Source organism: Falco punctatus (genome assembly GCF_963210335.1).
Source record: "Falco punctatus genome assembly, chromosome: 7".
NCBI classification, from domain to species: Eukaryota; Metazoa; Chordata; class Aves; order Falconiformes; family Falconidae; genus Falco; species Falco punctatus.
Window position 1 is genome coordinate 64,801,206 of NC_137587.1, and position 144,179 is coordinate 64,945,384.

The 144,179-nt window shown below is 38.6% G+C and overlaps 1 long non-coding RNA gene across 4 annotated transcripts; it reads left to right on the forward strand.

Annotated features, from left to right (window-relative positions):
• Positions 1–14,971: 14,971 nt before the first annotated feature.
• On the forward strand, positions 14,972–116,963 carry LOC308067804. Of its 4 annotated transcripts, none has more exons than XR_013929739.1 (3): positions 14,972–56,698; positions 64,638–67,798; positions 103,259–116,963. It is a non-coding gene; the product is annotated as an uncharacterized lncRNA (long non-coding RNA). The 4 variants fall into 4 exon arrangements; XR_013929740.1 differs by having other exon boundaries at positions 64,638–64,708; positions 67,695–116,963; XR_013929741.1 differs by having other exon boundaries at positions 14,972–49,293; positions 56,630–56,698; positions 64,638–116,963.
• Positions 116,964–144,179: the final 27,216 nt, after the last annotated feature.

Genomic DNA, 144,179 nt, shown 5'->3' on the forward strand with positions numbered 1-144,179 from the left:
TTAATATATACTGGCTGACCTTAAATATGACTCCCAAGTGAGCAGGATGGTAGTTAAAAGCAGCAGAAGCAGTGGAGCTCACACAGGGAACACTGTGAACCAACAGTGATAAAAAAGCACAAATGATAGCTGCCCTTGACATGCAAAGAATTTCTCTTACTTGTTTTATTGCACCAGCTGTAATGAGTTTAATTACAATGCTTCAAAACCAAAATTCCTTTTTGAGCATTTTTATAAAGTCCAGGCAACTTTTGCCCAGCCCTCTGCCAGACCCACTGCCTGCGGAGCGGGAAGGAGACTGTCCTGCCTGCGATGCAGCGGGAGATGGTGGGATGGCTTTGGTCTGTCAAGGAGAGAATGGTGTGTGGGTCTGGTTGGATGGCTGTGAAATATATCCAGTAAAAAAGGGTTGCCATGGTTTTTACATGCCTGACTTGGTGGTTGTGTGACCTTTATGAAGGTGTTTCCACCTGAGTGCTGATTTTTGCCTATGCCAGAATCATTCCAGAGAAGGTCTATGGCAGGGTGAGATGTTTCTGTGTGGTGCCTTGATGCCACCGAGTTGTGATTCAATGCAGACCTGGCCTCATGGCTTCAAAGTTTTCTTAAATAGTTCTGTAGCAAAATCACAATCCATAGGAAATTGCCCCTTGTAGGGACATTGGGTGATTATTTATTTTTTTGCAGGAAATGGTGCTATGTTACTGGAGAGTAACTTAAATCAGCAAGAATTTAATAGCTTCCTTGGCTGGGTGGAAAGTTACAGGTCAGCTCTTGGATTTATATCCTTATATAGGTTCCAGTTGTAGAGTTTCTCGTAGCAGTAGTCAGCAGTCTTCTAAGGCTGTTGCACCAGATTGTATTTTTCTTTTTTAAAGTTTAAGAATATTGATAGAAACTCAGTGGGAGCTAGGAAATGCTGGCGTTCATTTCGGCATCTATATCTTTCTTCGAAGCGAGGCACTGGAGCCCAGCCTGCCTGAGCTTGGGATTCACTGAGAGACAAGAGCTGGGAGAGCTGGTGCTTCCCACAGTCTTCCCTCAAGATGCTCAGACTCTGTGATCCTGGCCTTGCCCCTACCATGCTAATGCTATTAAAATCCTCCACGTGTTATCTGTAATTGCTGACCACTATCTTAAGCCAACCACCCTGCAGTCTTCGAGGAAAATTAAATTTGGAGTTGTGAAAAAGACAGAAATTTTGTTTTGCAAAGGATTTTGAGAGTTCGAAATCTGGCTTCTGTTCATACTGGAATAAAATGTGACATTTTCAAATTCTTGGCAGAGGAAAATTCTCAAAAAAGCTGCCTTTCAGATTGATCGAAATGGTTCATTCTAGGTTGGACTTGCTTGATTTCATAATCTACCAGAAAAAAACTGAAATAAAAGTAATTTCAAAATGAAAAATCAAAAAGGTCAAAACAAATCCCCCCTCTCCAAAAACTCAAGGCAAGTTGGCATGATTCATAAACCCACTTTAGTTTTATGAATCCACATTTTCTAATTCAAAGGGTGGCTACTGATGCTTCGGTTTTGTTGTTTTGGGGTGGGTTTTTTTTGTTTGTTTGGTTTTGTTTTGGGTTTTTTTTGTTTTGTTTTTTCCCCACAAACACCCCTAGGTCATTCCTCAGTTCTTTATGAAGGGAACACAGAAATGAAGCTAGCTTCTTGGGATCTATATTGATTTCCAGGATTTGATGAATTTCAGTAAAATGTATGTTTATGGCCTGATTCCTCTGCATTTGAGAGGTGAGAATTACTTCTGATGTCTGTAGCAAAAGCAACTTATATGGGCTACAGAAATGCACTCTGCTGTTTGTATTGATCATAGACAGTTATTGAAAGGCTATCCTTGATCATTGGGGTGATATTAATATTTTAAAGGTTTGATAGTAGTAATAGTAATTTTTAATTCTGAGTAACTTCTGCCTAAATGTAACCTCATTATTTTTAATAGTTTTGGCTTGGTATAAAATAATATGTAAACAACAGTTTCTTAACTAAGTTTGGTGAAACTATGAGATTCTTGATGACTAAGATGTTTCCCTAGGTAAGACTCAAGGCTTGTGCCCCCTTTTGTTAGGAAAAAGGAAAAGTTTGTACCTGCCCTTACTGGTGGCTACTGAAACACCCTGTTTATGCTTTGGGATAATTAAGTGCATTTTTGAAGTTGATAGAAGGAAGAATGAGGACAGTTAGGAACAGTGTGTAAGGTATTTTCCCTTTTCAAGCCACAAAGGCATTAATGGAGGAAACCAACAGCCTGATGGGGTGTGCTCAGGCACAAGAAGGTACAGGAAAACCCAAGGGCATGCAAGTCCTCAAAGCATGAGGAAGAGTAGCAGCAAGGGCGAGAATGGGTACGTGCCCCAAGAGAAGAGCCACTTGGGTCTCCAGGCTCTGTGTAGGTCCTGATGATCTCTTGTATCCTTTCGTGTGAGGAACAATTCTGCTCAGAAGGTTTTTCTGTGGATGCTGTGTCCCTGTAAGAGTGTTTGGGTTTGGCTCTTCATGTAATCAAAGATAAGAGAGATGTTCATCAACATCTTCTTTATGGACTTACTGTAACTCTGTATTAGGCAACTAGTGAATGTTCCCCTATGTAATTTCGGACAAAGTATGAAATTACTTGTGTAGAAGATGGATTATCGGTTTCATCTTTAGGGCATTAGGCCTAATGGACTTATGGTGCTTGTTTGTTGTTTTCTGTCACTACCTTTAATCTGGTTTTTAAAAATTCCACTGGTTCTGTATTTATAGAGACCGCTTCACCTCATTGCTGTAGATTATCTTACCAGTTAAAATGTCTGGCCCAGTGTAAGGAAGCAGTCTTATGGCATGTTACATCTGTGTGATATACTTTTTCTCTAAGCAATAACAAAAGGCTTCATTAGAGAGCTAATCAACTCCCTAACCTTTGAGACCTAAAGTAATCATGTATTTGAGATGCACATCTATAAGAATGAGGCTGGTAATCATGTATAGGAGAAACTGTCTTTAAGTGAAGCCAGGCAAAGGCGGCAGGTGGTGTAGCCGGCTTCCTCCTGTACAGGGTTTGCCTCTTAATCCTGAGCCCCTCTTTCAATAAAGTTTTACTTTGGCTTCTTGCAGGAAAAAGGTTTCAGAAGCTGGGTAAACAGAGCCTGAGCCTGCACGAAAGGGATTAAGGAGGAGAGGCAAGAGTGGAAGGGAAAATGAGGATATGACAGAGGCCATAGTGAGTTCAAACAAAATTTGGCCTGCAGAACGCAGAAGAAATCCCACTGGTGACAGGTGCCATCTTGTGGGTCATTCTGCCACTCTGCCTCCTGCCACTTTTTATAACGAGAAGAGATAAAGGAGGACTGGGTTTAGAGGCTTCGAATTGGAAAAGTAATTCAAAGGGATGTGAACATGGTTGGCTTCGGGGTTTGCATGATACTGTAAACATCAATACTCTGCTTGTCAGCACTCTATGCTATTTAAGAACGTTAAAAGTCCGCTATAAATAGAGGCTATGTGCGTGTCTAGAAACATGTAATCATAAATAGTACGAATGATAATCAAATTATTTTTACTTTATAGTAATGCAAATAAAATATTCATGCGTCATGTAGGCCTAGGAAAGGTTACAGCCTGCAAACTGTGCTAATTAAAATATAATAGCACCGAGGAGTATATGTAAGAGTTACTAATGTCCATATTTTCCCTCTTTCCTTTAAGATCTTATCTTTAATGAATACATAACAATGCAATGGTTAGCTGGTAGTTTAGCTCTGTGTTTTTTTTCCAGGAAATTTATTTTGAAGGACTGTGCAAAAATAATCACAGCATCTACTAAGCCAAAATCAAATATCCTATGATAAAGTATATAGAATTCTTAAAAAGGAAAAGATAGTATTTCAGGCATGAGCCTGAATACCATCAGAAAATTATAACATCATTAATTCTTAAAGGTGTCATGGTTTAAAAGAAAAAAATTAAAACAATATTTATGTCAAACATAGTGGCATATTTCAGTATTTTTTTTTTTACACCAAATCTGAGGGTCAAATATTTCAGGAATAGAACTTGGATTTACAAATTATTAATTTTAAGTACTGTCTGGCAAACAAGGAAAACTTGGAATTAGCATTAATTTCCTTTCCCCATGTTCATACTTGTGTCCAAAATGTTGCCCTTTCATGGACACTTATGAAAGAAAATTGCAGTAGGATGAATGAGCAGTAAGGAAAGCAAGCTTTATGCTGATGCATACAAATTTCTAAAAAGGCTGTGTAGTTTTTATGTAGTATTTATGCCAGAAGTCAAATAAGGAATATAATCTTATCTGGGTAGGGAGCAGCAGCAGTGCCATCTGAGAGCGCCCATCACAGCTATAGGTGAGCTCTGTTAAGAATATGTAAGGAGAAAGCAAATCTATGAAAATGTCAAGTAAATTTGACTGATTAATGCATTTGAAAAGAATTCTTATTCCTTTGCAAGCATTCCGTCATTATGAGGAATATGAAGATCATCGAATGCATTTTTCTGTCCCCATGATTCGCTTATCCCTGGTTGTAAATCAGTGCATGAGACTTGACTGTGAATGGCTGGAGTCAATGGCCGTATTGTGCATGGGCATAATTTGTGGTGATGGAAAGTGAGCTCAGACTTAATATTATTTGGTCACCTAAACTTAGGAAGTTGCATAAATGTGGCCGTGCTTGAAGCTTGCTCTGTGCAACTCTCCTCTGCATGTAAAAAAAAAAATAAAAATATGTATTCAGATGTTAAGGGCAGTGAAAAACTTTTGGATGTGCATTTCACTCAGTTATTCGTGAAATTAAAAAAATATTTGTAATAAAACTTCTCAGTGGTTAATTATGACATTTTAATGGGGAAAGCTTGAATTCTTGCACAGGGTTATGAAAACAAATTAATGTTAAATATGACATTTTCGTTTGGATTTATGACACATCCCCTGGCCCCTCCCTCACCCCACACAACGCGTACAAAAGGAGGTATTAACAGAAAAACAGAGATGTTGTGTGTTCTGTTATGAACAAGCTTTGTGATCTCATCCCAAGGTTTTATCCAAGCTTGAACCATCTGGCTTTGAGCTGGGGAAAAGCATGTCAGCTCTCCCCCAGAATTTCAGTGTCAGGGAGAAGGGGCAGAGTGCCTGCGCTTAATGCCAGGCCCCCTTTCCTCCCCTCCACAACCCAGCTAGAAAGACAGGAGTCAGGCACTGAAAAGCATACCAGGCATTTTTAAACACAACCCTGACATTTCCTCAGCATTTCCATAGCTAAGGCTTTCCTCCTCCCCATCCCCCTACCCGCTCTTTCAATCAAATAAGGCACCCGCTCTCTCATGCCTAGTGCAAAGAAGGGGGGGGGGGGGGGAAGTTGGCAATTTAATTCAAACAAAAGAAGCTTGAAATCTATAAGCACAGCAACTCCGAGGCTTCTGGCAAATAGCATTCTAATTAGTATGCTGCTATTTTTCTTTTAGACAGATGAGGGATGCCCCCTATTGACTCTAGCAGGCAGGCTGGTTAAAAAAAAAAAAAAAGGAAAAAAAAAAAAAAGAGGAAAAAAAAAAAAGAGGGGGGCAGGTGGGGGCTAGCCAGCAAACACTGCAGATTGCAAATTATATCGCAAACCCTGCCAAGTCCCAGCTCTTGGCATCAGATTTTTAATGACACCCTGGAAAAGGGAAAAAGAAGCCCTCAGCTAAGGGATAAAAATGAGGGGTTTTACACTGTGATAAGTCTTTGCTTAAAACCCAAATGGCCAAGCACACATTAGGGTTTTAAAATATTCATAGATAGAAGTGAAAATGAGGATATGAGGATGTACATTTGTTGCTTGGTCAATTGACAACTCATTCTGCATATTAATAAAAGGGATGATCTAATTTTAAAGGGACAGTCTGTCTTTTTTAACCATGACTTTTTGAGTATTATGAAGCTGAGGGCAAAACATCACAGAGGAGGCCAGCAATGACACAGAATGTTGTTTTCTTTTGATGTAGACCTGGTACTAACTACTACTTTGCTCAGGAATTCTGGGGTCTCTAAAAATACGATACCCTTCTTGTATAGTCTCTCTGATGTATGGCTGCTGAACACTTTGATTCTCCCTCCCCCTTTTTTTTTTTTTTTTTTTTTTTTTTTTTTTGCAGTGCATGAGGCCCTTCACAGTTGTAGGATTTTATCCACAAACAGTCAGACCATCACAGAGATGGAAGCCACTTCTTTAATAATTAGGCCACCTTCTGTTCCAGAGAACTGCTTTTGGCATGCTTACCTCGAAATAATGTTTTGGTTTTTTTGAATATCTCCTCCCCTCCCAATACTATACAGTAAGTGTTCTCAACAGCGTGGATTTGTATTAATATTACATATGCTGCCTTAGTTCAACTAACAGAAATCTCTTTGACCAAAGCTTTAAAAAATAAATCTAAGCCCATGCAGCTCAAGCACTTCTGTTCAAGATTCACTTGGGGGTTAATTTTTAAAAAATCCACTTTGATTCTTTTTTTTTTTTACACCCAAAATTCCTAGTCACAATTAATGCCACACATATGTGTGTCTGCCCTGAGTCATGGTTAGGTAGTTAAATACCAAAGGAACTCTGCATGTTAATAATTAAAAATGCAAAACTAAACTCAAAATTATTTGCATTTGCAAAACTGTAGGCACTACAAAGGGAGACTGTGTTGATTCCAGTCTCAAAAGTCACAGCTAATATTAATTATCTTTAAATACACACCCATATACAAATGAAGTATTAACTCAGGACATGCAGCTAGCATTTCTAACACAGGGTTTTAGGCTTCTCACAGATTTTTATGGCATCCTTTAGGCTGCGTACCTACAAAAACGAAGCTTAAATGTTCATTTGCTTTACCTGTCAGGCCCTTCCTAGTGGTGTTGCTTTTTTCAACTGAATTTGACAGAAGGGCAGAAGTGTCAGTGATAATTAAGTTCTTACAAGTTTGGTGAAAACTGGTAGAGGAGGGAAACCCAGATGAGTGCCCCTGCCAAGGGGAAGGTGGGCAGGACTCAACCCTTCCACGCTGGCTTTGGGAACAGCTGGCGGGCTGCACCATCTCCTCATACTTCCTGAACAAAGCGTATGGTGAGGATACAGGTGAAGAGCAAGGGCTAAAGGACAGACATCTGTAGGAAACCAGGCTAGTAGAATTTAGATGCATGGTTTTTAGGAACAGCAGCTAGCTTCTGTTTTCTGACATTTAGCCTTTCTTCAAAGCAGTAACTGTGTTGGCTTTGTAAGGAAAAATTGATGCTGTAATTAAAAGAATCTGCTAATCACCATTTTAAAAAAGATTATTATCCTTATAACAAGATTATAGTGTTACTAAATGTGTCATCGAAGTTTATATTTAAAGACATAAAGGAATTAAGTTTCCAAAGTGGGGTGTTCCATTATGTGGATCCCATTAAAATTAGCAAGTTCATGGGATTTGAGAAGTACTGTAGTGTGAATGACACAAAGAAACCTGTGGTAGTTTAACTCTACCTGTGTTCTCCTACTGAACAGGTTTTAAAGAATGAGAACTGAAGTGCAAGGTATCGAAGGGAAAGGGTGCAGTAGGACGGACCAGAGTGATGTCTCTTTGAACACTGATGAATTAGTCTTGGTGCAGAAGACAAGTGGCCAGACAGTGACACTGTTTGCATTTATTCCTGGAAGGGGGAAGAAAACCAGTGCATAAAGCTCCCATTGATTTATCAGAAACTTCCCAGGGTGACCTCTTGGCAGGAGGTAACCACAATACCTCTCTGGTAGTTGTGGCTATAAGTCAGTGGGAACCATTATTGATGTTAGGAGAGCATATGGTATAATCTATATAGGGTAACATATAATCTAAAAACATAGGTCTAAAGTAAAAATACTGTGGGGTCTAGCTGATTGAATTGGAATGCCACTGACTTCAAGGCAGCAGGATCAAGCCCTTCATATAACTCTTATAAGACTTGCATGATGCTTTGTTTGCATGGCAGTTTGAGAAGGAAGCTTGAGAGATCTTCAGAAATTATAACCTATGTTTCTGGTATGTTGTTGACACACAGAAACAGAACTTGTTAAAAAAACCTTAAGATTTTGGCTTAATTGTATGTACTGGTATTGAGTTCCACAGGCAAATTAGGTATGGTTAAAGAGGGGGAGTGGGAGAAAGAAATGTTTTCCTTCTTTCTTTTGGCAGTTGCTCCAGTATTAACTGTACATACCTACTTAGCAGAGTTACACAGTCAAAGCACTAAGCTCAAGTGTAAACTTGAACGGCATTTGTTGAACACTAGGTATCCAATTAATAGATAAATTAGATTACAGAAAAATGATCCATACAAAAGGAAGAGTTGAAATGGCTGTCACTCATTTTGTCTTTAATCATCCAGCCCTGTGGGAAGAAAAGCTAAAATTTGAAGCCATCAGGTGAGCTCCAGATGACACTACCAAGTATTGCTCTTAAGTGGTTCAGAACTGTTTTAGGAAGAGTCAATACTCTATCAATTGGTAACACTTGCAATTACCTCTTTCAGTAAATGTTTCTGGTGGAAAAGAATTTTCTCCTCTTCTCATGGACCAGTTATTCAGTTTGCAGGTGAAGGAAGATGACAAGTAATTTTAGCACCCAGTGGCTTAAAGGGGTTCAAATGACCACTAAAGTAATATTAACTTGTCAAATTGACCAGTATTTTCTGCCACTGAAACAGTAGAATGGATGGCTGGAGACAATAAAATTGTTTCAATTATACTGCATTAAGCATCTTCATGAAGAAGTGTAAATGCAGAAAGCAAAGAAGAAAGGGTCTAGGAGATGTGCTCAACAATGACAAGAATTTCACTGGGACTTATTTGAGTGAATATCCCAGCGGAGAGATATATTGGAAGAAATATCTACAGAAGGTACAGGCAGCTAATTTGTACTTAGTATCATGGAATTGTGTAGGTTGGAAAAGACCTTTAAGATCAAGTCCAGCCGTTAACCCAGAACTGCCAAGTCCACCACTACACCATGTCCCCAACCACGTCACATCTGCACACCTTTTAAATATCTCCAGAGATGGTGGCTCAACCATTTCCCTCAACAGCCTGTTGCAATGCTTGACCAACTCTTTCCATGAAGACATTTTTCCTCATATCCAATCTAAACCTCCCCTGGCGCAACTTGATGCTGTTTCCTCTTGTCCTATTGCTTGTTACTTGGGAGAAGAGACCCACCCCCACCTCGCTGCAACCTCCTTGCAGGCAGTTGTAGAGAGCGATAAGTTGTCCCCTTTTTTCCAGGCTGAACAACCCCAGTTCCCTCAGCTTCTTCTCTTTAGACTTGTGCTCCAGACCCTTCACCAGCTCCACTGCCCTTCTCCGCACACGCTCAAGCACCTCAACGTCCCTCCTGCAGTGAGTGGCCCAAAACTAAACACAGTATTCAAGATGTGGTCTCACCAGTGCTGAGTACAGGGGGATGATCACTGCCCTGGTCCTGCTGGCCACAATATTTTGGATACAAGAGAGGATGCCATTGGTCTCCTTTGCCACTTGGCACACTGCTGGCTCGTGTTCAACTGGCCATCAGCCAGCACCCCCAGGCCCTTTCTCACAGGGCAACTTTCCAGCTGCTCCTCCCCAAGCCTGTAGTGTTGCGTGGGGCTGGTGTGACCCACAGGCAGGACCAGGCACTGAGCCTGGTTGAACCTCACACAACTGGCCTCAGCCTGTGGGTCCAGCCTGCCCAGACCCCGCTGCAGAGCCTCCTGCCCCCCAGCAGATCAACACTCCCACCCAACTTGGTGCCATCTGCAATGTACTGAGGGTGCACTCCATCCCCTCATCCAGATCTTTGATAAAGATATGAACCAGAGCCAGCCCCAGCGCTGAGCCCTGGGGACACTCCGTGTGCCCGGCACCAGCGGGATGTGACTCCATCCCCACTGCTCTCTGGGCTTGGCCGGCCGGCCAGCCTTTAACCCTGGGCAGAGCACCCCTGGCCCGGCCACGAGCAGCCCGTGTCTGCAGGAGATGCTGTGGGAGATGGTGTCAAAGGCTTTACTAAAGTCTAGGTAGAAAGCATCTACAACCTTTCCCTCAGCCACTAAGAGGGTCACTTTGTCACAGGAGATTCACACACCTGTATGTGCTGTGTGATGGCACTCAAGGTGATCTGCTCCATAACCCTCCTAGCACCAAGGTCAGGCTGACAGGCCTGTAGTTCCCCAGATGCTCCTGGCCCTTCTTGTAGATGGGTATCACATTTTCTAACTTCCAGTCAACTGAGACCTCCCTGGTTAGCCATGGCTGCTGATAAGTGATGGAAAGCTGGAAAGCAGCTTGGTAAGCACTTGTATCAGCTCCCTCGGTACCCTGGCGTGGATCCCACCTGGCCCCATAGACTTGTGCGTGTCTAAGTGGTGTAGCAGGTCACTGACCATTTCCCTTTGGATTTATGGGGGCTTCATTCTGTTCCCCGTCCCTGCCTTCCAGCTCAGGGGGCTGAGGACACAGAGAACAACTGGTCTTACTATGAAAGACTGAGGCAAAGAGGACATTAATACCTCAGCCTTTTCCTCACCCTTTCTCACTATGTTTCCCCCTACATCCAATAAAGGATGGAGATTCTCCTTAGCCCTCTTTTTGTTGCTAATGTATTTATAGAAACATTTTTTTATTGTCTTTTGGCAGTAGCCAAATTAAGTTCTAGTTGGGCTTTGGCCCTTCTAATTTTCTCCCTGCATAACCTCATGGCATCCTTGTAGTCCTCCTGAGTGGCCTGCCCTTTCTTCCAAAGGTCATAAACTCTCCTCTCCCCCCGCCCTGAGTTCCAGCCAAAGCTCTCTATTCAGCCAAGCTGCTCATCTTCCCCTCTGGCTCATCTTTTGGCACATGGGGACAGCTTGCTCACGCATCTTGACAATTTCTTTCTTGAAGAATGTCCAGCCTTCTTGGACTCCTTTGCCCTTCAGGACTGCCTCCCAAGGGAACTCTGTCAACCAGGCTTCTAAACAGGCCACAGCTGGCCCTCTGAAAGTCCAAGGCAGCAGTTCTACTGACACCTCTCCTTATTTTCCAAGAGTCAAACCCTCCATCATTTTATGATCACTGTGCCCAAGACAGTTTCTGACCACTACATCACCCACAAGTCCTTCTCTGTTCACAAATTACATGAACACCCCAAATCTACAGCAGCAAGCTCTTACTTTTAAAGATTAATGGCAGTGTAGAAAAGGAAGAGCCAATATTCTGAAAAATATTATAAGGACCTTGATTGTGTCACTAGTCGTTAACAGGGGACAAAAGAAATGGTTGCACTGTCTGAGAGTTGCCAGGCTGAGCATTTTGTAGGGTTTCCTACTTGGGAGAGGTGTTCTGCTCCCAACATGTACAGATAAAAACTTCACTGGCCAGCAAATATGAGAACCCGTTATAACTCTCAGCTGCATACAGTAAACCTCTGATGCCCTCTAAGAGCCTTAGTAAATGAGGTTTTCAGTTTTTATCTAATGTAGGAGCTGGTAGACAGCCATGCTTTTTTCTGTATGTTCATATAATCATGTGGAATGAGCAAGACCAACCACTTGGGCAGCTGTGTAAGACTGCATTAAATTCACAGTGAAAAATACCAGTACTAAAAATCAGTTGTCCATTTGTAAAGCTGTTGCAGGGTGTGATACTATGTCATTAAGACACAGCTGATTTTTAAAAGAAATCCTCTGCTCAAAACCAGCTGTGATGCTTGCTTTAAATTAGGAAAGAACTATTGCTGAGAGGTGGCTTAGTTACAGAAAGTGGGGAGATACAGGTGTAGGAGAGGCTAGAACTGAGGGGTGGAATAGTTTTTTTTCCAATGAAACTCTTGTGCTAAAGATTTAAGATACTTCATTAATGAATAGGTATGCAGCCTTCCTTTACTGCTCTATCCTTATACAAATATTTCCATTGATTTCATCCAAAGAGATAGTTTTCTTCAAGGTGGTGAATTTAATCCTAAATGTGAGTCAGAAATACATGGGATCACATTCTGCCATCCTCCTCACAGTAAGCATTTCTATAGCTTGCATGTTATGGGTATAATCTCAGTGGGAACAGGGCATGAAGGGAGGATTCACTGACTGTAGAGGCTGGTGAATCTAGGGCTGAAGGGGTAAAGCCACCCCTTTTTTGTACGCTGTGATGAATGACAGTATTAAAAATAAAAAAAAAAAAAGCAGGAGCTCTAACTCTTGAAAACTGAATACCTAAAGCCAAGCTCCAAAGAAAAGTCATATGGGAATCAATTCATCTGCCCAGAAAAAAGTGCTTGAGTAAAACCCCCAGACTAGCGTTAGCGCTTGAGTATTTGTCAGCTAGAAGAAAAGTGTCTCCTTTGTGTTCCAGTGTATATGACTTTTCTTTACTCACTGGAATGCATTAGAACATCATGGAAAAAGTTTCAATTGGCAAAAATGAACATGAAATATATATTTTCAGAGGATAAAAATATTATGAGCATCTACAAACAACTGGCAGAGGGTTTGATATGGTAAGAAAATGGCCACCTATGACCTTACTTAGATTCAGTCTGACTTTTCACTTACTTAAAACAAGATTTCTTTTTATATGCCAGGCTATATATTTTACTCAGTAAAATGTTTGGTTTATTTAAAAAATATAAAAGTGTAGCCAGTCTCTCCATCCAATTTTTTTTAGAGCACCCACTCCAGTCAGTGTGCTCCTCTGCAACCAATAAATCCAGCAGTAAATTATGTATGATTTAAACACACACACACACAGATTTATATTTATGCTTACAATGTCAGTATAATTTTACAGTCAAGACACAGTACATATACTCTGCTGTAAGTACTAGCTTGATATAGTAAACTCAAAAGAGCACATTGGGGGTTAGCAGTTAGAGCTGAAAGTGAAAATCAAGAAACAGCAGTAGTACTGCTTTTGTCTTCAGCATGCTCTTCAAGATGTGAGATGCTCCAGTGGGTGGGAGACCTATGCGCCACCCCCCCAATTCTGGGGATAACCCCAGCAGATACGCTTTACAATTACCTTTTCTTAAAATGCCAATTAACCCTTTCAGGGTTTTGTGGCATACTGTGAGCAAGCAGGAGAGGGGCACTCATTTATCCCTTATATTGAACATCATAACCAATTATAAGGGGATGGGGTCGGGAGGAACGGGTCTTATGGTACAGTAGTTGTATCTGGAGTGCTTTCTGGGTTTATCCTTGTGGTTTTTAACATTTAGGAGGGTCTGTGGTTTTGTTTAAAAATAAGAATACACCGAAAGCACAAAAATAAAAATAAATGAAGTAAAAACCTATAGATAAAGATACCACTTTATTGAAAGAAATATAAAAATGTTTTACATTTCTTTAGCAATTTTGTTCACACTTGTTAATTTTTACCATCTCACAAGGCAGTTACAGTTTTAATTTTATAAAAATGTTCTAGTGTTTATGCTCACAAAAAGTAACCACTAGTGTAAATCAAGCCTTAACTCTATCAAAGTAATTAATACTAGGCCACTGGGAGACTGAAATTTCATAATAAAAATAACCCAAAATATTAAGGTTCTTATGGGAAATGGAGTAGTACTAGGATGAACTAGAATGAAATATTGCTAGAATAAATCTTGAATGGCATTAATTAACCTGAAGATTAACTTAGCCCATTTAAATATGTTTTGCTACTTGGACTCTGATCCTTCAAATCTCACATGGAGATTGACTTTTCCATGGGGTCCCATTTGTGTAAGTGTTATTCAACATGAGTAAAGGTTAGAGAAATAGTCATGTCAGTTAGTAGCTGGTCACATCTTGCCCGTGTACCCAGTGGGGTTTTTTTGGATGCATTTGATCGGATCTTTGATTTGTAAGCTGTTGGGCTACTTTGTGAAATCAAGTTAGTTATCTTGTTGTTTACATGAGAAAGGTGAGAAAGAAAAGGTAAAGGTGCTAAATTTGCTAAGTGGGTTTTTGGTACGTAAGCAGATACCATTTTTATGGATTAATGGGAGCTACCAGAAATTTTATACGTAACCTTTCTACATCCCATACCTTCAGAGGCCAGAGAAAAGGGGAATACCCTGATGTTTCTGTTCACAAACACTTCTGTCTTCTGAATCAGGGTAAAAGGCTTTACAGAAGCTCTGTGATTGCCAGTAACTGAATTCAGGCTGCTTGTTTACCAAGGAAGAGTTGATGCATACAGAACTATGAGACTAGCTGCAAGCTGTTGAGGTAGAACAGAAAGATGTAGACTACAGTAGATGTAGACTGGTGGATCTGTACATTGGCAGCCTCACCTGCTTGAAACAATGATTCCCAGGCCTCCCATCAAGACAGGATGGGTATCACCCTTACCAGAGGATGCAGCTGTGCTTCAGTCTGTTATTTTTCCACACATTCGCCTCCAAGCAGGGGGAATTTGGCTGAAGTAGATGAAATTACATAAGGTATGAATTGGACTTGGACCAGTGAAAGGAAGATGACAAGTTGATTTTTGAGCAAAATACTTAATTCAGCTCAATCTCATTCAGAATATTGGCTGTCTTTGTAGAGGGGCAGTGTTCAGTCTGTCTTTGGTCAAGTCCTCAAATGAGGTAAGGATACGTTTTCCTTCTGTTCTCAGAAGGCTCAAGGTTGAGCACTTCCAAACAAATAATGCGAAAGCAATGCTCTTTTCTACACTAAACATCTTAACCAATGTTAAGTTTTCAAGGTAGATTCCTAAATTATTCATTCTGCAAGTGCAAACTGGTGACGCACTGAAAGGAAAATTTCCATTATAAAGTTTTTGCAATCAGCAATCATCAGGTACTTGTCAATGAATGAGAACCAACATTTGCTTTGTGAGACTTTGAACATACTGAAAAGGTAAAATGATTATGCCACCTTCCCCATTATTAAATGCATCTCCTGTTTAGAGTATACAACAAAATAGCCATGATAAAATGCATGTTCCACAAAGACAGCCTTTGGTTTTAAGAAGCATAGCACCTACTGAGTTGGAGATTTGCAAGCATTTAGCCATTTTAAAAAGATTATATGTCTGCCTATATATACACATACATTTATATATATATATATATATATCTGGTGGGGCAGGTAGATTTATATAAACATAGGTATGCCAATCTTGAACTGCGTGTGAAGTGTTTACAGCACACATTAGACACATAGCTTTAAAATAAAATGTATCTTTTGGAATCAGGACAAAAGTAAGTACCTTTGCTTTATCCAAGTCCCTACCTTTACCTGCAGTGCAGTGCAAGAGAGTGAAAGAAAACTGTATGGATTTCATGCAGAAAAGAGAAAGTGCTGTTAAAGTTCTGACAAAAGGAAGGAAGCAGTGTCTATCACTGTTTTAACTGCCTTCTAGATGTCTATATGTAGCGCAGCATCAGAACTGTGGGTGATCATACATGCTACCTATGGTGCAATAGTGAGGTATTCCAGGGTAAATGAAGTATAGTTTTAGTAGTCCCTGACAGTGTAGGTAGAGAAATAGGGGTCTATTATAATGATTTCCCACGGAGACGTGTGCCAATCAAGGAGAGAAAAGAACCTCTGAAGGTCATCACCAAGGAAAATTACATACTATACTTTTTCTGGCATCCAAGTTCGATCACAATGCTCAAGAAAACAGTAGGAAGATATATGTACTGTGCACAGGCACATACACATATATGCATTGGTTTGCTGAGTACTACATAATAATACCTGTTTTTTTCAACACCTGGGGTTATAATGGATTCTCTTTGGACAGGCAGAGCAGAGGAAGATGAGATGTTTGGGTCATGTCTTGCAGAGAGAGGGTGAGAGCCTGGAGATGGTGATTCTGCAAGATTGAATAACACAGACATAACTACAGGGTGGGAGGGCTGCTGTAGCATGCTGAAACATTACTGACGGGCATACTTGCAGGTTAACCAGACAATGAAGAGAGTTAGGCAACACGTACCATCATGACATTAGCGGTGTTACACCATCTAATCGATACCTTTATTTACATTGTGTTAGCTTCTGCTTCAAAATTTTTAGCTAGTTTTTCATCTGTATTTTTATTTTCTAGTTCCATAAAATATTATTCAGAGACTACATTTTGTATTTTTTACATAATGCTTTTGTGTGGATACTGAGCTGGAAATTTTATTATTTCCAAATTATTTGGCATTTTAATCTGATTGTGTTTAATTGCCTTAATTGTTCTCTAAATTATTGTGCACCATACAGAGAGGTCTACATAAAAAAAATGAATAGGATCACCCTTAACTCCTAAAATATAAAAAAAAGCACTAGGCTGTAGCACTGACCATGTCATAAATTCTCTGTCTGTTTAGGCTGCCTATATCTTCTGTAATGATTCCAAATTTTAAACAGTTAGCAAAATACAATTATCTCCTTGTTAAAATAAACAGCCTTCAGTGGGAGGAAACATAAAAGGGCTACTGAATTCATACATATTTTAAAAACATAAACCATGTGTATTAATAAAGCCACTTTAAAGAGAATACATCAAGATATTATATACATTATTTTCTCACTCTCTGCATCCTCTCTCCGCTATCATGATATTGGTCATAGGTAGTAACTAATCTGGGAGGAAAAGTTGAAGAGAACAGAGGGGAAGAGAAAGGTACAGTTTTCCTTCTTGGCTTGAAAAAGCTTTGTACAGTGTTAATGAAAGACTGCTTCTTCTGGGGAAGAAATGCTAATGTGAAATTTTCTCTTTCTCTCAGCACAGTCATATGTTAGAGATATTTGTAGCAGTGGAGATGCAGACTGCAATAGGTGGATGGATATTTACCCAAGAAAATTTGAGCCATGCCCTTTCATTTTCAGAGAGCCACTACCTAATCTCAGTGTAGCATCAAGACAAAGGACACCTCATTCCGTTTGTGCCTGCCCTGCAAAAAAAAAAAAAAAAAAAAAAAAAAAGCTGGGGGGGGTGTGGGGGGAGAGAAGAGAAAACCCACAACCCTTTGTGAATGCTATTAGAATAATGGTCTGGGGGAAAAAAAGATAAAATACAAATTTCACTCCGATCTGGGTTGGATTACTTCCCCGTGCCCCTGCCTTTATTGGGCGATTTGGAGTTTCATTAGAATTCAGAATTCCTGCAGAAAGAAAAAACACAGTGGCATGGACTTCTCTTTCAAGGGGATTGCAGGCTGACCCATCAAAATGAAAAGGCTCAATGTTTTGCTGACAGGTCCCTGAGCAGGCCTGAGTGACAGCTTCATTTCAGCACTTCTCAGATGAGATTTGAATTGGGGGGTGGAGGAGGTAGTAGGAGAGAGACTTTGTTCCCTAAAAAGTGTCAGTGTCAAACTCTGCAGTTCAAGTTCTAGTGTCTGAGGTACAAAACCAAGTCAGAAATCATCTTAGACTTGCCTGCTTCCCAATTTATTATTAATGTCTCTCTAATATTAGCACGCATGAAGCTTCATTTAAATCTTAGAGTTCATGTCGAGTGTACATTGTTCCTTTTATTGGAAATAAAAAAAAGTAGAAGGAGATGGATTAAAGTACGGTGAACTGCTGCGTAACGTCTGCATGAAAGATTTCTTAGTGGCATTTTTTCTCTTGTGATAATCAAAACATCAGTGAGGGCCTGATCCTGCATCTTCTGTAGTCTGTGGGAATAGGAGCAAATTTCTTCTTATAAATGGAACTAGGTCTTTCTGCCTAAAAATAAATGTGGATAAGGAAACACTTGAAGGTGTTCTCAGTTTGGTCTGAAGTTCAAAAAGCAGCTTTGTGTATACTTTATGCTATCCCAAATGAACAACTTTTTATTGTTTGTCTCAATAGAAAAAATGGCGAAAATTTGTAAACCTGTCCCTACCATACAGGCAAGCAGAACCAGAGAAGCATCTTAACCTGTGAAGGGAAGTAAAACACATTCACTTCCTACTTGTTCTGTTACTAAAGGTTGATTGGATATGTGCAGGTAAGTTAGTAATTTTTTTTCCTAAAAGTGTATTTCATTTTCCAGGTATCAGTTACTGGTATTCACAGCTTCTATCAATTATCTTTCTTTTCCTCCTTTCTTGTGGACATTAATATGTTCTTTAGTGTGAATACAAAATCCAACTGGTTCAGCTTGCTTTTAGGAGCCGTCACAAATAGAGAGACAGGAAAGAAGTTAACCTAATTTTTAAGATGAATATTAGAAAAATAGGCCTGAAAATACAGATCTTCAAAGTAACATTTGTCCTTATAACTTATAATGTCACCCTGTCAGTAACTGTCACAAAACAAGATATAATTCCATAGCAAAAATCTGTTCTTGGCATTCAGATCCTTTTCCTATCCTATATATGGAGAATTTTCAAAAAGAAAAAATTAAAGTAGAAGTTTGAACAAAACCCCAGCACGTTCCCATAAGGTAGGTGAAGAAATGCAGACAACTCCGTGCACTTTTGGCACAGTTAAATATGACTTTAAGTTGTATTTTATGTATTGCATTCACTTAGGAATAAATTCTACTCTAATTTATATTGATGGAAAGCTCTAATCAGCAAAGCTATAGGTGTTACCATGTAGATAGAAAAGGAATTTTGAGCTCTCTGAGAGAAGTATATTAAGCTTTAATTCTTATGTGAATGTGATGAACAGCGCTGTGTTACTGTGGTTGTACTATAAGTGTTTCTATTGAATGAAACAGCCAATAGTGACATAAAATCCATGTAAATGGTCAAAGTGCATGTTAGGACCATCCTGAGGAAGCTTCATCTTGTAAACTTTCACTAATTGTTCATGGTTTGCCTTTCTTTGAAGAAGTGCATGCATTTGGAAAGTGGAGAGTGAAGACACTAAAACTGAAAAGCCTCCTAAAGCTTCTTTTACATCTTGTCCCTCCTTCTACATTTTAAGAAATCTTACTATTTTTAGGTTCTATGGATTATTAAGCACAGGGTAAAAAAAACTTATTTTGCTCAAAGCCGCCTTGTATAAAAGGTACGCGTCTTTTATGGAGCAGGAAATACTTCCCTTTGATCCTAGGGAAGCCCTATGTTATATTATTTATACTTTTGCAATGTACTTTTACAGTCAAGCTTTTGTATCTTGTGAAGATCCAGGGCCAATTTCAGGTCTGAAGCCAAAAGGCCTAGTAGCCTCTACATTTACTTATCCCAGGTAAGAATTTGGCTCCTAATAAGACATTTAAAAGGATCAATGTAGCAACAGCATGGTTTTGAGATTAAATATGCAATAAAAAATTGTTCCAACATAGAGGCCAAGATTTCTTCTATTGAAATCGTTAGGTGAATTCAACTGACTTTGTAATAGCAGTAGCAGATGGGGATGAGAAAGGTCTCATTAAAAAAATTACCTACAATATAAAATTATGTATTCCAGTTTTTGAGTATCTGAGTATCCAACATACTTCTCAAGCACTGAGAGTAGGAGCAGGATACTAAGAACAGTAAGGTGAATACTTAGGGAAACACACAGTTAGTAGAGGAATATACTGTACTGAAATTTAAGACAAATAGATTGAGTCCAGGTAGGGTGGAGTATGTATGCTTAATGGATAAATGTGGTATTTGGATCTTGTAAAGTCAAAATGGACAAAATATTAGTAAATTGCACTAGGAAAAAATCCTTTCTGATTTAATTGTTTGACTTTCATGTTCTTTGCACAACTTCAATAAAAGTACCAGAATCGTGCACGAGCAGCCACAGAAATTAAGCCTGAGCCTATGGGTCAGTTTGACCCCAAGTTTCAACCCAAGCAGTGGGTTGAACCTGCTGCCAGCCCAAGATGCTGTCAAAAATTGCTGCTTGTTCAAACTTTGTACTGAGCAACTTGTGTTCTGTTGACTTTTCCTTGCTCCCTGTACTGACAAAAGCTGGGAAGTGCTGCTGGAAGTTGTGTGCTGCGTTTTTTGAGTACCTGCCTGAGCTAATGAGACAGAGAGGGCATGAGAGGACTTGACAGTGCATGTCCCGTGCCTAAACATCTCCCCCTTCTTTTTTTCACTCTCCCCTCCAAACTCGCCCTCCCCCCCAGCTTCCACAAGCTCATCAAAACTGGTTTGGGTAAATCTTACGTGCTACAATAGAGTTTGGGGCATCAAGGTGGGCAAAGTTGAAGGAGATAACCTGCAAGCTGTGCTCCCGGCTCATCCTCTTCATTAATATCAGGTCACAGAGGTAGCTGCAGTGAGACAACAGATCGGTCCCGTGTTTGAGCCAGGCTAGATCTGTTCTGCTTTACTTCTTTATGTAGTCTCCCCAGTTTCAACAGGAATGCCCTTCTGAGGAAGGTAAGTCAGACAGGCTTAAAAATGTGTGCTGTAATGCCATTGTAATGTATTAGCTGGTTTATTTTTAGATCAAGCTAGCTGTACAGCGGCAAGAGAATGTGCTGCTTTTTTGTGTTGTTATTGCTTCCTCATTTTCCTGGTATCAAATCCTATATTTTTCCCCAAATCCAATTTGTTTTTTGAATTCTAAATTTTACATGCTGTGCTTTTACCAGTGAGATTGTAGATAGGAAATCTGTCAGAGGAAAGGTGGGTCTTTTGTGGGATTTTTGAGGGTTGGAGATACTTAATCAGCTCAGGTATTACAAATATTGCATGAAGAGCTTCCAGAAGAGAGTAGAAAGGAGGAAAGGCAGTTGTAGAGCAGTTGCTCAACTGGTTTCCTTAGAGAAAGATACTTTTATAATTATGAAAGTTAAAACCAGCAGCATGTTGTTAACTTGCATAAAAATATTTACCTGGACGCTGATTCTTCATATGAATAAGCTGTGCAGGCATTTAGGCCCCAACATCAGCTCAACATACAAGCAGGCACGCATTATTTTAAGCATGGGCTTAAGCACTTTGTTGAACACAGATACTTTCCTCCAACAGAGCTATTAAAAGTATTGAACTCGTAAGCTCTCGTGCAACTGCCTTTGTCTGACATCCTGACCCATCTCATGCCTTCCCTGCAGCACTTTCAGCAAGCTGGCTAGGAACCATCATCTCATGTTGGCATCTTTGGGTGTGATGTAATCCAAGAACAAAAATCTAGATCCAATTTTACTATGTCATCGATTTTGCTGGCACTTCATTGTTCATAGAGCACCAAAATGTAACTCTTGCTTTCAAACTCTTTTGCTGAGTTCAATGTGTTAATGAATGTGAAGGGTTTGCATGGAGGAGGCAAAACTTTTTTTCTTTTTTCTCCCCCCCATTTTTTTTCTCCAGGTTCACACCAGATAGGCATTTTTTACAGCCTGAAAGGGGATGTTTTCTTTTGTTAATAGCTTACAATCAGATGAAAGGACTCATCACTCTATTTTAGTGCTCCACCACATGGCGTGTATCTTTTATAAATTACAGGCTGGCGTTGTGTGCACTGGGGGAGAGAAAGGTTGGTTTTCTTGCTGTGAGCCATCCTGCCTAATTGTCGTATGCAAATAAAAGCAATTATAAGGCTTTTAGGGTGAAGGGATGACAGCTGAGTTTGGCAGTTGAGGAGGCCTCACCCACCTTGTTGTCATAGCAACAGGGAGGAAAAGGACAAAATGGTGTGTATACAGTGGAAACATTTATTTTGGTTAAAGAATTAAAAATACATATACTGCTGTTATCATGAAACATCAATATGTGTAATGAATGGGTTTGTTTAAAACATTACAGAAATTAAACTGTATTTATTCCTTGGCCCTTTAAATGATCCTTGTCATCTAACTACCATTTACAAACCATCACTTGTGTTTTTATCTGCTACTTTTAAAGTTATGAGCAGATCATAACAATCCATTCAATAATTAGGAGATTACAAGTTTCTGTGGTTTAGCACATCTATTTTTCAATGTTACTAGACCCAGAGCTGCATGAAGGAGAGGGACATTGTGGTGTGTCCGTGAAGGGGAAACAGTGAAAAATAATAACCTATTAGCAGTCCATAAAGTTCAATATAAAATATGTTTGTGCTAAAGTGTTAAACAAGTAGAACAAATAGCGTGCTAGTAGCATACAAAATTAAAATGAGTCACAAATGGATATTTTCTATGGCAATTTATTTCACAATTACTCTTGTGGAAGCTTTCATGAATTAAATATGAGTTCTATCTTGAAATTAGGTGTTATAAGGCTAAATTACAAGAGGCAGCCAGTAATTGAGGTGGCTGAAACACGGGGTCTAGTGAACTAATCTCTTGCTGTATCACGTGGCTGTCCTCTCGCCAATGGGAAACCTCCCCATCACAAAAACAGAGGCAGCTGAGAAAAATTGATTTCTCATCTGAGCCATATTTGATAGCTTTTGAAATCGAAAATTGAAATTAACTAACCTAAGCCCTGTTGTAACAAAAGAGCAAATTAAATATGCAACATGGCTTCCTATTGGCAGCAAGAGGGCCTGCCAAGGTAAATTTGTAAATAGAGTTTAAGATGCAATCCTCCCCCCCGCCCCCCTTTTTCCTTTTTCTCGGTGTAAAAGTATAAGTCTGCAATGGCTTTATAAATTATTTATTAAAAAAAAAAATATTCATCAGCTGCAAATGGCCGCTGCGGTTAAGGTCTTCGATGGAGAAAATCATTGCATTAGAAGAGCTCATTGAATGAAACAGAATTAAAATCATCCACAGTCATCCTTGAGCTTGGAATAAACTGCACATGAAGAGGCTGTATTTTCTAAAGAAAAGTTTTATGAATGGAAGTTTGCAAAAAAACCATCAACCCCCCCCCACCCCCCAAATCAGACTGGTCATTTAGACTTTACAGATAGCTAGGGCTCAAATACACATTTTTATTCTTTCTTTTCATTAACCCCAAACAATAATGGCATAATGGCTTTTTGAGCTTGGTGGAGTATCCACATGCTTGCCTTTTGTCTTGCTTTTACACATCCTAACACGTTACAAAGGATTCTGACAGCGAATGCTAATGATTCAAAAGGTGCTTCTGCAGAGCTGTGGATTTACAGTGGGATTCCCTGAAATGAAGGCAGCCAACAAAATCAGTGATGCCATGCTCTAAATACTGTTTTCTGTCCTTTTAAAAAGGAGGAGGGGGCGGGGGTGGGTGTGGGGGAGATAGAAACAAACACAGCCAAGACATCAGCCTACAGCATCTCTCTTTTACAGGGTTTCTGCTTTTCTCTGCCCAGATTTGCATGGGAAAACAAATGATTTCATTCCAATACTTGAGTAGAAACATGTATAAAGATATAGAGCCAGATCCCTGTCTGCATAAATCAGGATAGCTTCTTTAACTTCAGAGGACTTATGCTACTCTACATCATCTAAAGATCTATCTCATGAAATTGTTCCACTTTCCTGCAGAGGCTGTTCAGATCTGAACTGTATAAAATCTAGTGACAACTGTAATGGAGGATATTACACTTAGCCTGTCTGTCATCCCAGGGATCTTGTAAAATCATTTTCTGTTCTAATTTATTACTTTTAGTGTCAATCAGCTGCCGACAAGCTGAGTAACATCATTAGGCATTGAGTTCATCTACTCAGCACTTTTTAAATGCAGTTTAAGTAGTTGTCTCATTATGTGTAGTAGGACAGAAAGTCAAGGTTCAAGGAGTTTTCCTTTTTGGCGGAGATATTGTTGAAGTCTGTACTATTATCTTTGAAGGGAAAAACCCACAAGAAAATAGGTCTTTTTTAAGGATTTGAAAGAACGAAAAGGCAGCAGTAAAATGCAGTAAAACTCACTGTAGAAACTTTGGTTCTGATTTCCCACTGCTTTACTTTGTATTTACCTCAGATGCGTGAGTTGAAAGGTGTGAGGATGGAGAGAGGCAGTGATGAATCGGGGATTTTGTATAATGTGGAGCTGATGGCTTCCAGCCATGAACTAATAAGTGGTTGGGGTTCATCTCCTAACTGAGAGCCTGCTATTGCTGCGCAGAGAATATAATGGATGGAAATAAACCGTGCACCAATCCTGTAATAGAAAACATTGATTTCACCAGCCCCTGAATAGAGTATGATTTTATTTAACACTATTACACATCAGAAGTAAGTCCACAGCACTGGATGTGGCAAGGTAAGAGTGAAACTAATCCAAATTTTCTTGGAATCATTTTCAGGCTTGTTTTTAAAATAAAAAATGTGTGTATCATAAATGTCAAGGCAGACAACAAAAGCCCTCCAACTTTATTCTCTGCTGGAAACCTGAGGGCTTGATTCTGGACTAGATCGTGAAGAGGGGTCTCGTGGGTATCCCTTAGAAGCTCCCTCACCCCTCAGTCACTTTCCAGCAGTGGTTCATGTCAGAAGATAGCACTCCCATGTCAGTTTTCATGTTTCTGCTCCATTTGAATACAGTTCTTCTGACTGCGTCCAGATAACAAACCATTTGTCTTAGGAAGCCCCAAAGCTGCTGAGAAGTACTGATTCAAGGACAGCTAAGAGCAGCGGCTCTTTCTGGAAAGCCCCAGTTAATGTGTGTAGCAAGAAGGCAAAGAGGAAATACGGTGCTGGGCTGCATGTTGACAAGGTGATTTTCTTTCTGTAGCAGGCAGGATGTGGCCATTTTCATGCCCGTTTCTCATATAATTCTCTGATGTGTGATTACAGAGGCAAAGTAATCATCTTACTGTAGTGGAATGGATTTTACCAAAATTTGGGAGAGGCTAATTGCAGCCTGGAACAACTGCTTAAACTGGTGGAAGGGGAGGTCAGGACAAGACAACTTTTCTAGTGTGAATGACTATTTAGGATACTGTTACCAGATTTCCTTACATTCCAGGGGAAGAAGAGCAACTACAGTTATGTGATAGAGAAATAGCACAGAGAAATAATACCACGCGTTTTCTGGACAATGCTGAGGATATGCTAGTTTGATGGAGTAGTGGAAAATATAAGTGGTTTATCATATTCATGCTGAATTGATGATTTCATCAGAGAAGCTGAGACTTAGTTACGTTAGCTCTGTCTTAGTGTGGCTGAAGGTTCTTTTAAGTGCATTTATTTTATAAATAAAAATAAATATGAAAGTTTCTTACCAGTCCTATCTAAAACTTCTGGAACACAATAATTCCTAATTAATAATGATATAAAATGTGTGTGTGGCATAATATTCCTGTTAAACATAAGTGAAGAAGGTAATATGAAAAAGCAAATATGTTGATAAGCGTTCCCAGTTCACATAAAATTATTATTGGTTTAAAGTCCAGGCCCTCGCCCCTCAACAAACTGCTTTATATGACATTCTGTACATTTTAGATATAGTTACCAAAGCTAGCAGCTTTCATGGTATCCATCCAACAGGATATTGTAATCAGCGTGCCAGTAATTCTAGGAAGCATCAAAAAAATGTTTCAGAGGATGTTTAGTCAGAAGAAAATCACAGCAGAGGCAAATCTGAACCGTTCGAGCAAAAGGAAAATTTCCTGCAGAACTGTAGAACAAATTCTACAAATAATTGCACCTACTGGACAAGTTAGATAAGGATGCCATACACATTTTAAAATAGTAATCTTGAAACTGCATATGTAGCTGTAGAGTGCATATGGGTGCATCTTGCTGTAAGTAGTATCTTTGTATTACATGTGAATTGCTCATTTTGACTTTACCTTTAAAGATAATACTTTATTTCTTATTAGATCAATCATTAGAATTAAGAGAATATTAATATATGTCAACAGTTATGTTATGAAATAATATCGCTTTCTGCATCCGGAAATGTAATTCTCTTAATAGCCACAAATCCTACAGGCACCCCAAAATTCAGATTCCTCTAGATTGTATTATAAACTCCTAAATTAGACTTCAAACCAGAATATATTTAAACACATTAATGTGAGTAATTTGACTTATACATGTTATAGCAAAGTAAGCAAATGAGAATGGGTGTGTGTATATGTCTCAATTTTTCAACTCAGTTGCTTCAAATTGAGTCATAGCTTTGCGCTTTATATAGCATCAAGGCCCTGATTAAGCACTTAAGCATGTGCTTAAGGTTAAGCATGTGATTAAGTGCTTTGCTGACCTAGGGCTTAAGTACCCTGTAAAGCATTGGAAAAATGAATAAATCAAATTTAGGTCAAATCCAGCCCTGTGCTACATACCTATGGTAAGAGCAAAGCAGAAGGTAGGAAGCTTTGCATTCAGAGGCTTGGAACAGCAGGGCACGATTACAGCCTGACATGCTGGGGAGGGGGAGCAAGCGACTGTGACAGCCCCTGCTCTGGGAGGGCATGGTCTGCCAGCCGGAGGCCTCGGCCAGGTCCTCAGCTGGCTGTCACACACGCTTCAGCCCACAGCAAGCAGGAGGCTGTGGTGAGAGCTGCTGCTTTTCAAAGTGCAGAGTTTATACGGGTGCCCAGTGGTGCGGCTGCGTGGCCTGCCCTAATGGGATGGCCCTTGTCCTGCAGGAATGCTCAGTGCTGTTCCTCCTTCCTTCCGTTTTCCCCCTCCACCTTTTACCCTGGTAGGGAAACACTATAGGAGTTTTCCCTTAGGGATCAGCACCACGGACATCTTGCGTAGCCTCATGGGGAATTTGGATGCCCAGTTTAGATGTTGGGGCTGGGATCTCCTCTGTGTGGATCTCTGCCCATGGGACAGTCCCACCTGCTGCAGGGATGCATCAAACTAAGCTGCTTTTGTGTCTGCTTACAGCAAAGGTTGTGCTTAGATGGCTGATGGTGAGAAATAGGAACATGGGGAAACAGGAACTATAGTGATGGACAATGGACAGACGTTTAAAAAAAGGAAGGTATTTTCTGTGGATGAGTGTTCCCAGAAGTATTGAATATTGTTCTGCTGCTGCCTTGGCTTCTGTGATCTGGAAGCCGGCACTGAAAACTTTCATGAGAAAAAGATTTTTTTGTGCCTTTGTTATTTCCTTGGTCAAAACTAGCGACTGAAGAGATGTGCTTAAAAAAATTGTTGAATGCCCACAAAACCTGCTTTGGTAGTTATATCATTCAATGTGCTGGAGAAGGGTAAAGCAAAGAGTGAACTATAAAGGACTGCAAAGATAAGGATAAGGTGAAGTTTCAAGGGACATAGATCAAATATGCATCCTTAGAGGAAAAAAACATATCTAAAAAAATGCATAGGGTTCCTACTAAGAGTGATATTATACCACTTAAAACATTTTCATTCTCTTTCCTTTCTTAACCCCCTCTAAATCCTAGCTTCTCTCTGGAAAGGAAAAAAAAAAACCCTAGTCTTTCAAACTCATGAACTTCCACATACTGGAAAAGAGGAACACATCATGTGCTGTCACTGCAGACTTATCCTCTACAGTACCACCTACAGTGGAAGTCTAGCTGCAGGCTAGAGTTATACAATATCACAGAGAGAGATTAAGCATTACATTTATTGTGCTTGCTGGAAGGCGATATTATTGCTGTTTCAGTGAGGAGATTTATAGCAATACTTAATGAATGCTACTAGTTTTGTTATCGGTAACCATACACATGTTGTGCATGTGGAAATATTACATTAAGTCTTTATGAAAACCTTAGAAAAGTTGAATATTAGTGTTTGTGGCAAATTTGGCAGCATAACGAAACTACACTACTATAATGGCATGGTATTGTTAGGTTGGGCATATGCTGTTGGATAGAATACAGGCAAAATTAGCCTCATCGGTTTTAGGCATTTTCCAAATGAGAATTTCTTTGTAATCTACCCTTAGGAATGTGCAGATTCTTACAGTTATCAGTCTCATTCTATTTATGAAAATATCATAGGTCAGAAACAGTTCAGAAACTAAATGCAAATTAAAAAAAAATACAAAGCTTTTAATGATATTTTCCATTTTAGCTCTACTTGAATCATAGCTTTATGTGAGTCATCAGCAAAATAGGAACTATTAAGATGGATCAGAAAGATGTGAAACTTCAGAGTTCCTGGAAAAAAATTTTCAGATTTTGTTGTTATCATGCTGGTCTACTGGCATCTACTCCCAGTGTTTATGTAGTAGAGCCCTGATAAGAAATTGAAAGGCTGCAGTCAGTGCAGAGAACTGATTTTCCCTTCCCCAGAATGTTTTCTTAAAAGCATTAGAGATTGAGCATCCTAGAAAAACTGCAAGAAAAAACTTATCTAAATTCTTTTAGATAGAACACTTATTCTGTGCTCTGACTTGGTGCATTAATATTATATTATCGTGCATAGATAGCTGGTAAATATATATTTGTACATTGAGCTGAAGTGAAATTTTCAGTAACGCTGATCACAGGCAAATTATTAGGCTTAGATGCAGCTCTTTATGTCGCAGTACAACATATCTGAGTTCATGACTGGTATCAAGAGTCATTCAGTTGAACGCTTGTAGATGCAGCTTTTTTTCCTTCAGGAAGAGAGATTTATTACAAGATCCTGCTATTGAAACCTCAGTCAAGATTAGGTGTAAAGACAACAGAATACAGAATAGGTAAATAGTGTCTGTGGTACTCACCATCAAAGGATGCGATAGAGTATTCTCAGATGGAACAGACAGGTCTCATATTGCTTATTAGTGGAGTTAAAGTATATGAGGTATTGAAAATATTCATGCCTCTGCAATGATGGAGAGAAGGCAGAAGCTTTTGGCTTGGATGTATTAGATAATTAAGAGCAACAAAAGATTAGGTTAGAAACAGATTTGCTGCAGATAGTATATTCTTGCTAGAAAAATGGGATATCTAGTATAGTGGTTTGATGGCCCTTTTTCTTTTCTTTTTTAAAAGGAAAGAGCACTTCTATCTTCTAACTGCATTGGAGGATGCATAATCAGACTCATGGCAAGTAATGAAATTACTTTTCTTCCTCTAATAATATTCTGTTCCAGAATTTATCAGAATTTTTACAACAATACTTGCAGTCTGAGATAACTATTACATAGATATATTCTAAAATTTGGATAAAAGAAACCTACCATGTCATGGAATTATTAAAGAGAATTTGAGTATGTAAATTAATTTGATTAGTGTTCAATAAAAGCATCTCATTTTATTGAACTTCCATCACCTTTTTGAAAATGGTAGTGAAGTGGTAATTAAAAAGGGCTAATTATATATTATTTTAAAGTGTACATTCATTCTTAGTTTTCAATTTAATTTTCTGATGTGTGTGTGTTACTTTTTCTGTCTGCAGTTTACTGCATAAACTCTCTGCTCTGGCTGACCTTTGTAGGGTAGAAGACTGGGGCTAGATGATGGAGGCATCTGAGAATAGGGATTATAAAAACTACTTCCATAAATTTGTGACTTGCCTCTCTCACTGCATTTTATTTCCTTTCTTGGCAACTGTTCATAGTTAGGTCCCAGAGCAATGTTTCCAACGTGTGGTTTGTGGACCTTTATTGGTCTGTGGGGCAATGCTATGCAGTTATTGCACAAATAGTGAAGGTCCCCGAGAACATTGTGCTCTCATGGGGTGAAAGCACCAGTGCCTCTCTCCCGGTAGAGGACCCAGAGCACCAAAGACATCTGGTAGAATAGGAAAAGTCCTTCTTTTGCCAGAATCTCCATAGAATACTTCAAGAAATGTTGATGACTGGAAGCTACCCACTGGACAAAACCATGGAAACACAGTAGAGACTCGGAAACACAATGATCTTCTGTTTGCTTTGAAATATAACAGTGTAAATAAACTAAAATCCCAAACTAAAATTCTGCAGGGTCTCCTGCACCTATAGGTGACTGCAAAGTCTCTTACACCATAAGGAGCATAGCAGACTGCTGAAGGAGTAGTTTTACTCTGCTCTACACTCAAGCTAGTATAAGCTAAGGTGCTTCATAGGGGTCTGTGCAAGGTCTGCACACAGTCTGAATGATGAAGGCCGTGATATTATACACCTGCTGTAACTGTCATCACTCATAGCTACTCCACCTTGAACTATGTTGCAGACCTGCCCTTAGAGTTCATGTGAGTGGCCACTATTGAGCTATTAATGTAAGCATTGCCAAATGTTTTCCTGATAAAAATCTCAGAAAATGCCATCACTCACTCATACCTGTTTGAGACGTAGGCTAGGGTAAGGATATGCCAAGCTGACAGGACGAAAAGTTAGATGTAGTTAAGAATATGTAGCCTAGCTCTTAACATGATTAGCTGTTTGGGTAGACAGGAAGTTTTGATGTATTTTAGAAATAAATTGATACTGGACAATGCACTTTTAAACATTTTACACCATCTATACACAGTGAATGCAGAGACATCTTTTAGTGTTTAATTACTGAAGATGAAAATTGTTTGTCTAAATAATAAAATATTTAATGTTGGAATTCATTTTTTTAATTAAAGTTTTCCCAAGGCAAGTAAGATTACTGCAGCATGGAAAGATTTGCTGATACTTGTGTAATGTGTTTTTTATAATGCTGATGGTGACTGACAAAGTCAGTTATATGCCACTCTTGAGTTGTCTGCTATTAATATTTTTGTATCAGTGATGAGAAGAGTAGCAGTAACTATTGCAGTCGATGAGCCACAATAAATAGCAGCAAATGCATTCTAACCTCTGACTCTGTGACAAACAGCATGGGTACTGTCTGCAGCTCTGGTTTTAATTTCAATGGCATCAAAGGGAAACTCAAAAGCTTCAGAAAATAACTCTGGCACCATGGCTCAGATAAAATAAAATGCTTACCCACAGACATAAATTATCATGGGAATAAAAAGACTACACCAAAATTACATAGTTTCATAATGCTCTTAAATCAAAAAATAGAGGACAGTGAGCACAGCTCACAAATTGCAACAGTCACACTACTTGATGAGTGGCTTTTTTTGGCACTAACTAACCTAACAGGTTTCTTCAAGAAGTGGTACTTGATGGCATATACTCAGATTGTGTGGGGAAATTCAGCGGGACTACACTCCCATTTCATGAAAATTAATTCCCAGCGCACATTAGAAAATGTATTTTCACAGTTCTGATGGCAGCATTGCACTGGATGAACACGTGTTCCTGTAAACATGATAGTTTGTTGGACTTTCATTGCCACTGGACTCATTGAATTTGAAGCTGCATGTAATTACTTTGAGGCATAGTAAATCCCGCTCACCTTACTAGTGTTGGCACTCTAAGAGCTACAGTATTTGCAATCAAAGCAAAGAGAACATTGCAACAAACTGCAAAGTCCTGGGAAAGCATTTTGCAGGAGCAGGCACTCATTCTAGACCAATTCCAGTTTGAGTGTTTACTAGGTGTTGTAGACTAGATGACCACATAAATCCTGAACTCACCTATAGAAACTTTTTTCTTTTTTTAAAATTCTTCCCTAATCCCTGCCTATGTGTTCTTGCTGCAGCAGCATACATAATCTTCTTCGCTGGAGTTACTAATACTCTCATCTGTAAGTTCCTTACCCCTTATTCTCACCTCAATTTATGGGAGCTTTTTGTGTAGTCTAGAGGTCTTGGCAGGATGGGCTGGCTATAAATAAGAAATCCAGTTCTCACAGAATCTCAGAATGGTTGGGGTTGGAAAGAACCTCTGGAGATCAATTCTGTTTGAGTGATGGAGAAATAGGCTACACCACTGGAATTGTGAATAGTCTTCCATTACCTTCCCATGATTCTCCCTGTGCCTAGCAAGGCAGAGTTGTTCTACAGATCTCTGGGGGAAAAGATCCTAGAGACTTACTATACCTCTAAGAAGCAGCAGATGCATGCCCAGAAGTTCTGCTGATATGCATGAGAAGTCAGTGCAAGGACAGAGCCAGTAATTTGTTTATGCCCATAGTGTTTTCACTTCTGGGACTGAATATATATTGACATTCAGACCAAGCACTGATCATCTAGATGGTCACCACAGTTCAGACCATACATTTCCATGCGTTGAAGGAAAGAGGGAGAAAAAACCCACTTCTGACTATATTACCCTGCATTAATACATAATGATAGGTGTTAATGAACCATGTTGACCTCTAATGAAATCACTTCGTCATTACTGTAAAAGGAATCAAGCCACTTCCAGTCTGCTACATATCCCATTTGTGGTACCTACTGTCACATTTCAGTCTGGCTTCCCCTGAGAGTTTAAAATTTCAGCACAGTTCTTTATTATGTTTAAATCCCACTGACACACAAGTAAGCTGTTAGCCTATTGTTATTATTTGTAAGCTTGTTAATTACCCACTTAAGTTTTCAGTACATAATTCTGTAAACTTCCCTATAAAATTCCTCAATTGAAACAAGTTGGAGCTCATTGATGCTGCAGTCTCAAGTTGAGCTACTTGAGTTTCTGAGGATCCACTGGCTTAAAAGAGATTTTTATTACTGCGGTCAGAGGCAACTCTGTATCTCATAGTGGGCAAACTCTTACTAGGGGATTTTAAATGCCTAATAGTTATAGACTACTTACAAATTGGTTTTCTGAGTCATAAAAATAGTACTGGTTGCCAGATACACTTGAAAGGAAGTGATCAGTGAACCTGATTTTTCAGTCTTAGAAGGCTCTTTGGCAGGTTTTCAGTGCAACTTGCACAGACTGAGTCTTTACACAGAGGAACAAAAACCTCACGTATTTAAGTTCATCTTGTGGACTTCCTTTAAGAAGTAAGGAGTTCTGGTACCATTATTTTTTATCTCAAGAGGAAAAAAAAGTCTTTTGCTTGATATTTTTTTGCCTTCAAAAATGTGTTCAAAAGAAGAATAGGGAAGGACAAAAGAGGAAAAAAATAAACCTGGTGTTCTTTTCTTCAGTGAAAGAAGAGAACCCTGTTTTGACCACTGTACCTGAAACAAACTTCCTGATCAAAACACTGGAAAAAACGAACATTTACTTTTTTTTTTTGAACTATAGAAAAACTAGTTTCCACTGGAAAGTTGTGAAATACACAACTGGAAAAATACTTGTCAGAAAAGTCTGTAGGGGGGGAAAAATTCAACAGCCCATATCACTTCATATTTTTGGCTAGATCCTGAGTTAGAGGTGGTTTTTAGAAAGCACAGGTCAAGTGTGGGAGTATATGAAAGCCCACGTTTGCACTCCTGTAATCTTGAAAAATTCTCTTGTGCCAAACTGGAAGATGGCTCTAACTTCTACCAACATCAAGTAGCACCTGGACCATTCTGTCTATGCCTGCTGCTCCCCACAGGCCATCTGTGATTTGCATACCACCCTTCACAATTATTGATACAGTGAGTAATTACTTCTGATGTTAGATATAGCTCCAACTTTCCATTAAAAAGAAAAGACCACAGATGAGTTATCCTGTCTGGAATTCTTAGTGCCAGAAGTAACATCGTGGGTTAGAGGGTGTCCAGGTTGCCACATGCTGCGTTCAGTGAAGAGACTTTACTTGTCCTCACTTCAGGCTCAGGACACCTTTTGTAAGAATGCTTTTGGTCTAAAAGGGTGGTGAAAAGAACCTGGGTGATAGACATCCTCTGGTGTTTGTAACTTTGTGCTGTGCTAGTCAGCAGAATATAACCTTCCAGCAAATGAGGAAAAATCGTACCTTTGTCTTTCATAAGTAGGAATTGCTGGCTTCTTATTAATTTTCTTTCATAAACCTGATGCCTGTGTAGAAATGGTTTATGTAAGTACATTTTATTTGAATACACCTTATTTTACTCTGCCTGTTTTCCCTTGATTATATATAATGCTGACTATGCCTCTTTCTAGATACTGGAGCAGGTCTTTAAGCCAATGCTGAGCTCTTGCTCTATTGCGTGAGGCACTACAGAGAACTCCAGGCGTTATCTCCATCTAAATTATATGACTCACACTGTCCAGAGATTTTAAACTGAACAATTAATTTGTTTTCACAACAAATGAGTGCCACAGGATGGAGAACTTTTACTCCCAGTTCATATTTTAGAAGGTGAAGCCCAGAGGCTGTATTTACACTGCTGTACAACAGCAACCTGTAGAAAAGAGAAAGAAAAGTCTGTCTGAAGTTTCCTCAGAGCTCTCTATGGGACAGTCTCTGGCTTTTTGTGGCTGCACCACCGTTTTCCCTCTAGTTTGCATGTCGTACTATGGTGTTATGGTCAACAAAACCCACAAGGCTGTCATCATGAAGTTTCCCGACACAGTCTACCACAAAGATGTAATTACACTGCTTGTATGAAATCCAGTTGACATGCCAGAAGGGGAAAGCCTTGCCTGAAAGTGATATTAAACACGAGGTGGCAAAGCTCATGTCCAGCTTCAGCCTTGAGGTCCATCATCTCAGATTACAGAAGGTTTTGCCAAAGAGACCAAGTGATGCACAGGTACAGACTGAAGTTTGGCAGAAGAAAGCATTTGAGCCTCGGTTTCCCAAGCTTCAGGCTAGCACAAAAATATTTATACCCAGTAACACTTTGTTGAATCCTATGGATTTACACCAATATGAGCAGGGTAACAAAGAAACAAGTAGTCTATTTGATGAAGTCTGAGGCTAATCTGGTTTTTAAATGGTTGCAGAATATAGTTGCAGTTCTAAAGAAAAACTGTAGAACTGCAGATAGTAAAGAAAGTATGTAGTCATTTGGTCAGGATATGTTTTTGTTCCTTCTTGAGTTTGCTTAGGTCTTAGCACAAGGCTAACCTTAAGAAATCATCATACTTCTGTCACGTCAAATATTTAAGGAGAGGCTGGAATTCCTGCTGCTGTTGATTATCACTTGAGAGGATGGTTTCGTGCATTTTGTAAACGACTGGGAAGAACAGGTTCTGCTTCATCAATCTGGGCTCTTCCAGGACAAAATTCATTCTGTTCCTTAGCACCCAGAACCATGGGGTGGGAGGGGGTCATATAGTTTGAGTTTTAATCCTTTAATTAGCAATACAATCCATGCTGAGGACTAACCTGGGCGTAGTGTGTGTAACAAATGCATGTACAACAGTGATTACAGATTTGCAAGCTGATGGTGAAATTTTGAACATGTGATTAGTGATCTATAAATGTAAAATAATTACACATAGCCTTTTTTACTCTGCTACACACCTCATTTCTTGCTGTTATGCTGACTCCAAAGGCAAAATTCATTATCTGATTGGTCAAAGTGCTGCTCTGGGCCCATGGCTTACTTGGCAGAATAGATGTGAATTAAAAGGAGGATGAGGAGCTGTTTCTGTGTGGGTTGGGTTTTTATTATTTTAAAATTTAAATAAGAGTCTGAATCACTGTAATATAAAGAAACCAAAATCAAACAACCATGGTTCATTCCTGTGCTTTGATTTTTATACCCATGCATGTTTTTTTTTTTTAAAATAAAATAGAAAACCAAACATGTGTGCTGCCTTTTAATAAAGATCATATTAAAAATTCAATAAATAGCAATATCTCTGATCTCTTAACAAAAGCGTCTGGTGTACAGGAAATTAAATGAAAAAAAAAACTTGTTAATCCTTTTTGATTTCTGTACATGGTAGCTGGAAGCAGAATTCTTTAACTCACAGGATTCTCTTTTTGTCCTCCCTCTTTTACATTTCTTTTCCTTTTTCTTCTTCTTCTTTTTTTTTTTTTTTAATCTTCTCCAGCGTTGTCTGGGTAACCTCAGTGTAAATGCAGTCTGTTTCTCTGATACATTTTAAAATAAATAATAAAAGAATAATAATAATAATAGTAAAAAAAAAAAAAAGCTGTCGTGTCATTGTCTCATCCCTGTGGCCTTGCTGTGAGGGATCCGTCTCGAACCAGGTGATAACCTGATAGACTTTATCTTGTCTTTTCTGGGCCTCCCTGAAGCCTGCCAACACTTTGGCTGGCTGTTAGGCATTTTAAATATCCCCCATGAGCCCTAACCTTACCCCTTTTCTCTTCTTGTCATCTGGAATGTCTCAGAGCTGTCAGAGGCTTGTTGCTTATTGATGTTTCCGTGTGTTTTATGTCTTTTCTGAGATATGACAGCCCCTGACACAGTGCTGATTTCAATCAGCCGGCTTCTGGAGAGGCCTAAGATTTTGTCCTCGCACGGTCCCAGCCGCCAGCGTACTTCAGAGGCCTCCATCTAATGAAAATGTTTCAGTAGGCTGAATAAAGGCCCGCTGCTCAACAAACAACAGTTGATGAATTCACAAGACAAGAAAAAAAAAAAAAAAAAAAAAAGAGGAGGAGGAAACCCTCCCCCCCAACCCTCTGCCTTTGTTATAAGAAAAGCAAGAAGAGAGAGTGACCTCCTGAGCCAAAGGTTTTGACACTGAATCAAATCCCTTTAGGCTTGAACTGGCAGGCTGGGCCTGGCTTTAGATTACTTTATCACATCTTAGAGCGATGCTTGTATGTACCTCAGGATACCCTATGTGTAAAGAGTGGATATTTTACCCCCGTTGCTTATTAAGTCAAGTCTTGCTGTCTGGTAGAAAATGAAGGTCTGTCTCAGGGAGTGCTGAGAGGGGAGAGAACACATCCTGGCTAAAAACAGGGGGTGAATTTATTTGCATGGAGAAACCTCTTTGAAGGAAAATGGATTGTGGGCTTTGCTTGAAGCCACTGTGAGAGAAAAGATATTTTTGTCTGCGATCAGCTGAAAAAGAGAACATGCTCTTGGGCAATGTCAAGCATTTGATTTGTGGGTTTTGGTGGGGTCTTTTAATCAGCACCAGGCACTGGGGCTGGAGGGAGCAGCAGCAGGGCTGGGCGCTGGGCTGCTCTTGGGGCTGCCTCCATCACCCTGCCTTGGGCACCCGCGCTGCTGCTGGCTTCGCCTTTCAGCCTCTCACATCGGGGAGAAGCAAAGGCCACGGGCATCCTTCATCTTTACCTGGGGACTGCATGGAGGAGAAGACTCTTGTAGGGCTATCTTGCACCCTCCCAGGCAACCCCTTCCTTCTTGAGACATATCTGAAGCCACATTGATTCCCTAACCCTCTGATTTTAGCTGAAATTACACTACTGCCAGGTGTCATATTATCCAGGCTGTGCTGTGCGCGTCAGGGATCGGCCTCCACTGTGCTAGGTGCTGTACAAACATAGCAGGAGAACGCAGCGCTGCAGTAACATCTTGAGTAGCTAACGCCGATGTTGTGGTAGTTTCCTTCCGGATGTACAGCTCATATTATGCACTTTATCTATGGGGAGAAGTCTGGTGATTTTTTTAGAGGGATTGTACCTGTCTGAGCCTGGGCTGTGGGATTAGGTTCATCAGTGGGTGAGATGGGTTGAGGTTCACATTTGCTTCCTTATTTACATGAGTTTGATCATTGTTTTCTCTGTTTATTTTTGCATGAAGGAAAAACAATCTCTCCCTGTTCTCTAACTAACTAAACAAACACAGCCCACCCCACTTTTGAACAACATCAGTGAAATCCATATCTGTAGTGACTCAGATGGTTTTGTTAATAACAGAGAGAGAGCTCTCGGTGTAGCCTGATTCTGTCCTTCAGATGAGAGACTTTAATCCTGAGTCTTATTTTTCACAGCATTCAGCTACTGTTTTTTGAGCAACAAATTACATCCATGCCTCCAAGCCAAACAAGGAGTGAAAATTTCTATTTAAAAGAATGTGGAAATAATACTGTCTACCTACAGTACAATTCCATTTTTAAAGTGCTTTGATATTTTTAACAATATTAATATAATAACAGCAGCATGTGCCTATTGGGTTAGTCTGTATTTTATAACTTGGTATCCAATTTCTCCCTTGTTTCCTGCAGGACTGTCACTATTAATTTCTACTCCCATTTTTTCCGTCAGTGTGAACATTGTCATTGGACTATTGTTTGTAAGTGATAAGCAGCTCCTAGTATTATTATTATTTCACTCCTGCTTCTTGAGCATCAACATATCTACCAAAAATATTAAAAATTTGGTGGAAGTTTAACTCTCTCTTTGCCAGATGTTCCCCCTTTCTTCAACTCAGAGGAACATACTTGCTACTGTATTATCTAAGATTAAAAAAATAGGAAACTGGTAGAAAGGCAATCTGTCACAGGGAAAAAAATAAAAAACCTCAGGGGGTAAAGAATGCCTTCACAGTATGGCTTTAAGGTTTTAATTTATATTGGTCCTGACTCATGACACAGTCAGAGCAAGCCCGGGCCTGGGAGTCAGGTCTCCCACTGACCCTTGTGTAGACTGGTTGAGAGAGAGAGATGTCAGCTGAAAACTCCCAGGGATCATAGGGCTGCCAAGCACTTCGAAAATGACTGCCAATTTGGCCTAGTCTCAGCTGAACACATGCCCAGGAGGGAGGGAATGCCAGTAATAAAGCAGTTTAGAGGGGAAAGATACTGCTTTTGAGCTCCCAAACCTTTCCAGCCTTTTTATATGACAATATTGTTTGCATACATCCATGCTCTCATAAAGATACATACCTGCATGCACACGTGTGTACACTCACTCCTTTCAAAAACAGGAACAGCCTGCAAAGTAATGCATGACATTGATGCCCTCTTCTATGTTCAGTATGAAGCCAGCCAACCCCTCTATAATTTCAGAAGATAATAACAGTAACAATGAATGCATTCCAAAACTTACAAAAATACAAACTCAAGCCCCTACAGATATTTAAGGAGCAAACCAGGTGAATATCAGAGACAACGTGAAACTCCCTTCCTATTAAATTAAGGTAAAAAATATTCTGATTTTTTAATGGGGGGAGACAGCATAAAACTACAAAAAGGTACAACATTATTGATATCTAAAGTTTCTCCAAATTCAAGTAATAAGCGAAAGTAAAGATTTCCAGGGTTCTTTTATGCTCTTGCCTGTAAGACTTAAAAGAACTGAGCAGATGCTCTGCTCCTGTTAATGTGAGTTGTTGTAAAAGAAACCCAATTTTAAATGTGATTGTCATGAAATCAGGGTTTTTTTTCCTGTTTTATTATATTCCATTGTGATGTTTCAAGGTTAAGAAAGGAAAAAAACCTCAAAGCTTTACTGGATCAGCTCAAAAATAATGACTCTGCAGTTCATTCAAGCTCATTGCTGTTTCTTTTACTCATGTAAGTAGTGCCACTGGAGTAAATTATATTACTCGTCTGAGTAAAGGCTGCAAGATGAGGCCTAACATGATGATGTGGGAAAGAAAACAGGGAGAAAAATGGGAAAAAAACCAGCTGTATTAATCAGTGTCCAGAACATTGCATGAAGTGTGCCAGCAGTAGGAACCATTTGGTGCATGTAACATGACAGTTAAGAATACCTAGATGAAAAAACCCCAACAAACAAAACACCACTTGGCAAGCACATTCATCTGCTGCAGCATCTGCCTCCAATATGCTTTATACTTGCATAGATATGTTTGGGAACTGAAAGGTAACAAGAATTTATCAAAGGATTAGCAAGCACTGATGCTACCATTCACAACTGTTACAAATATAAATTGTCATAATCGTATTACTTGTTCCTCAGTTTAATTTTTGCCAGGATGTCTTTTGTCTGAAATGCCAAAATGTAATCTGGGATTGGATGGATGCTGACACAGCTGAAATATTTTGCATTAGTCACCGTGTAAAATGCTGCCAGAAATATTATTTTGGTATTTGTGACTGTACTTGAGTAGAAACTTAACAAAGATAACAATATCTCCACAGCTTCTTTCATTCCATTAAAAAGTTATAGTTTTTGTTTTGGAAGATTTTTTGAAAAATACTGGTAAGGAGGATGGCTTCAGTGTGACTCATGCGTGACCTGTGCAACAGTGCCACCGTTACAGTCCATGTATGCAATTAGTACTCAGATAATTTCAAAGATGTCTTCAGACTGGCATAGACCAGAGAATGGTATCCAGCGAGAAACAGATACGTGTTGTTTTCAGTGAGACATGTTGATGCTTGAAGAGTTTTGCAGTAACATGTCCTTCATACAGCGAAGTCTTTCCACAAATTTACATCTTGCAGTAGCACAAAGATTTTCTTTGACATTTTAAGGCTGGAGATACTTGTGATGGCATCTCCACAGGTTTGTGTTTATCATGGTTTTGAGCACCAAAGGGACAGTCGGTTATCTGCCACAAGAAGTCAATGTAATAGCAGCTCTGCTATGCCAAATAACAGAGCAGGTCAGTGAGACATCTGGGCTCTCCTCATTGTACTCCTGCTGCTGAAGAGTGCCTCTGTCTGTTTGCAGAACTTGTCACTCAGACTTTTAAGTATATGCCATGTGTATGCTGCAGTCTTTAAAAGCCCATAGGTTGTGTTCTGGTTTTTGTTTATATGGTTGTACAATGGAAAAATAGGAAATGTATAGGTGCAAAAACTAAACTTGGTTAAATAATTATCTCAGATGAGGTTAAGCACTATCAGGAACTTGAATGGGAAATTAAATCCACAGCTTTGCAGTCCACAGGTCTGGGAAGCTGAGCCTTGTATAGAGCACTGATAGGAGGAGGATCTTCTGAAATGAAGGGAGAAAGGATTAGCATGTAGGAAATAACTGATCATATATTTATACCTACATGATTTTTTTTTATTTTCTGGGACAACTAAACCTCAGATGAAAAACCTTTTGGTGTGAACCATGGAGACCCTGGGGATGGGACTAAGGGGGTTTTAGTGCCTGTCTCCTGAATTACATCTGGGCTGCATGGCATTTTCGCCTGGAGCGTATCATAGGGTTATGCCTGCTAGGCAGAGTTTTCCTTTTCCCTCCTACCTTGTTCAGATTAGTACTGTGTCTGCTGTTCTTGAGTACCTCTAGACTATTCCTAAAATAAGTTGAAGTAAATTTATTATTCAAATGGACATTCAGACATATACGAATGCATATGGATCACCTTCTCAGTAGAGAGTTCTTGGTAACCTCTATGAGTACAGTCATTTTAGAGCATGAACAGCAAGAAGTGTGCCAGGGGCCTGTAAAATAGATACCACACATGGATCCCTTCCCCTCCTACATGTTTATTTCACCTTTCAACAATATTCTACCCCAAAAAGAAATGTAGGACACAGCTGTTAACTCATGTTATTTGGAAACACAAAACATGTTAAGCAGTGGTAAGGTATTTCTCTGTGTCTGTATCAGTGGTGCATCCTGGGGAAGCAGTTTTCATAAAGCAGCTGACTGTGTCTATGGGCAGATGAGCAGGTGGTGCCAATAGTCCTGACTTAGCTTCCCAGATATCTGCCTCCTAGCTACTTTTAGGACTAAACTCCACAAAACAAGGGCAAGGGGCCTGGTCTTGCTCTGAGCTGTGTGTGGGTAGGTTCCTTGGTGAGCTTTAGCAGGACTACATGTGCTTGAATTCTTTGCAGCATGAGGATGCTGAAACACTAAGGGTCATAATTTATGGGCTTTCAAACAGAAGCTGGTCCTCAAACCTCTCTCTAAACCAAAGCACTTCTAAATTATTTTCTTCTTGTGTTTGTCTGCAATTTTTGCTTATTTGTTGCTTCATATCTGAAACCCTCTCTCCTCCCCGTGTAGCTTAAGAAATATCTTTTTGCTGTTTTCTAGGAATCTGAAGATGCTTTCACTTGCTGGAAAGACGAAAGGCAACTGTGAAAAGGCTTGGAAATTTGGGGATTGGTATTTCAGGAAATGGGAATGTTTTGCAGATTTCTGTTTTGTTTAGTGATTTAGCACAATCTGAAAACAATTCTACATAATATATGAAACTCAAAGTATCTCTCTTCCCTCCTAGATATCAACACAATAACATTTATAGAAAAAAACAAGACAAAATCCTCATTGATATATCATATCTGTTAAAGTGAAATACTATAAAGGAAATAACACAGCTCCAGAACTGGCATTAGTTTTTTCTCTTTAACACAGATCATCGTGGAGTTTGGACAAGTGAAATGTTACACAGTTGTGGCTTTTCCATGTTGGGAACATACCAGTTCCTTTATATAGCTTTATTTTGAATGCAAAGTTATCTGAATTATTTCTGCTATTAGGTTTGGGCTTTTGTCCAAGAGGCTTCAGGCCAAATCTGTCTTTGCTATGACTCGTTTTACTTCATTTTGCATGCATGGGGGAAAGTTTAAACCTCAGGTGGCAAAATACTGAAGTATAAAACTGAAACAATCTGGTATGAGGAAAGCAAATGGACATTCTGCTGCCCTTTGCTTCCTGGGACTTTCTAGTGGAGGCAAGAAGCTGCAGTTTAGCTCAACCCTGCATGATAAATCACATGTGTGTTTGATGAACACGCTACTTTTAATTGTATGTCTTGCAGTATTAGTAAGTTATCTTACACAGTTAGTGCCTGCCAAGTGGAGCTGATTTCTTGGAAGAACAAAAGAAGAGTAAGAACAAATGAAGACAAAGTTTACCAACTTTGTTTTTTTCAGTAACACTAATGTGCTGGACATTTTCCAAACATAAAGCACAGTTGTGTCCACATGAGTTCACAGTACTCAGACAGTGAGCCAAGGAGAGCGGTACAGTAATACTAAAGGAACTGCATGACAGCCAGAAGGCTGAGATGGGGAATTTTGGACACGTTAACAAGTGAGGAAAGAAAGTCCAGCGAATGACTTGTAGTGATTCACTGTTGTAGTAAATAGAAGAAAAGGTAAATTTTAGGAATACTAGATAGATGTATATACTTATGTACTTCATTTATACTTTACTTACATATCCTGTATTCAAATTATAGAACATACAGGCCTTTGAAGTAATACAGACTTGCAGAAAGCCTGTCTGATGGAGGTAAATGGGGAAAGATGGAAAGGCATAAGGCAGGACCTTATTCTCCAGGCCTCATCTGGTGTCTCATTTGCTGCTTCTAACACCATTGAGAGACCTCTGAGCGCCATTATACTATTATTAATAATAGCTGTATCATGATTTCTGCTCAGCAGTAACAGCCTTAGGCAGTGGCTGCTCAGTGATCTGTGTGCAGTTGCTCTCCACCTCCTGTGATGTCAACAACAGAACGTTCTCAGCTCCTGTTGTAGCACTTGTTTCATTTTTTCCCTCATCCACACCTCTGATCACTCGCAGCAAGTTCTGTTACCCTGATACTGAAGTTCTTGAATTTATTTCCATGCTGTTGCCTTTCTACCCCCCCTGGGTTCTTTTTCAGTAGGTCCAGGAAACATAGTATACATTGTGGGCAGACAATAGGCTTCATAACAAGAGATCAGAACTGCTCCGCAACCTGGTGTTTTTGTTAGCAGGAAAGACGTGCCCGTGGTTATACAAAAATGTGCTGTGGCAGGTCTCAGGCAGGGCTGAGCTAAATGGACCCCCTATGTGCCCAACAAAACCTGTGGCTTTCCCTGCAACCCAGAGGACTATTTTCTAGTGAAAAATTAATAGTTTTCTAAAATAAGATTTCTTTGTATAATATCATATATAACGTTATGAGTGAAACAAGAAAGACAAAGACTTTGACAAGTTAATCTGTAGGAATTTACAGAAACTTTTCACAACTGCTGCAGTGATTTAATTTATTGCAGAGGAATGTGTTTTTTTGAGTGATCAAAGCTAACTTTCAACAATACCAAATGAAGAGGGAAAGGTGAATATCAGTCAGCAATTAGTAGCAATGTTTGTTGTGTGTGCTAGTTTCCTGAGGAAAACCCAGAGTGTTTATCTTCAGTGTTTGGTTCTTAGGTGGTGCATTGATGAGCAGAGCAATGAACCACTTCTCAGTGCTTCTTTGTCAGTTTGGAGTAGCAGTTGCAGAAGAGAATACTCATTTCTTTTACCATATTCATCACCTTAGTATCCAAGTACCCTCCAGTAGTACATTAAGCATGACTAACATCTGTTCTGTGTTTGTTTTCTCACCTCCTCTCCAAAGGGAATGTACATAAAGTGAACTGTTCTGGTTTGTTTTGATATATATGTTATACTGCTAAATGTTTATGTCAGAAGATGAAGTAAAAGAAATCCTTTCTGAACTTACAACACTAGCTCTGTATAAAGCTATCTGTCTTTAAGTCAAGGAGACCTGGTTGTTTTTTATCTTGTTCATGCACTCAGATTGGCCAGAGGCAGTTATAATGGCTATTCAGTTGGAATTTTACAGGGGAAATAGTGGTAAAGAGAAAACATTTTTCTTATTTCAAAAATACAGTATGATAGCTTGATCAAGACCACATTTTGCACCACTGACATCATGTCTTTGCATCTTAAATGATATATGTCACCAGTGACCCCAATGATCTATTAAAATGATGTACCTAAGAAAGATATTTGGAAGCCAAATGTATCAGTGGCAATGTGCAACCAATCTGTCAGTGCAGTGGTGATGTAACTTGGCATTATCCCCTATCAATGAGCTGCGGAAATGTATCTGGTACTTGAGCCTTTGGGGAAAGATCAATACAGTCAGTCCACATATCAGCTAGGAACATTCAGAAGCAATAAAGGGAGTAAAACAGATATTTTGTGCATCTAATAAAAAAGGTGGTGCCATTGATCTCTTAGAGAGTATGAAAATGGTCAATGTGGAAATGAGATGCTGAATCAGCCTGAAAGAGGTATTGCTTGCATTGATATTAAATTGGTTTAGGATAAGAGTTTTGAATAATCTAGTAATAAAATGACAGGACAGTTGCATGTTAGTCTTTAAGAATGATGCAAAATGATCTGTTCACGAGCAGGGTTGTTAGTCTTGTTTGGCAATTACTTCCATATTTACTTGTTCAAGATTTGTGATATTTTTTCATCGGGGACTGGATGCAGGTAGCATAAGTATGACTACGTTTCTGCAGTTATCCTTCCATTTATCTAGTAACGAGTAGCTCCCAAACCAGGGGGTTCCAGCACTGCGTTTGCTATGGTCTCTCACTGTTGTGCTTCCATAATTAACACTTTCAGAAATGTTTGCAGTGTTGCTTGTTCACAGTGCATATCATAGGCAACCTAGGTTGTACAGCAATTTTGTTGTGTCAGATTCTAACTGACTACCCATCAAAATCACATAATTATTAATTTTTGATACTGTTGGTTGTGGTAGTCCTGTGCCTCTAATTCTAAAGAACAACTTTTTCAGTGTGATAAATGGAAACTTATTGAAAAGGAATGCCTCTGTTATCAACACTTCAGGTTTGCAGAGCAGTAAGTGCTAACCAGCACAGCCACATGTCAGACTTTGTCGTACTTCCAGCCTCTACATATTTGGACAGATCTGTCAGTTCTTACCTATGGACTATGAATTGGCAGCATCTTGGTTGTAAAGCACAAAATGGGAATCAGCGTTTGGAAAAGTGCGTGCTTTCTATGCATAACTGAAAAGATTTTTCAACCCTAACATTTGCGCTTAGTGAAAGATAGTGTCTTCCAACACTGCATAGCAGGAAGAATGCAAATCCTCTCTGGTGTCATATAGCTACAAGGAGAAGAGTTTCCCCGTGACTCTGAGAGAAGCCTGCCATATCAATGTCTGCCTAGCAACTGAAAGGTGACACGTGGAGCCTCCTTTTCAACTCATTTCCTCTTGATGAGAGGAAGGGATCCTCCTGCGAGTTATTACCTGAAATAATACCATATGGTAAAATGTAAACAACATCTGCATATTCATGTAATAATTTCATCTGTTTAATTAGTTCCAGCAAAGCAGTTTACCCTCTGAGGCCCTCGCTGTCAGCTCCACGCTCGTACATCCATGCCCTGCTGTCGAGCCTGACAGCCGTCTATTGTTCATTCACTGCTTCCACCTCACCACTTAATGTAAGTGAATCTTCTGAGGGGTGGAAAGCCTGTCCCCATTGATCCAGATGTAAGGGCTGGGGGGAGGAGAGTAAATATCTGTCAGCTTGGAATACGGGTACTAAGAGCAAACTTGACAGATCAGGTGGCTCTGAGGGTTTTTTTGGGGGGGAGAGTGGGGAGCAGGTTTGCACTTGGTTTAAGTGTTAATCAGTGCACAGGACTGCAGGTTTGACTTTGTACAGTTGTTAAGTCTTTGGTCTCAGGACAAGGCTAGACATGTCCAAATCAGGTGAATTCAGCAACAGAACAGTAGCCCAGCTTTTACAGTCAGCTATATTTCAGTGCCAAAGTAATGACAGCATGCCTACTGGTGCAGCAAAACACAGGGCCCTAGAGGGCTGTATGGATTGGCCAAACAGGTTTTCGGAAATGCATGTCAACAAACACTGTTCAGGACAAACTGAGAATGTAAAAGCATAAGTCTAAATGGAAAGGTCCCTAGAATATATTTTTAGAGTCTCCTGGCTCATGTAAATAAATTATGTTGTGGGTCACATGTAACAACAAGCTGTTTGACTCACCTTCAAAAGGAAGCATTTACATTAAAGGAATATAAACACTTCATGGTGATATTACACCTAAGCAGAGAAAAGTACAGCAGTTCAATGCGATGAAGTCAATATCATAATAAGGTAATACTACTACTACTACTCAGTACTTATACGGCCTTTTACAGATTTGAGCGAACACTAACTGATAAGTCCTCAGAACACCCTGGGGGAAATAGGCAAGTAATAATTATTGCCGTGTTGTAAAAATAAACTGTATCTTATCACATGCCCATCACCATGGTATCTACACAACCACTCTGATGGACAGTATTCTTTCCATTGCCTAATGATGTACTGAGGTGAGATTGCAAAGTGTAAGCTTATCTGAAGAGATGTATCTGATGCTTTATTTTAACAGTGATGATATCTATAGTAATACTATTATCCTGTTCAGAAGATTTCCAGAGATTGTGGCCAGTGGTCAGGAAGGAGAGATGTGCCACTGCATTTGTGGTCTTTCTTCACGGGAAAGGTCAGCTCCACTGTCCCTGAATGGCCTGTCTGCATGTCAGGAAAAAGAGAGGTTTCTGGAATATTCAGGATCCAGCTATTAAAAAGCAGAGAAGAACTGGTAAACTGAATTGTGTACTGGATGGGTACACTGTGCTGGAGTAGTTTGTCCTCCTTACCCTACACTCACAAGAAGAGGTTCTGCATGCGCACATATCCTCTGTGGATCTCATAGTATGCACTGAAAGCTTTCAGGCATAAATTATAGAGATTAAGTAAGAGGTACTAATGTTAATCTGTACATTGGAAAAAGGGTACCACTGGTTGCCTGAAGACGGTGATAGTAGGTCTTTCCTGCTTACAAAAGGAAAACTGGGAAGACCAGAAACCATCTGCATGCTGTCAGGTGAAGTGTTTCTCCCTTAGCAGCTCAGAACAGTGTTACAGTTATTCGTTTAATGTTCTTAATCCAAACCATAAAATAACAGTTCACAATAGACAGGCAGAAAAACAAGCCACCTAAAAGTGAATTATGTTGCCAAAGTCCCCATAACAAGATAACAACAGAAAAGGGTCATGAAGCATCCGCCTTGCAGAATTATCCTTGTTCGCCAACAGCAAAACTTTTGTATCATGTTACTTTTCACGTGGGCACACAGTACCCTCAACTGTTTCCTTCTTAAGACTGTATTTCATGCAGTCACAGCAATAAAAATGAAATAACCTTCAGACCATGAAAGTTAGAACAGATTACCTTTATGAAGCTAATGAGTAACTGTTCCAATTGTTATCTTGCATACATTTTTAGAATGTTTTCATACACACTGGAATATAAAACTTAAGCTCTGGAAGCTCTTAAAAAAGCTAATTTATAATAAATTAAAATAATAGTAATTTAATAATATCAATAAAATGACACTTTATTAATAATGAACTGTATTAATAATGAAAATAATATTGAATTAAAAAATAAATTAATATTGTGTTTATGACAGGTTTCATCAGTCTAATAATGTGAAGTTCTTTTTCCCTGGAATGAATGAATGCTTGCTACCCATGAAATGGGTACGTTACTCTTCCCCATCAACGTGACTCCTCATCTATGTGAAAAAACTTTTCAGATTTGAGAGGTTCATCTTGTCTTAGTGTCCATTTTGTCATTATTTTGTGTGCTGAAACAGACAGGAATTATGCAATAGTAAGTGGATATAATACCAGTGTAATTTGGAGAATGTTGACTAGTATCAGACTACTCACACTGCTTTAAGTGCCATTAGTCATCAGTTTATAAGAAAACCATTTTGTCTGATGAGAAACAAGGTAATCTGGGTTTGATTTTTAGACTTGCAGACTTCTGATATCCTATGTGACATTATGTAAGTCAGTCATTCTGGACTTCTATTTTTGTGACCATAATGTTTTTTCTCTGTCTCATTGGCATGCTGAAATTATAACTATTCTAGGCAAGCGTATAAAGTAATAAAGCCCTGCGCTGAATTTCAAGTGATGATCTATAAGTAATATATTTACTAATGTAAAGCACTAGGTAGTCCAATCATGTATGGGTATTACCTATGTTGTTATAAAGAGTTCAATTACAACAGGACTCTAATGTTATCCCCTATACCTCAAAAATAGTTGTATTACTTCAGTACTTACCTAATAGTCTCTCAAGTCAGCCAAAATTATAGCACAGGTGGTTGTATATTCTCGCACATTTCAGCAAAGCTATGTTTCATTAATATTCTGGAAAGAAACCCTAGAACTAATGGATTCCTTCCTTCTTTCTGCTCTTTTAAGTGCAATAAAATTGTTCTTTTCCATTTTTTCTCCATTAAATAACTTACATGAAGCAATTTCAGGCAGGCCTTGAAGTGCTTCCTAAATTAGATGAAAAAAAATATCCATTATTTTTTAAGTCAATAATTGTTCTGGTGTTTTTATGCACAGATCCAAAATAGTTTCTAATGGACATTTTAGGGTGGGAAGGATAATGGTGTTTTAGGGAGGTAAGACTGCTGGCCAAAGCAGGGTTAATTTATTAAAATAATTTTAAGTGTAGTTGTCTAAAGAGTGTAACTTCCCAAATTTTCTTTAGCTGGAAGTTTTTTTAACAGGTTCATTACAAAACTAATCATGTCCACAATGCTATGGTATTTTTATTTTTAATAAGGAAGTTACGTTATCTGGGTTATGTTCCCAAAACAGAAGCCTTAATGACCTTTATTCTATATTTCTTTTCATAGATTATTGCGATAAGGAAACCCTCGTGTCGCGACCCACTGGCGTCTGGCTAATCCGATGGTATTCGTCGCCGCATTGTCCGTGATCAATAACTAATTATCAAAGTGGCATTTCTTTTCAAGAGCTCCTTGTTAAAAAATGGCTTTTGGCTGAGAGTGGAGGAAAAAGGTCGCCACTTTGACATCGTTGCGAGTCTTTCAAAATCCAGTGGGCCGTCCGATTGAATTACTGTCCCAAACTAATTGATATAAATTTGAACAGAAGAATGCTTGTTACTACAGAATGTCATAATGATATCCTTGGCAAGAGCATGTCAGTGGAAAAAAAAAAAAAAAGACCAGCACTAGTCACAAAGCATTTAGACAAGTCGCAGCACAAGACTATTCACAAAATTAACAGGAACAAAATTGTACACCAATTTCTTCTTCCCAGCCAGTCTGATCAGACATTCAAGAAAGAAAAGCATTAACATTTTCTTTTGAACCTTATCCTTCACTTGAAAACAGACTTTTAGAAAATCTACTGTAAAAATATTTGCAATATACAAAGAACTGGAACTTGATGATAGTTGCAGAAGTCTCATTGACTCTACAGGGATCATGAGTGAGTATCCATTGGAATTCAGCTTTAGTGGTAAGGCAGAATTTGGCACCGAGTTTCCTTAAGAAAGGTTTCTAAGCAGACTTAAAAATTATGCCTTTGAAATATGGTGACCTGCTCTAAAGAAAGTTGGACTGTATAAGCCATGCGGCTTTAAACGGGGAACCTCCCCAAACACTTTAGATACAGTAGGAGGAGTCATAAGAATGTGGTGAGAATGGGGAAAAGATCTTGTACTATTCATGCCTGAGATCTGATGTATGGTCTTGCATGTCATTTGGGGATTACCTGCTGTGGAAATCTTGGGCACCTGAATTTTCATTGCAAGGCAACTGGGCTTGTGGAGGTTCCAGCTTTTTGTTTTTTAGATCTGACTGTCTTCTGCTCTATGTTCTACATTCAGTCCCTGAGATGGGAATTGCTAGGGAGTGCAGGAAAAGGTTACACTGTAAAGGGTATGGCACGCTCTGGAAAAGGAGGATTGTACAAGTCTTTTTGTGGAGTCATGCTACTGGGGTTAAATCATGTCAGAAATTAATAAGCTGAATCTATCAGTTATCTGGTCAAAAAAGTTGTCAAGTAGTTTGGCAAAACGTGTCATTTTAGCCACGTTCAGTGTAAGTCTCATGATTGTTGAGGAAGAGAGAAGAAAAAGACATTTGTGCCTAATCGGAAACAGTGAGTTTATGTGCTTTTTAATCCCTGATCTTGAAAGGCTCCAGCTGGGATCTAGTAATGAATATCTTTCCTGAAAACTTACTGTTTTGCATTTCCTAATAATAAAGAGAAGGTGACTAATGAATTGACACAGGGACTTTCATCTCTGCAGTAGATTTGGAGGTTGTATTCAGACTGTATCGATCAGCAAACTGAATTTTTTAGTATCTGATGACTTGTCAGTAGCCTGTGTGAAACGAGTAGCCTCCTCACAAGCCTTATGGTCAAACTCCAGTGCCACCTCCGAGCAGTATTTCCGGCACAGATTCAGCATAGGGACACAGGAGCAAATTAATTGGAGGGACAAAACAAGTTTTACTGGTGGCAGTCCTCTTGTCTGACTGGGTTGTGGCAGATAACCATTTTGAAACCAGGTCAGTGTCATATAAATCAGATTTAATAGAAGTCTGACAGATTGTTGCTTGTGATGGATTTATTGTTTGGGTAATAAGACCATCAAGCCACATTTTCCTAGTATGTCAAAGCCACAGAACAAAGTGGGAAGCCACAAGGGTCTGGAGATTCAGTTTCACATGGTTCTGGTTACACAGGCGAAAGTCAACTTTTGCTGTTAAAGGATCTAAGGTAGTGAAGTTCACTACATTCAGTTCCCATTCTGCCTTCCATATATGATTGTCCTGTTATGCTGGAGGCAGAAATGCCTTCTGATGGCAAATAGCTGAGCCATCTCTGACAGACTTACATCATCACAGAGTCGCGAGGGAACCCTCTTCTTGTCTTCCATGGATGCTTTAAAGACACTTTGTGAGGCATTCTTCTTTAGCAGACCAGAGAATTCAGTCTGAAAGCCTGTCGGGTGGGTCAACCAATGTCTAGGTCAACCAGTCTTGCCCCTTAATTATTCCCTCTGGCATTACATTCACAGGGTGATGGAAGCAGAGGCTAAATATATCCCTTCTCTATATATAGGCTCTCTATATATTTGGCATATATGAAAACACATCTATACTGTTATTATTGGAAGGTACATTTGCATCATTGCATAAGCTGTAGGAGGAGTGTTAATGTGTGCTATAGCACTGAAAAAAGCCTCCTACATATTTGTGAACTAGTTTCAGGTCCAACAGAAATCACAACATTGTCAGGACAGACTTATAATGTCATTAAACATTTTAGAATTTATATCAGCTCCAACAGGTAAAAGTAATTGCTCTGAAAGAATGAAAATTTTGTTACTGATTTGACACTGCATGACTTCCTTACAAAAGTTAATGTAATACAAAAATCAATGTAGTCCGTACTAAGCAGATTTAAAATTGATTAGTTGATCTAAAAATCTGTTCTAAATGAGAAATCATAATTTGCTGGAGTATTTTTATTATGGTTCCACATAGAAATGCATATAGCATGAAGTTAATGTTTTGGAGAAAAGTTAAACCTTTCAACAGAATTTGCAAATGCTAAGCTGTAAATAACAATAATAATGGGTTAGTTATATAGTTGATACATTATATTATCACAGTTAAATGTAAACGTAGAGTCGTGCATCTAGGAACAGGAATGTAAATTACATTTATAAACTTGGAGAGAGGGGGACTTCTGAAAAAGACTCATGTTAGTCACAATGGAACACAAGAGTTAGTACAAGAAGGTGAGATTCCTTGGGTGTACAAGAAAGGGAACACTGAAAAAGAGTAAAGTTACTTAAAAACTAAACAAAAAAACATTTAAGAGCATTCTGAGAAAGAGAAATTATTTGAGATCTCAAAAATACTCTTCCTATTGAGAAACTTAGAGAGCTTACTACACTTGCCTGATAGAAGCTTAGAAGCTTACTCACTCGTGGTCTGCAAGACATTTCTAACAGCTAACAAAAGGCTTTTCCCATAGCTTAAAAGCCAGGATGATTAGAGCTAGTAGAAGTTAAACCAGAAAAATTTAGCCTTGAAATAAGGCATTTCTTTCATTTGTTCATTACTTACCACAATATTATTAAAGAGAGATGTAACAAAACATTCATAAAACATCTGAAATTTCCTTTATTCCTGTCTCCCATCTCGCTTACTAATGTCATTGGTAATGTCTTAGGTGGATGACTGACATTCTTCTTTATTAATTTTGTAACCTCTTCTACAAAGTAAATACTTACCTGAATTTTAATTATGTAGTAAAACATGTAATTTTGAATCCACCTAATTGTCTCAAAGTAGTTAATACATAAATAGCTCCGAATACATCACACCTACTGCTTCCATTTAACACTTACTTCCTGTGTTTCTCTTTTTGCTCTTTCTAGCAGAGAACCAGAGCAAAGGGCCATATGTAGCTAGATCAAAGCAAGAGTCTGTCCAGAAAGGAGTTGTGACTCACGAGTTATAACTAATCCTTTGATTACCCTCAGATGGTACATTTTATTTCCTTTCTTGTATCTGGCCAGCTGTTGCTCCTACTGCTGATGCTGCTGGTGTTTTACTGCTTTTATTGGCACTGCTGATGTCTTTTGGTAGCCCTGTAGGAACTGAAGTAGGAATCCAGGAAAGTAGCTGTGCTCCACTCAGTGCATTTGTGGCTGCGTAGCTGAGGTGGGATTAACAGGAATGTCTCCTCTCTTCCTCTCCACCACAACTCTTGAAGTTTTATTGTGACAGGTATCACTTTAATATCTGAATAGCTCCCAGGTCAGCCGATTGATGGGCAGGATTCTTAGTGATGGTAGGTGTTGGTTCCTTTCTCTCCCTGCTTAGGGATCTGTGCTGGGAAGGATAGAGGGAAAGAGGTCAGCAGCCCTTCTCTTCATTAGCACTACAATGGAAAAGACTTCTCAGTACTTCTTCCAAATTCATGTTAACGTTTGTTTAAAATTTTTTACAATTAGTTTAGCTGTGTACATGTATACTACTTATTTGCAGCTGTAATTTTCCTTTCATTTGCAGTTCATTGCTGTAGTAGTTTGAATAGTAAAACCTGGCTTCAGTTTATTATTTTCAACTTTAATACTGTTTTTGAAGGAAAAATTGGCAACAAAACAGGCCAAGAAAAATGATTTTAAATAGTTCTACATTATACAGACACCCAGCTATAGCTGTCTCAGGGTCTAAAAATCTGTGATGAAAACTATTAAAGTTTCTAATATTATATGCACTCAAAAAAGAATAACACTATAACTAGCCATCTTTGTAAAACATGGAACAATAATCTTGTAGCTATTTCTGTACTAACACAGACACATGCAACTAGATAGGTTTTCCAGTTTTTTAGCAAGCAGCAAATCAACTAAGAAAGCCCAGTTCAGTGAATTTACTTCATTTATGAACATTATTGATCCAGCACTTGTTTTTCCATCTAAGCCAAAGTGACAAAAACTTCTCCAAAGTGAAACAAGTTCAAGCACTCTCAGCCTGGTTCCCATTAAGCATTGTAAGAACATTGCAATTTGACATTTATCTGGCAGCGTTAAATGTGAAAGACCAGTGTAGCTAGTACACAGAGAATGGAAAGGCCTCTTCGGTACCACTGGGGATGCTTTTACCAGGTTAGGGTCAGGTGCGATGACAGCAGAGTGGAAGGAGGTAGTCTCACTTCACTGCAGACTTGAACTATATTTGACCTCCAGGGTACCAGTGACTGACTTGGAAATTGCAAGAATGCTGTATTGCCCTTTATAGAATTATAATTCCATGCCATTCAAAAAAAAAAAAAAAAAAAAAAAAAAAAAAAAAAAAAGCAAGCTAATTAAGTATACCTTATCTGATGTAACCCTCATCCAAACAGAACCAGGGATCATCCTGTTGCCGTTCTTATAAAATGTAACTGTTGGAAACAATGGTGTTGGTGGCTGCAATTTGAATGTAGACCTTAAAGAATCATGATTCCAAACTTCTTGGTGCCCTTTCCCTATCAATCAAAAAGAATCGTATGAAATAATTATTAGGCTACATAATTATTTTACAAAATAGAAGGTGTTTTTGCTGTACATTTCCATTTTAGTACCAATCATTACTTCCCTGAATACTAATAACAACGTTAAGCATTAATAACATGTTTTAAGGTAAAGGGTCAATAGTCTAAGACCTATGAAAGAACTCTGAGCATTTGCAATGTAAAAGAAACCTTTCAAGGAAAAGTGTTAAATAATAAATGCATTTCTGGAGGAAATATTATATTGTGGTCCATTTGGAGAGAAATGACAGTTTATAGGACATCACTCGGCTGTCTCCATATAAAATACCTTTAATAATGCTATGGCTTTGCACTTAATACAGAGGTTCACAGAAAGCTTGCAGCTCTCTGCAGAGGTCAGTAAGTATATATAAGTAAAAATATACTCACTGAGGGGAAACTGAGGCACATGATTACTCAGTACACCAGTGAAAGGAAGGGGATCTGAACTGGGGACTCAGTCCTCTGACTGCAAGAAAATAGTGCCTTTATTTCCAACTAGTAATCCATCTTCTAATAGTTCTTTTAGAAGTATAATGTATATACAAGGAATGTTGAACTTGTTCAGAAAAGGTAAAAGTACTTGAAACTTCTGTTTCAACATGGTTTAAGCTAACAATTAGAGGAATGTGGAGGGAAGAGTTAGAAATATTTGATATCAGTTTGAATTTCTTTTTTATGCTCGTATACACATTGACATTTTCAAGGACCAGAAGAACTTAGGCCTCAAGAAAGAGACAGCTCAGGTCTGAAATCTCCTTGCCCCACTGAAGTCAATGAACAGACTTTTCATCAAGCAATCATCTCCTCTCCACGGAATTATATAAATGCCCCAGTTCATTTCTTTTCGGGCTTACTCCAATTGTTTTTTAAGGAATAAATGGGGTATGACTAATTAGGGCCCAATAAGCTAATATTTTTCTCCTTTAACTTTTTCCCTCCTTACTCTGCAAATGTATTCCTCCAGCTAGAACAGTAACTACGGTAGGCTATCTCTTGCTTTTTTGAGAGCCTTTCCCACATGTAAGGTAGTTTAATTCTGCCCAGCAGGTCTGCAACATGATAAAGTAGCACCTGCTTCTGGTGCAGGCACCTTTCTTCAGCTTTACATGCAGTTTGCTGACCCCATAAAAACTTCATGGGGAAAGGGCAAAGCACTGGGATAAAATCTGGATTAATTCAAACACTTCCTTGGTATGTGAATAGAAATAAGTGATTCTAAGATAAATTAATGGATTTAGTTGCTGCAAGATGTAAGTTTGGTGTTCCCTTGTTTCCATCGTTGAATACACATCCCTGAATTCAGTGTGTATATTCTCTACGCTATTGCAAGGCATCTCAAGGTAGGAACCAGCACACCGAGCAAGGGGACACCTAAACTAATAACTATGGAAACAGAGAAAGGGGTATGACTGAAATATTCTGAGAAGATGGAAATATCTGCAGCCACTTTGGATTCATAACCCTGCACCACCTTTTAAACCTAAGTACCCAAGGCTTATCTTACAAGCACTAGGAAGGATTTGCTCATATAAACATGCTGAAGGAAGAACCATGACTTCTTACTTACCAATCTGTGAATAGCTGCTGAGGAAATGGGTAATGTGAGGTCAGTTGTAGGGGGTCCAAGTGAGTCAGAGAGGTAATAGCAGAGCTGGTTGTCATCTGCAGGTCCAATACTTAGGACACTCCCTCCAGAAAGACAAAATGTCTTAAGTTTGAATTTCCACCTGAAAAACTGTTTCTCTAATGAAAACTTTATGTAAAATATGCCCTATCTAAATCTCATTGAAGTGGGCCAAAATCTGAGTTTCACAACTCTATTTCTTTTTAATGCCTAACCAGACAATTAAAACTTAGGTTTGCAGACCGCATGAAACCAATGAATACTCTTCCAGTGGAGCAAATTCTTTTCCCAGAACCCTCAACGGATGAGCAAGTTTCAAGTGAGATTGAGACTACTTAGGACTCTTTGTGGTTCAGGTTAGTCCTACAGGTCTGCTTATGTTTTCTTTGAGCACCACAACTCCCACATGAGTCAAATGCTATCCATCACCATTTGTCAGTGGGTTGCTAAAAATTACTCTCTTCCATAATTGGAGGGAGTGGAGTTGCTTTCTGGGAGGAAGCTCTAACAGCAAATACGACACAGAGTCTGAGTGAAGGGTTGCCTGTATCAAAGTTGTCCTGTGGTCTGCTGTCACTGATTTTTTTCATGCATTCATTAGCAGAACTTATGAAATAGTGTTAGTAAGACAATAAAGCTTGTGCCTACTGTTCTGGTCGCTAACAACAATTATTTTATAATGCTATAGAATACATATCTGACTGTTAAAGAGTTAAAGAAAAAAATGAATCCTGTAAAAAATCAGGCCATTGTATAATGCCTTCTCATTGCTATAATGATATCAGTTGCAACAAGTCCAATGGCTGACCTCATTACAAGGGTTTAATTGCATTGTTACACAGTTTCACTTCTTCTCTCTGGCCTCTTTCTCTTTATGACAGCTTTAGAAAGGAATTTCAGCTTGAGGTCAAAGGAAATTAATTACTGCTTTCTTAATCTGTGCTCATCTACATTTAGAAAACTTGAGGCTTTTCACTAACATATTTGTGTCTCATTTCTGTGTAGACCCAAACTTATAAGACTTTTTTCCTTTGTGAAAGTGCATAAATAGCCTTTTTCATATCAGAGGCCAGATTTTTTTCATGTCATTTACAGTTGTGCACAGATGGACTGATGCCAATGGAACCATGGAATGTCTCTGGATAGACATTCACTGCGACTGAGGTAAGGCAATGGCAATGTAACTTTAATTCAGACCAAAGATACCAGAGAGATTCCAGGTATAAAAAAACCACAAGAGCAACAAAAACAACCAAACAACAAAAGAGCATGACCAAACAAGAAATTATACTTAGGATAAAAGTCAGAAACAGGACCTTCAAAATTAACTGTAGCTACTTCTGTAGAGAGAAGGATGAAAAAAATATGTCTCTATGACGCTGTTTTTTGCCTGCCACCTACCTCCTGTTTTTACTAAATATATCATTGGTTAGTTAAGGAATATCCAGCTTATGCTTCAAAGAACTTGCAGTCCAAATAGCACATGACCCAGTGTGCTGGCATCAAAACAGTGAGGAAGGGGACAAAGATAGGGACACCATAACAATAGTCCTTGGTTGAAAAGCAAAAGCATGTGCAAAACATGGTTAAATGCTGTTGTAGCATGAAATGTAAAAATAAAAACTTCTCACAAATTAGGGCCCCAATCCTGTAATTAGGTCATTTGAATTGATCCTTGCCTCTTCCATGAACTCTGACTGGTTTTGAGAGCAATCAAACTTCTTCCAAAGAAGAAAACAGTTTTGTTAAGTCACTTCTTGAGGGAGATGCTTTGGAAGCGAAATTAGAATGAGACATGTCTCTGGGATGATTTGACATAATAACTGTGAAAGGGTATGCCATGCACCAAGGATAATCTGCACAAGTAGTATCACAATACAAACATGATCTAGTAGTTTAAATCTATGAGAAATTGTTATGTGCTATGCATATGTAAAACTACATATAAAAAGACAAATATATTTTTCTGCAGAACATAAATAATTCTTACGTGTACTTTGTGATTCTGATTAACTGTCATGGAAATGTTGACAAAGATGAAAAACTGGTAAGTTTTGAGTCCTTTGACACAGAACATTGAAAGTTTCACAAACCTATTTTCTATCTTCTGATTAGCTTTGCCACCCACTCAAATCCCCACTACCAGAACTGTGTGCTCTTATTAGTTTATTAGTTGCTGCCTCATTCTCCTCTTGCAAGCAGTAAGATTGACAATAACAAAACTGCAGCTTCAAAGCAAAGGCAGATCATTGACTATTTTGCCCTTCATCTGTCTTGACTGAAATTTAACTCAGTTTATAACACCTGCAGAAGGAGCAAGGTTTCATGTAAGTCACTGGTAAGCCCTAATATGAGACCTACTTGCATTAGAGTTTCATTCTCATGGTTACCCAGTTTGTAAAGCAAACCATGTAGAGCTTGTGATCTTGCCACGAAGCTTTATGGGGTAAAAGATGAAAGTTTCAAGGTGACCATCCACAGCCATGTGTATGATTGTCTTATCCACACTGCTGGTTGGAGCAGCGTGACAAGAGCCACAACATGTTGGGGGATAGTGTGAGTCTGAACTTACTCATAGTACTCTAGACCTTCCTCCAGGCCCACGCCTGATTTCAGGCTCTGGTTTAAATGTTGTGCTTATAAGGAAAGCTTGGACTTAAGCATGAGTTCTGGCCCAGAAGAAACAATCAATGTGTAACCACAAAGTTCACCAATATGTAATAGCTATGCCAAAAAGAGGTCCTGAACAAGCCTAAACTTTTGACACTGTCTACAGCCATAAATATGTGTTATACTACAGATACATGTATCTGAACTGAATTAACTCTGAGTATCTTGGATAACAATAATAGGGAAGTAACACCCACCTGAACTTCAGTATGCAATAGCTGCTCAGGTGAATATCCAAAGTTGCATGGGCTTGAACTCAGTCTTTCCTAAAGCAGCTATTGAGAATACACTGGTACTAACACTTAAGGAACTTAGACCAAAGGTAGCTCTAATCGTGCTCTAATCATAGTTTTAATTTTCTAAGAGACCTCTCCTTGGAGGCATGGACTGAGCTGCTAAATAGCAGTATTTTATGAATTGTCTCCTTGGGACCAAGAGTTTTGGTGCATTGATTGCCCAAGATGAATCATAGAATTGTTTAGGTTGGAAAAGACCTGTAAGATTATTGAATGCAACTGTGAACCTAGCACTGCCAAACCCACCACTAAACCATATCCCCAAGCATCACTTCTACATGTCTTTTAAATACTTCCAGGTCTGGTCACTCAACCACTTCCCTGGGAACACTGTTCCAATGCTTGACAGCTATTTTGGTGAAGAAATTTTCCTAATATCCAATCTAAACCTCTCTTGGCACAACTTAAGACCATTTCCTCTTGACCTATCGCTTGTTACTTGGGAGAAGAGACGGACACCCACCCTGTTACAACTTTTCAGATAGCTGCAGAAAGCAGTAAGGTCTCAAGTTCCCCAGATGCTCCTGGCCCTTCTTGTAGATGGGTATCACATTTTCTAACTTCGAGTCAACTGAGACCTCCCTGGTTAGCCATGGCTGCTGATAAGTGATGGAAAGCTGGAAAGCAGCTTGGTAAGCACTTGTATCAGCTCCCTCGGTACCCTGGCGTGGATCCCACCTGGCCCCATAGACTTGTGCGTGTCTAAGTGGTGTAGCAGGTCACTGACCATTTCCCTTTGGATTTATGGGGGCTTCATTCTGTTCCCCGTCCCTGCCTTCCAGCTCAGGGGGCTGAGGACACAGAGAACAACTGGTCTTACTATGAAAGACTGAGGCAAAGAGGACATTAATACCTCAGCCTTTTCCTCACCCTTTCTCACTATGTTTCCCCCTACATCCAATAAAGGATGGAGATTCTCCTTAGCCCTCTTTTTGTTGCTAATGTATTTATAGAAACATTTTTTTATTGTCTTTTGGCAGTAGCCAAATTAAGTTCTAGTTGGGCTTTGGCCCTTCTAATTTTCTCCCTGCATAACCTCATGGCATCCTTGTATGTCACATTGAGGTGTGAAAGGATTAAGTTGAAAGGCCTAGTTAACACAGACATGGCACTGGTGACAGAATTAAGTGCTAATGATATATAACAAAATGCTATTACATGAAATAGGATCTTTTTCACCCAGTTTTTCGATTTTGTCTGATAGGACTAGTAGAACAAAATGAAAAACTATTCATCAATCAGAGGTCTGGCTAGGTCAGACACTTTGGTCAAGCAATGTGAGTAATTCCACCTACCTGCACTATTATTTATTGCAAAATTAATACCGTAACATGCAAAGCCATTGTCGGATAAAAGTAATGTTTAACCCCAGGAAAAAAAGCAAAATTTCTTTCTTTCTTTCTTTCTTTCTTTCTTTCTCTTTTTTATTTTCTTTCTCTCTTTCTCTCCTTTTTCTCTTTCTCTCTTTCTTTCTTTCTTTCTCTCTTTCTTTTTCTTTTCTTTCTCTCTCTCCTTTTCTCTTTCTCTCTTTCTTTTCTTTCTTTCTTTCTCTCTTTCTTTTTCTCTTTCTTTTTCTTTTTTTCTCTTTCTTTCTTCCTTTCTTCCTTTCTTTCTCTCTCTCTTTCTCTCTTTTTTACTTACTTATTTATTTTTTTTGCTAACCTGACAAGATTAAACCTTTTTTTAATGAGAGGGGCTTTAAGTATGATTCAAATCTAATGATTGAAAAAAGGACCTTGAGCAGGGTTTGATAGACTTCCTCAATCATTGACTAAACCAAGATATATTAAAAAAGGGGACAAAAGAATGCAAGGTATTCTTTTTGTTAAAGTTTGCCTGCTTCATTACAAAGGAATGAGATCAAGTCTTAGTGGGAAGTACAAGCTTTGATACGAGAGTTTTCAGGACAGTTTATTCTTAACCAGATTAAAATACAATAATTCACCAATTCACAGTCTTAATTGCACTGTTATGAGCTAGGGGGATTAATGGCATATTCTTATTTTTAAAATTTTTAAGATTATAGTTTGTTATAAAACAGGTCACTTATGTCTGATATTTGACTGGCCTTGATTGCTTCTGAAAATGAAATTGTTACATTAGCTGTGAAGTAATTTGTAGTTTCTAAAGGTGTTCTAAGGTTTTCATTATCATAGACACCTACAGAGGGACCAGACACTGAGTAGGAACTTTCAAAAATACTCAGTGTGTCCAGAATTCATAGCAACCCTTGCAAAAATCTCTTGTGAGCCTTATTATATTCATTCTCCAGTGGGGGAAACCGAGGCCTACAAAAAGGGTCTTTCCTTTCCTAGAGACTTGTTGATATTCTTCCAGAAGCACCTTTTGTTTATTCCTTCCAACACAGTGTCCTGGTGTGTGGCATATTCTGCCATGCAATGTGAAGAGGAGCAAAATCCTGTAAAACCCTAGGAGCGAGAAACGGTAAAAGCATCTCTCACGTATCCATTGCTCTTTCTCTTGGTATGCCTCATGCATAGTTTAAAGGATGTTGAAACAGATGAGGTTATTTATCTGCTCTCTATTCCAACACTTCATTCCTCCATTGTTTTTTCATATATATAGTGAAACTGATACCAGCAGTTGAAGGTAGGGTAACAGGAGGAGGTAGAGTCGTTTGTTGCAGAGGATTTACCCACATTGTGTATTGTTTCTTTGGGATTGCCTGAATGAGAATAGATTTAGGAGATGGATACCCTGAGTAGAACGAATCTAAATAGGAAGCAAAGGAATAAGGAGCAATTGCTCTAACTATGAAGCAGCTCCAGATGTGCTGTTACACATCTAGGATTTCAGAATTTTTTCCTTATGGGTCTGTTTACTCTATAAGGTATTCAGACACTATGGTAAAATATAACACTTTGGTTTTGTCATTTATGTAAACAGATTTTAGGGGAAAAAGAGGTACACTTAAGACCAGGAGCTAAATCAGGAGTGTTGTTATAACTGCCAGATAACTTTCCAGCATGAAAGGCAACAAATACAGATAACAACAAGGAACTAATCAATTTGGAAATAATTTGATAGTTTTCCATTTCAGTGCAGGTGAGCCAACCATAAACAGTAATGATGTGGTTTATATTTAGAAAAAATATCTTAATAAAAAAAAGTATAAAATGGAAAAAATACTGCAAAGATATTGTCATTGAGAAGTCTTTCTTTCAGAGTCAGGGGTTGCAGACTGCAATATCTGGTGACCTGCATAAACTTGTATAGCAGCTAGTGTAGTGTTGTGATTCTGTTATCCAGAATTCACATCTTACCTGCTGGGAACTTCCAAGAAATGATGTTACAGTACAAGAAATTCAGCTTTCCTTTTTGTTGTGGCTTTCCTAGAAATATTATGGTGGGGATCTTCAGGCATACACAATCTCCACCTGTGTGTGTGTATACATGGAATTGCAACTGAAATTTGGTAGCTGCAAACACCTGCAGAACTAAGAACAGTCTTCATTTTATTTAACAAAGCCTTTGTATCAGCTAGCACCCACATGATGGCTGCAGTTAAAGTTTGCTGCCACAAGGCTCATCTGGAACTATTTAAGAGGACATGAGCACAAGACTTTGAATTGCATTCCTGAACTTTGTAGAGTCTGGTCAGAACTTTCAGCAACCGTATCTCAATAACCTCTCATGGTTATTGCATTTCAGTGATTTACAGGGCACATGCAAATCTCGCCAATTTTTCTTGGTATAGTATTGTGGTGTGGATCTTTCCCGTTTTTGTCAGGATAGTATTGTGGTGCGGATGTCACCAGTTTCTGTCAGTGTAGTAGTGTGATGCAGGTTTTTCATGCCGTCGCACAGCAGAACACCGACTGAAAATCTCCCCCAGCTTTCCTGGGGTAGTTTAGCAAAGATGTAAAATACACCCTGTGCTGCCCTCAGCAGGCAGGTAAAAGTACAGGTGTCGAAACCACCTCTTGGATGTGCCATGCTGAGTGCCTTCACAGTGCTTAAAAGGACCTTAACTTTGGTCTTTTGCAAGAACCTTCACCCATGTGGTCCCCATCGCAGAGTAAGCTTTCTGCTCTTAGGTAATGCCTATTTCATCTGCTGTAAAGACACACAAGAAAAAAGGGCTGGCATTAGCCACATATCCATAAAAGCCTAGCAACCAAGAGTATTATCTTTATTCAGAAGTATAGCACTTTTAAGGTTCAGAAACATATATAAAAATTGGGTTCTGAAATGGTCATTTTTCCCCTCCGCTATGCCATTATAGCGATCAGCCAAGCTTCTGCAAGGTAAATACTTTTGGAAAATAAGTGGAAATTTGCTGCAAATCAGTCCCTTTTGTGCATGGCCACAGGAGCATGTTGAAATGTTTGGACACTAATACCCATTCATTTTCTCGGCTCCATAAATAAAAGCCGCCAGCTATGTGGCGGCCGTGAAATGGTATTCTTCAGGACCCAGCAGGAAGCCCCATCCTTATTACCACTGCAGGGGGCAGGACAGGCCCAAAATAGCAAGACAACTAAATCAAGACATTTTCAATGTCTAACAAAATGACTGTGGTTTAGAAAGAAGCAAAAGGTTGGAAAAAAAATGGACAGCTTTTATACTTACCGTAATACTTTTGTTAAAAGAGTTCAGGTAAGAAAATAAGATCTTAAAAAAAAAAAAAGCATAAGCATATTTCTGAATATCATTTAAAATATGTAAAGATCTTATGGAATCATAAACAGAGCACACTGCTATCTGAAAGGACATCCTGTTCAAGTCATATTTTCCAAATGGTAGCCCATGGTTCATAGTAAATAATGTCTTCTGACAGTGTTGCGTTTCTTCATTTTTGATGGAACCAAAAGATTTCAAAAGAGACACCGGAGATTTCTCAGTGAAATTCAGAATATTTTTTGGTCCACAAAAAATAAGAAAATTTATAAGGATAACACGTTTTGAAAGAAAGCCTTGATTTTCCTACAGGTTTATTTAATTTTTATGGGCTTCGTACACCAGGCAATATGACCCTAGATTTTGGCATAACAACATACTGAAGGGCTTCAGTCAACATAAAACCTGTGTTAATGCAACGTGCTGTTTTACATAGCTGAACCGTGCTTATCTGGGAATAGATTAAAGTAGTTTTAAAAACTGAGCTTCAGGTAAATGGATTATTTTAAATGTACAAAGAACAATTCAGGGGATACCACCTTGCTTAAGATAATAAAAGATTAGACTGATGAGGTTTTAATGAATTCACAGTTCATTGCTGTACTCCAAAAGCCAGTGTGTCATTCTCTACAGCTACACCATTAAAATCTATATCTGGGGAGATCTTAATTTTATTTTACTTCTATTCACTTGTGATTATGATTATAAATTTGCTTAAAGAAAACTGAAGTAAGGATATGTTTTGCACATTAATATTTCAGAGGCATAAATGTGTGTCTATACCTACAAATATATACATACACATTTTGGGGAATGAAAACATTTACTCAGAATGTCTCATTATAGAAAGGAATATTCAGCTTCAGTTTCAAACGAAAATAACTATTGTACCTGAACTTAAGTTTACTTGCACTGCAAAAGTGAAATTGCTAAGGTACAAAACATCGGAGAAAAATGAATTTAGTGTATTACTAAATTTGTATTGTCTTGTGGACTAAACAAGGGCTTTTGACAAAAAGATAAAGTCAGAAAATAAAAAGGGGGAATGACAGTGCTAGTTTGGTATTGCCTTCACCTCCGTGTTGGCTTGGGACTTGAGACTGCCATCAGGCTTGAACTCCCTGGCCATTCAAACTTTTTTGATGTTGGCTATCCTCCTAGCTGCACTCTGGAGTAAGCCAGGGTGTCCAGGGAAATTTGTACGTGTGATAGAAGTGGCTCACATTCAAGCTCTTTCCTTATGGACAGAAGAGAGAGAACTGTTTGGCTCTGTTTGGCTCAATAAACTCAAGTCAAAGAGTAAGGCAACACAGCCGTGCTCCTTACAACCAAACACACTGCGTGGTCATGTGCAAAGGATTCAGACAAACCTATCCTTATGCTTGGACATACACACATACGTACTGAGGTAGCTTATGAAGTCAGAACTCTGTTATAAATAAGGACCCCTAAAATTAGAAAAGATTAAGCCTAATTGTTGGTTTTCTTTTCTGCAGGAAGAAATGTTAATGGGACAATTTGGATTGTATCCAGTAAAGACACAAGGAGGTTCCAAAGGTGTCATTAGGTCTGTGAAACCCATTGTAGCCTGCCTCTGTCCTATAAAGATCTCTACATCATTTTGTTTCCCCTCCTGCCTGTGCAGCACAGGTTTTACAGAAGGGGCAAGTCGTGCATCCAGACTGGTGGTAACCATAAACCTAATCCTCATGCATACGAGCACAGGCAGCCTTCCGCTTCCCATTACACGAGTAACTTAAGATACACCTTTGGGGCACTGACACTGACCCAGATACATAAGGCTGCTTGCTGCCCAGCTGTACAGCTCACCTTCCTGACCTCTCAGTTTAAAAAAGCAAAGGATCAACCAGTCTACAAAAGAAAGTGTAGCAAAGGATACATTGGTGTCAGGACTATCATTATCATAATTGACACTACTGAAGTAATTCAGACATTAAGCCTGTAATCTGTGCTGCTGTTTGTATCTGCTTCATTTAAAGTTACAAGGCCAAAATTCATTGAAACCAGTGGAGATTCACCCCCTTACTCATTTACATTCGGCCCCGCTGAGCACATGAAAAAATCTGGCCAAAGTCTTTGAAGGATAGTATTTGCAATATGACTTCCAAAATAATTAATCCTGGAAGTAGGATTTAGCAAACTTATGTTTGATACGTGAAAGGAATAATACCTGAAACATCTTTCTTGTGCTCAGTCTTTTATGACTCAGGCTTTAATGATTGCAATAAACATTAGCTTACCTAATAAAAACTCTAGTATTTCAGAGCTGGCGCACAGTATGTTAACTGCATCTGGTGTCAACTGGAGCTAATTAATATTTTTATAGGTGTCTTCTATCCACTGCAGTTTAAATGGGAATATTGTGGGGTGCTTACATCAAAGCTGGAGGCAATTGAGAGCCACTGCTTGCTTTCCAGGCTGAAGTGATAGCAAGTAGACCAATTTTTATAGGATTGTAAAAGCTAAATGTGGCTATGGTTCATGCAGAGAAGCACTTTCCCCTGTAGCTCTCACAATTCAGTGCTAATGCTCGTGGCTTGTTTGCTGCGAGGTAGCTGGAGAGAGATGAGGGACGATGGACAGATAAACTGGCAAATAGCTACGCCGAAACTTAAGACAAAGCACACAGTGACCCAGACAAACCACGCTTTCCCCCCCTCCTCCTTCTAAAGGCTTTAAAAATGTGCTCTATCAAGCATTTACTTGTGGCGCAGATAAGATTTATCTAACAAGACTGGGCTAAAATTAAAAAGAAAGATGAAATAGCACAAGTGGTGCTAATATGTGTTTTGAAGCGTACCAATCGGTCTAGTGCAATGTCACAGCCCTGGGCTACATTTGCAAGTGGTCGAGCATCTCCTTTTTAAAAGGTTAACCTACAAAGAGCACACAAGCCCCTCTCTATGAATATGGGCAAACACCCAGGGAGCTCCACAACAATAAGAAAATAATGACATCAACCTGACCATGCTTAAGTACATAACATGCTGAAGGTTCACGGTTGTGTGGCCTGGAACAATAAAGGAAAAATAAAGAAGCCTGCTTGGTAGGCCCCAGCTGTTATTAGCCATGCTGTGAGATCAAGGGAAGGTATGATATGGGCTGCCATTTCAATTGAGACCAGGTTAATCTCTCAATTTGTGGAAAAGAAAAACTGAAAAAAAAAAAAAAGGAGGGAGGGAGGGAGAGAAAGCAGTCTTCACAGTGCTACATATGGGACAAATAACAATATCCCTATTTACATAATCTGTCTTTAACCCTTTCCTAATAGAAACTTAATTTCCTAGGAGTCACAAACTGCGGATTTAATTTTCCTGCCCACCGAAATGAAATATCAAACCTCCTTTAGCTGTTTCTCACTGGTGCTGCCATCATTTGTGACTGACATCAGATGCTGCCAGTGTTTACCTGGGAGGGACCGCTGGCTGCTGCTGGGGGGTCAGAAATGGGTGTAAGGACCTATGGGTGCCACTGTGTTTCTGTCACTAATCTGTTTCCAGCACTGGGTAAATAATTTAAAATTTGTGCCATCATTTGCAGACATGAAATATGATAAATAATACCAAGCACTTTCACCAATACTCTCCGTTAATATATTGCATTTCTAGAGCGAAGCACTTTGTGGGTGAAAAACAGTCCTGTTTTGTGTGACAGTATTGTGTGGAGGTGATGTGATGACTTGATCTCTTAGCTAGTTTTGATGTGTAAGAACCTGATGAGAACAGTGAGGGAAGTCCAGGCTCCCCCGAGGTTGCCCACAAGCATCCCTGGGGCTCCAGGTCGAGGCAGGATTTCCAGCAGGACTGTTGGGGAAAGCTGCTTTCCTGCAGACTTGTAAAACTGAAATGGTATCTCTTAAAGGGTATAATTTATGAAATAATAGCCTAGAGGTACTGCATTGTATTATACCTGTTTTATTGGAGTTTATTATGTGTGAGCCAGTATGTGTGTTTGGCCTGTGAGGCTCCCTTAGGGAGGTGTTTAACTTCTGACTGCTGTCCTCTGCGTCAGCTCTCTGGACTGAGGGGAGATCATTCCTTCCCCAGGAGCATCTGGGCATGATCACAGAAGATGAGGCATGGGAAAAGGGACCCTTCAGCAAGGGCTAAGGCTGAGATGCTGCTGAGGATGGGGAGTAGACAGGACTTTGAGGCAGTGAAAGAACAGTGCTTCATAAGGAGCCGGGGGACTGCATGCAAGTTGTCAGAATTTAGAAAGTCACTGAGCTGCTGATCTGAGAGCAAGCCTGAGAGAAAGGACCCACCTTGTAAGGACACAGGAGGCAGGGAGAGAATTTTGCCAAGTTTTTCATTCCTTTTTCTGTGTTCCTTATTTTTTCTGAGGTTTCTTTCATTTGAAGAAGTTCATCGTTCTTGTGTCTGGTTTAAGAAAAACTGTGGTGTTTACAGATAGTGCTGGGTTCTTGGTGTGCTCCCTTTAAAGAAAAGATGCAGGCAGAGTCATCTCAAAGTTCTGCTGACTCAGTGTCACAAGTACTAAGACTGATTAAAAATGAGTGCTTTATTTTCCAGTTACCATGATGATTTGAATGAGTTAAAGTTATCTGTATGAAGCTGAACCAGGGGAGTCAAGGAGGAAGGCTGTGGCAAGATGGAAAACATCACTAAAAACCCAGGTGGGTGGAAGAGCCACTACACAATGACTCCTCACTGAGTTACTCCTGTATCCTTTACTATCAACAAAAGATTGATCCAACAGTAGCAGGTGTATTTATTATTTTATTCTAACTGTAGGCTTTTCTCTCAGCAGCATTCATGCCTCAGGTTCTTAAGACTTTACATTATAGCATTGTTAGTTCGTGACTTAGACTTTTAAATATTTTAACAAAATATTTTCCCTCTGCATCCAGATTACACTAATTTTGTTTAAAAGTTGAAATAAAATGGTGCTTAGAGAATAAGGCTAAGACAAAAGTTTCATTTTATTGACATGTAGAACGTCCTTTAGCCATATTATTGTAGAAGATTTCACCATGAGCAAGATCATGATCTTATGCAGAAAGTACTATGTGATTGGTACTCTAAAACTAGCATGTATCCTTCACAGGCAAAGGGAAATGCCACCCACAAATCTGACACTATGTAAAACCCATGCCATTAGGGTTTTTTTGCATCTACATGCATGCCCTGTGTGTATATATATGTACTGAATAGGGATGTATATATATATACTAAATAGGGATGTATATATATACTAAATAGGGATATGTTGCAGTAGTTGCTAGAGATGCTTGTAAGTAAAATGTAAATATAAAAGAACCACTAACAGATTCTGAGAAAATCTTCAAGTTCATACCTATTTATTCACTTCTGTTCTATAAATGAACTTCAGAAATTTGTTTCAGAAAGGAAATACCTTGTACTCCAGCAGAGTGTTTGCTTAGGAGTGGTGATGGAGGAAGCTCTAATCCTAGAACTGATTCTGAAAATTAACTTGCCAACAGAAATGTTGAACAAGGAAGGAATATCAAAATTGGTGCCTGTGGGATACCTAGGCAGGGTTAGTTTTATGTTCTTAGTGTAACCATCATGCCTGGATTGTTTCTATTTTGAAGACTATGTCTTTTGAGAAAATCCTGTTGGTAATACGAAGTAAAAATTATTGTGGAGAAGGTACTATACTGATAGACTTGTAAAGTTCTTTGCACTTTCTAGCTGTAATAATATATATTTTTTATTAATGGTCTTCTGTTACAAAGTGGAGCTGGGCAGCGTTTGCTTGAAACATTAATGGTAGCCAGCTCCTCTGCATGAAATCTTTTGGTGGAGAATCTTCAGCATATTCATTTTGCCTGAGATCAGGGACTATATTAGAACCTAAAAATCTTTGTACTATATTCATAGAGGATTTCCCCTTTGTGTATTTTTTCTTCTGCATTAACTGTTTTTGTGATTAAATACAAAAGTATAAAGGACTTGAAAGCAGCTGTTTTGTCCAATTTCTTTTTCAGTATTAGATTAATTAATTAAAAGCATATTCCTGAAACTGTGAGGCCAGGGTGGTCAAACATTGGACTAGTTAAAAACAAAATCCTTTCCTTAGGTTCCTGACTACTCCTTTTTCAGGACTATTCAACCCATGTCCTAGATCTTCCTTCTGTAATAAACGTACTTACCTGCTTTATGGGCTTAGTAGCTCACTTCACTGAATTGGCAGAACCGACTTAATCTTTGCTAGATTTATACAGCACCTTGAGGAAAGACTGTGCTTATGAGCTTTATGTGTTCTGTGGCTACTTTGCCTCTGGTGTCCATTGTAGCTGTTCTTCAATACTTTAAATTTAACCGCTTTCAGATTACAATGAAAAAGTTCTAGATGTAGAGTCTAAATTTTCATTACATGTGTTATCAGCAGGAAACATCCTGGAGTTCTAGTGCTTGAATGAGTGCTATATGTTACCTGTAATGCAAAAAAACCCCACAACCCCCCACAACATTAACAAGAATATCACATCCTAATTAAATATGATATTCTTGCACAGATAAAAATAAATGTATAACTTAGTTCTTTCCTACTCACTAACTCTTGCAGCAAGAAGATGTGGTCCTAAATAGTGTGCCTGGATGTGCAGTCATGGAAACATGGCATATTCACCTTTATAAAGTAAGGAGTAGTTCTGGTCCTTTATCATAAAATTATGCACAGCGAATCATTAGAAAACATTTGTTTTGTTAGCAAATAGTTGCCAGCACACACTAAATCATATCTTATTTTATTTACACAGCACTTAATAGCAGTGCGGCCAGGTGTTAAATAATAATAGAGTTGCATCAAATGGTTTGGCGGTTCAGTTGGGAGAAGCATCCAAAAGTTCAGATACTTCTTTGGAACCCTCCCAAAGAATGCTGGTCTGGAAACAGAATTTAAAAATATCACTAAAAAAGCTGCTTTGTAGATCAAACCCTTTTTTTCTGTTGGATAAGGTACCTTAATGTATAGAGGTTTGGGTACCTGTAATTATATGATGCATTATTTACTCAAAGTTACATATGAAGCTAAGGATTCAGGACTCGCTGACTTTTGATACTAACTTGTTTTTTGTCACCTGTTCCCATTACAATCAGAAGTACTGAGGGGAAAATAATCAGCAAAGCAGCCTTTAAAAAAATCTATCAGAAACTAGGAAAACTTATTGGGTTTTAATAGTTTCTTAAATTTGTTCTAACTTTAATAAATCAATTTTTATATTTTATGATTCTGAGGTCCTCATTTATGCAAATACATGATTTGAAAAGACAGTAAACTGAAAGGAGAAAAGAGTAAATAAAATTTTGGGAAGAACAGTGTTTTATTGACAGCAACAAACAGGCTTTTATCTATAATTTCTGTACCGATGAGGCTTTTGGCCAAAAGTTCCAGGTTTTCCGAACTTAGGAAAATTAAGGTTCTGTCAGTGGAACACTGCAGATACTTTCTCACTGCTGAAATCCATCATCTAAAGAGAGCAATTGTCCAGCAGGTGTGTTCAGAACAGAGCCCAGATTGACTCACTGCTGACTCTGTGGTCTTCAGTCTGCATTCTCTTGTGATGAAGTTGTGTTCACAAGCAATAGTGCTACCACGCTGAAGTCCTCAGCCTGTGGCTTTTAAGAGGAAATGTTTCTGGTGCAAAATTTCAATCTAAAATACCCTTTTTATATATAATGTCATTGAATTTGTTCCCAGCATAAATGATATATTTCTCATTTTCCTGTGGGAAAGATGATTATTGTAGAGGTGAGAATATGGTGATCATCACCTCCACCCCCCACCCGCCCCCCTTTTATCTTTGGACTTTGTATAAAAATAAGATACCGTTGGTGCTGTGGGCAAGTGTGAGACCACCAGCTAATTTTGCATAGCCCACTGAACAGTTAGATGGGAATTGCTCTTCAGGGTGTTCTCTTTGACAATAAACAGAAGCCTCAAGTCTGTGTTTGGCTGCAGTTCAAAAAAATTACTAAGGAATCCTACACACTTATGTATATGAATACAAGCAATTGCACATTCCCATACAGTAAGCTTGCAACCACAGTTATTAACATTTTAAAATGAGTAAATGCAAATAAAATGACTGAGTAATACATGTTATGTTAAGATCAGCTATATGAAAAGCAAAAGGATTAAAAGTTAATTTCATCCTTTTTAATTCAAGGGACATATAAATGGCATTCTGGGTAGAGTCAACTCCTCTTTTATCAGTCCTTTGATGCTGCTTTCTCACTGATTCAGTTGTTCAAATGCTACCTACATAATAAAATCCTGAGTTAATTTACTAAGATTTTACACCAGTGCAAATGAAAGAAGGGAAAGTGCTAAACAAGGCAATTAGCACTCTGTTTAGTGCACTCCCAAAATAAATGTAGGCAATTTACAATTTGGCAAATGGCACTCTATCCGGATCCAAGTCATTTCAGCCTAGGGGGTTGGTGCAGTTCATTAGGGGTGAAGGGAAAGGGTCTTTGTTTTGCTTTGCTTTTTAACTATATGTATATATATACACACATACAAATACACACGTTGCTATTAAGGTCCACCCCGTTTTATAGCACAGCAACAGTTGTGACCCCTCCTGGGGTTATTAGGATTTCTGGTGGAAAAATGTCAAGCTCTGTGCTCACACTGTCCACATAAATGACCTAATTTATGGTGATAACGCTCTTTCCAAAGTGAGGGATTCCAAAACTGGCAACTCACTGATAACCTCCTTTGTGGCTTTCTTGCCATGATGGTTTTTTGTGTACGTACATGTTTGTTATCACTGGAGCTGTTCAGATCAGATCCATGAACCTGGGAATGTCCTGAGTGAAATGATAAGATAAAGCACTCTGCAACTACAACTGACTCTCTTTTTAATTGACAGGAAGACTGCACTATGACTTCCATGTTTATTCTTGTAAGCTCCTTATTAATGCAAAAATAATAGCTGTTATTAATGCGGAATCACAGCCAGCATTAATATTTAAGATGTAAGAATGAAGGAGGTTAAATACGTGTTTATATTAGTTTTAAACAAAGAGCTTTGCAAAACAGTTAAGGCAAGTAATGATGACCATATTCACAGAGAGTGTCTGCGGCGTGAAATACCTGCTATGTTCTGGGGTTTAAGTACATATTCTTAGTGGGATAAAGGTCTTTGATTAGTCTTCTGTTGTCATGCCATTGTCTCTCTGAACCGCTACTGCTTCTTGCGCAAGAGAATACAGATTAAGATTCCAAACAAAATATGTCGTATACTATGATATTAGCGCTGATTTCTTTTTTTGTTTATTCAGTCTGTAGAGCTCTTTTATATAATAGATCATAAGGTAAAAGCATTCTTTTGTGCCCTCTAGCTGCTGGTTGCACAAATGAAAGAAAGAGGAAGAAAACAACCCTGTGATTATTAAATTCTCCTCATCTTTAGGGTTAAGTACCCTGGCTAATAAAGATCTCTCATGAGGATAAAGTTTCTTTCTTGGCAGCGTCACTTCCATTTAAGTAAAAATCGTTCGGATGCTTTCAGGGATTCAAGCTGTTACCTTTACATAAGGCATCTACACCAATTCTTTGTATTGTCTCTATCCTCTGAGAAAGCTGGACATTGCATTTCTTGCTTAAGCAAACTGCCCACTGAGGAGAGGCTGTGGGATCGGGCCCCTTTGTGCTATGGAAATATCTCTTTATTTCACAAGAAGGAACAAAACATGCTTATATGTTCATATAAAAATGCACTAACTATTTAATATCATTAAGCACGCTATTTCAGACTGTGACAATTCAGCCTGATCTTGTACTGTCCAATCATTAAATCCTTTGATTTCAGACTAATTTTTGTTAGCACCACATTTGGTACTGATCTTTGTAGCCTCATATTCCGAACTGTTTCATTGTCTTTGCTAGGTTATTCTACTAATACATTTATTAAGACAAATAATTAAGTTTCTGGATTCAGATTATGAATCATTACTGTATTTTTAAAAATTGTTCTCTGAACATCCTCATCACCCAATACCTACTGCATATGCTTAAGGTCTTTGAAAAATATTATGGGACAAAATACCACTGGTGGTCTTTCTGGATTCCATTTGGGTATGTGCCAATTTGGGTGTATGCAGGCTTAATTCATAGCAAAAAAGATCTTGTTTAGACAGTAAGAAGAACTCAATAACTTGTAGCCACAGTTAAGCACTGGCATGGATTGCCAAGGGAGCTGTAGTGTCTCTGCTGCTGGAGGTTTTCAACAAGAGGTCGGACAAACTTGTCAGGAATAGTTCAGGTATCTGATCCTGCCTCGAGGCAGGTATGCAGTATAGATGATCTCTCCGAGTCCTTTTCAGCTAGGTATTTTTATGATTCAGTGCTCCTGCACTTTGGAGGTGAAACTACGTGCATGCCTGAATTGCATTGCCATGGGTAGAACTGTTCCTTCCCCTAAAGGCTGTACCTACATTTTGGAGACAGTGAATGACACTGATGCCCATCCCCTCCCACTCTGTGGAAGAGAAGGAGGTTTATCAGCCTCCAGGCGATCTGTCAGCAGGCTGTTCTCATCAGCCGTAAGTTTAGTGCACCTCTTCACCCTTGCTCATGATCTATTTAGGTGGACATTTTCCTTCTCAGAGTTGAACCTTACATAGCACAAAATTAAACAGCCTTTACTGAACTGTATATAATACAATAACATTCAAGCCACATCTGAATCTTATTCACATCTCAGAAAAGAAAAGGGAAAACCCCTTCCTTGTGGCATCAAACATTAGATGTTATTTTTGTTACATCCTTGTTATTTCATCAAACGTGGGATTGTAGAGAAATACCTGTGATCTGTCTTTGTCCCTGTGATACATATGCATCTTTATTCCTGCCTACAGACTAAATAACACTAGGAAAGGACCATGTAAGATAAAAAGGAGGAGCATAACTTCTGAAGAAACTGTTTTGCTCTGCTTCGGATTTTCCCAATATCAATTCTTTGTTTTGAATACATTTTTTTTCTGTTAAGGAGAGAAGAACTATGCTCCAAGCTAGCCTTGTGTTACAGCTTCTTTACCTTTGTCTGCCTAACTCAGCTGGTATTTAATTGGTCAGCAATAGGAGGGAAGTCTCCTTTGAGGTAATGAATATTGACTGTTTATGTTGAAATGTCACTGTGAAAAGAAAGCCCAGCACCAAAGAGGCGGAACTCAGTGTGAGAGTTTCAGACACAAAGGAGACACCAGCAAAGCACAGGCATTGAAAAGCAAAGCAGCTGAAATTCAAAGAAAAGATGAAACAGAAATGGTCTACATGTGTGGGAATTTTAAGCTGTCAGTTGACAGGTGAAGAAGTCATTATTCCACCTGTTAGAACTAAGTGTAATTGCTTGTTTTTCCTAAAATAACACAGAGGCCGTGACTCATAAATATTTTAATTGAAAATTCATTTAAACTTATTTGCAAATACTTTACTTTTTCTTTCAAGGTAAGTGGATTAAACTCATTAGCCAATTTCTCTACATGTGAGAAAGAAGGTACTGCATTTTCTGTGTTGTGTTGGGTATTAGATAATCAAATCTTCTATTCAACCACCTTTTTTCGAAAAAGAACTTGAATAGCAACTTTAGAGTTTGACGTGCGAGTTTACCATCCATTCTGTAGCACTCATTGATTTAGAATGAATAAAGGCTGTCCTCCAGCAAACAATCTTAGCATCAATCCACTGCATGATGTATTGCCTGGAAGTTTTCGCTGTTACATAAAAGCTGTCCTTTGTTTCTAGTTGTGTAATAAGAAACTACACTGCTTGTATGAAGTTCTGATATATTTTGAGCCATTTTTTGTCTACATGGTGTGGAGAAGCCAGCCAGCAGGTTTCTGGACTCCATAATTGAGTTTGGATTCTTGAACCCACTGTTCTTTCACCTGTCTTTTTTTTTTTTTTTTTTTTTTTGTGGTGACCTCTAGTGAACTCTGCTGAGTAGTTTTTGCAAAGCTGACCCACTGCTATGGAGCATAACCTCAAGTAGTTCCATTTGGTTCATCTGAGTCCTTTAGTATTAAGACTTGATACACCATGGGTTTTTTTTATTTTTAATGTAAACACTGACTGTTGTTTTGGGTAAAATTTGCTACGAAGTAGTTTATGTAGTATCTTCTGTCTGAGGATCTTAATGGATTTCAGTCAGGGACCGGGCTCATCATAGTTATAGATATTGTTTTTAAAACCAATCAATCTTCTTTTTAGATCTTCTCCTATCTGATTTTATATTCTATATTAGTAAATGCCACTAAGCATCTTTGGGAAAGCAAGAGTAAATAAAGAAAAGCTCTTATAAAACAGTGTGTCTAAATCAAAATGTAGTGCAAACATATTTTGTTTTTTCTGTGAAAAAACTGCTCAAAAACTTAAATCAGATCATCTCAAATATACCTTCATAATAAAAATAATAGTTTTTGTTTTCAAGCAGACAGGAAGATTGCATGAATGGTGCAAATATTCCTTCAAAAATCTGAGCCTTAATTTGCAAATCTCCATTTTAGTTTTGGCACTTAAAATATTCATGTGGTGTTTTTTGAAATGTTCCCTGATTCAGACGAGCATTTGAATCCAGTAGGCTTTTGTTTTTTATTTTCTCTTGGTGAATCATTGAACAATTTCTGCCTTAGCTTCAATCTGGGCCCATTCACACAATGTGTCCATCTGAGACATCCTGCAAACAGTGGGCTGCTTTAAATAGAAAAGTATCACCAGGACCTGGACTGTAAGCAAAACATTATTAAATGGTTTAAACATGTAAGAAACATCTGGAAAGAGGTGAGCTGAATTTTGTTACCACTACCATTTCTATACAGTCAGCAAAGGCTTTGAAAGTTAATGCTTCCCACAGCCCAGCAGATCCCTCAGCTAGAGGACTGCCACCTCCCACAAAAGTGATGATGATGAGGCAGTACGGGTATGCCTGCTTTCAGCCAGCAAAGGTAAACTGACCGCATTTGGTATTTGTGGGTTTTTGGTTTTTGGTTTACAACCCAGCCCCCCCACCCCGCCCCCCCCTGCTCCCCCCAGAAGCTTCCAATGGCTTCAGGAAACTTTTTGTATGTCTGAAGAGCAAGCTGCTTTCCACTTGCACTGAAAAACAGCCCTCACATTACTTGAGCCTCCTAATTGGCTCTCCTGTGCATTAAAAATATATATGTATATACTTTGGGAATAATCCAACTTAGTGGCAAATACAAAGCATTTTTATCAACTGAAATGCTGTAGCTAAACATACAAATCAGATACCTTTGCATTAATTCTCCAGCTTGGAGCAATGAATGGGCTACGCTAGCATCCAATATCCTCTCTTTGCTGTTTATTCCTTCTCTTTTTGTAAAACATATTCTTACGTGTTTATTGTCTTCTTTTTTAAAATGTTTGAACTTTTCATGATTAAGGTCCTCAAAATGCTGACCTCTCCAAAAAACTGCTTATTTCATATCTTGCTGGGTCATTCCAAAATACTTAGATTTAGACTTCTATTACTTTGTTTTGATTGTGCATCTCTACATAAATAGACGATAACATCTTTAGTCACAATTCTGTGTTATGCTTGAACTCTAACCTGTGACATTCACCTAGCTCGATCTAACAAGCTTTGTGCTCCCTGTCCAGATGAAGAGTGATACTTCTTCATTAGCAAGATCAGTTTCACCTTTAAAAACCCTTTGCTTCCCGTTTGCATTAAGCCAGATTGAGATGTCTTGGGTCATGATGACATTTCGAGAGTATTCAGAAGCAAAAGAGGAAGTCATTACATCTGCAGTTCACCTGCAAAGAAGATGTCATTAAAAGAGGAAGCAAAATGAACCCCTGTCAACTTGTTAGGGCCCAAAAGGTAATTCTGCCATCATATATGGAGCAGAATATGATACAGAATCCTATTATTACTGACACCAGATAACTTGCTGGTGTAAAAGGTTCTCTTTTCCAGAAAAGTTCAGGTGATACTAAATTTATTAATGTGTCAGTTTGAGGAGATGTGATGTCATTTCTGTTGTCTGCAGGGATGAAAACTGGAGTGTCCTTGCTCCTGTCAACACACTATCATCTTAATTTCTTTTACTGTGCACCTCATTGCCATCCGTGGGGAGGAGAGCAAGGGATGAGGGTGAAGTGTCAGGGAAGATGCCTTTTTAAAAAGAACTACTAATATTTGACGTTTATAATTTTAACCTGCTTTTTTTGCAAAACAGAAATTTATTACATCAACATTTCTGGTGAATGGTTGGCCTGGTCCTGCCAGGGTCCTACTCATATGAGTTGAAGCTTTACCTGATGGTGTAGATTTACAGAATCAGGATTTTGGTCTTTTCTATTATTCCTCAGTTCAGAAAGTATACAGGTTATTTTCTTTTCTACTTGATACAAAACCTTGTAACTGCATTCCACTCCAGAGTGATTGGAAGGATAGTTGAAATTTTCAGACTATAGAGGTATATGATACAGTTATGCAGAAATACTGACAGAAGCACATCTCGGGTTATTAATTTAGACTGGGTAAAAGTCCGAGTCGTGTACATTATTTCAAATAATGTGGCTTTGGGTTTTTTTGAAACGAAAACTGGTATCTTCTTGAAAGATCCTGGTTGTAGAAAGAAGCTAAAATCTTTGTCTGTTTTTAACAAATAGATAATCACTTTTCAGCTGTACTGCATAAGAATACTTTCATCCTAAAACATTTTCTCTGCCTTCTGTATCGGGAGATACAGAGCAGCTGAAGAAACTAATCTGAACATTTTTAATGAAGATGGTATTACTAAAAGAGAACATTTTCCAGGTGAAAAACATTTTATCTTGCCCACTGAATGCAATCTAGAGTTTTTGTATGAACATTGTAGTAACAGGAAATATTTTCTTTCAGTTCCAAGGTGTCGCAAGCTGATTCTGTGCAACACATTTCAATATGGCTATTGTAACAACTCATCTGATACTGATCTTAATGGATTTTTGAACTGCTAATATTTCAGATTTGAACTGTGTGTACTTCAATTGATGATCTGAGCATTCCACAAATACCAGAACTAGCATGTTTACTGCCCTGCAGTTGATTGATATCTTCTAATGAAGAAAGCACCTGGAAAAATGATAAAGGAAAGTTACTAATTGGTTTAGCTTAGGTCAGCCACTTCATATTTTATAAATGAGGAAACTTTTAAGGAATTGCTGCTGGAAGCCATCTGCTAACTAAATAAAAATGAATGATAATCATCAGGTTCCACATGCCGTTTACAGAAAGTGTAATCAGGAAAAAAAATACAGCTGCTTGCTTCGAAGTAAGAGCAATGTAGGAACTCTAACTCAAAGCCCTTAATAATTGTCTATGTAATACGAAGTGTTAATTAATTTGGTATACACGAACCTGTCAGCAGTTTTGGATGCCTTCACTATATGTCAGAGAGACTACTTGTGGTCACTTTTAAAAGCTGCCAGTAGAATTTACAATAGCAAATAATGATTTATCATTCCTTCCAGGACATCTGATGTTTCTGTTCCCAATTCTGCTTTCCTCCCTGTCATCCCTTTTCCAGTTAAGACCGTATCTGGCTGGGAAACGTCCAGGGTGTATGTATTTCTCTTATATTGTGCATAATTTTGCAAGTCATTTTGTTTCTTGTCTTTTCTAACCTCCTTAGTAACCTATCTAAACAACTCTCAAAGGAAAATGAGTCAATCAGGAAAGAGACAGCCCTAGTGCCAAAGCAAAAAACCATAGAAATAAAATGAAAAAAGTAAAAAGCTTTCACTTCGGGAATGCAAGTACAACTTTGGGCCTTGCTCCTTGAGAGACGTACACGGTGTTTTAATTTATTTCCACTGCCTGTGCAATTCTATTGAATCTGAAAGGCTACTCATGTGCATAAAATTAAGCACACTGAAGAATGTGGGAATATGTCTAGCTACATTTTAAAATGAAGAATGCTTCATAAACATAATAGTATGAGGTTCCTCTTGGTTTGTAACGTCAAAATAAAGACCTGCAGAAAATCTATACGCTGTTTTATACACGTAAATGCTGGAAACCATATCCTTCTATAATAAGGGTCCATACTGTCTACCATGTTGGCATGGCAGTCCTGAGAAGATGAAATTTCCTTCACCATCAAGGCATACTTGCTTCCTGCATTAGTAGTACTTTGCTTGGTTGCATTATGTGCAGCAGGCATAATTTACTCTGGACCATTCAGAACAACTCAGTTTAAGTGATGCTGGGTGTTTTGTCAGGGTGACAAAGGGGAATTACATTGCTCCCATATATGGTAGACAATGCATGGACAACATATAATATTCTCTGTGGGTAAAGTTCATTTCTGGGCAGAAAGCCAACAAAAGGCTCATGCACCACTTAAGTCCCACGTAAACCCTATTTTGAAGGCTTAATAGTACATAGGCCCTGTTCTGGCCTCTTGCCCAGGAGTGAATTTTACCATGTTAGCATCCCCTCTCTCTGCGTGCAAAGGGGGAAAAAGGGCAAAGCTTTTGTGCTGGGCAGTGAACTTATTTCTGGAAGACAACACCGGTCTCCTCTACTCTAAAGAAAGCAACAAATCCATAGAACACCACCTATCCTGGTTTGTGGCTAATCCACCTTCCCTGATGTAGCGAGAGGTTACATTGTGCCGATGGTTCTGCCTTACAGAGCCAGGAGCCTCTGCCTTACGGCTGACACGGGGCTGGGGCTGACATTTCTCTCTGTCTTCTGCTGTCCTCTTCCAAGCTTGGATTAATGTTACCTCTGTGGCGAGCATTAGGAAAATTAGAGAATTTTATCTCTGTCATTTCAAAGATTTCTGAGATCGCTATTCATCTCTAGCCTATAATCTAGAAGGGAAACTAATGCATCCTTACAGCTCCATGCCTGTATAGGTGTTTTCTGTTTCAAGATCTCGCTGTACACATGTGTCCAAATGACTGTTCTACCATCACTGAATAGGATGAGATGACCTATTGCAACAACACGCTATATGAATCATTTTCTCTGTTTTCTGTGTTAATTCATGTTTAAATGCACGGTGGTACGAAGTATATTAAATGATTCGTAGGAAATAATTATTCATGATTATCATTAGCTTTGTATTTTGACCTCATGTATTGTAGAGTTCTGTGCAAAACTCGGGGCTTAAGGTACTGTTTACTTGCAGACAGTTATAAACAGAACCCCTGAAGTATAAGATTTCATGTTAAAGATGAACATGGTCAGTCTGTCTTTCAGCTTAGGCTTTGTGTATGTTATTCCTCTTTTAATTAATGAAAGCTCAACATGGAGAAGTATTATGAGATATGGCTTTCTGTGAGTAGATTCCAACCCATACTGATTAAGTAGACTGGAAATCTTATCTCCTGATCAGATTTTTTAAAAGTGCATTTCCTTCCTAATTAGCAAGCAGAACATGGAACACAGTAAGTACAGAGTCTCCTTTAATAACTAATTTATTTTTATTTTAAAAACAGAATACTTTAATGATTTACTTAGAATACCTTTTAGAGATCATTTAAAAGACAGAAGCTTATGCCCATTAAAACCAGAACTCCTCTCTGAAAACTGACTTTCTGTCACCAAAATGCTTGCAAGGTTCTAAAAATATTTTGACACATTTTACTTTTCAGTCATTAGAAAAGGATTTTTTGTACATATTCTCTTTGTGTCTTCATTTCCAGAATTGTTTTTAATTAAAAAAAAAAGACTGTTTTGTTACAGTGGATCATTTCAACCCACAAAATATCCTATTGTGCTTGCTATCAAAACAAACAGGTGCACACAGCAGCATGCACGGTATGCAGTGCAATTGAGCAAACAGTTTATGTAAAGATTTAAGCTCATCTGAACAATGTGAGCTCAAGTGATATGAATTGAAGCCAAGTATTCTGGCTGAAGGGCTCAGTTCCGAGGGGCTCTGGATGGAGCCCAGAACCTGTTGATCCTTTGTAGGGATTGTGGGCACTTTATACCATGTGAAAGATGACAGCCTCTGTCAGGTTTAGTTTCTCAGTTTGAAATACCCACGAATTTTTGTCCATAGGAGGGCTACTTTTCTGTTGAAACACCATGTTCCCTCCTGTCCACATATGAAAAACTTTTTCTGTTCAGATGTCTGCAGAGGTTTCATGAGATAGAAAGACCTGGAAGCTAAAATCTGCTAAAAGGCAAAGAAAAAATGACTAGACATTCAATAAAGATATCTGTGAAGTTCTAGGATGTTTCAGTTTCTGGTGTAGTTGGCCTTTATGGATGATATAATTAATTTATTTTTATTCCTCGACAGCCAAGGTACCCAATATGAAATTTTCATGGAGAAAACACACTTTACAGCAATTGCATGACTTTCCTTACTACAGCCTCAGAGTTGTGAGGGTAGGGAAAAGAAGGGACTGTGATATAGTAAAATTCTTCTTACTAAAAGGCAAAGCAACCTGTCCTTTACTGACAGTGTGTTGTGTGGCCGTCCATGAATATTTCATTAATGCTGGGCTGGGGCCACTGATTCAGTTCAGACTCCCAATTAGCACTCTGCACCTAACTGTCTGTTGTTATCTCTTTTTACTCTGCTGTGATGTCTTCATTTATCTCAAGTGGATGGTTCCTTTATGTCTCACCCTTCCTACCCTTCTGCTCCCTTTCATGATACTTTGATGCCTGTAAGTTCTTATGTCCTCATCCTGCAATGGAAGGAGCTGCTTGCCAGGAATCCCTGGGAACTCTCTGGGGAAGCAGTCTGTTGCCTTTGTCTCATTGTCCCATGGACATCCTAATCATAACAGCAGTAAACATTTGCCTAGCCTGGCCTGTGATGTTACTTCTTTTACATGCCGAATACCCTGATTTCTCAGATGGCTGAGAAATCCTTCCATCAGCTATTCCTTAGTACTTCCTCTGTGTGAACAGTCACCACATACTGTTCTGGCTCTAAGGTAGATTGTAATCTCTTCTAGATAAACTAGGATCTGTATTTTTTCTGAGGAGTGCTATGCCCACCTTTAGCACAATTTCTATTAACAATATAAACTCATTCTGGCCACATGCAGTCCAGAAGATCCTGGACACATTAAAAGGTGACTCTCCCAGGGTCTGGAGATGTGGGATGATCCAAAGGGAGTTGTGGTATATGGTGGTAGTAAGTGGCTTCACATATTTTTGATCTGAAATTGTTTGAAATGCTGAAGTAGTCTGAACAGTTTTGTTCCAAGATATTAAAAATATTTGAATCCCTGCAGCTCAGGACTGATTCAGCAAGTATGAATGCCTCCACCTTGAAGTGGAGCTGGAGAGTGGAAGAAGTGCTTTTCAAGGTGAAACTCCTGAGTAGGCAGTATCATTTTTCCCAATTGACAGTTACAGTTTGGTGATCCCAGACTTCTACATGTGAAAATCCTTGACCATTAAAACATAGTTACTGACTCAATGAAGGACAAAACATGTCTGCTTCCGATAGGCAGGTGACTTCTTATCTGTTAGCCTCTGATTCTAGATGTTCATTACAAAATTTTGACTATGTGTACATGGACAGGTACAGCTTTTGGGGACAGATGGTTCTGTTTTGTTTCTGCTTCCATTATTTTTCATTCTATTATCTGAGAAAATCTTATATTGCAAAATATGTTTGTATTTACTTAGATACTATCACATGGTATGTGCATGTTGTGTGTGAAGGGTCTTTATTTATCTACAATCTTTATATAGAATGTAATGAATCTCCGTAAGAGGGTAACATGAAGAAAAGTTTTTTCCTTGGAGAGCTGTATTGAGAGTTGTAAGGTTTATTAGATAAATTTAATCTCATAGACATTTTGTGAATAATTCTCCATGGGCTGGTTCCTTCTGGGTCCTTGCTTTTATTTCCAGTAGTCGAAGTATTAATAGGGTTAAAGGTGCTGGCATGGTGAATTTATGGTCGACATCTCACAGTCCGTTAAAGCAAGATCACTAATGGGTGACCTTGAGGTTCGACCGTTCCAGACTCAGGAAGATCAAGTCTCAGACCCCTCCTGCAAGTGCTCTGACCTCTCCATTCTTCCCCTCTATGGCCTAACCTTTCACTCACTGATCTTTGACCAAATTATTAAGCAAACACCTGCTTAGGTCTCTGACCAAAGACTGTAGACCAGGAGAGCTACCATAATTTCATGTGAATTAGCTTTAATAATAACAATACTAGCCTAAGGAGAAAATCAGAGGGTAGGTTTACAGTAAATAATCATGCTGCTACAGAGCACATACAGAACGGACCCTTCAATAGCTCTTACCTACAGTAAATCAATGCTAATCTATTTGACTGTGATAATAACGGCTTGTCAGCAGATACAGTTTCTTTATTTGACTTGACTAGGACAATGACTAGGTAAAATTTATTTCCTATTACTAAAGCAAGACAAAGACTAAAATTAATCCTTTGATGCCAAGGATTTCCCGTTGGTAATAACACACAAACTGCATTAGTGTTCAACACAGTTGCTAAGAGTAACAGGAACAGAAAAAAGGCTGGAAAGTATCTGATGATGTCAGATATTAAGCTTGTGTAATGTTATTTTGAATTATAAATGGAAAGAATGGTCTGAATTTCCCCAAATTTCCTTGGATTGCCTGGGTTTTTTTTGGCTCGTGGTGTGATTTTACAAATCTGCATCATCTGAGATTAACTCAAACCTGAGTAGTTCTAGTGTATGGATTCCTCCTAACTAAATTGACCGGGAAATTTTTTAAGACTTTAATCCCCAAAAGTAGTAGAATCTGAATTATTATACAATAATAGCAGACCCATAACAGACCAGCATAATTTACTAGAGGTTTTTCAGTTTAAGTGAATGCAGTTATGAACACATGCTTACTCACAGCTAAGTTTATATGCTAGCTAACAACATGTGCTGGCAGTAACCTGTGTGAGTGAGCCAGGCGTTTGCAAATGTAAACTTAATGGTCCTATGCAAAGCCCATCCTTTACCTCTCATCTTAAAGTGAATTACGAAGATAGTTTATTATTGGAGGGGATGAATTTAACCTTTAGGGCTTTTAACAGGAGAGGAAAATGAGATGAACTGGATGAGGTTCGGTTACAATATTAAGAACAATTGAAGCAAAGCTGCCTGTAGTTAGTGGATGCTATCTGATAGAACTCTTTCAAAGATGTACAGCTCTAAATACATGAATCAGTTATGTGGGACCCATTTTGGAAGTCAAGTAGTTTTAGTACCAATCTAAAGCCCACTGGAGTTAGAGGCTTTTTACTGACTGCTGGGGCATTGCATCAGGTCTGTCTTTCACCACGTACGCAGAATGACTACTGAAAGATTCCCCCCTCCCCGTTCATCTTGAATATGCACATATATGTTTTTTAACTATCTGAAGAAGACATAAAAATATCACTGATCTAAATAATACTTTCAAAAGTAAATAGTAGCTGTCTTTATTTTCTGTTCACTTGAATGGCTTTTACATTACTCTGTGCTCTTTTGATCTTTTTTCCCGGATGTTGGTTGTCCTTCCTGAAGATATATGGTTATATTTTCATTAGTAGAATAAAATGTTGTTAACAATATTGTGAATTAAATTAAGGACAACTTAATATAAACCCATCTGCTGCCTGTGAACCAGTGTTAAATGTTTGTTTTATCAATGCATACTGTTTCCTGTGTACAGTGTTATTCTGATTGACTATCCAAGTTTAAACTGATGTACATAGATTATTATTTTCCATTTTCTGACTAGATTAGTTGTAAGATTAAACATGGTACAATTGGCTATATAATGTCATGGAGTACATGCACGTATATGCTTGAAAACATACGTACTTTGCTTATAGATATTCACACCTAGAGAGGGCTACAGAAGCTTTACAGGAGGTCCCGAAAAATATAAGTCAGATAACTAGGAGTCTGTTGCATAAAATCTGCACTGGCTGGTACTATGTCCTTAAGCAAAATTGTTGCCCTCTTTTTTGGAGAAAAGAAACAGAATTACTTATGGTGAGGTACTGGTTTGAGAAAGGAGGTAAGTTAAAAGATAATCAATATTCAGTAAAAAGTTACAAAGCAAGCGCTCAAAAGAGTAGATGGATTTTAATATGATGTTTATTTGAATGGTCTTGCTTTACACAACCATTAATTAGTGAAACACAAGACCAGATGATTACAGCACAACAGAGGTGTTTAGTGAAACACGTTGCCTACTTCTTTTCCTATTTGTCAGTATACAAGGTCAAATTTTGCCCAGATTTGCACAAATGCAGCATCACTGAAGTAATTTGCTGCCTTCAGTCATACCAGGCAATTCCTCAGATGATGAATTTTTCCATTTCATGAAAAAATACACATAGTCGAGAGCTTGATTGAAAGGCCATTAGAACCAGTCCAAGTCTTTTCCTTTGACTACAGTGAGCTTTGAATCAAATCTTGTATGTTTGTGAAATGTCCATAAGATATTTGGCTGCACATCAATCTATAGTATGAGATACTGTATATTTGTATTTTATTAATATAAAACTAGTTGACATTTTTGCTGTAAGTTTAGCAGAAAAATATGTTAGCAGTGCTTAATGTGGGTCGGATTTGGATCGTAGGCATGTTGGAAATTACACAAATATGAGAAAAATACTAGTCCAGAAAGCCTTCAAATATTTTTTTTTTTCCCATAAATGATAGCATCCCCTCTTTGTTTAGAAATAAAAGGGAGAATTTATCAATATAAAAATTAAAGAAATCATGTTAATATATAAGTTTGTTACTCATCTTTAATGTAGATGTGGGCAAGTTTTACTGGAATGTACTTTCAGTTCTTTGTTGTTTATATCCTTCTGATGCATCAAGTAGTTAAATTTATAAAACCAGGAAATGTGTGTGTGTTTGTGTGTATGTGTGTGTGTTGCAGGACGTGTTAAGGAAAGGTTTTCATACAATAGGAAAGGAAAACAAATATGTTTTTGCTTTTGTTTATACCTGCTTCTAGTGGTTAAAGGTGGCATTCTTTCACCTATAAGAATAGAAAACATTTAAATATAACATTATAAACCAAGGAAATATGAGGTGATTTTATTTGAAGAATGAGCTAATTTTGTTCTTACTGGTAATTCAAGCAGAGAATGGTTTTAAGATACCACTGCAGGTAACGGCAAAAGGAAAGTAGGTGCTCTGGCATATATAAGATGGCAAAAAGAGAGGAATGCACATCAGTCAAAGGCATCAATAAATAAAGCTCTTTTTCATATGTAAATGGGAATTTCTAAAGTAAAGAAGGTATTGTTTTATAAACAGTGAGATAATATTCTTGAAAAAGGTTACTAGTGATTACATAAGTTATCTTTTCCATAAAGAAGTTTAGAGCTCATAGTTGCTCTTTTCATTAAAAAGGCTTTTCATCTAGTCTCATGCAGAAAGCCAAGCTCTGCATTTTAATTAGAGATAATAAATAATTATATCACTTAGGAAACTGAAACTACTGAAGTCTTTTTTGTGACGCAGTATAGCTATATATCTCTCTAAATATATAAGTATATACATCCAGCTTTAGAATCACAGATCACATTAAAGGATATAATATAATACCTATATAACTGAACAATATTCATGTCCTTTTGACAAAGGGCAAAACACCTTTATATGCTTGCAGCAGAATAAAGCATCTTGAAATCTGACCAGCCTGGCCAAAATATTAAGTGGCCTAGGTATAAATGTAAATAAAGACAACCCCACCACCCTGCCCCAAAAATATTACTAAACTAAGGAAATACCAGGATTTTAGTGGGGAATATGCTCCCCTCGATGTCAGCAAACTTTGGATGAAGGGCTGCCAGAGCAAGAGTATGGTGTTGGTTTTAAGGCAGCTACTTCAGCTCTAAGGGCAATGCTGGACCCGCCTCTCTCGTTTGAGCTTCTGAGTGCAAATTCCTCTTTTTTTATTATCACACACAGGGGCATCTTCTCTGCGTGAAATTAGTGCACCAGAGTCAAGGGCAGAAAAAAAACGCAGACACAGACTTCCCCAACTTATACACCCCACAGGGACCAGCCGATGTTGAAAAAGCAGAGAAGTGAGCCATTAAAGTCGGGTGTGGGATTGACACTGACCTAGGCCTGCCATCCGGCATTGTCCTGCCATCTGCACAGATGTGAACTTTGCCTCGAAAATTTGGCTTCTCAATTAACATGTCCAGCTGGGGGAGAATTCCGTCATTTGCCTAATATCATTATTGCCACTGCTCTGACATATTAATATTAAAAATATATGTGAACAGATCAAGGATTTGCCTAAGCACTTCTCTTTTTATTTCACATAATAGGCGGGAGGTGAAAGAAGACACAATATAATTTGAAAAGCATAACCCTGATTAGGCAGTGATTGGTACACAGCTAGAGCTTACATTTAAAAACATTTTCATTATTAGCAGTGCCTGTCAAATACAGTTCTTTTTTTTTTTTTTTTTTCCCTGTTGTGCAAGTAGATGCAAGGTCATGTGATGTTTTGAGGTTTCAGTAAACAGAAAGTGAGTTATAGCTTACCAAGGTATTTGCAGAACAGACATTTTAAGATGGTATTTTTGCAAGCAGACTTTCTTTTTTAATTAGTGATTTTGTGAAAGCTGGATGCAGGCTCCAGTAGCATTCTTACAGTGTGGTGAAACCAGTGACTTTGCTGGGAACTGGGTTAGGCTTTAGAATAATGAACGAGACCTTAAATATTGGAAGCTGGAGAGACTGGAGATAGACGTTTCTAAAGCCTGGCATGATGCAGCTCCTCCTAAGCTCAAAAGTGCTTTAAATGGATAACTAATAATAGCATTATATTTGTTTCCTGTCCCCACTAGAGAAAATAACACTTGTTCCATAGCCCCTCCAGCATTATGCCGTATGTAACATTGTGCTGCATTCAAAAAATGCTTCTAACATGAAGAAGTCACCTTGAAAATATTCGTATTCTGCCTGCCTCTGAGTCCAGGGTTGTTTTCAGCCTTGAGCCTACAAACGTGTGTGTACTTGCTTACTTTTTATACCTCAGAGTAATCACATTGAACTCTCAACAACTTGTGAGTAAATTTAAATCTACCAATAACTGAACACATCTCTGTAAAATCCATAAGCTCCTTTGAAAATTACTACCTTAACATGTTTGTAAAAGGTGGGAATTTTCAAAAACATCTCAGTTGCTCATGCATGCAAACATCAGTCGTTTTTAATAAGCTCCCATACTACCTAACTCACATAGGCATTTCTGAAAAAAACCCCACTAACTATTCCTTTTCCTACAATATGGAGTTTTTCTCAGGTGTTTCTATATGATTTCTAAAGTTAAGGGTAATTCGCTGCTCCGTTCTAATGAGGCCTTTCAGAGCTAGATGAAATGGTGCAAGTTTCCAGACACTAATGTGAGTCTTTGTGTTGAATTTAATTATTCCTGGTCTTGTCTTAAATCAGCGTCAGTGCAAAACACAGATGAGAACTGAGACTTCCATTAACAAAAGGCTCTGAGGATTAAATATTTTCCTTAAATGCATTGCATACTTTTATCATAACAAAACAGGGCTGTGTTGTCCCTTTTTGAAGTATGCTTGTCTCTGATTTAATCTTAAATTAAAGAAATTCTAAGTCCTTATATTCTAGATGGAGTGGAGGACCTGACTTATGGCAACTCCTCTGTCTGTTAACCCCAAACCAATGGAATTGTTCCCAAAGTTTTTCCACGCAGTGCATTAGTGACACTGCAACATCTTCTCAGAGCATTTTTAACCCTATTTAATGCAATGTATAAACAGGAATAGAAAAAAACCAAAACAAAACAACCCCCAAACCAAAACAGAATAGCAGCAGGAAGCAAATGCCTTTAAGATACTGGCTGTTGAGAGCAGAAATTCAGTATCACTGTTTCTCCAAACTCCAACCTCTTGGAAGTTCAGAGTGCTGCTGAGCACATCAAGTCATAGGCTGCGAGGAGGTGAGAACAGCTGATAAACACGTGGCACGTTCCCAGCAAGGCAGTCTGTATCTCTGGGGTGTTTGTGTGGCCTTTTGTGACTGGAAATGTTATAAGTGTTTCAAGCTGGTTTTAAATCTTGCCTGAAACATGCTGGATTTGCTGTTGGATCTCCTCTGTAGACTTGTCCTGCTGAAGCTGTTGTTGGGTGGACCAGTGGTAACATGACTGAGTGATCTGCTGCTGGCAGGGAGGCTTCTCTGGGAGATAGACACTGATTTTTTCAGAAGTGTGTAGGCTGAGGATGTCCTCAGACATTTCCCTCCTCCCCTCTGTGATCTCTTTTCCCTTCTCAGTGAGAACAAATTTACCAGAAATGCTTCAAGCCTGGTTTTACAGCATTTGCAGCTCTTTTCTCCCTCCAGTGTTGTGTTTCTTTGGGAGGTAGATGATATTCCTCTGTTGTTGGGTTTATTTCCCCTTGTGAAAAATAAATCTGTTTTCAGAAATGCTTCAAATACTTTCCTGTGAGCAATTCTGTCTTCTGCCTTATGCCCCAAAGGCACTCTGAGCTGAGCTGATTTAAGGATTTTGAAGGAGGGCACTGGAAATGTTGATACACAATATAACTCTAAGGCACCTTCTTAAGTGTATGCTAAAAATGGATTATGGCTTTTATTCTTTACTCACACTTCATCTTTCCAAATGGCTGATTACAATTTTCATCTGTTTATTTCAACGTCATGAAGCGGGCATCCTGTGTCTGCTGTCAGCTTCTACTACTACTAGGATTGCAATCGCACCACTGAGGTCCGCACTTCAGAACAACCCAGGAGCTGGTCTGGGGTTTGGCACCATGTTGACACACAAAGCCTGGTCCTCAGGGGGTTTGAGTATCAATCAGTGCAACTGAAGGTGAGCGAGCCCAGGACTTATAAATGCTGTCCATCTCTGTAGTAAAAATAAAGCCAAAATGACCGGAAATTCCTGGAAATGTAATTTGTACATTCCTGCTGTTGCCATTTGCCATGCCAAAGGAGGATCCTGAATAATTTTATTGACACAGGTGAATCAGGCCTGAAAAATTATTAGAAAGGTATTTAGGATGTGACTTACATGAATTCTGATTGCTAGTCGTCAAAGCAATCCTTCAATAAACCAGATAGTTGCATTTGGTCTCTTCAGGTACTTAAAGGTAAGGCTGAGATTATAGACCTTGGCCGAGAATGCTGCAAATTCTGCTCTTACAATATCATTACAAAGTGAGTTACCCATGTTTGCCGCAGATATTTATGCTAAATCGTCTAGAATGTTGTGGGATAAGCAATGCAATGACAACAGCACATGCGTAGAAATGACACCTTCAGATTTAATAAAAGTTACAGAAGTTAAAACTGAAATCAGCCTGTGTGGATCACATTTGAGGTTGGTTCGTGGAGTTTCACCAAGGTGCTGCGATATCCGTGGTGTACAGGTTACCGTGCTGATGTGTCTAAAACCAGGGCTTTTTTCTCCATCCAGAATCTTTTCTATTACCTGTTGCAGCGCAACAACAATTAACACATTTTCTCACTTTCATAGGCAGTACTTACTCGGGTAACACTTTTGACAGTTTCAAAGGCTGTAACTTCATATTTTTTTATTCTTTAGCACATGAACTTCTCTGCCTTGTTTTTGTTAAATGGAAATGCTACATAACTATTGCAAGAAGACTCAGACTGAAACTGGACCAGAAACATTAACTAGCTCAAATGAGAAATACAAACTAAAAAGCTGTCTGTCCATTTTGGGAACATGCAGATAATGTGTGTCACTTGAAATTCACATGCATTTGGGATCTGCAAAGAAAAGTAATATACAGCAATGATATCTTTGATCATCGAAAGAACTCAGAAACATAGGAACTGTGTCGAGTGTGGTTATCATCAACCCATTTTCTATTCCCAGTGCACAAATCATTTCATGTATTCTACAACCCAAGCCACAATGCTGGGCTTCAAAAGCAATTTCAGCAGCAAAATAAGGTGCTTTTCTTCAATTTTCAAGCCATTTGTATGAGGTTAGTGTTGTTTACCCACCTGGTACACTGATATTTACATACCCCTTTAAAGAAAATTGGTAGGTATGATTTATGGAGTACTGTAAGAGCACAATTTTCCATGTAGTGCACCTAATCTGAAAGGGCACTTGCAAAGGTCACTCTGGCCATACAAATACCAAGTCTTCTCTTTGGAATAAGTTAGGATATTCATTTTTCTTGGAAAATGTCAGCAGTACCCTACTCCAGGGGTTAGTTTATGCAGATAAATGCGTAAGCCTTTAATCTTAAGGCAAAAATACTCTACACAAATGTAAGAGAAGTCCATCTATCACTGTTAAGACCTGTAATTTGTTTTTATTTAAATCCCAAGCCAGGGCGGTCTGGGCAACAAAATTGTTAACATGGTAGCTCACATCTGAGCCAAGATTAAAGTATATAAACATACATCTGCTTTCAACCTGGGTGAACAATACGCCATGTCTTCTGAAAGCCATAATCTGGATTTCGAGCATCTTCAATATCTGTTCTTGTTGTGCTACTGTGAAGTCTCAGAGTGCCTGACCCCAGCATGTTAAATTGTCCAATAAGTGCACTGTGTATTTCCAGCATTTTATCTCTCAATGAAGAACAGTGACAAATGTTTTTATAGTAAACACACCATAACTAAAAAAAAGATTCATTTTCCAACTTTGGACAAAAAGGACATAAACCTAAGAATTGCTTTACATAATCCCAGTGCTATTTTTCATATGAAATATTGATTTATTTTTTTTTATGTGGGGATTGCTTTATGGTTTTTTTCCCCATTTATAATGGCCCATCTTAATCATTACTGGAAGTTGTTATTGACAACAAGAAATGCTTCCATCTTGGTTGTTAATCATATCCATGTGGGAAGTTGTTTTTATAGATAGTTTTTCATGCCTTGTTTTAAATCATGTTGCAGAAAATTTTATAATGAGGAGTCTCGGCTTTATTCAAGTTCTCTCAATAGCCAGAAACAAAGAATGCGATCTTAATGAGGTCTAGGAGATTTAAAAATGGAAATCATGTTGAAGTGCTTTTAAAAAGTGATGTTTCAAATGTCTAAAATAGGGGAACCAATACATATTTTTTTAGAAAATGCTGGTCAGTACTACTGAAATGTTTCTAGTATTTCATACTGCATAAGGATGATGGATATAGTTGGTGGATCCAAGCCTATTGCTATTGTCCTCCCTTTCCCCCCCCCCCCATTTAAACAAGGAAAGGACAATGCAATATATAGTGCTTGTGCATCCTTATTTCACATGAGCCATATTAAAAGAGGTCTGGAGGTTGTGCCATTTATTACAACAATAGGAAAGATGTGTAGTTCAAAAGAGGTGAATCAATGAATTAGGAAGCTCCTCAGGACTTGGTGCAATGCAATGGTTTGTTTTGGAAGAATAATTCTCTTTCATGTGTTGTCGCATGTGCAAAATAGGACTTTTAAATGAAATCTTAATGCATATTTCTGTTAGTTGTCTTGGATTTTCTCCCACGTGCCTTTTACCAGTTATTTCTAAAGGTAGAGCTCTTTTGTCTGCAAGGTAACGTGCAGGAAAACCTCAGAAAGTAATCTACCTGCGAGTGTGATCCTCTCAGGTCCTTAGTCACCTCGGGTGATATCCTGGTCCCTTAAAGTCAAGTCAGCATACACCTACGTATGAACACTGACATACTAATGCTGTTTAACGTTCCTCAAAATAGGGATTGACCAGTTAATAGACTGAACTACAGTACTGGCTGTGAAAATGAATCTCTATAAGATGCTTTTAATTGCAGAGAACAAGAGTTAATTTTTTTTTCTTTCTGGATTTGTGGATACTGTTGGGCTCATCTTTGGTGCTTACTTTATCTGTACACTGTTTCACTTGGAGGCGATGCACCCATGAAATGGAAATTAGCTGCAGTACCCGAAGCTCAATAGCTCTGTTAGCATATATTCACTAAGGTTAATTAATCTTGAAGTAGCTCAGCTGTTTCTACAGGATACTGAACTACATAGTTCTATCGTAAGGAAAAAAAGTCCCTATATATTCACAAAAGGTGTAGCCACAAGACAGAACCGATGTGGGGACTGAGGTGCAGGTAGCTTTATTACCATAACAGATAGTAATTAGGAATACGTGTGAACCTGTGTGAAAGCTGTGTGAAAAGGAACCCACTCGGTACTGAAAGCTATGAGTGTACCAAAGACATGAAGTGGATGAAAATAGCAGCTTAAAATAATTGTTTCATTTGAAACATTAAAAAACCCCCACTAATGATGCTTTATAGTCCTTGAAAAAATGACACTCCTCAGATTTTGGTTCTTTATTTTTCAGATTGAACTGTTCTTCTAGTCTCTGCCTCATTAGAACAAACTCTAATACAGGGAAATGAAGTCCTTCCACAGAAGAATGTAATACTGGTCAAAACAAGAAGTTTAATTTGCTTTCTATAAATACCTCTGAAAATGAGGTAGAAAAATGCTCCTGGTAGAGAATATACAACTTTCACTATGGACTGTGTTGAAATCTTCCACAGTATCTCCATATTGCCATTAAAAAAAGTAACACAAACTGGATGAGATTCCAAACAGGCGATTAGTTTGCCATTGAAGCATAACCAATGCCTCAACTAAAACAAGCAAACAAGCAGTCAAACATGTTAACATAATTTTCTATCATTTCTTTTTGATGTGGATTGGATGGAAAAAATCTGGGATGCAAGCCATGATGTAGATATTCAAAATTGATTAGCATTTTTGGACAGTGGCAGCAATTTCTGTGGTGGTGTAATTTATTTTAAACTAAAATTGATTAGTGTTTTTTTGAAAAATGTGCACCAAAATTGCTATGCAAATCAAGGTAAATGGAGCCATGAAATGATGGTAGAAAAACAAACTAGAGTAAAATGTTAGGTCAATTTAGTGAAGGCCAGTCAATATTGCAGTATATGTAAGATGACTATGAATAGTTTTCCTTGGTTTTAGATTAGAGATTTATAATTCTTGAACACTTCTCACAATATGTAAACCAGCATGTTTATGGAAGGAAGGATATTTTGTTCACTATCATAACATCAGTTATGGATAAATTAACTTTAATTCTAATGTGCATGTAACATATATTTCCACAGAAATTCCATTGTAGCTTAATGTTAATGTCCACTTTAATGTTTTGGTGACTTTAAGAATTGCCATTGCAAATGTTCAGTCAATCCCAGCTGACTGCTAGTATAAATGGATTGTATTTTTACAGCTCTTTGACTTTCTCTCTATTTCCAATACATAAAAACAATCCATACAGCAACTATGTTCTGGTGTTATCAAACACAAACAGAAAGTTATGGACTGAGTCATACCAGGGCAATTCTCAAAAGAATGAGATCCTGCAAAGGTCAGCTTTTCTTGCTCATCAATTGTTGACATTTAAACATTTATTTCAGACGTTGCTGATAATGTTTTCTGAGATAGTGGGGAAGAATGGCTGTGGTGGTATGCAATTATGAGCATAATGAAATGCAAAAATGCAAATGAGGTGATACCTGCCAGTCCTTTGGAGTGCCTTTTGTCAGAATTGCAGGCACCATGAGACTTTGATAGATACCATGTCAGTACTCATTGCTAGAGCTATGATATCTTTTAAAGAAGCATCTCTAACATGTTATCACTGGATGCTAATTAGAAGTAACCTTTGAAGATGAAAAATCCAGAGGTCATATTCTGTAAACTCTAAAACCAGCATTGAACTAATTGTGTCAATATAATTTTGCTGCACAAGCCAACATTACCTTTTTTTATGCTGCATCTATACATCAACACAGTAATATCCAGTTCAGTGACACTTAGCATCCTTTCTGCCCCATGGATTTTTTTCAAATGGTTATAACCTGTTCATTGATCATGCAGATATATTCTTGCATATTTTTTAAAAAATGTAGACATTATCCCAGGTCTTCATAACTCAGGATAGTATTAGAACAGAGGAAGAACAGTAGGACAGAGTAGATATGATAAGCTACAAATATACTGAGGCTGGAAATCAGAAGAACAAAGGAATAGGGGGAAAGTGCTTTGGTAGCATTAAGATGAGTCGTGAACTATTTTAAAGTTGTTTTTTATGAAATAGTTGCCTGCAGTAACTGGGACATGACTTTGCTGAACTAGAAGGTCCTAGGTTCCTAAACCCCCCTGTAATTTCACAGTCATATACCATACCTGCTATACAGTTAAAATGGGAAGAAAACAAATATATTTCATACTTCAGACTAGAATGATATTGTCCCTGCAGCAAGCTGGTCTGGTAATGCGGGTCTTTCAAAGCAGATGCGTTAAGTTCATCATCTGAATAATTCCATCAATTTTGTCATCCACAACTGCACTCATGGAATAATTCTCTACAAAGGAAGGCACTTAAGAAGTTCACTGCTGTTTTGAGACCAGTATTTCAGCCCATCAGAGAACCAGGCTCAAAAGTCTTTGTGGTCATTGCACTTTACAGCAATGGGTACAGATAATCTTTTGTTTCTTTGGTAGTTTAAGTGAGCGTGATTTGGAAATAATAATTAAGCAGTTGTATCCATGAGTTCTACCTGTCAGAGAGGCAGGACTCAGGCATGTGACATGTTCAGATTTTGGCTGGCTTCAGCCAGCTTGATTCACTGTTATAAATGCAGAACACATGCAAATGTCAGACCCAGAGCAGGACTGCAAGGTAAATGTGAAATAAAACAGAAAACAAAAGGAGGAAATACTTTAAAACAGTGGACTGGATTAATGAGTCCTTATACTGTTAGCTCTTGTAATTCCCCTAGAATCAGGGATGAATCAGTTCCTGAAATGATTTCTTCAAAAATTGTTTCTGTTGCCAAATGTTCCTGTGAAACTAATAAGAAAATTCCAAAGGCAAACATAGTTGTTCAACAGCCACTGAAAAAGGGGGCACATTGAGCTTAATTGCATGGAATAGCTACAGCTGTCAATACTTTATTCTCTTTTGCAGCCTCTAATGTATGCAGATTTTAAGTTTTTGACATGGAACCCTTAAAAGAATTATAATAATTTCTCTGTTTGTGGGTTGTTTTGCATACAATATATATCAGCTTTGATGTTATTTCACTAGGGAGCTAGTTGTCAATCCCTGTGCATAGTTTTTTTCCAAAACTTTTAATGTGGTTTTCTTTTATGATGTTCTCTCAGATATAAAGCTACTGTACTTTGGCTACCAACTTAATCAATCCTCACTATAATTATACTCAGCATATTATCAACTTTGTATTGCACTCAAAATTACTTGCCCCTGGGGAATGCTGCTAATAAGAATACGAAATAGATCTCAGACAAAACTTCTGTCTTTCACGTTTCTTGCAGATTTAGTTTTTGGTGGGCTATCTTTGTCACTTTTGAAATAGAAGATGCTGCCTTCTGGAAACTCCTTTCTTTCTCTGTCTTTCTTACTTGTCTGTGCTAGGTTCTAGCCATCAACTAAGGCTCCCATGTGCTGTGATAATGAAAGTGGTAGGAATTTTTAGTGTTACTGGAAGATGGTTTTGCCTCTGTCAGAAAAGCTTGGCTGCAATATAAAATCTCTATTACACCAGGACTCACTAGGTGAATTAAGGCGATGAGCATACACCTGCTACTTTAGTCCTTTTTTCTGCAGCATGTCAGTAAATTGAGCTTATAGAACTGGCAAACTAAAAAAGATTTGGGGTGAAATCCTTACTGAATTCAATGGGAAAAAAATCCATTCACTACCCTTTTTTACAGTTGCCTAAATGCAAGTTATGGAGTTCAGTAGTTTTACTGCTGTACCTTCCAGTATACCATTTCCCTATCAAATTATGACCACAGTGCACTTACCTGTGCAATTAAGATTTGTCCTGTGTAAGGATCACTGCTCTGTGTTATGGTCTGGAGAGGGATACTATGAACCAGGGCATCCTTGTGTTGGATCTGTGTCTCACCACTGTTTATTTCTAAATATGCCAGTTCAGTTCTGCTACTGGGTGTAGAGACACAAAGTCCAGCCTGTGCCTCATTCTGCCAGTTTTGTTTCTCATCCAGAAAAACATGAGCATCTTCCAGGACTGGGTTCAACAAGGAGTGATTCAGTTTTGGAACCTACCGCATTTATTTGTGGCTTAATGACATTGCAGCAAGTAAAATTAATGTTTAAGCTTAATTGAAGACCTAAGAACTAGATGACTATTTCTGGTGGAGGCACATGCTCCTACCAAAACACAAAAAAACCCATGAGGGTGCATTGCTTGTCATCTTTGGTCTAGTAGTCTGTCTGCACAGATTTCCTCACAGCGATAAGAAGGCTGCTGCTGATTGTTTTCCAGTAAAACAGACTCCAGACTGATTTTAGATCTAATCCCCAGCTGATCTGACATTTTAATGTGACATGTAGTTGGAAGGAAGTCTGCACCAGTTGCAAATGGTTTGTCTTCTTCAGAAAGGGTGGGAACAGTGTGATTAATTTTCCTTGATTACCACTGAAGCTTACAGGTGTTTTCCTCATGCTGCTGCTGCTATTAGGATATGATAGACATGAAATATAGAGACAAAGTTGGTAGCCTACTCTTACGATTAAGTGGTACATTTCCTATAGTGTGGTCCTTCCCAGTGTCACCACGACACGAGGGACAATGCCATTGGAGAGCTGTATTATGGCCCAGTACATCCTTTCTCAGTGAGAGCACAGGGAGTGATCTCTTAGCCTGGGCATCTTAAAAATTAGGTTTTTGGTCCATACAGGGGAGAACTGCTTGCAATGTATATAGTAACTCATTTCTTGTGGAAGGAGGTGAATATACAATAACTTGATATATTCACACTGGATGGCTGTTGTTCGCATGTCCCTCTCCTTTAGTCTTAAATCTGTTTCTGAGAACAAGGGCATGTGGCTACTGTGGCATTCATCTGTGCTACATTGGTGCTCTGAAATTCAGTGCTCTAAATAACTAGTTTATGTTGCTGAGTCTGAGTCAGGTCAAGACAAATGTGGCTTAGCTTCCTCCCAATTCAGTTATTATTTTTTAAAGATGTGTTTATAATTCCTATTACCTGAAGAAGTTCAGATTTTCTCTTTAATTGAGAAAGAGCCTAGCATCCTATGTACTCATATAAATACTTAAAATCCTTTAAAATCATGTTATTTTATGGAGTCAAAGTAACCCATGCAGAAGAGGGGCCACCTGACAGACTACGTTTCCCAGGATCCCACACAGGTGGGAGCAGAGGGCACAACCTACTCCCAGGTATAAATGTTCACAGGTGGGTGCTAGGGGAGGATGCTGGGTCACTGAGTGGGTTTGGGGTGTAGGCAGATGTGTTGCTCCAGTGCTTCTGTGTGAAGGTAACTTTCCGGTAACTATTACCTGTGGTTTTCCCAATGTGTAATTGCTTCCTCGGTATCTAATTTTCATTTAACACTTTTGCTATTATAACAGCCATAAACCCCTAACTTTTTAAGATACCCCTTTCTTTTGTGCTTGCTGCTCCGTGCTTTGCTGTAAAGGTTTGTGTAAGACAAAAGAAATGTCCTGCTGGCTTTCCTGGTGTTGGTGCTGGTTGTGATGGAGTTGTAAGCACCCATGCGTGCAGGTACCGGCAGTGACCTGTGTTCCTGGTGCTGGGTGTTTCTACCCCTTGGTCCAGGCAGTTGGTGAATGCTGTAATTACAGTAAGCTGCTGCATCCCAATAAATATTGGGTTGTGAGCTAATTAGTCTCAGATGCCTCATGGAGGGAGAGACCCTTCTGCGCACCGTGCAGCGATACCCAGGGATGGTGGTCATGGCTCTAGGGGTGCAAGAGGAGAGTGCTAAGCAGCAGCTCTTTGAAGACTTTGCTTCCTTACTGGTTTCCCTGCCTTATTGTTGGGAGGGAATGCGAGCACATCCTAGTCCATCCAGCTCAGACATGGCCTGTCTGACCCAACTAATGCTGCTGGCACTGCATGATTTTTACCTCTGGATTCTCCAGTGTAAGCAGCCAATTTATGGTTCCTTCTCCCACTGATGGGAGAAGCAGCTCTTTGTGCCCTTTATGCCCCACTCATAAAAGTCTGGACTTAATTTGGCCCATGTGAATTAGGCCTGTAAAAACAAAAGGCAGGTGATGTTTGCAACACCAGGCTGACTGAATAAATCAGCTCTATTCTTTTTTTTTGTTTTTTTAATATGTTAATGTGATACAGTGAGCCTAAAATAAAATCCTCATTAATGAAGGAAAAATAAAGCGCCTCATGAACTGTATGCCACAGCCATGCATGTGACACTCCTCCACTTTATTAGCCTGCTGCCGTACCTCGCCAGTGATCCCAGCCTGCTGAGCTGGGCTGCCCATTTGTTCCCTGGGATGGGAGGGTAATTAGTTCTCCATGCTGGCTGTGTCCTGGGCCTCTCCTGAGCAGAAGCTGACAGCCATGTGTAGCATTGTGATGTGGAATACTGGTCATTAGGGACAGAGCTGAGATTACCTATCTTATTTCCTTTCTGACCTTAGGTCAGAACTGAAGCACGGTCCCTGAGGTGAAGGGCTTTTGCTTTGTACCTAACACTACCATGCTAACTAGCTCCCTCAGAGCTGGCACCTTAGGAGACAGCAAATCTAAAATAAACATCATAACTAACATGAGTAATGTGGATGAAATGGCCCTCTCTGAACAGAAACACACTTTGTCATTTACGGTCAGTGTTACCAGGGAGGCAATGAGTGACTTCAGTGTGTGTGTTTTGACGTGTCTCGCATTAGTTGAAGGCTCAAGTCCATATTCCTCAGGCTGGTTTCATGGTGTAATTCCAAAGGGGAGGGGGAAAAACGAACCCAGACATGTGCACAAGTCAGGGACTGCTTAATTTCTGATGTAAAAAGACCGCAGCTGGGACTGATACTTCCCCGCTGCAGGAATCCCAGAGTGTTACCGAGTTAGACGGGATTCTGAGTGTAGGAAAAAGATGCTGTGGAGGATTCCTGTGCCCTGGCTACAGTCACCGGCAGTCAAGGCCACCAACTCTTACCTGAAGAGGTCTTCCTCTGCTGTGCAGTGGTGGATTGGCAGCTCGCATAGGGAGCGAGGCAACAGGTGGAGCGAGGAGATGGCATCAGGGACCTGACAGGGAAAGGAAGGAAAAGAAAAAGGACAGTAAATCAGGTTTCTGGAAATGGTGGCCCAGGGTAGCACTGAGCCTGGACAGAACTGAGGTGGCTCTTCTATAATAGCTCTCTCTTGGCTCCCCTTAGAACTTACGGGACCCAAGGAAGTCCTAACCATACCATTACAAGTGATTTACGTTATCAATTAGATCTTTCTAATAATCTGACTCTAATATTTCAGAATTAAATAATAACGTGTAAAGGAATCCTCTTTTTTCCCTTTCTTGTCTTACTCATTTTTCTATTCCTGAATCTACACAAGTGCTATATTTTGAGCATGGCAGAAACACGTGCATAAACAAACACAAGCATAAATTATAAGATCACCTCTTAAAACTCCTAGAGCTATAATTAAAGACATGCTTGTTTTATTGAAATTTACACTCAGCAAATCTTTGAATAATAAAGATTTTTATCTCTGTATCTATATAATTTGTGTAATACAATGTACTTGATTAGCCAACATTAGTTTAAATTCTTCGTGGTATTTGCTGATTTTGTAGCTGTGACTATTTTGTCACATTTCGGTATGTTATTTTACAGCTGGCTTCTACCACTGCTGGTAGGTAACTATGTGATATATAACTTGCAAGCAGTCCTGCTGTTTGTTACTGGCAATTAATTTCTCTGGTGCCTTTCTTCCATTCAGGCCAGGCCTTTATGTTCTAAATCCAGCTATTCTAATACTCCCCACTTCTGCTGTGTAGAAAAGACTCAGACTGACAGATTATCGCAGGGCAGTTAAGCATGTAATTGCTCAAATGAGTTAAAATCCCTTCAAATATCTGTCTTTGTACCTCATCACACCACTTCATGGACTCAAATATTTGACAATTGATGAAGATAAACTAAAAGGATCTTCATTAGCTACCAACCACCGTGACAAGCTTCTTTCAGCTAAAGGCTGGTGAAGTTTGGGACTTATTATCTACTTAAAAACTGCAGGAAAGCAGAAAAATACTTCAGTGTACTTTAGACTAGAGAAAACTAAAAGCTTACATGGTAGCTGGGGTCAAACAAAACTGTGGTTTGGTAATCTAGAGCTGTACTTGTTACAAATGTGCAGTAAAATACCCATGGAATCTTACGGGATAAATACATAAAGGAAATATTTCAAGCTTCTGATAGCAGCAGTCATCACAACCTCCCAGCTAATGGTAAATACAATGATCTTATTCATTACGGTGTAAGTGTGCATCAAAAATCCATTTGTCAAGTGATGCCCCTTTTTTATTGCATTGCAGTTCCACTGGTGGGAATAAAACCTGACTTTTAGTACAGCCACCTAGATTTCAAGTGCTGTGTTTGAGGATGCTGAACATCATTGCACCCAGCAGAAAACTTGGGGCAGGATGGGCTGGGCAGACTGTGTGCTCATGTGCATGTGTCTGATGATGCCCTGAGTCATCTTACATTTTGAACAACCGAGTTTTATGATGACTAAGAATTTTAAAATCAGCTGATCATCATGTTGAAGACTATTGTGGAGCAGTGCCAGAATTACTGGGTGAAATCATAGCTACGTTGAGTAAGAGGGGGCTAGCATGTCACTTATCTAGGGAAAATGTTGTGTGACTGTGTTTGTATGTGTGTACCTGTACCTGTATGTGGCATACACATGCTTTATTTTCACCGTTCTGCAGAGCAAAGAATGGGTTATGTAAGTGTGAAAAGAGATTTATACCACCTGTAGAAAGATAGGTGCCTGAGCTAACATAAAGCGAAGTAGCATGAGCAGATAATTCTGTATTTAGTGTAAAATCTGCTGAGATGAAGCTGCACTTCAGGTTTTTGTGAACACTTTAATGGGCAGGTGGGATTTCTACTAGTTCAGTACTTTGCATCACAGAAGTAGCAATGCTTTCAGCTCGCTCGGCAATGTTCTGCCACAGCTGCATAAAGGCACAAAGCAGTTTAGTGTAAGACAATAAGTGTGTGTGTGTGTGTGTGTTTTAGAAGCTGTGTGTTGTGTAGAATTAGAGGCATACAGGAAATCACAAAGCCATGGTATCTTGGTGTAAAACAGAAATGGTAAGGATGTTTTCTTGAGGGTCTTAAAAATATTACACTCTTGTATTCCCTGTCACGGTTGCTGTGAGCTTTTAAACCACAACAAGTATTTTCTGGTACAGTTACAGATGTTTGCCCTCAAAATACTATTCCAACGCAAGTGAATCTGGATTGTGCAGTCTCACAGATTATGCACAGGCTGCAAATAATAGTGGCATCTATTTGTAGCCTGAACCAGGGGGAAGAATCTTTCTAAAACATTTCCTCATTTTTCTTGCAAATCAGTAGTGTGGAGTGGGCTCTGTCCCTGCACGGGCATGGATTTCTGCCTCCCACACTGCACCCTGCAGCCCCTGGGACCAGACCCTCCTGTTCGTACCCAGTGCCACCGCTAACTCCATTAGATTGAGATTTGCCCCGTCGTAGGCTGTGACACTGGGGATGTGTTACCCCACCCTGAAGGGAGGGAAAAATTATCTTTATTACAGTTGCGCTTAACTAGGTATGAGCTTTTTTTATGTTTCATCCCTTTCTATCACATTTATTTGGAAAATAGTGTGTTATGTATTACATATAATGCTATAAATGTGTAGAAGGTTCTTCTGCTCTATATTTGATATTCAAAATGGTTTTGTGGTGATAAGCATTGGGACAGGGCACCTTCAGTGCACCTCCGGTGCTCTTAAAACAAGGTATCTCTGGCAGACTTTTCTGCTACTACTAACTCATGGCCAAAGAATCTGAATCCCTTATCTGTAGTGAAACATTGGACTTGTTGCGTTTTTCTCTACCATCTGAAACGAAAATACAGTACTTCACATTTTAAATGTGTTTTAAATAGTGTAATGCCTAAAAAGGTTGGGTTTTTTTTTTGCCTTTTGAAGTGTTGGACATTCTTTCATGATCTTGTTTACCACATGCTTTTAAAAAGCAAACAAACAAACAAACCCAAACCAACTTTTACATTTTTTTTTTCCTAGATCCTGCCACATGTTAATGATCTGAATGACCAGCATAGAACTCTTCACTCATTTAATTTCCTTGCACTGAGATGAAGCTTGACGTGTTCTGCAAAGGAAGAATTGTGCTTTATTCCCTCTGCTCATAGTAAGTTGAACTTTAAGCTTTCTATTGAAGTTAATCACACTTTCTCTCATGAGTAAAAATGTTTTTAACATGAAACAATACTCCGTTGAGGTTTGACAAACTATATTTTAATTGTAATTGATTTATACCAAAAGATAAAATGAGTTAATTAGGGCATGCTATCAGAATTAGTGGCAAGGGAAATACTCTATGCAGCTGGCAGGTAGGGGGTAGGAGATGAGAGATTTTTAAAGGGAATAGGACACTGGCATTTTTAACCTCCTAGTACTGAACTGAGTAATGAAAATATTCTACCTCTGGCTTTTGCACAGATTGAGTCTGTGGGTTTTCTGTAGTATGGAGGTTGAATGCAGTCCAAAGAGATTTAATTGGATCTGTCTTACTGGTACTCCTTCGTATGGTGTGGGTAGTATTTTTTTTGTTCAATCAACAACATAACAATTGTTTCTTTGGTCTTGGAGTTTCTGGGTGATCTAAACCTAGGTTCTGGTTCTGTAAAGGCTGCCAGGCTGAGCGGGTACTCTCCAGTATGAGTAAGGTTTAGAAAAAACAGTGTCTTAGTTATCGGTAATGTTTCTGGTCATATTGACAAGTTCTATTTCAAGCTGTTGTAAGCAGGTGTCACTTTATGCCACTTGGCAGTGGTGTGCAGCGTGTGTCATCATTATGGCTGTAATTTGGTCATGGAAAGCTTAGCAAAAAATCCAGTTATCATGGTGGAGGCATTACAAGGGGTTATCTCGTTGTCATCAAAAATGTGTCTTGTGCATGCTTGTCATTGTGGAGACATAAGTCATGGAATGTGCTAAAAATTAGACGTGTGTTTGGCTTATATACACTCTTCAGGGAGATGTGCTGTGCAGGTAGGGCTGTGTCAGCAGTCTAAGGCAAACCCTTTTTCCAATTTGAGCATGACAATAATTGCTGTTGTGTGAAGTGACATATAAGTGTGTTGTACGAAACAATACTTGCTTTTATCTGGAAAAAACCCTTTTGTTCCAGTTTTACATGGAATTATTTTCAAGGTGGGTTGAGGTTTAACAATTACAGCTGTTTTCCTGGTGTCAGAACATTCAAAACACAAGAAGTTGTATGATATTTAAGGCAAATTTTAATTCTTGCAGATTTGAGCTGGGGAAGACTTCAGTTTAGAATGTCAGTTCCTATGTGAGGTTATTTCTTCTATGAGATATGTCCAGGAGATGTTGCACTTCTGAGATCCATGTAGGCAGACCGCAAGTAACAGTCACAGAGGAAGCAGTATTTCCCTCACAGAACTCTTGCAGATAATCTGTATGCTTTTTTTGCAGATATAGTTGCATATTCTGGTTTAATATTGCAAGGCTGAAATTTGATGTAAAAGAGCTAAGGAAGTTATGTATCATTTCAGGGATGATGAGATGGTCTAATTTACTCTCCTTATGGGACTCTGTCAGAAATGCATCCATGCCAATGTGACATGTTTGTCATTATATCCTTATGTGATTCAGGTAATTCAGGTCCTGCTATTGTAATATCTGATACAAAGTAATTATTTATGAAAGTCAGTATCAGTGTAGATTTTAAAATGTTATGGAAGTATTTCCATATGTGAAGAAATTACTGCTCTTAGGAAAGGCTTAAAATCTACCAATGTTAATTTTGCAAATCAGTCTGGACCGTCTGCCTATCCGTTTGTTGGTTTTAGTTGTCTTGAGAACCTGTAGCACTAGGAGAACTAGTTAATTTGGTAAATTTTTAGGAGTAATCTCTTAACATTAAAGACTCCATCTAATTGCAAAAATAAAATAAAAAAATTAGAAAACACACAGGACAACAACAGTGAAGGGATTTTGGCAAAACTTAGTGCAGCTCTCTGCATTTCACCTTTGTCCTTCTTGTTCTTTTGTGGAGTCCTTTCCCCTGTTACTGTTCTCCTGTGTGAGGTGAGGTTGGATGTGAGACAGTCAATAAAGTTTCTCATGTATATTTCAAAGAACAGCAGTCAATTAACCTTGAGAGAGTTGGACGTTCGCTTTTCTATAACAGTAGGCCAATATGCTAAATGCAATCAGGCCATGGGTATGTATGGAAAGAGCCTGTGTCAATCACATGCAAATAAGTCATACTGAGGTCCTCTTCCCACTTTTAAAAACACCTTTAAAAATGTAATATCTTTACCAAGAAATGCTCCAATTTATAGCAGAATTTTCTCCAGTGTGGCAGGGCATTATTATTACTGTTTCAATAGCATCATATTAAACTCATCTTTCATGAGCATGAAGAAAGACAGGGTTATTGATCCAAGTGTGTCTAAACTAAACTTGGTCAAAGATGCAAGAAGACAAATTGTCAGTGGGATGAGGAAGTAGGCTAGATAATCATCCAAAACAAAGCTCGTTAATATTTCTAGTGATATGGCTGAAATCTGGGTTCTTGGTTTTTTTGCAGGATGCAGGTCAAACAGCTTTGCGATTTAAAGTTGGGTAAAACCACTCTAAGGTAGGGAATGGCTTTAGGAGAAGTGTCACTGACCCTGAACTTCCCCTTTGCCACTTGGGAATTCGGAAATCTTGTAGTTAATTTACACATACTGTAACCAAGTCAGAATTGTACTTATTTTTTCTTTTTTATAATTGCAGCATTCATATTTTAATAAAGCTATAGGTATAAAAGCAAAAAAATTATGCCTTTAAAGGAAAAAAGTTGTTAGTATGACCTAACTTCTCCTTAAATCAAAGATGCAGAGAATGAGTAGGGCATGTTGGTTTTTAGGAAATATAATTCTCAGGTAAGGAGACTTGTGTGTGTGTATGTATGTGAAAGGCATTTTATATGCAGAAAGGATCACACAAAAGTAGCAGAATGGAAATTACTTTTTCATATCTGTTAGAAAGAAACCCCTGTAGACGTTGATATACTTGCAAAGACTCATCTTCACCTTATATAAGGACTGTACCCATCTAGTTATTTTAAATTGGTTGCAAAATACAATTATACATAAAGAAACACAGTAAAGAGCTCTATCAAATGCAGTAGACCAGTAAATACTGTTTTCAATTAAACACTAATCTAAAGGATATTATTTCACTGTCCAAGACCTATCCAGTGTTGTGTTGTTTTTTTTTTTTTAACCAACTTGTTTTAATTACAGAATTTCATTTGCTGGCTCTGAAAGTTTGTCCTTTTAATGAAGGATATTTTAAAATTACTCACTATAGTTATTTGCAGAAGGCCTCATCCTGAATTTCATTAAGCACACAAAAATCTCTTTGAAGTGTTCTTTTTCAGTGAAAACATTATCAGGCCCAGAGTCGGTATGTTACTGAAAAAAAGTGTGTGGGTCAAAGCCTCATACTGGGCAAATCAGTACATCTCTGTTGATTTAAATGAAGTTATGTTAATTTACTTCAAATGGGACTCTGAACAACTATTTTAATGCCTAAAGGTGTAGTATAAGACTGTTAAATAATTTAAAAACATATGAACGTGTATTTCTCAGTGTCTGAATTTTGGTTCAAATAAGATATTCACAAAATACTGAAAAGGATTCTGCCATTCTTGGAACTGCTTGCCTCATAGAGTATCTACATTGCAGCAGTACTAATTATACTGTATTTTTTAGAGCCGATTAAACAGTTATCTAATAATGAGAATCAACTGTAAACTACCACAGGGAAAAAAAAAGCAACCAACAAACCCAGGTAATTAGAACTCTGTTCTCACCTCAGCTCAACAACATGAGCAAACACCCCTTTTCTGCAGGTCACTTCGGGGTAGCGCTAAACAACACGCTGTGATTTGCGTATGCCGTTTGCATGATGTCGATGCTGAGCTGCCTGTACAAAGCAGTGGTTGTTAATTTTCAGGAGGAACATGCGCAGATGTATAGGATGGGAACAAAGGGTGAAATATGTTTTAGAAAGTTTTTTTTTTGCAGTTTCATATTGGCCCGAATCTTAAATTCACGTGATTGGCATTTATATGGCAGGTAATCCATACACACACGGGCTTTGTCAATCCTAAAGAGTAATCAATAATCACTGAATTCAGTGGTAATAGATAGCCTCTTGGGTCTCCGTAGTGGCACGAGTTAATACTGACTCCCTAAAAGAAGCTTTTCTGTCTTCTCTGTTCTTGCTAGGGGGAGAAGTTAGTGAGCCAGACAAGAATTTCTGACTCATACCTCAGAGATAATTTTAAATTCATGAGGGCTGTCCAAATGATCAGTTGTAGCAAGAATAAATTACTTGTTTATGATCACTGTAAGAATCTTATCTATTCATGTGCTCACACATGAGCATTTTTAGACTAAGACCCAACTCTCCAGACCCACCTAGATTCACCAATCCTGTTCATTAGAAATTCATTACAGAGGGAAGGTAGAGTGGGAATGGCATTAGCTTACCAGCAAGCCATTACTCATGCATATAAATAAATTGACTTCCTTGATTTCTAAAATGGAGGCATGTTTGTCCTTGAAACAGTTGCCTCTTCTTGGTTTTGTTCAGGAAACATTGTCCCAAGTAGTGTTGGGTTTTCCAAACACCTCAGAAATAGGTATCCTAATTCCATTAGAGGTCAATAGGCTTTGTATGCCTAAACCCCTTGGAGTCCTCTGAAAATCCCACTTGTAGGACAGGGCATCATTGGTTTAAACAGTTCAAGGCCACTTTAGTCATTTGTTAGAAGGACCCTCCAGATTTCTTTGATCTCTTCCTGAGAAGAAGTTGCCAGTGTTTTTGAAGGTATAACTGCTTGTTTAAGAGGCAGAAAGCTGCCCCACACTGTGGGTTGACCATCACAGCATGTAACTGGTGAAGTGGCTATGTCTAAACCTGTAGTTGATAGCTGGAGTCCAGATAGCACCTTTACCGTAATCCAATAATGTCCAGCCATTTTGGTTTTGTAATGATTTCTGTCTCTGCTTGTTTCATCATCCCGGACGATGACCTCGGGAACACTACTGCTCCACATAAAAGATTACCAGGGTAAAATTAAAACATGTAAGAAACTTGTTAAATGTTGTCAGGGTTTATAATTTAAAACTGCTATGTTATTAGATATTGGAACAGCACAAAAGGTAACTCGTGCAAAGGTTTTAACCTCTGGCCCCTTCTATACCAATTAAAGTATAATGTATAATGAAATTTTAATCTCATATAATTAAACACAGTATTAATTTTGTAAAACTAGAAAGGCTTTTTAACCTGTATTAATCTTCCTTTTTGAAGAAAATAAGTGTGTTTCTTGCAAGTTGCATTGTTTCTTTTTAATTAAAGGAAATAATTAAATTTCTTTGTTTATACAAGTTCATAAAATATGTTTCTCTACGTCTTTTCTCTTAGGTTAAATATCAAAAGCAAGTTGTTTGGATTTTTTTTTCTTATTAAAAAAAGCATTGAGTATCATAGTTTCCTCAGGGTAAGGTAATAGACTACACAGATTTAATTAATCAAGAATATATTTATACTGTAAAATGTCTAATATGTCATTAAATCCTTTCCTCCTTCTATGCCAAACAGTATCTCTGCTTGGAAGGTATTAAGGGCTTAATGAGACTTACATCATTCATTAAACTTTTCAAATAAAATTCTCGTAGTTTCTATATGTGTATATACAAACACATTTCTTGTAAACATTCTAATTTTGCAAGACTTCAATGGCAAGATTTCCAATGACCAGTATCAGAACATGCCCTTACAGGATGGAAAGAGTATTGTAACACAAGATTGCTAGTAAAATGTCTGAGAAGGATATAAGGAAATTTTTGTAGTCTAATAACTGCTTTCTTCGAAAGTTAAAAAGAATGTGCAGCTGGAAAAGAGGCTAGGGGTTCTGAGGAAGATGCACGCGACAATACTCAAAATGCGTTAAAAGCTCTGGCATATGCAGTTGGTGTATGATGGATAATTTGGACTCATTACCGATGACATCCTGGCGTGCCACCTCTGTGGCCTTGGCAGTATGAGCCTTAAAGCACGTGTGGCTCAGTTCTCTTCGGCACGGGTGAGTGTCAGGCGCCTGAGGGTGGCAACACTGATTCGGTAGAACAGAATGTGGGTGAAGGGACTTCAGAGTTTCTTAACACACCTACATAAACTAATGCCCTAGCTCTCTTACGTCCTCTGCCTCCATGTGCTTGTGCGAGAATAAAGAAAATGGTGGTGTATTTGTATCTGCTGCGTTTCATCCCCTCTTTGCACACCCTTGTCCCAAGATGGATGGCTGCTAATGGCACAGTGGTGAGATCTGCAGTCTCAGATATTTCTTCAAGACTAGACCAGCTTTCATCTGATGGTAACTTACATAAACACTACTATACCTTTTCTCTAAATTGCCTCTAGAATCTTTTGAAATATTACGTCTTCCCCCATTCCTGCCACTGAAAATCTACGGGCAGTATGAAGAGACTTTTTTAGTAACATGTTAAAGGCTATTCCTAGAAATATTGCCCAAGTTTCAGAATAGGCGTCATGCCTCATGAGCAGCTTGACATTTTGGTAACATTCTTGCCTTTCTATTTAAAACAAAAGATGGCATAAAGCATCAGAAAACTTAGGTTACCAGAAGAGGAGAATCTTTGGCTTTTATAGATACATTCACTAGACTGTCAAATGATGATGGATAGCAGGCAACTAAGATAAATTAGCATCCTGTCAGCCCTGAATAGCAGGGCAAACAAGCTTTCATCCAGGTCCGTATCACTTTCCTGTGTGTGTATGGTACAACTGGGTAATCCATTCGGAGATACCAAGGCGTTTCTTTCATGTGCCCAAATTATAGCTTTCTATGGTGTTTTCAGGTGCAGGCAACTGTTACTAAATCTTATCACAGGAGTTTGTTGATAGTACTAAAAGTCCTAATTCTTGATGAAACTGATGTGTAGAGATTTGTGGTGAGGTTCATTTTACAGAAATGGGGTTATTACAGAACACTAGAAGGACAAGATGGCATAATAGCGATGTTTGCAAGCTATGAAGGAACCGTGAAGCTATTTATGAATGGATGTACCTTCAATATGCAGAAAATGGAGGTTTAGAACTAATGCATTTTTCAGGTGAAAAAGCAAAGTGCTCTGCTTTCTGTATACATGCTGTTGAAATATTAGTATTTTTCAAAAGTTTTTGGCAGAATATTATTTTGTCAGTTCTAAATTCAGTGGCATATAAAAGCAGCTGGAGGATTGTCTTTATTTGACCAGTAGTCTGCTGTAGGAAGACAGCTGAAGGAAACCCAGGGATAAATTTGGCATTGGCCATTCTGTGTGCGAAGTGAATACTCTCTCCAGCCATCTGCCAACCTATGTACCTACTCATGCTACCATGGGAGTCAGTAAAATAATAATTAGGCACAGGCAGAATGAAATATGTAGTCTTCTGTAGACAGTGCAAAGCTCCTAGCTCTGCTGTCAGCGTGTTGTCTCATATGGCCTTACCCCACTCAGAACGTGTTGTTCCCTCTGAGAGGTTCTTAGATGGCAGAATATCTGCATGTAATTAAGAAACAAAAAGTAGGGTTTACAAAAAAGTCTCACGTTCGTAAGACTCAAACCTAGCACAAGCTTATTTAAAGTGAGCAGAGGCATTAGAAGACATGGAAGCTAAATGAATAGAGAGCAAAACAGGACAATTGAAGGAGGGGGGAATTCAATAATATTAAAATAAAAAGACTCTGCACTGGGCAAGTTTTCCCCAGATTACCTGCCTTTAATATTAAATTACTGTTTTCTGGCAGGATCATTTGCAAAACTCTGATTTTGTTTCTTCTTCTGTTCATAGTCTGATAATTGAGGCTGAATTCCCTTGTCTTTAATATGCCATATATTCTCCACCTGGCAAAGGACTCAGACAGATACAGATAAATACCCTGTAGACATACAGACAGAGAAACTGCTGTAATTGCTTTCATAATGACTCTCAGACATCAAAAGAAGGCAAATAATGGTATTTAACACTGTTTCCATTCTTTAGCTGAAATCTAATTTTATAGCGTTATTGTCAGGCAGTACAGTGAATGTACAAGTGCAACTGTCATAGTCTACTCATATTAATTAGCTGCCCACAAGAGGTCCAGGATAGTAATGGCAAAGTTCTCCTCATTTCAGATGGTCTGATATTCAGACAGAACCATAAGTACAATAGCTTGATTAACATAGTTGCTTAGATCAGGTTTTCCCTAGGAGTATGTCAATTGGCATTTTGAAGAATCAATTAATTAGCACTCCAAATAATCCATTCTTGGGTTAATGAAAGTATTTTGTACAGCTGCAAAAACTTACATGAAATAAAATCCAAGCCTTTCCAAAGTGCTCAGGTGAAAGATGTAATTTGGAGAATGCTGTGTATTCCATGAACAATTTCATAATAATAAGTTATTAAAAGAAATTCAGTTGACCAGAGCTTATCCAACAGTTGAACTTGTTTTGAATTGTTTGTTTATGTTCCAGAGGAGAAGGGTATTCCGGGACACGTAACAGTGGAATAGAAATTAGAACTTTACTTTGCAATAATATGATTAAAATACAAGGTTAATTAGGGTAACCAAATACCAACATTTTGCCCAATATTACTTGCCACTTATGGAAGTTAGATCTTCAAGATAATCTTAGTTGATTTAGATTCTGCAGAGCTTTACTCCTATAAACATTCAGTCTAAACCCATGTGATTACTTTCACTGAGGTCACTGAATTTTTGTTGGTAGCCCAGAAGGCTTTGAAATTAATGGAAGTGCTTACCCAAGCAAAATTCTTCATGTAAGGGAACTTTCAGAAATAGGCTTCTACTTTCAACTCCCCTGGCATTGAGATTTGAATCCTGTACAGATGGAAATTGCAAATTGGAGGGAAGATTGTTGGGGTTCTTTTTAAATTGCATCCATAAAACCAGCATTTCTAGATAGATGCTTGACCTTCATTGCAAGATTTTGTTATGTTTTAAGCTCTTACATGTTATAGATAATTTTCAGTACTTTGTCACATATTTTGGGTTTTTTTTACAGTAATTTGTCACTTTTTGCTCTTGAAGTTCTTATTAATGATGTGCCAAGGTAGAGTGCTTACATGAAAATGCAAGCTTGTTTTCTGTCTGGCTGTCTATATGTAAATCCAGGCTCAGCTCACCGCAGGCATCAAGCTTTCTGAAAATCAAGGTATACTGACACACCAAAAAGCGTAGTAATTTTAGTAAGCCATTAAATAAATATTGTTCCATAAAATACTAGAACATGCCTAACCATTTATGTTAATACTAGAAATTATCTTATTTTCCTCATCGTCCTTAGTTCTTGAACTCTAGCTAGGTCTTTGTAGACAACTTTTTGACTTGTTTACCTTTCCATCTTCCTGTCTTGCCCTTCAGTCCAGTGGGAGCCAACAGAGTAACTTCATCTTGTAGAGAAAAGCAGGTTTCTCACCTGAGCAAGAGCCAAAGTAGTGAGACAAATAAGATGCTCCTGTATTTAAGGATAATGTTGTTAGGCTCAATTTCAGTCCATTTCTCTTTCAAGAATGCTATTGTTTCTCCTTTTAATTGAATAATGACTTCACACAAACAACTGGAGCTGTGCTGATTGAAAAGGGGGTGTATGATCAGAATAAGTCCCTCCTTACAGCTGAAAGCATAAGTGGAGTTTCAGAATAAGCATGGTCCAACTCTTGTATTCTGAATGCTCGAGTCTGCCAGCTTTGCTTCTTAAAAGAATTTGTCTTGAGTAAGATTAGGAAGTAAATAAAATAACCCAAAACCATGTCATCATGCAACTTCCATAGTTATGAATAAAAACTTCAAGTGTCAAAGACTAGCTTTTTCAGATGATTTGGAGTAAGTAGTTCTATAAAATCATGGAATTGGCGTTCTAGCTCTTCTATGCCATGCTGTGGTTGCTGCATTAGTTCAGGAGTTGGTACAGAACATAGTCTTGAACAAGGTGCATTGGTGCTTGTGGTGGGAATGCTATGACAAGGTCTAGGATCTGAAGGGTTTGGTGTTCAATAGCTCTTGTAACCACCAGAATTGCATGAATTTCATCCAAAATCAATTATTTCTGCACTGGAGAAAAAAAAGTAGAGATGAAATTCCAATGGATTAATTCCTCCTTTGCCAACAAAGTATATCTATCATATCTTCTGGTCTTAACAGATTTGCAGCTCAAAGAGCTTCTGCAAACTCTGGGTAGGCTTTACAGTTTGCTAAATGGTGTCTTATGATAAATTGTTCTGTTAATCTAGATCGTTTAAGCACATTGAGCAAGAATGATATAACACAATAATGCCAAATGACAAAAACCTGAAATACCACTAGATAAAGCTTCATATGTATATTAAAACAATTGAAAACTTGTAATGCTGCAGTGATCTGAAACAGGGAAAGAGGGGAGCATTGTGGAAAAAGGTGCTAGACTGGGTCTTAGTTGAGCTGGATTGATTTCTGATCTGCAAGAGATCTGCGTGTGTAACTATGCCTCAGCTTCTTATCTTTAAAATAAAAGTAAATCTTGTTGGTGTTTCTGCCTGTTTAAAGCCTGATATTACCTACAAAGACAATTTTCAATCAAAATACATAGAGGACCCAGCATATGCTAATCTGGTGATTTAGATGCGTGTGTGTAATAAAACCCAGAGTTTTTTGAGGTTCAGTTAATTTTACCAAGGGAAGGATCACTGGTATCCTGTAAATAATTTAGCTGTGTGCTAAATAAAATGAAATATAATGCAATTTTATTTATACATTCACTTCCATTTCCATGGATGGATTTTGGGACCTAAGCAATGCAGTACAAGTAATTGAAACTAGAATTATAAACAGTAAAATAAGAGTATTTTCAACATGTATTTCCCACATTGGAAATACAACTTGTTTTCTAGGAAGGCTGTTATGTTACTGGTGTTCTAAATCTTCCTTTTACTATAGCCAGTGCTTAGGAAACTGGTTAAGGTCTATTCTGCATTTGTAGGTCCCTTTTGTTTTAAATGCCTAACTCTAAACTTAGTTGTCAGAGCTTATTATGGACTTATGCCAGAAGTGAGATCTTCCTTATTTTGCTAATCAGCTTCCTCCATATCTGCATGCTCATTTTCTGATATCTGATGAGGCGACAAGGTCATTGGACGTACAAGTACTTATTTAAAAACCGACATGAGAGCGAGATAGAGGTTAGTTGGGTCTATCAGAGCTGTCAATCAATTAATGAAAATTATTGAGCAAGGACACCGTGGGGGAAGCGAACAGAAGGAATGAAAATGACCATGGAGATGCAACATAGGGAAAATGACAGAACTGACTAAATGTGCTCACGTGAGTACTAAAACCAGACATGCTCACATAGCAAATGAAAGACAGCACCGGGAGACGCTAGGGCCAGAATATATGCCATTATATGGACCGAAAGACTGACAGATTACTTCAGCCTTTTGTCCAAAAGCACATTGAATGCTGCATTTGCTAAGTAAAGAATAAAGTTGGGCAGTCCCCAATGCATTCTGAATGGCTTTTGTTAAGGTTCTACAGACTTATTGCAAATTTGTAGCATGTGAAAAATGAAATGTCTAGGGCTAGGCTAGAGTTTGCTGTTGTGGTCTGGAATTTGAAATTAGTCGAGGGGGTATAGAACAGATTCCTACCTGTAAATAAACTGCAGATATAAATAGCAAAATAGGGCAACACTGACAGAGCCTCACAAAAGCTCACTTAAAAGCTGCACTATCACTACAGTACATGGTGTACTGGCACAAGACAAGAGTATACTGTTTATCAGTACAAAAAAGAAATAATTTATAACTTGATCCTTGGGGGGAAAATGGAGAAATAAAAAATAGACAAAAAAAGAAACAAGAGAGGAGAAAAATTGCCAATATGTTTGTGTGAATGAAAGATAGTGAGGGGAAAAAATGAAAAGAGAGTGAAGTCAGAAGCAGGGAGATACTGACACCAAATCTCTGCAAAGCGTTCAAAATTCTCCAGCTGCCACGCTTTTAATTTGCTACCATTGTAATTAAAATGCAAATTAAATTTATAATTAGCATCAGCGCTTTCTAAAGAAACCTCCTTGTGTGCAGCACAAACATATGGGATGATGGTATAGTGTAAAGTTTGTAAAAACAGAAGGAGACACACAAATGGAAGGACAGAAATGTTGCTACCAAATAAGTTGCTGAGTGGGAGGGGGTAGGGGAGAAAATGGGGAGACATAGTGGATTTTAAGGGATGGAATTGGGTAAGTGTCCCAGTGTAACAAAGAGATTGCTGAATATGAAAGATCTGTCCGGGAGTTACTTTTTGTTGAATCAGGTGTCAGAGGTCATGCTGCATGTCATTGGTGTTGTATAGAGCATGCCAAAAAGGCATAAAGGGTCACAGCTTCTAATCAAAAAGTCTATGATCAAAAATGAACCGCTGCTTGCTTCCAGATAATTAATTTAAAAATTGATGGGAAACAAAGTACTAAAATCACATCATGATTTGAGCACATATACCGTTTTAAAGCTTGCCACTTCCTATGTGTGAATCAAACCAGAAAAGCTTGAGTCAATGACATGGAACATGCAGAATATTTGAGCCGTAATTTATCTATGTAAATCTGGTGAAATTCCATTGTAGGACCTCTTATTTTTGTAAAATTTTATAAATTTTACTTTACAGATGGTGTGGAATAAAAGTTGGAAACAATTAGAAAATATTCAAGCACTTGGATATTGAAATGAATTGCTCTGCTTAAATGTGTGTTGGCATTTACATAACTGAGTTGTAGTGGGGAAAACCAGTTGTGTTCTTTTATATTTGCAATTGTCCCTTTAAGATCTGCGTCTAAACCTTGCACCACCAATACCTTTGCAACAGCCAGTCAAAGAGAAAAATGGTGTCACATGATATACCAGACACATCACCACTGAGACACCATCCCAAATTAAAATGTTAATTAGGACAAACTGTGGCATACACACTCCATTTTTTGTGACTGTTATTGTTATTCCATTTGTGGAAAGCTTGTGGCTATTTCATGAGTAGCAAAAGCAGCTGCATTAATCTGATAAATGATTTGTTGCAAATTTTTTTCCTTCATCTGTGCTGAGAATGCAGTTGGGTGCTAGTGCTTTGCTATTGCTACTTTCACTGTATATTAAGCAGCTAATGTGGTATTAAGGGTTTGATAAAACTACTGACGACAAAATTGGCTTCATTATAATAGCGTTTGGTTGTAGGGGTGTCTTTAAGTTCTCAGGGGAAGGGAGGCGAATAAAATAAGTGTGGTCTCAAAAGCAGTTATTTATTTTCCCCCACTAAGGATCCTTGCAAAAGCTTGAGTGCTTTTAATATTCTGGGAACTCTGCTTTATTTATTAGCCAGGCTCTCCCTCAGATATTTTAAAATATTTGAGTGCAATGGGAATGAATACTTCATAGCTGTGTGTTAAACTGGTCTAAAGCAGGATTGTAAGAATATTTTTAAGACATAAAGTCAATTAAAAATGATAAGTCTATAATATTGTCATTGTGATAGTACAAAAATCCGTTTTGCATATACTGTCTTGGGCATGCAGACAAATTGTGACAAACAATTTTGCTAGAATGTGTTTAGGTTTTTTTGGGGGGTGGGGGTGGGGGTGGGGTGGGGTGAGAAGGAGGTGCTCTGTCCCAGTGTCCCAGCCGGGGCATGTGGGTGGTGGTCTGTTAGCATTAGTGTTCTCAATTCCACTACATGTAGCTTCTTAATCTTTATTAAGTCTAACATGTTATCCCACTTATTTTAATCAATATTTAAAAGCATATCTAAGAATAATGGAATATGTAATGTCTGTTAAAGTATGCCTTTGTTCTGCAATGTGACATACATCCTGTGAGCAAACACACAGCAGCTCCGTTCTTTATTCACCATCAGCTCAGTTTCTAGAAGTTCTAAATTCTAAACAGTTACAGCTCCTACTGACTTCGCTGAAATTCTTACTGGTTAGCTCTGAAAATCTGGCTGTGGATCCTACTGTCCATATGGATGATATCATTATGTCCTCTTCCATATCGACATATGTCTATCAAAAGGGCTAAGGAATTGCGATCAACTGAAATAAGGGGGAGGGCAACATGTAGAATAGTGATGAGAAAGAATACATCATTGTGGTATGAAATTTCTGGGAGAAAAAGTTATTTGGGACTTTATGGATTACAGAAATTTGAACATGTTCTAAATACAGATTGTCTTAAGCCTGTCTTTCAGAAATAGAAATAGATGATTCTGTGCCACTGTATAACTCTTTTTCGTTTGGCTTTTTTTGTTTGTTTTTGGTGGTAGATGTGTGCATCATTGTTACTATCAGTCTGCAGGGTTTGGAGAAAGCATTCTTTACTCTAACTGCTGCTCCTGTATGTAGCCCAAATGACTACAGGAGAGCTGCTTGTGATGAAAGGGTGGTTAGGTATTTGGAAGATGTTGCAGATTTAACTAAACTGGATGTGCCTGAGCGTGGGGCTTGAAGCCAGGGTAGTAAGCCCTTGCTCTTTAACCTAAATTTAAGCAATTTGAGACACTTGGGAGCAAAATGTCCTTTCGTTCTATGATCCTTAGGGATGGGGAAAAACTTTTAGAGAGAAGCTCTGCATATGTAAGAGGTGGATTGTGGAAATACTTTCTTTTTGACTGGGGATCTAACTTCAGATAAGTGGAATCCAAGACAGAACACTTCAGCAGTTCCGCGCAATTGTAAGTGGACAAACCCCCTACATTTAGGAATGAACTTTGGCCCACATCGTACAGCTTTGCAAACAGATTTTAAAATAACGCCTTGGTTTTATAGAAACTGACAACATGAAATTGAAGTATTTTCTAACAGCACCATGATTTAGGAAGCATTGTCTTCTGCACAGAATTTGAGTTCTGGGTGTTTGAGAAGGGAGGCAATGAGCCTAAATAAAGTCTTCTGTTTGACAGACAAAGGGTGAAACCCCAAAAGGCATAAAAGGATTGCTTTGTGTAATTTTTCTAATTGTTGTCCTTTTCTTATTCAGTAAATGAAGTCACCTTTGTAGTGGTTTCATGAACCGCTGGGTAATCAAAATTATTATGCTGCCACCTGTTGTCCGTTAATTATTCTGAGAAGATACTCATAAATCATAACACTGGACAATAAATCAAACTGTCAGGGCCCAGGTCAAAGGTTATGCATGAAAAGTTATAGGTCACCAACAGGGTGTGAAAGATCAGGGTTGTGGAGCATCACTCATTGTCAAGTAATGTTGGGAGAAGTGCCACTGGAACAAAAGAAAAACTAAAGTACAGAAGAATTCAGGCCCAAAGACAGGCTCCAAGCTCACACACAAAAGGAATCAAATTGACATGTCATTACACTGCAGATCTGACAACCAGCAAGATTGTCTAGCAATGCCCCGACTCAAATACTTTTGTCTCAACTGATCCTTGTTGCAAGTCAAGGCTTCTTTTGAAATGTTTCATGTATCTGGGCCAGATTCTGCTCCTGCAAGAAGTCAATGAGTGTCTTGGCCTCTGTGTATTTGGAATTTAAAGCAGTGTTAACTTTTTTTTTTTTTCCCCCACTCGCTGAAGAAGCAAGAGGGAGTCTGACTTTGCCAGGGCTGAAATTCATGAGCCTTTCCTCAAGTCTGAGTGATTGGGTATCCAGGGTTTATCCTATTTGGGATGAATTAATTCCCTGGCAGATAAATAAATCCAATGTTACAAAAGAGTTCTTATTCCAGCTGGCAGCCAGGCCTAGGTCCCTCTCTGAGGAGGCATAAGCAGATAGGCTACGTCCACCTTTCCTTCAGCCAAGGCAGTGGGCTTCACGCTGGATCTACCGCAATCCCAACAGAAGTAATGCCAGGGTCACCTCTCCTGCTGGATCTGTGGACATCTCAGGAGATTGGCTTTCTGAGGAAAGACAGAGGAATGGATACTGTCTGATGTAGTTTCCCTGAGCTAGTTCTTTTCTTGCCCTTTCTTCCAGTTACTCCAGTTTATCCTAGCAGGCTGTCCATTCCCCACTTCACGGGTAGTATAGACGCACCTCAGAATGATGTGGCAGAGACTAAGCAGTGAGGGCACTTGCTCTGCACCTTCTTCCTCTCTTCACCTCAGGCTTCAGCAGGTGTTTGCAATGACCTGATCCATCAGCCTGAACCTGTGCTCATCCCAGCATTACCTGCAGCAGGGGGAGGTGCATCGCCTCCCTGTAAGGAGAGGTGGGATAGCATTATGGGGTTTGGGTCTGTCTCTGCTTTCCTAGTTACAGAAGTGGAAATTAGGTCTTCCTAAGGTGGTACTGGAGAACTGGATTCTGGCACAATGGGCGAGTTCAGTCCTTCTTTTTTTTTTTTCTTTCTTTTAATATTAAAAATAAAAGGTTTTAGCAAAGCTGTATAGTTTTCTGGTGTGCTCTAAGGATACGTTCTATGATTTGTGTTTGCTCTTGGAAATTTTAGCTTCAGTTCATATCCTTCAACTTACTTGTATTGAATTGTGTGTATTTAAAACAGAGTAACTACTTGAAAGCAAATGTGCATTGACAGGAAATCACTGATTTAAAACCTGGCTAGAGGTAAATTCTTTCTGATGTGAGAGAAGTGACTTCAGGGAAAAAAAAACCAACCCAACAAACTATATATATATATATAAAAACCCCCAAACAACAAAACCACCAACAGCAAACTCCACCCAATAACCAAAAGGCTGCTGGAAACATCTCTGGTGAGCTAGCAGTGGGATGTGCTGCCTGCTGTTTGAATTAACTTGCTGTTAGGATCATCTGCTGTAGGATTTGCAGCTAATGGGCAAGCACCTGTAGTTTTAAACCACTATTTTTTTCCAGGAAGCATTGTGATTTGGGTTTATTTTAATTGGCTGGGTTTTACTCAGATAACCTGGATTTTGTGGTGTTTAATAAAAAAATGAAAATTAATTCAAGCCCAACAATGCTGTTATCTTCAGCATTGACTTGGTCTTGATCTCCCTATGAACTCAACGCTGGATGAATCTCTTCCTTGTCATTCTGGGGAGGTCACTGAAGAATTGACATGGGTCTTGCCTAAATAGAGAAAAACTTGCTTGTAAATTAGAAGCAATTGAGGTTTTGATTAGATCTGTTCATTTCCCTTTGGTCCTGGTTCCTGAACATTTGCATAAGTGGAGTTCAAAGAAATGGCCATGAGCAGTAATTTTTTTTTTTAAGCCTTTTAGAAAGATGCAGAATTCATTGATGGTGAATAAATTGATGATGTAGAACTTTAGAACTATTAAAATCATTTGGGGCTCTCCCTTTGTGTTTCACCCCGGATTTTTATTTGTGGGCAAGTAAATTAATATATTTTAAAATGCTGTACATGGAATGACTTTTTTTGTTTCCTTTTGAAACACAGAAGCTCGAATCCATGAAGGCTACTATAAATTTTGTTGTTGATTTAATATTAGATGCACTGGTGGTGGGCAGTAATATTAAAAACTGTGAAAGGAAACTTTATTTGCATTGAAGGAAAGAGGTTTTGTTTCCTGTTCAGAAAAACAAAGACTTGTGACTTTCACAAGTATTCACAAGAAATATTCACAAGTAAATATCACAGTTCAGCTATGAACTTTTTATTGGCCGGTACCTGGCGTGGACACAGTGTATCAGCTAGCAAATTTATTTGAAGATCTGTAATTAAATTGTTAAAACCTATGATATGTACATAGATGTCCCACAAAGAGCGGAATTTAGACAGTGCTCAGTATGTGCTTTGTAACAGTTTTATCAATTATTTTAATGTCTTGAAGAACCAAGCACTGTACGTATATAGGAACTACCCAAAATGTGTTAACTGTCAGCCTGTGAAGCAGCATAGTTTGTCACTCTCTTGGAACTTTCTTACTTCCTTCACTAGCGTACTTGATTTCCCCGTAATCTTCTATGAAAAAAATGAGGGTCTGCCTGTGGAAGTTTCCTACATGTCTAATTGTTGTAACAGCGCACAGAATATCTGTTAACTAATCTCCCCATCTTCTAACGAGTGGAAACAATGCTGAAATGTTAGGTGATTCTTCTTATTTTATCACTTTGGCAGGATCCTGAATATCATTTAATGAAATTTCATATGCGTGTTAGGTATTGATGCAATGCAGGAAAACAGCCAGTGAATAATGTAGCATTTGTAGGAGCTCAGCTCTCTGCTGGTAGGCGTAATGCTGTGCAGGCAAACTTCCAGGCAGCTTTACAGGGGGAGAGAATGAAACCCCTTTTTGTGGAGGGTCTGGAAGAGGCCAGAACAGACCCCAAGATGTGGGCAACGTATCAAGCCCGTATAGATTCGCTGTACCCCTGTGTTTAGTTGACAGCACCCCAGTGGTGCCTCTCAGCCTGTGAACCTCTCCACACTTGGATTTCCCAGGGTGCACAGGACCACAAAATAAACCCTACAATTATTCTCTGTATCTTTTGGTTTTGAGCAATTATCATATGAATGTGTGAACTCTGTGCACAGAATAAGAAAGCTGAGTGCAGGTCCATGGTCGTCAAAATAGTTATGAACTTTCTATTCCTAAAGTGAGGTTTCACTTGCGTGCTATAGGTTCTTTTTTTCCTTGTAATTATTTTCTTTTTTTCCTTGCATTGATAGTAATGAACAATTTGGCCATCTACTCTAATTTCATTTCACATAAAAGCAATTTCTGGCAATTCAGTGAAGGTCAATGAATAATACCCAATACTTTGATATGAAACACTTAAGGACATAAGTAACTTGACCCCAGAACTTTTTGCAGAATCAGGCTGTAAGTGCTCAAGTAGTGTTCCCATGACACTTGGACTCTGTCAGAAAAAAACCCCTACGATACTTTGGATTAGCTGTATCATTTTTTGGTAAGATTTGTGATCAAAAGGAATGGAAATTAAAACTTTGTGAAAGTTGTTAGCAAAATGACATTTAATTTTGATAGAGAGGCAATGAGGCATAACATTTTGCATGTTTGCAAAATAAGTTTCATTTTGATGCGTTTGGCATTACTGATTATATTAATTAACTTAACAGCAAGTGTGAAGATTATTTATGATGCATTAAAAATGATTGGATCCTAATTGCTTCCCTGTAAGAACAAGGAAGTTGAATTTCAGGTAGTGGAGACCTCCATGGTTAGTCTTTTCTGTGACTTTTAACTGCTGTGCTTTAAAAGCAAAGGAATTGAAATAAACCTCACCCATACTACTGACACTGGTGACTGGTTGTGCGTGAGCAGTTTAGGTTGATGACGCTGATCTGGTTTGTTCTGCTAAGTCTGTCACTTCATTAAGACACCATTTTTTTTATAAGGATCCACACCTCATTTCCAGAATTACTTGAACAGGGAAGATCTTGCAATCTTGCAAACAAACCCGAGAAATGAGTTCCTTCATGGAAATTAGTTCCTTTATGAGTGCATTGCTCAGTTTTGAGCAGTGGACATAGTTTTTGGAAATGTAACAGTATCAAAATGTTAATGAACTCAGTTTCCCTGATAGTGTGTTTACCTTTACGCAAGAAACTTTTGTGTAAGATGCAGCTTTTCAATGTTCTGTCATAGCATCTGTTACATCAAGGTGAAAGTACTCCCTTTTTACACATTAAAAATTACTTAATTTTGTTTTCAGCTCTTTTAATGAAAATTTACTTCTTCACCTAGCATGAAGCAGATGCTATCTCAGATCTAAAGTGAGAAAGATCGGTATCCTAAGCAATGGCTTGCCAAACAGAGGTGCTTCAGATTGTGATTATTATAACCACAAAAAGCAGGTTTGTTGATACCTTTTTATCCTTAATATATTTAAAATTGCATAGTTGATAGCAAAGCTGGTATGAGAGCATGTGTAATACCTGTTTGATAAGTGTCTTCTCACACCCTGAGGTCTTTTATAGGCAATTTGCATTCTACAATGAGAGAAATCAGCTGGAGAGGGTTTATTGTTTTGTATAATAGAAAGGAGTGTGAAAATATTCCAACCTTGCAGATGGTGTTGCTTGTTAGCCCTGAACACATACGTGCAGAAATACTGTTTCCCTGGAAAAAAATAGGGTCTCCCCACCTTTCCTTTGAAAAGGGGAATTTATATTTATAAAGAGGAATTCATGGTTTGGTTGTCTTGGAATCATCAGTTGGTCCTTGAATGGAAAAGTAATGGGATAAAGTCCTCCTTTGAACTTCGATATGCTGGGTGGGCTAGAGATGACGGAGTCCTAGATGTCTGTACTAAGATCGGCTTTGCTAAAAAGTGAAAGGATAAATCTCAACTTTTTCACATAACAGCAAAGAAAGTCTGATTTGATAAAACTTTGAACATACAGAGGTGGATTGCTGAAAATGTTTGACTGAAATCTGGTGTACATAGAAGTTTCAGGTGCTCCAGAAAATTGAAGATGCTGAGTGGTAAGTGTGTTGAAAGAGAGTCAAAGACCATATGAAGCCTTTCCAGTGAGTTCAAGGTTTGTGAGGTGGAAGCATTCCTTTTGACTTTCATGTCCTTTGGTTTAGACCCCCTCCCAAAAAGTATTTTTCTGAAGTGGGAGACTTGAAATATGGCTTCCATTCCTCTCACAGCAGCAGCTGGCAAGAACACAGAAAGTAAGCACTTTTAATTTATATATAGCTTTATTACTGGAGGACACCATAGCGAGGAAAGACTTCTGTGTCCAAATCATATGAATCCAAGGTTAAAGCTCTTGGCTCTCATGCCTCAACTGTAGAAGAAAAAAGTTACAAACCTTCTAAATGTTAGGCCAGCTGCAAGGTGCTGCAGTTGATACTGGAGGCATTTCACTTGGAAGTTCTACGTGAATCCATGAACACTTTGGTCTTGTAGGAGGCTGCAGGCCATGGTGACTTCTACCTTCTGCTTTGTATGGCACTGGAAATATCACAAGACCAAGTCCTTGCTTGTAGTAAACCGATGCTTATGATTTTTGCCCAAGGTACTCATTATTCCTGCAAGTTGTACACGGCAAAACAGTCAGTTGCATAAAATGACAGAAATTGAGGATGTTTGATTAAATTACTCCTAGTTAAGCAGTTGTTTTCATATTGTTATGATAATTGATAGTATTCAGGACTGAACCTGGGTTCACAGTACTGTCATTTGCAAATCTGGTCCCAAGTCTGCACTCTTTATAAAAAGTGTTCTGGGGAGTCTCACTGGGCCTGAGAATGGCCATAATCTCTTCACGCTGTTGTATCTCTGACCCTTTCTCCTCATTCATTGAAAAGGAGTTTTTGCAGATATGGATGCATGTGTCTATAAATTCCACACTGAGTAATTGGAGGTGGATAGATATGGTAGAAATAAGCATAATAAAAGAATTGACAGAAAGAATCTTCCTTTCTTCATGGCCCTCTAGGTCTTAAGTGTGCTCTGTTGAATATCACCTACTCGTCAAAACCTGCCATAACACAAGGAATTAAAAGGAATCAGTCTTACAGTACATGCAAATTGAAATGAGATACAGATTGCTAGAAGAGGTAAGAGGAGGGGAAACTCCAAATGATGGTGCCCTTATTAAATTTAGACATTGGAGAAACAATATTACAGAATTACAGCTACTCAACATTAGCTGCATTATACCATCGTCTGATACATAGACTTATTTTGAGAATAGTAGCAAGAAGTACCGTATGTGACTCCCAGATATAGCACAGAATTGTGCATATAGTTATCTAATTTCTCTCTCTTATAAAACTGCGTTTGAAGGGTGGTGCTGTGAATTGTTTGTCAATTAAATACAGCTTGTCAAGAGACTTGAGTGTGGAGGGTATCAAGCACTTGCACTGTAGAAATAATGCTATTCAAGCGATAGGCTTTTAGCCTTTGATTATACTGATCAAACCATCTTCTTTCTATGCTTTACATGATGCTGATAGCTTTATACGAGGTATTTCCACATCTTTTCTAAAGTCTGATTTTTTGTATTTTGGAATTGTTTCTGTAGTCTCAGTGTCCATCCCCTTTCCCCTAACCTGTGTTTGTATTTGGTTTCATCTATGGGCAAATCTCTTCTGGACTGCTCTTGTAATGGGGTTCCTCATTTTATTCACTGAAGTTTTTACATCTTAAATAAGTGTGTGTTTATCACTGCTGTAGAAACAAGCTTGTAGTTGCAACATTTATAAATTTATTTATAAATTTATAAATTTAATTGCTGTTTCATCTTTTGGCACTCTGAAAGCACTATAACCAAATCTGGGAAACTGTCAGTACCTAGTACTTGTTGAATTTATAACTCTACAGAAAGCCTTAGGGTCCTCATCTTTCAGGGCTGGGGTGACAAGGCCGTACGGAAGAAACTGCTCCGTTACACAGTACTGTGTGCATAATGTGTGCGTGGCATGATGCTTTTCCTGCAGATACCTGGCTTCAACGATGGAAGGAGGAGGTGGAGCTAGGTAGGCTTAAATCTGTTCTCAAATAGCTGTTCCAATTGTATATTCCTGTGGAAAAGTCACTCTACTTAATAACCTCCAATGGCTGGTGGTTCATCAAGATATTGATTTTAAAGCTTTATTGATTGTTTATAAAACACTGCACAGCCACTTTCCAAGCTATTTAAGTGATTTGTTTGTCCCATATATTTTACAATGATGAGACTATTGAAAATCCCTGTGCAGATTCACTCAGACCATTACACATTATTAGTTTTCTCTTGCAGAATTTCCCCTCCTCCAGGGATTCTGAATGTGAAGCACCTTGCTATTGCAAGGTCTTGTACGGGGTGTTTGTTTTATATACGCTCATAACAGGATAATTATATTGCTACCTGAAACACTTTGGCATGCGTGCAGGAAGAGGGCTCTATGTAATGGTGATTGATAGTTTGAGCTTAAAAATTGTTATGGTGCATTAAAAGTATACTAATGTTTATTACTTTTTACAAGGCTACAGTCATTTAGATTACAGTCCAGGCTTCCAGAGCTATCACAAGTCTTCAGGCTGAGGTAAGCACAGTGGGTGCTCTTCCTCTTATATTTCTGTTTGCATGTGTTTTTACTGGGTGGAATTCCTGGTTTAAGAGGCAGCTTATTCTTTATTTTTAATAGCCACCAGTTACTTTCCTTTTGAAAAAAAGGAAAGTCTCTAAAGTTCCAGTTCTAAAAATAAAAGTATAGGGATTTCAAAACTTTCTAGATCTCAGTGTTCAAAACCACTAGGCACCCTTGAAAGCTTGTGAGTCAGGATTCCTCCTTCCCCATCCTCCCCCAATGCTGGCATAAAAAGCAAGACAGACATCAGTTTTCTGCAGTTGGTTTTGGCATTTTGGTTTAGGGTTGTTTTTAGCTTTTTGATATATTCAGGTCATACTTCAAAAATTTTTCTTTATTTTATAATTCTGAATGACAGCTGATATGCTACTGTAGTATTCAGATGACAAAAAGTTTGAGAATCGGTGATGCTGGGCACATTCATGACCATGTACCCTTATATGTATCCTGGAATAGTGAATTAAGCTAATGAACCCAGATGATGACTGACTGTGTAAAAAAAACCAAAACAAAACCCCAAAAGAAACACCACAAAACCAACCAACCACAAAAACCCCAACCCAACAACAACAAAAAAAACCCCTAAACCCCAAATCACCAAGCAAAAAACCCCCTCACTAATGACATTGGCTATTGAAGCAAACTAAATATGCTCTTTTGCAGTAAATACATAAACTCTCCTTCACACAAACTAATCTTCTTGTACCACTGTTTTGTTTAGATTCCACATTATTCTTTTTTGGCCCTATTGTGCTCAACAGAATAGTTTTAAACCTCATTTTTATTGTGTACTGTGCTCTTTCATAAGTCCTATTATAACATAAACCAGTGCTGCACCTGAAATTCTGTAGGAGAAATACTGTCTGGTGAAAACAGCATAATTTGCTTGCAAACTTTCAACGACTAATGCGATGTATATGGCACTTTATAATACTTACACATTCCACAGTCCTAGCTATCTGCAGGTTAGACCTATGGGATACACTTCAGAAAAGTTACATAAACAACTCTGAACCCTCGGCTGAGAAAATGTATACTTTGAACATGTTGAAACTATCCATATTAAGTCAGTTTAGCACTTTGATTAAAGAGTTTAATCAATCACCATCCTAAGCTGTTTATTAATCACTTTATCAAGCAGTTGATGCATTGCTGGTTTTAATAGAATCCATTTATTTTGATTTCTACCTACTTCATCTTTCCAAAGGGCTTTCTGAATCAGCTGTGATAAAAAAAGGAGGGGGGAAAAAAAAAGCTTGGTTGCATCTAAACACTGGAAGGTAAGAGCTCAGACGTCCCTTGCACATACTTCATTATCAACATTCTGCACCGACTTAGCCAATTTATTAAGGGTAAAAAAAACCAACAACCCTGCTTGGAGTGAGTCTTTTGGTGAACCACACGGTTTAGCTCAGATAAACAGAGGCCATTCGTTTGCTTTCACACCTGACAACCTCATGATATACGATCCTAATAAGATTAATCTCCTCCCTCCCCCCCATACACACACACTTTTGTTTTGTTTAGTGGCCTGACTTCGTGATCTTCTCTCATTCCCCTCATTGGGCACTTTTAATGCCTTTGGTTTCAGTTGGTGGTTAGAAGGAAAACAAACAAACAATCAATCCCCCAGCCCACTCACAGGCACCTTCTCATTCCAGGGGCACAAGATTAATATAACAAGAGATATAAAGCAAGCAAGGGAATGTTTGTTACATAGCAGAATATGCATAGAATGAGTTCCTCTTACGCAGTTTGCCTTGAAAAGCATTAAGCATGTGGGTAATCTGTGAATCAAATACATACTTTGTGCAGAGGGGAAACAAACAAGCCCTGAACAAACAAAAGCATCAAATGAGAAATCCACAACTTGGGTCACAGCTGACTTCTATTTTACTGCCTTTTATGAGGTTTCACTTAACTCTTTTTTGCTGTGTATGATCTCTGAACTTTAGAAATCTAGGGGGAAGTAATCTAAAGGTTTTGCCTGATTTGCTTTCAGTAAAAAGCATTAACGCATAGCTTTGAAATATGACATGTATTAGCGCCTACACAAACTTTGTGTTTTGAGCATATTCTAGTTTTATCAGCAGTATGCTTCATGCTATATCACCAAACCCAAAAGTTTTCTCTTTTCTCAAGGTTTGCCCAATAAAGGTGATGGAGGTCACTGGAAATACAAATTCTTTGGCAGGAATGTAAAAATATGCATCTAGTTTAAAATTCCACAGTCTCATGTCCTGTACTCAATAAGATGATACAGCAGAAATATCCCAGAGTCAAAATTCTTATAAGGCATTTTAGCAGTTTAAAATCCCATGCAGATTGTCAGACATGCATTATTAATTTGGCTTAATTATGTTAATTGAAGACTATATATTCTTTTTGTGTGAAACTGTCTCCCTTTTCTAAATGGGCTGATAATATATACTGACATACACATATATATGTGTACAGGCGTGTTTACACAGTGGGCTGTTCCCACCCTCTTTAGGAGTCACAGGAGCTTTTGAAACCTTACAGCGGCAGGTCTGCTGAGGTGCAAAGGGGATACACCATGCGGCCGGGAAACCGGGAAGCCCGGTTCCTGTTGAAGTCTGTGGGACTTCACTGCAACCCCCAGATATGGATGGTTGGGAACATGTCACTGCAGTGCAACGCAATAGGCACTGATGAGATTTTTCCATAAATCTTTGCTTCGTGGATAACCCACTAAGAATGTTTAATTCTGAAGGCTTGCCGTTAGCTCTAAAGTAACAGTGGTATTCTGTGAGTAACCTGCAGAGATGTCAAAACTGTGATTCGTGGCAGCGTCAGATCTTTGTGCCGGTGCGTGCACCAGGCTCAGAGCTCAGTTCTAACACAGGATCCAACTGGCTATCAAGTGAGACAGCGTGGTCACCGAGCTGCCGTGTGCTAGTTCCAGAAATATTAATTACGGCTGTAAACAGCGCTGCAAAATTAGGGATATTGCAGCCTCCCTGGGCATTAGATCGGCAGCCCAGCTGTGAAAACCACTTCCAGTCAGCTATCAATTGAGATGGAATGGCCATACAGCTGAATTGCAGTGTTTCCAAAAATGTTAATTAAGAATGGGACGCCGCTGCGAAGCGGCAGCTTTGTAGCCCTTCCGAAGCTGTGTTGCTGTTGCTCTAAGTACTGTGGCATTGTACTAATAAAACTAGTAGTCCTCTTCCTCCTTGCACCACCCACAAAGATAGAACTGCTAATGAGCTGAAATCAGAAGACCTTGTTCAGGGTCTGAATCGGCAAATTGGACATTAATCTTGATGCTCTAAATTCCTCTTTTTTAAAAAAAAAATCTTTTTCTTTTTATATGGGCAGTACTGTTTAAGGAGCATGCAGCTCCTACTTTTAGAAAATGAGGTGTTACTTAAGGACTAAGCTGGATCACTGAGACTTTATCCTAGGTTTATCCTCCATTTTGAATCCCCAGTTCTTCAGTACAGTCCACTAATAAAAAATTCTGTGGGTAACTATATTCAATTAAAGCACCAAATTGCTAGTACTTGGGTACAGAAGAATATCACTATAGTCTGAAACTTTTTTTTAATAAACTGTTCAGCAGAACTATCTGTCCATGCTGGTATTCAGTTCTTGAGCAAAAGAGTGTATTTTTATTTATTTATTTAATTTGAGGCCATTTAATAAATGTATTTTCATTTAAAATGGTTACTATAGGAAACATATAAGTGTATAAGCAAACATATTTTACAAACACAAGTCTTTGGAGAACTTACTAATGAATTTTTTGAAGTGCAGATGAGACTTTCATGTTTGAAATATGACCTGCCAAGTGCAGTAACTACTCTCTGAAAACACTTCAGCAAGTCATCAATTTGACCTAATGCATTTGAGGATGCGTTAACTCCTATTTATGGAGAGACGGTGTGATCTAACAGGAAAAAAAAAAGTCAGAAACAAGTGTTTCAGATCTATTCATGCTTTGCCTTCTACTTGCTACCTGCCTTGAGAGAAGTCATTTCTCATCTCTGTGCCTTTCCTCGTCTGCCATTTCTACCTAGCTATAGTTTGTTCAGGGAAATAAATTTCTCACTATATTCATTATTACTTAACTCACTATATTCATTTAAACTTAAGATGATATGGTAGAAATTGTGGCTAAGGTAGGACTGCATGGTATATGCTGTGTGCTTACCTTTTGCTCTGTATCTGCTCATCACTTAAATATCCATGTGTTTAAGTTTAGCAGGGTGATAACATTGGCTGTAGTACCTGTCATCTTCCTAATTTTATCAGTTTGGCTCCAAAGTAGCAGCACAAATACTTGACTTTCACTGAGAGTCAAAATAAAACTAAAGCTAAATAGCTACAGAAATTCTGGCAAAACCCCACTTTTTTTCACCACTTGTTTTGACCAGAAAGGAGTATGTTAATGAACCTTTGGGGAGTGTCATGTAACGAGGTTTCCCTGAAAAATTGCTGATAGTTCCAGCTGAATGCAGCCAGAACAAGCCAATTGTAAGATCTCTGGGGTGGTATAGGATTACAGATTTTTTTTTTTTGTCTTGCCCTTTTCACTTTTGGACAGACTGTACGCAAATTCTTTGCATAAGTCTAACAGGGCTTATATGCAACAGATGGTAAGAGCAGAAATAACTGCTTGGTGTGAGGTTTTAAACTGGTACTTAGATGGGTTTATAGAAGATAGTGTTGAAACAATAGGATAGTTTTACTTAATGACATCAGTTTTATAAAGAAGAAATAAGTTTAGAGCTGAACTGCAGAAAAGCTGCATCATCAGCTGACCCTGTGGTAACGAGGCATGCACATGCTTGTAGCCTGGGGTAAATGCTAAATATTTAAACTGGTTTGGGCCACGTTTCCTGAAACCAAGCCAGCACTCATTTCTCTGTATTTGCGTGGACCCTGGTGTGTGTGCAGACAGTTACTGCAGATGAGCCCCCACACTGAGACTTAACTGGCGTGCCTGTCCTCTCTGCAATGGGGTTTGTGCTCCTCAGCCTTCAGTATTTGGAAATGTGCCATAAAGGAAGCCAAAGCTGCACCAAAATAGCACTGTTTCCAGAATTCAAACAATCCCTGGAGATAAAAACCCCAAACCTCTGAGAAGGAGGTGAAAAGGTATATGAAAAGTTACGAGCGTGTGCCTGTCTGGCACTTCTGAAGAGCAGCCATGAGGTAATGGCAAACCCCAAGCTTTGGTGCAGAAGCCAGTTCCCTTCCAAGCAGCTAATGCAGATGAAACATAAGCTGCAAGGAGGACAATACAGGTAGTAAGTTTTCAGATGAAGTTTCAGTAAACACTGTGTTCACAAAAATAGTCCTGAAGAGATTGTGTGATTACCAACTCTGTGCTGAAAGCCTTTCAACGCAGGGCAAAAAGTATTTAGTGGTTGGTTGTCTAGTCCCTGAGGCTGTCCTCCTAGGCAAGAGGGAGCCACTCCTAGAGTTTCTGGTGGTGGTTCATTGGCGAACTACGGAGACAGTTATTTGTTGTTTTGAAAATTTGTTTCAAAAGGTAGTTGATGTAGTAATAGTAAAATACAGCCTTTAGCACAGCTTCTCTTACCTGTATGCATGCCTGTGCACATTCAAATTGTGTGTCAGTTTTTGCTCCAAATATAGTGAGTGTTACACATCACAGCCACGCGCTTTCCAAAGAGAAATGAAATCTTGTGGGTATAACAATACAGGTAACTTCTTAAATACCAGCATATTCTGAAATAACAGTTGTCTTAGAAATAAGTTTCAGAGTGGAGAGTATTTTTCAGTGCTAGCTAATGTTGATAATTATTCAATTCATTGATAATTATTGGCTGTATTATTATTAGAGATTGCTTGTAATTATTGAATTAGCATCAGTGAGAAAACAATGTATGTCAAAAAGCTTACCATTCTGAACAAGTAATTTGTTTGGCCTCAACTGGGTAATTGTATTTACTTCTGTTGAGTTTTTTTGATTAATAACTGTAGAAGTTGGTGGGAGCAAATATGAAGAATAATTCTTGGCTTGAAAATAGATACACCAAACAAGTCCAAACTCCCAGAAGGAACAGAACATAGTTGTGTAGTCACAATCTGGAAGAGTCCATAAGCCTAAAAGACAAATCAGAATAGAACTAATGGTAAACTAATCTGGAAGAATGTTATTTTTCTTTTTTAATCACCTGAATTTGAAAACTCTTTGATAGCCATTTTTCTGGAAGATGTATAATTAAAAAGGAAAAGTCTAATGAAAAACAATTCAAAATTTGGGGAGGGGGGAATATCCGCTTTACAGAAGATCCACCCACATGCTTTTCTCAGCAGGGCACTACAACAATCTTAACAAGTAAAGTGCAAGATGGAAACATGACATCATTAAGACAGTCTAATTAGCTTGTAATTTGTCCTAGAAAGGTATCTGGTTACCGACTAATTGATGTAAACTGATTAACCCTTTCTCTAACATCCCGTTTGCCACTTTTTTTTTAACTTCCATAGAATATGGTAAGGGTCAAGACATTGTTGTGCTACACACTGTGCAAACACGAATCAAAAAGACAATCCACACCCCAAAGAGCTTACAACCTACGTGTTGTAGGGGAGGCGATACCTGCATACAAAACGGATTTAGTATGAATAGCTTAACACCGGTTAGCGTGTTTGGCAGTGGTCTTATCCTAGCAGCAGCTGGACAGTTCTCAGGGCTTTTACAGACCTCAGGAAAAAAAAAAGAAAAGGAACAATTTAAGAAGGATTTGAAGACATATGAGTGTGTCTATAGATGTTTTCTCCCAAGAGTGAGTCACCGGAGACTCTGGTGAAAACTGTGTCGATTGAGTGTAACGGGCAGAAATTAGATTAGGAACAGTTTAGGACAAAATGGAAGGAGGACTGACAGCAGCTATAAACAGCTTGTACAATGAAAATGAGAGGAAGCAGTGATTGGAGAGACAGGAGTGGGCTAGAGTGTGTATGTTTTCATTTTTAGATGAGAGACGCTACAGCATGCCCATATTGTGGTGGGAAAGAATCAGAAGAATAAGAGCAGTAGAAAGTCTGACAACTCTGCTGGAGTTTGAGCATAATCTGATAGGGGAAACTCAGCGCAGCTCCGATATATCTGGCCCTCACTCTAAAATAGCTACAGGCAGCACATGCTTTTCTGTGTGATTTAGCGCGTGCTTAGTGTTGTACAAAGCAACAAGCATTAGATTCGTCATGTGCCCGGTTACCTTCCCCTGCTTGTGCTGTAAGCAAGCAGGGTCCACCTGGACCACAACTGGGCAGCAGAGAACTAAACCCCCTCCCTTTCTTTCAGTGTAATTAACGCTGAATTAGTTGGGCATTTGAGTGTGGTCAGTAGGTGCTGTACAGGTATCAATTTTGCATTTTCTTCTACAAGCGCTTAAAAAAAAAAAATTGCATTTTGAGTTTTTTCTGTAAATGAACTTCTGTCTTCCATGGAGAAAACTCTACTGTGCCAATATAGTGTCATTTTTTTTACAGGTAATTAAAAAAATTCATTCAAAAATATCAGTTCAGCTGCATTCATGGTGGGAAGTGCTGAAACATTTTTGTCTCTCACTTTCCTGATTTACATCACACTTTATTTGAATTTAAAAGTTTTGTTTGATGCCCCCTTTATTATTTTTCCAAGGGGAAACATTAACTGAAATGAACTACTTTGATTTCTTGGAATTTTTTCTCCTTATGTATTTATTTTTATTTTCCCATCTAACTCTCCATGTTACCTGTACAAATTTGAGGTTTCTAAAGTTTGAATAGTGATGCACAAAACAACAGCCAAAGGCTCTAGATTCATCTCCGTGAGCCAGAGGTTACATGCATAAATTCATGTCCATCACGCTCTGAATAAATTCTTTTGTTTATGCAACAGTCTGCCCAAGCACAACACACTTGCAGCTGAGCACCAGTTGGTTTACAGCTTTCTGTGCCATTCTCACTTCTGGGTGGGGGGTTGAGTGCATTGAACCCCACAGCTGGTAAAACCAGTCCAGAGTGAGTTTATTTGCATCTGAAAAGCTCTGGTTCCAAAGGTGCTGTGACTTGGCCTGCACTTGCATGTGTAGCTTGCTAAGCGCAGCCCCTGGTGTGCGCACTTTTTGAGCACTATTACTTAATACCGTGAGTGAAGAAATTTAGAGGGAGACTTGGCTCCTGCCGAAACCAGTGGCAAGATTTCCACTGACGTCTCTGAGCGACAGCGCTGTGCCTCAGCTTTAGAGGGTTTGCGCAGAAGCATTTTCAACACAGGCTTATATGAATGAAGGTGCCTCTGTTTTGCTGTTGGAATTTGCAGTGTTTTCTTGCAAGCGAAAATGACATTTCTCTGGTGACGAGGAAAGGAGAGGCTGACAAGAGGTGTGATCTTCTGTCTCTTTGTGCTGGCTTCACAAGGGCTCACTCGATGAATGAATTGGTGTCGCCTCTGATGCGCAGCGACACAAGCGGGAAAGGAATCATGGTTTGAGGGAAAATACAGACGTACCCTAATTTTGTAGAATAAGCACTACTTTAGTGGGGTGCTTTTAATCCAGAACCACTTTTCTCCCCTTTAAATAGATGGTAGCTCTACTATTATGATTTCTTAATGCAAAGTCTTGTGAGGATGTAAACGAGCGGCCTGGGTTGGTCTGATGTCAGTCGCTCGTGTTGGGAACGTGGGCCCGTTCGGGATGTTACAGAGCAGCAGGGAGATGGCTCTTAGCAGCTGTCTGGGGAGCTCTGCGGACTGAGAGACAAAAAGCTGTTTCTTGCTGGAGTCTGAGACATATTTCTGTTTCCCTCGCAATCTCACCGTCCCTGCCAAAACATGAAAGGCCATAACTGAGCATGTCTCTTGCGCAAATACTTCATCAACTTCGCACCATCTGAGCTATTTCACATCCCCTCCCCTTGCTCCAAACTGATATGTGTGGCTCACTACATTTAAAATGAAAAGTCCTCAGATGATTCTAATCATATTGTCAGTCAGATAGTCATCTTCTGAAAGGGGATCCTTCACCTTTAAGAATGCATGTACAATAGTGATATGTAAGCAGCTCAAAGACTCAATACCCCTTTTTTCTGCAAAGCAAGGCTGGGTTAGGAAAAAATCAATATGTTAGAAGTAAAGGTCATACAAGGAAAAGTGACATGAAACAGTCTTCATGAAGGATATTGTTCCCTTAGTTCTGTTTGAAGTTTTCTTTACCCTTGTGCTAGCCTTAGAACAAATATGTTTCTCTTCTAGGACAAAATATATTTTTTCACCTTTAAAAAAATCTGTATTTTAAATATTTGTCTATTAGGGCATGTTCGTGTTTTAGCTTGTTTTGTTTTTGTCCTATGGGTGAAGTAATCCTTGGAGAAAAGAATATTGTGTGCATGCCATCCCAGTGCATTTGCTGGTCAGGGTTCCTTTAGAAATGGGAGTATATAATGCACACAAATGTATTTGCCTATCTTTTTAACAGTTCTCAATTTACTTTTCAAGTGGGCCAGATGCACTACTATAGCTCTTACAAGGGTCAGGAACATCTCCTTATTTCCCCACACTCTGTACTTATTGCTTGGGTATAGTTTTAAAGTAGTCCATGAACCCTTTTCACTCTTGCAACACATTTACCCACAATTAACAATCAAACCATCCTTACTTCATTCAGGCTCCCATTCTCTCCCTGCCTCATTTTCCCTGCCTCTCTCTTGATCTGCCATTGTGCCGAAAGCTGTTTGTGCCATCGCAATCTGCCCTCCTTACCAGCCACACAAGGATGGGGAGGGGGGAGGGAAAAAGCACACAGCATTCAGGCACTGAATAGCAAATTGCTCTTGAGTGTCCTTGCTTCCCCCATCTCTCCCCCTTCCTTCAGAAGGACAAGGGGGCCCCTGAAAGCAACTATACATTTTGCTTAGTGCTCTTGAAAACAAGCGTTTCACACCTGAAGCCTTTCACGGCAGCCCAGAAGCACCCCTTCAAACCACTTAATTGCCAATTGCTTCTGAGCTCGTTGTGAAAGTCCATTATGTCAGCCAGCTCTATGGCGAGTGACAAAGTATGGGAAATGAAAGAGTCCTCCTTGCAGGGCCAACGCAGTCTTAAAAATCCCCAGTTCATTGGTTTGCTTGCTGTTAACAGACAGTTACTGGCCACAGTCAAAGGTATGCCACAACCTCTATCTTGTATTATTATTATTGTGTTACATGAAAGATGCTGTTTTCCTTGTGTTCTTTCACATGTGTCTGTATACAAACATATAAGCAGCTTTCGAATGTGGCTGGGGAAGATATCTTCACACAGACTTCATCTGTACTTGTGGACCTCAGATTGTATCATTGCCACCATTGTTCTGCTTAGGGGTTTTTTGGGCTTTTTTTTTTTTTTTTTTTCATTAGGTGAAGGAATAAAAAAAGAAACAAGTGATGTGATGGTTTTCAAGGTTGAAGCTATGTTCCTTAGGTATTAAGTAAAAAGCGTGCAGGTACTCACATAAAGGAAGAAGGGGGATCACCTTGAAGACAAATGAAAGGGATTATTTAAAAAAAGAAAAAGAAAAGAAAAGAAACGGTCTTAGCCTGAATCTCAGCTGTGAAGAATCATTTTGCAATTATACGTGCCTTCCTTATGACTAAGCATCTGGGAAGGGTTGGTTAGCATTTGAGCTGAGCCAAAACTGTATGGATAGAACTTCATACAGCAAGTAGATGTTGCAAACATTCCCTGTTTTTATTTGAGTATTTATAATGTATTAGTTTTATGATCCAGTTTGGCCTTTGTGGAACTTAGCAGAAAATCTCCCTCTGATTCTCAAAAGTTCTTGATTTTTTAATTTTTTAATTTTTTTGGCTCCCACTGCTCACTTTTGTATTCTTACCAGGAAGATATTCCCATGAACTAGTTTACTTCATTATGAAAGAAATTCAAGCTCAGTGCTTGATATTACTTGCAAAAATATCAAAGCTGGTTTACTCAAAGATTGTGTGCATAGTAAGAAACTTGATTCTAAAAGTGACTCGCTGACCTATGATGAAATAGGAGCAACATCATATGACACTGTTAAATCATGAATAACCAATACAACTCACACTCACAGTATTAAATACAGCTATCTGATTGCGAAGAAGCTGCAGATCTGAAGAAATCATTTTAATTTTTTTGAACAACAAGTTCAAGAAAATTGTTCTTTGCATATAGACAATTCATGGGTCAAAAAAGGGTAGCATTAATTGCTTAAACTGTTCATTATGAACTAATCACCCAGTTCTAATTAACACCTTTTAGTGGATTTTAAAGAAAAAACATTACATAAACAGATGCAATGTAAACTTGACTAAGTACAGTACTCCTAAAGGCAAGTAAATTCTTAGAAATGGATCTTAGAGTATTATTAAAACATGTATAAAAATATGTACTTGATTCAGGCATACATGGCTAAAATATGACAGAATGTTCTCAACATTGTGAAGCCATAAAATGTATCGGGAGCTTTTTTAGCATCAGACTTGTACTCCTCCCCACCCCCCCAATATACTTTAAAAAAGCCTAGTCCCTTTTTATCATTGGGTTTGCAGAGACTATTTTTGAGTGTGGTGGTCTGCCAGGTGCTTCGGTTAGTTTTATTAACTATATTACCAGATGTTTAAAGACAGGTTGATCTGTATTAATCAGAAATGAACAGAAACAACCCCCCATCCCCTGTACTCATCTGAGTATTGCACTACAAAGGCATTAAGTAAATAAACTAACTTGGCAAACTTCATTAATCAGAACCTTTCACTAAAACACGGCCATCAGGTATTCTGAAGGGAGGCAGAGCTACTAATATCCACAGTCTGCTGAACTACATCTGCTGAAATCCATGCTATGTTTTTATGAATGTGCGTGTTCTGTTTTGTCAGTAAGAGCTACATTTGTGTTAAAGAACCAGCAAAAATGCCTATTGAAACAGATTGGTTATTTAATTTCTTTTACTTTTCCAACAAGCTATATATCTGCTAGGTTGGTTTTGTAAAACTTGGTAGCTCCTTTCATCTGGTGTGGTGTAAGGCTGCAGGAAGTTCTATTTCTCAGCGCTTGGCATGAGCATTCAAAGTCCTCCGTTCAGTGGACACTGAAGAAAATGTGTAAAATGTTGGTTTTTAAGAAGTTACGTTTAGTTTCCTCTAGTATTTGCAAGGAAAATACTGAGTTTCATAAAGAAATAGTTGAGAAAGTTCTCCAGGACCTCTTATAAAAGCCTTTTCCATTCTCAAGGTGCAAATCAGAGGAGGATGCGTAATGTGATTTTTTTTTTTTTTTTTTTTCTTCTGAGCTGAGCTGACTTCTCAGACAGCATTATCTTCCTTTGCTGCAAGAACACACATTCATCACTCCTTTTCATCATACTCTTTACAGCAATTAGACATTTTCCTATATATTTCACACTGCTATGTAATTTTTTCTGACAGCTCATCAGCCTCTTTGACTCATGACCTGTAATGCCATCCTTGTTTTTTCGAGATGTTTGTTTGTTTTTTTCCCCCACCGGGAGATGTGAGCACATATTATCATAGATGCATAAGGCCTATCAGTCATTTTTTCCAGGAGGTATCCAGTAATAGAGCAATACTGTTCCCTCTCCGCCCACTTGTGATTTTTTTTCTTACCAATTTCCCTCAACTCCCTGAAAATAGCAGGTGCTTCTCTTCATTCACCTCCGCTTCATCCAGCCCATCTGTCTGATTCTTCTATGAGAAAGATTAATGGGACATAACTCACTTCATCTCATGGTTTTTAACAGATCAGGGCGGAGGGGTAGGTGGAAATTCTATCCAATTTTAGATAGATGTTTCATGATGAAGACCTGATGATGATATCGCAGCAGTAAATTTGGGATCTTTCATAGTGTTGGTCTGTTTCCAAAGTATTTCACAGGCTTGTGTTTTGAATGTCACCATAAGTAAGTTGCTCGCTCCCCATCCATCTCAAAAGCCATCACTACTGTACCAATTAGATGCCTTAACTGTAGTTGTGATAATATTGCTTTAGCTTCATAAGGCTAAATACACATTGATCCCTTACTTGGCCTGCGTTCCCGTGCGGGATCAATCTTGGCAGGATATTTGTAGGGGTTATAGGGGTTGTTTGCTCTGAAACATATTTTCAAGTAGCCTGTTAAAAGCCCCTTTTTCCCCTTCTGATACACCTCTGCTGTTTTCCTTCCTACTGTAAACCTCACAGTGCAAGTCTTTTTTTTTTTTTTTTTTTAAGTACTAAATGTCTAAGGTGTTTTTTCTTTTTCTTTTCCTTTTTTTTTTTTTTTTTTTTTTGTTGTTGTTCTTGTTAAATTCTGTGACTTTGAGTACTACTTTGCTCCCATTGTGGTCCTTTTGAAATAAATGGAAGTACATGAGTAGGAAGATACTTCTGTGTATGCAATAATATGACATGCCCTGACTTCTGCTACTTCTCGGATCTGTGCTCAGCTGCTCTTACAGGTCTTTACTGGTGTTTTGGTGTTATGCAACTGACTGTTATTTTCTGTCCTGCTCTAGTAGAGGCCAACAATGTAACAACTAGTCTGCACCCTGGGATGTGGTGTGCTAGCTGTTTTCTACTTTTTGAGCATGTTTGAAGCATGTGCATGTATCAGACAAATGGTTCATTCTAAAGCAGATACTTTGCCTTCTCTTGGTGGTGCCTCTGTGTCAGCTACTAAAGCTGGCAGCTTCACCGGTAAATGTGAATTCTGAAGAGGTTAGGTTTGCCTTGAAAAATGAGTATAGTCACGTGTAAACATACTGCGTTTTTGAGTGCAGAGTTGAGTACAAGCACCCACTTTGAAGCTGTAATGACCAAAGATGCATCTTGAAGTTGTTGCTGTTTGGTCGCCCCATTGAGAATTTACCCTGAAAAATCTCATTCTGCATGAGAGTTTTAGAACCACAAGGTCTAACTTTTTATTCTGTACTTCTACCAGTTTTATTTAAAAAAAAGAAAACAGTTTGTATGTGTGCTCTACAGCCCTTTGAAACCCTCTTTGCTCTTTCAGAGTATTGCCCAGAGTGTAAATCAGTGCAAAATTTGGTTTTCATACTTTAAGTCTGATCACATCCACAAGGCTGGTAATTTTTATGCCATTTTGTCAAAGAAAGCTGCCCTACAAGAGCAGTGCACAATCTATCCAAAGAGGATCCCCTAGGTGGTTCAATATCTGCACAGAGGCAGATGGATTGGTTGTACTCTGTGATGCCAAACCAGTGTCTCCAATAATTTTTGATTTAACATAACAAGCACTCCTAAAATGAAGGGAATAAGCAGCTGCCTGAAGGCTACCTCTCCCCTAAGACCTCTCTGCGTTGTTCCGCTAAGGCTAAGAGCTTTTCTTCTGTACCCCTGATTCCAAATCCACTTCTCACATGTCTTCTCTGAGATCTTCTGGTGCTGTTCTTAGTCTCGTAGTTTTCTGTCTCTTTTGGTTGACAATGAAGACGTAGCAGTGTGCTGATTTTGTTCAGTATGATGCTGTGTGATAATAAAGGTTTGAGGTTTCTGCTCTGTGTGGGAAGAGAAAAATTAGCATAGAACTTTGTCATGGATTAAAATATTCAACACTTTGGGATTCTCTGCTTTTAATAGGTAAACAATGGGGAATAAAGCACTCTTGCAAAGAAGTAGGTGTGGGAAAAACAGGATTCACTTCACTCACAGGCAGCTGGTCATGAAAGAGCATGCTATATCTGTCTTTGCAACTCATAAATTCTCTTCTTCTTGAGTTGGTTCTTGAAGAAAAGCACAGGCTGCATAAATGTGTGGAGTGCATTGCATACTTTGGCTTTTTTTTTTTTTTTTTTTTTTTGGCGGGTCTTATTTCTCTGTGAAGAAAGAAAACAGGCACCGAATCTTGCCAGTAAACAAAACTTTCAAACTGCAGCAGCTCCTCCTTCTTACTTCCATGTGCAGTGAAGGGTGGTACTCACTCCAGCTGGCAGAGATGGAAGTTCCCAAAAGGTGAAAAACATAAAGCTGTGTGCACAGAAAAACTTTGACAGACACAAGACTCCTGTGTGCCTCAGAACCTCAGTGCTCCAAATTACACACGACACCTGAAACATGCTACAAATTGTGTCATGTTCAAAGACCACAGTACCAATAATGTAAAACAGAAAATACTAATTCTTTGGCATAAATAAAACATCTGATACATTGGCAAGAACATGAAGCTTTCTTTCATTGATAAGCCTTCTGATCTGGGCCGAGGTTAGAAAAATCAGATGTTTTAGATCAGTGTATCATGATATTACGGGGTAGCAGCATATACTGCACTCTTGTTGGGATCTGACCAAAGATGACTGGTTTAGGGTATAGAATGAAGTTGAGGTGTCAATTAAAAAAATGATTTTCTGATTAAAAATGTGTGTCTTGGGGTAATTGTTTTGCCAGCAAAGCAATTGAACATTACAGGTAAATGTGTTTTCTATGGAGTCCAATCATTTATTTATGGATGCGAAAAGGAAAGAAATAGAGCCTATTTCTGCATCCAGGTATTAAATGGATTTTTTTTTTTGCAGTACTCTCCGGTGAAAATGGCAAAGGCCTGTTGTAAAGATCTTGGCTGGAGAAGTTTGCATTACGTAAAACTTTTAACTTAAAAATATAGAGGAAAAAAAGAAAAGATTTAGGATATTGAAGTTGTATTGTTTGATTTGCTGTAGTTGATACCAGGCCATACTGTGGCCATAACTTGTAGTGTTAAGTAAAACTCTGAAACTCCTAAGTGTTAATTTCCATATAGATAATATTTTACAGAAAATAATCCTCCTGTTTTTGTGTGGACAAAGGTCTTCTAAGGCCCTGATGGGAATTACTACTCTAGAATAATTTAATAAAACAACTTCTCCAGAGATTCAAAAATGCTCTAAAATAAACACAGGAAATTCTGTATTTGCTTTGTTAGGAAAAGAGTACAAAGTTTAATGTAAAAGTGAACAAATACAGAATATACATTCAAGTTCTATGGAAATGAGTGGTACCAATGAGAACTTACTGTTTTAAAGACAACATTAGCAAAACTTTGGAAAGTACTTTAAGCTATGTTTAAAGCTTAGTGTACCAGAGTATCATGCTCTTTCATAGTGTGATCAACTCTGGATGAATGGAAATTATATGATTAGCTACTTGTAAACTCATGGTAGCTGATGCCAACAACTGCGTTCTCGGTCACAGTAGTCTAAGACTGTACATTCCTATAAAAGTTCATCCGAGGCTGTTGAAAGTTTGAAAGATGCAGTGACTAACTCTTCAAAAGGCCAAAGTATGCTCATGAGGAGAGGCATTTTATGGGGCTGCATTTATTTTCACACTTAAAGATCTACAGCACAGATTTTTTTAATACAGAAAAACTTCTGAATTTTGGTTGAAATACTTGTCTGTTTGCTGTAATTCCCTACTTTCATCTTTAAAACTCAGAGTTTACCTACTAAAATTTATAAAAATGAACATAAAAAAAAAATCTTCATGGGGACGTATCCTCGCTGTTATTAGACTTCAGCTTATGTTTGGTCTGAGATTGCTACTCCGTTTTTGCATCTATAGATACTGGTTCTCTTAGAAGCTTGGTCATTTGTTCCATTCGACAATATGTCTTTGGTTTTCCAGGCAGCAAGCTACAGGTCTGTAATTTAAACTCAGACTGTTGTCTTGGTTATGCATGTTAAGAAATACGGTCTATCGCCTATAGAAGGAACAGTGAAATTCAACAGATGTTTTAAATCACTACACTACTGGCAATTAAAATGTTTGGAAGAACTATAGACAGTAGAGGAATAAGAGCTAAAATTCTGCAAAACTATTTTAAAAAAAAAAGCAGGGGGAAGGGTGTCAGGGAAGGAACAGAAGATGTTTTCCTTGGAATATTTGTTTTCAGCATGAAATTCCTGGTCAAGAGTACACATAGCTTACCTTTTTCTTCATTCTCCACTCATCAATTTTTCTTCTTATTTTTTTTTCTTAATCTGAGCTTGACTGCTGCATTGTTCAGTCTTCCTGACCTACGCAGCAGCTCAGGAGGGGTGGTACAAGCTCTTAATGTTCTGCAGGGGAAAATTTAATCGGAAAAATAATCGCCTTCCTTGCAGTGGAGAGAAAAAAAGGGGGACTCGACATGCATGACAGAACATGCGTGGACCACCAGAAAAGCGTGGTGAGGTTGGAAGGTGGTAGAGCTCTTTTTTAGAACAAGCTGATCAGAAGGCAAACGTCTAAAAGGAAAAAGGAATCCGAAAAGAGTGTTGAAGTGCCAGAATGCACCAGCTAATAACTTTAAATAGTTCATTGAGTCTTCCGGAATTTTTTTTGTTCTTCTTCAGGAATAATCTGCTTACATCGTTAATACCTCAGCTAAGCTCAGTAACACAAATTACCAGATGTTGTATCCCCTAGTTTTTTCCATCAAAAGACCAACCACCAAGCTTGTTGAAAGAGAGAGGTCATTGTCCTTCCCTGGCAATAAAACTATTTTTGCAACTCCTAAGAAATGAAATGAGAATACCTTTCAGCTGTAGAGGGGATCCTATCTCCTGCTTCTTCCAAGTTTCCCTGTTTGGCTTTGTTATTTTCTAATAATGCACTCATGTGTAAGCTAATAATGTGAACAGAGGGAAAATGAAGAGTTTAAAAAAAAAAAAAGGCAGAATGAATTAGGGCAATTGAGGTCGCTCTCTTTCATTTTTGCTGGAAGGATTTTAGCCCTAGTTTTTACCTTATCGCTTATTACACAATTTATGATAAAATGAGATGTGATTCCATTCTTATTGTTGTGCTATAGCCTATTGAACATGCATATATAGAATTCATTTCAAATTTAAACACTA